The sequence below is a fragment of the Perca flavescens genome, chromosome 8 (genome assembly GCF_004354835.1).
Source record: "Perca flavescens isolate YP-PL-M2 chromosome 8, PFLA_1.0, whole genome shotgun sequence".
Lineage (NCBI taxonomy): Eukaryota > Metazoa > Chordata > Actinopteri > Perciformes > Percidae > Perca > Perca flavescens.
The window spans coordinates 27,697,099-27,818,994 of NC_041338.1; the positions used below are offsets into that span (position 1 = coordinate 27,697,099).

The window sequence follows — 121,896 nt, forward strand, 5'->3', positions numbered from 1 at the left end:
TTCTGGATCTTGTTTACTGTTACCTCTAGCAAATAGTAATAACACCACAAATTGAGTGACTTTGAATGATTTTTAATGATCTTTGGATATTTATTGTTTTAGGAGATCAGACAAATCAAAAAGTCAAAGTCACATAACGTCATTTAGCAATTAGCACGCATATCTATGTTACATTGTTGTTAGTAGTTTGTTTTTAGACAAAGGCACTCCGATGAAGGTATGAGAGCAGCACCCAGAGCTGGCCCGACGTGGCTACCAGAGGGCCCCCAAGAGCGCTTGAAATGTCTCACAATTGAGCGTATAACAGAGCCGGTCTATTTAAAGATAAAGTGTTGCTGCTAATTGGTCCCACATTAGTCTTTAAATGCTTATTTGCACATTATGAGTGCTTAAACTAATATTTACAATACACACGTTGGTTTAGTGCCAAGTGCAGTGGCAAAACGTTACAATGTGGAGAGTCCCCAAACCAAATCCTGCTTAGGGCCCCCAAAAGTCTTGGGCCGGCACTGACAGCACCCAGAGATGAGATTAATAAAAAGACCTCGACGCACGTGTTTGAGCACACAGCTGGGCCGGTGCCATGGTTACTGACAACGCAGCTTTGAACGCACACACCTCGAATATTTGTTTACGCTCTGTATTTACTTCACATTAACCTCTATGTTTTCACGTTATAATAGCATGTATTGTATGTTGTTATGTACAGATCAGGAAGTTCCCAGTTTAAATTTTGTTTTTATTATGAACAGCATGAAAAACTGCAATGTTTTTGTTGTTTTTGAAGTGATTGATGAGCATTTAGGACATGCGGGTTCATTCTAAACTGTTCATATGTGCAGGATTGTTGATTTCTGACTAATTATTTATCACATGATATCACAAGATCACAAGACAAGTTTGCGAGTCTGTGAAGTTTAGGACCCCAAATAGGCTATATGTTAGATGCATTAACGGGGATTAAACTGTCTCTCTCAATCCCGTGCGCCTTTTCTTCTATATTTTGCGCATGTTTCAGGTTTCTAAAACCAGATCTAACGTGGTCGGACTACATCGCTATATGCAGCCTATAACACAGAGAAAGAAGGTCTAATTACCGGACTTTGTGCTGGTGCAGGCTACACGTGAGTAGGAAGCTGTTACCGAAGGCGCGCGTGCGCTCTAACCACAGCACCGACGGCTTTGCAAAGTGGCAGCTCAGAGAACTATAGATATCAGTCTGAAGAGAAGCTCCACCGGAGGACACGCACCGTGCATCATCTCCCCCAGCCGTCCGTGTGTGGGTCGTAGAATAACAAACATTCCCTGAAGAAGCTCGGGAGCGGACAACCAGCAGCAGAGCAGTGATGGATGAAAGAATACCGCATTTACAGGACAGGCAGTTCATGGAGCACGCAGATTTTTTGGGGTGAGTGTCGCTTTTGGCAAACTCTGTCAAACTCTGTCTAATAAACTGTTATGACAACCTGGTGAATAATCGGACACTTTCCTTTTTTTTACTTTAGGGTGGATTACCCCTCTCTCTACATGTGCAAATCCAAAAGAGGAATAAAACGAGAGGATGGTGGGAAGGTGCGTGCGGTTTAGTTTTTTTTCCATTAAGCGACCTTTGAATGTGCAGAGTTTACAATAGCCTACAGTACAATACAGTAGCCCATTTTATTTTTTCTATACATAGGCTGTATGTTTTAATAGGAGTAAACGCTTGTTTGTTTTTTTGCCGACAGGATGCATACAAGTTACCACACCGGTTGATAGAGAAGAAGAGGAGAGACAGAATCAACGAATGTATTGGCCAGCTTAAGGATTTGTTACCCGAACATCTGAAGCTGTCGGTGAGTTCATGACACAAAGGACTTGACGTGCTCAGCGAAACTGGTTTTACATGACATGAGATCTCGTAAACAGCCTTGTGATCTTTGTTTTTTCTCTTCAGACGCTCGGGCATTTGGAGAAAGCAGTTGTCCTGGAGTTAACGTTGAAACATTTAAACGCACTGACTGCTGTCACTGAGCAGCAGCACCAGAAGATTATAGCGCTGCAGAATGGTGAGATAAACAAACCAGAAGTTCATAGAAATATTTTGCATGAGACTGCGCTTCTTTATCATTTTCAGTAAGATTATGGATGCATTATTAAACTGGTATTGGATTACATGACACTGTATAAGCCCCTACACGTTTTTTTTTACAGCAGCAGAACATGTACATGAACAGAACAAGGATAATGCGCATTCTGAGAACAACAGAATTATAAAACGTGCTTTGCGTGCGTCCGTTTTATCTTGTCATTGGCTCAGTGTGCGACACTTTACAGAATACTGATCTGTTAATCTTTGAACTGACTGATTCGCAGGGGACCGGTCGATGAAATCTTCCATTCATGCAGATCTGGATGCGTTCCACTCCGGGTTCCAGGCCTGTGCCAAAGAGGTCTTGCAGTACCTGAGTCAGTTTGAGAACTGGACGACGCGAGAGCAGAGGTGCGCGCAGCTCATCAGCCACCTTCACAAGGTGTTGGCGCAGTTCCAGTCCGGCGCGCCGCCGCTCCAGCACCAGCTACCCGCCGGGGACGCACAGGATGGCCAGAAAGCCGACAGCCAGGCCAACTGTGTCCCGGTCATCCAGAGGACCCAAGGCGGGGAGCTTAACGAGAATGACACAGACACGGACAGTGGATACGGGGGCGAGGCTGAAAAGGTTGACGGCAAAGATAAAGAATGTGAGCGCAATAAGGCGCAGGGATACAAGGCAGTGAAGATCAAGCAAGAGTTTGGAGATGATCGCGCTGCCAAAAAACCAAAGATGAACTGGCCTGGGAACGGCTTAGGTGGCACAGACCCCACCAGACCCGATCTGGCGTTTATGAACTCTCTGATGGGAATAAGCAGTGTGGGACAGCAGACGCCTATTTGCATGCCTTTCTACTTCATCAACCCCTCGGCCGCGGCGTCTTATATGCCTTTTTTCGACAAAAGCAACATTGAAAAGTACATGTACCCAGCGGCAGCTCTGGCATCCCCTTTCCCCTGGCTGTACCCTGCACACGCGTCAGCAGCGGCGGCCGCGGCGGCTGCTGCAGCTCTGCCCGGCTTGTCTGTGCACTTTGGCGCCTCTGCTCAGTCCAAGGACTGCCACAGTCCAGACAGCGACGGCTCACACGAGGCTGAGTTAGGTTCACCTAAGGAGCGCGAGGAAAGTCCCGCGAGTGACGACGGGGAGGATGACGTAGCTGACGCGTCCCAAGAAAGCAAGAATAGCCCACGTGATCAGTTTTCTGCTTGTCAAACGAGCTAATTTGTCTGTTACCTTTCCGTGCATTCTTTTTTTTTTTTTTTTTTTTTTTTTTTAATTACAGTAGTTTTTAAACGAGGTTTCACAGAAGAGTTTCTCATGTTCAATATCTTGGCGTAACAGGAAACAGTTGTGACGGCGTGTGCCTTTTGCACTTATGCTAGATTAATCAATGTAAATGATTATCGACAATGATTGACATTAATACACGGCTGTGTTTTGCTGGAGTAAGTTTTTTAATCCTCTTTGATAAAAAATATTTTGAAGTGGCAGCATTGGTGCCAAAACTTTGAGTATATAGCCTATTACAACAGCGCGCCATATCCCAATCAGCGAGTCTCTTTGGATGTATGAAGTTGATAATGACCTCTGCCAAGGCTATTAAGAGCTTGGCTGACTCTGACTGTAAATATTATTACCTGGAATTCTGATTCATTAACATGTAAATGGGCCTATAAAAGACGTCCACAGCACCTCGTCCCCAACTTTGAATGGGGCAGGCTGATTGGGAGGCACATAACTGTCCCTCCTGAGAAGAAATGAATGGTACCCCCACTCCTAACACACTACTTTACAAATGATGAAATGATGGGATAGGTCAAATACCTGGGTTTCCTCAACTCATTTTACAGATCTGAGTTTACTCTGGTTTCCTTTACTTCTTTGGTGTTGTGAGGAAATAAAGGAAGAAGGAAAAAAAAATCACTGAAACCATTCAGAATAATTGAAAGAAGAAACCCTTTATTTACAAGGGGCTGCTTGACCAGCATATTCCGTCCCCCCCTCAGAATGAAGCATTTCAGCACAGAGATGCTGTAACATCATGTACCTCCAGGAAACATTGTAGGATAGCACCTTATAGATCTTTGATATTGAATGTATCTGTATTTTCCCAGCTGTTAAAGTTTATATGTAGGATGATCTTTACTCTTTGAGAAGTAAAGTGCACTTTTTTCTGCTTTTACTCCCCCTAAACAGTCACCTTATCATTTTGAAAGTCAATCACTGTAGTTCTCTTAGAGCCTTTTTGTTGTGTTGAGTTGTCTTGAAATAAAAATAAATATGATTTCCTTTGAAAAGAGAGAGCAGAGATACGACATGCTTTGTGATGATTTCATGCAGTGAAGTGGCGATTTCCCAGATTTGAGAAAACACTGCTTATTTCTGTCTCTTTCTCTCTTTTCAAAGATTTGACAAAAGTGGGAAAGAAGCTGTGGTCATGTGGCCATCACTTATGATTGTTGCAGTTTTAGGAAATTTAACTTTATCTTGGCCTGTTTTCTAAGAGATTAATTCCTTTAAGTGTAGTGTTGTTCAGCTTTTTTAAAAAAAAATTAAAAAAAAATTTCACACGTGACTGAATAAACAGACAATTTTCATTGTATTTTGCATACATGACATTGCTTTTGTAGTTTACTTAAGCTGTTTTTTTTGCCTCAAATCTGTTAACAACTGTTATATAAAGTGGCATGTGTGTCTGTAAATAGATCTTTTTGTGAATATACCATTAAGTATTCATGTCTATGTCAATGTTGTAGAAGTCTGTTTTTTAAAAAAAAAAAAAAGATTTAAATGAGCAACTGTTGCACATTTCGTTAATGCTTTACACATATGCTGTTATAAATTATTGCTGATGAGTTGTAAAATAAATATCAAAACTAAACTCTGCAGGCTTGTTCTTGTTTAACACAAATTCTGTTTTTGCTCCCAGTAAGACATGTTTGAAAATGCAGTTCAGTGAGCATGTGGGAAACTGTTCCAACAAACAAATGTAATATTTAACTAACAGGAAACAACGAACACTGTAAGACATCAAGTTATATGTGCACAAGACAAACCGTTCAGAGTACAGTATTATGAATAAACAATACTGAAAGTCCAGTAGATGAAATGTGTTGTTAACTAAGACTCTAATCAGCTGACAGGTCACAGCAGAGGAATGTACAGTAAGCCAAGGCTTTAAACAAATGGCATGTGATAACAGGCTGATGAAAAACAAGGGGCCTCCTCCCAACTTCTCAAAAACTTTAAGCAGGATAAAATCCAGTCTTTGTGGTTTCCATTGACTGGCTCATTGCAATATTATTTGAATCTTTATGCGCCTTTAAACTTCAGTGTCTGACTTTATGCTTTCTCCTGATCCTGGCAACAATGAAGTCCAATTACTGCCAATTTATGCCTTTCAAGGTGGGGAAAGAAAACGCATGTTGCCTTAATTTGCTGCTCCTTTTTCAGTACATTTACAATATAGCGATGCAACAAGGACCCCCATTTCCTTTGCAACTTTTTTTTTTTTTCTCTTTCTCTGCTCAAATAACAATAAGGTTCTGACAGTATCTTTATTGACCATTGAGAGCAACTTTGAAAGTTTCAGCACAATCATCTTTGCCTTTATTTTTAACAGATACAATCCCATTAATAGTTTTGCATTGCCAAATCTCCACAGCGCTGTCAGTACTGGAGTATGGTCTAGCTACACCACTTATCTATTCTGGGATAGGAAGAAAAACAAAACAAAACAAAACCAACCTCAGGCTCGTTTGTATATCTTATTTCTTCAAACCAATCACACCGGACGTCAGGCTTAATCCCAGCAACGTACATCCGGTGAGCCAGACTATCCCCTTATACACCTATGTAGCCATCCCTTAATTCTCTCCTAGCCGTGGTGTGTCCAGATTTCTACCATTACTGAGTCAATGTCTCCATCTACTGGCAAAAAGCATGAAAGACATGTAGAGCCCAAACTACATATTTCCTTCTCATTTCCATCCAGACGTAAACAGTTATGTTGTGACACATTTCATTTTGTAAGATGGTTTATTGAATCATGCAATCCCATGTCATATCAGCAGCCAGTTACAGCCATACATCTGTCAACACTTTGCAGTATATTAAGGCAGGAAAAAATAAAAACAGACTATGTACAGTTGACATCTTACAGTTCTTTAGAACATATACGGTTGTAAACAGTGACCACAGCTACGTCTTATCCCAGGATGGAAAATGCACACAAGTGGTTTCTTAAAGGGAAAAATCATCCACAACAACATATAGCAGAGACAAAGTGTAGTGATTTTGTTGTGTTTTTGTAGATACTGAATGTTACAAGATGGACTTCTCTTCAGTATCACATCAACTATTTATTCTTGGGTGACAGTACTGAACTAAACTAGTGGCTACAGTAGGTGTTGCATGATGAAATAAATCAGATTAAATGCATTTTACAGCATGGGGACAATAATACAGTGGCAGAGTGGGAAGCACTATCAATAATGTTCTTTCTATTGACATTCCTACATAATACTGACCGATAAAACAATTGTAGTTTCCTCTTTGATGCCATTTCTATCCGTGCAGCAATGGGGTACCAATACATCTAGCAACATCTGATCTACACCAACTACGGCCATTGCTTCAATGTCTCTACTAAAGCTTTACTGTACATTATTTGAATACACCAACCGTGGAATGAACATAAGGCACTTTGATGTGAATAGCAGCTGAACTACAACCTAATAGAGGCTTCATAGCTATTCTAACTCTGCACACACGTCTCTTTAATCACCAACTCACTCACTCTTACATACTGTAGCTATCCATTGTATTATTACATGCCCCCCATTTTTTGATTCAACTAACTAATTTACTGTACTGTGGGTGTTTTGCACATCCAGATATGGCTATATTAACGACACAATCATGCAACAAGACCTGCTAATCTTTGGCCACTGATCCTTACAGGAAAAACGAGCATAATACTTTTGGCAAAAATATACTGTGTGGTCATTTTAACAACAAAAGTCAGCTTAAAAAGGTCTATTAACACAGTTTCATTATGCAGCTATTACTGCAGGAATGAGGGCACTGCATTTTTGTAACTGTGAATGCACCGCTTTGTATTAAAATATAACAATTCACTAAAATAAAGCTGAAAAGTAAGAAAACATTTACAGTAAGCCAACATTTTGGTACATACCAGTAACAAAACTATTAACCGTTTGTGCATAGTTTTAACATGAACAGAGTCAGAGCTACAGGAATAAATTCTGATATGCAAAACGATAGATTCTAGACAGGTATACTATAGACACAAGTGGATCCTTCATTACTTATATAAGAACCAGTCATTACACTGGGTAAAATGTGTTCACTGCAGAAATTACATTTAGAGATATATAGTTCATAGATTCACATACCAAGATCTCAAGAATACTGTTCAAAAGGCAATCAGTTTGAATCATGATGCTAGTGAGAAAACAATACAAATCATTCAGCAGGTACTAAAGTGAGAGTAAAAGTTCATTAAGTGGATAAGTTTACAAAGGAAGTCCAAAACTGATGTTCAGAAAGTCCTAACATCTTCAGAGACTGTGCACCATGACGTATGGTGCTGCTGCCGTGGGTTTTTATTTCTGTCGTGCCTTTGAACTCATCTTTCAGTCCCACCAAGTGCTCCATGACTTTCATTTCAAGATTAACATAGTTCCTTCACTATTTGAGTCTTCACACTCGAGGCTGCCTTCGGGTAATTGAAGCAACAGTGCATAGTAGTGTGCTACTGAGGTATCCTGTACAAAGATATCCACTTACGAATGTGTTCTGGGGTCAGACGGGCTCTGGAAGGGAGACCCGACGCCTCACACGTAGATCCCCCCTGGGTTCAGGCCAGAAGTGAGAGGGCTTTGGAGGAGCCGGAGGTGACTTGACATCGTGTGCGAGGACACGGGGCGCTTCAGGGAGCCAGACAGGGGAACTAAATCTGAGACTGAAAAAAAATAAAAATAAAAAATAAAAATATATAAGCGAAAATCACAATCTAATTGTATTTCAAAAGGTTCTGTGCTGAAAATATATAGTCAGATTTTCACACTATTGTTTGTATCATTGTTTTGTTTTCAAAACTTCCAAATGTACTTTATTAATACAAATTCATAATAAATATCAATAAATTACTTGATTAAAAAAAAATACAAAGTGCTGCGGATGCTGCATGATATCTCTGCTATGGTGCCACCAGGGGGCAGTACCGAGCCATGCAGAGAATTAGCCGATGCAGTGAATGTTTTTTTTTTATTTTTTTTGGGGCTTTTCCGCCTTAAATTGATAGGACAGCTTAGGTGAGAAAGGGGAGAAAGAGGGGGAAGACATGCAGGAAATCGTCACAGGTCGGATTCGAACCCTGGACGTCTGCGTCGAGGCATAAACCTCTCAGTATTAGTGCGCCTGCTCTACCCACTGGGCCAATCCGGCCACCGATGCAGTGAATTCTATGGCCAGGCACAAAAGCGCTAGCTGATTTTACACACACACACACACACACGAACTGGAAGGTTACTAGAAGGACATGAACACTGAATTCATTACTTTTCATAATTGGAAATCCATCACCATTAAGTTTAATAAAAGAGACCTACTGCGCTAAACAATGCAATAATGTAAAGTACATGTCACGCAATCGGAAAAAAAATATCTGGGCTCTTTGGGGAAGTGAGATATTCAAGTGAAGATTGTGTTAACTGTGTTAACAGATTTCAACCAAAATCAAGTACAAGTAGGCGTAAACTGTTGACCATCACAGTTACTGCTACCAATTAATTGTTTCTCCATATGTTTCAGACAACCATTTCTTAAGGCAGTGGGCATGTGGAATACTTAATTATTCATAGATGTGGTGGGAAGTTCAACTTCACGTTTATGGTTGAACATTTGCATTTATTTCTGTGCTTGCAGGCTTATTTTCTAAGTGTGTAGATAACTGTTCTGCCTATTTATGCCTTTGTTTTGCAAGTTGGATATGCAGCTCTTTGCTTCCAAGCTTAGTTTAACAAGCTGGTGGTTACAACGCGTAATGCACTGCTCCAGTCTAACCTCAAACTTGCTCCTGAAAGTCTTAATTATAATCTTAATTACTATTAATCACTATTTACATTGTTGGTCCTACATTACTGGTAAGTTTTTTTAATAACCAGCTGGCTGCAGGTTGATGTGGATCGCCTCTATTGCAATGGGACAGCTCTCCCGTTATTCAGTGCTCTTAGATTACGTGTCAGCGCTCTGCTAGTCTCCTGTAGGATGACAAGAGCTTTGGTCCAACGAGCCCATCACAGAAACTGCTGAGCATACGATAGAGTAACAGCGTGATAGAAGGAATGAGGGATAGACGTAGAAAGTAGGATGAATGAATGACGCCAGGTCTGCCTGTATCCAGGCAGCTGTTGGCATGGAGACTATAATTGCTACTGGAGTGGGTAAAAACTAATGCTGTTGTCTCCACTACCCCCCCCCTCCCCATTTCCTCTATCACAAGCTCTCTCACATGCACACACACACTCACACTTTATTGTTTCCCCTATAATTGTACAGACCGCCAGGCCAAAAATAACACTGGTTATACATTGCGTTTCCCCTATATTCATTCTGCAGCAACGCACAGCCATGAGTCTATGCACGAGGTGACTGTCTGTGGTTAGCGCACGTCTGTACAGTAACAGTAGGACAGTCGAGTGTGTTATCTAAACTGCTAAAGTCAGTTGAGCAGGTGAATAACGTCAGTTATATGGTTACAAACTCAGCTCAGTAGAGAAAGACGGCGGGTGTCTGTGTTTTTAGCGGCGCTGGAACAGAAAATATTTGGTTAAAACAGATTAGTGGTGCTGTTTGCACTCATTGTTCTCCGTGATGGTTGCTACAATAGTCTCACATTGCCAGACTTTCCTTCACAGTGCTGTGGAAGAGGGTCTGGCGAGTCCACACAGCATTATGGGATGGGAGAAAAACGTGTTTTGGTTTATTGGCATTTCTTTAAACCAATCACAATCGTCTTGGGTGCCTCTGCAAAATAGCCTCGGGAAGGAACCTGTTTTGGTTCAAAAGTGGTTTTAGACGTTCAACAAAAAAAAAAAAAAAAAAAAAAAAAAAAAAAAAAAAAAATCAGTTTGGGCAGATAGTCTAGCTAGTTGTCTGGATTTACCCTGCAGAGATCTGAGGAGTAGTTAACTATAGTCCTCATAAATTGACTGGACTTTAGAATGTCAACACCAAAAAAGCGGAAGGTGACGGACATCCGGCGGAAAATGAGGGCCATCCGGCGGAATTTCCGGCGGCATCTGAACAATCCCGAAAATGGAAAGATCGTCGATACAGACTAGCTACAAAGTGATGTAATGTAGCGTTTCATGTGGAGTGAGTGACTCGGTAACAGGCGAACCAGCTTTAAAAGTTATTTTTAAATAAGTGCTGTGCGGAAACACTGCACTTGAACACTAGGCAGAGTCATTTTCTCTCAGCAGGGTGAGAAAAATAATAAGTGCCCTAATGGAACATAATGACTTTACTAATGCACAGGCCAACTTCAAGACAAACTGCACTTCATGCAAAAATAAGTTGTGTGTCGCCTGTGTGAATGGCAGCGTTTATTCTCAGACAGTATGCACTTTGACATACAATTAAGTTGTAATTACCGTCTTGGGTCAGACCAGTTCAGATTGGTTAGACCTAACTGACCCCTATGTCACCGACTACATACTGTACCTACAAGGTCAGTTTCTTACTTGTCATTTAAGTCAACAGCAATAGATACCTACAGTAGGCATATACAACACTATATGTGACTGTACTCTCATATTTGCAGCATGTCCAGAGCCCCAAGTTAAATATTTAACTCCAAAAGGATATTCCTCAAGAAAAATCCACTCATTTGATGTTTATAAGAAAAATGATATTACCTAAACCATGACTGTTGGGAGTACTTTCATCCTCAGTGGGTTCGGCCGGCAGCACTGTGACTTTGGTGCCGGTCTGCTTGATGAACTGCTGCAGGTTAACCTGCCTCAGCTCCTTGGTCAGCTGTTCCAGCTCGTGCTGCATGTCCTTCAGAGAAACATGAGAGGATTAACAGCTTGAAACTGAAATCTACAGGTACAGATTATATGAGCCCATTAGTGCGTTCCATTTGTACTTGGAAGTCGGATTTTTCGAGGTCAAAGTTGGAAACACGCCTCCTGACCTCGGACTTCCGAGCTCGGAACTCTGATAACCTCGCAGTACCCAGAGCTCAAAATCCAACATGGATGCCCCGTGCATCAACAGTTGTGAAAGCTGTACTAACAGTTATTAGCACGTCCTTATTTATGTCTCACTAAAATCAGTCGTACACACAGTCCTGTCCAACTTTATATCTGTGGACATGTTGTTACGCTGTTTGTATGCACAAAAAACAGTGTAATCTGTTGTTATCAGCTGGCATTGCTAACAATGACTAACCTTGGCTAGAGCCTATCCGACTCGGGTGCGACATCATTTGTGACTCCGGCTTCCACGTTGCGAGGTAAATGGAACGCGCTTTAAGTTTTAGTATTTTGATGTCCAGACACAAGCAATATTACTTTAAATCTCCAAGTCCTTTGTCACTTGTATTAGATTTTACCCAACTCTCTTCAGCCACAGAAGGCATTCTATAATCTTTTTTCCACACCCACATAGTTTTCCCCAAGACCTGTAAAACAGACTTTGAAGGGTAAAAAAACAAGAGTTCCCATTTAAACTGGCAGGGATTCATGTTGAGGGACGATTCAGGTGCAAAGATGCATTCTTACTGATAGATTGTCTCCCTTACCACTTCATCACCCTACAGCACTATTTTGTTTAAGATAAAAAACTAAAATATAAATAGTCAAATGCAAGAATATGTCTCACCTGCACTTTCTTGCTGTTTTGTCCAAGTGACCTGTCCACAGCTCTGCAGCTGCTCTCCAGCTGGACAGCCTGTCTCTCCTGGGCTTTCAGTTCTGCTTTGACTGTGAGCACCTGAGCCCGAACCTCGGCCTCACTGATCCATTGGGTTTCCTGCCGCTCCCTCTGCAGCCGCTCCTCTTCCAGGCCTGCCTCTACACTCTGATGGGGCAAAGGAATAAACAGATATGGAAAAAGAGGGAAAGCACCTACTACAATCACTAGCACGATAATAGATAGAAACTATAATGAATAAGAACCGACTAGGGAATTAGCTTCTTTTTTCATTCTTAGCTGGTTAAATTTATTATCTTTCCCCAAAAGTACAGGCTTTTTTTTATTCAATATCCCAAAATAATCTCCCACACATAGCACACCTGTACCATTGCCAGCTTTTCTTCAATCTCCACTTCACAGCCTTGCAGGCGTCCTCTTAGCTCCTGCAGTCTTTCCTCCAGCTGTCTCTCACTCTCTAGCTCAATCTGCAGCTCAGTTGCCCAAAACTCCTCCTCCTCCATCTCCACATCGTTCTTTCTCAGATGCTTCTCCAGCCTCAAGATCTCCTCCATCTGCCCTCCTCCTCCACCTGGGTCCCCAATGCAACCTCCGCCTCGGCCCCCCCGCCCTTCAGCCCAGGCCTGGAGCTCAGCCTCATAGGCCTCCAGCTTTTTCTCCAGCACACTGAGAGTCTCTCTCTGTAGACCGACCAGTCTGACCAGCTCTTCCATGCGACAGGCCCACAGGCCAGGCGATGCCGTCCCGATGGCTGGCCCTGCATGGTGGTGATTCCCACCGTTTCCATGAAGGAGTCTTCGTTTAGCCTCGGCCTCGCCGACGCGCCCTCCGCCCAGTATCTCCCTAAGGCCTCTGGGTGCACCGGTGAACGTCAGAGATTTGCGGCGCGGTTCGCGGCGGCGGAGGGAGCGATCGTTGGGATGACGAAGCTTTGCAAGGGGAGGGAGGCTCTGCCGATGCAGCCCACGTTCAGGCCCCCTGAGAGGTGGTCCTTCTGAGGGGGGTCGTTCGGTCAGGGAGGGGCCTGTGCGATGCAGGATTAGCTGGACGTCACCAGCATACTGGCCCCAGGTGTTCAGAGAAGCCACAGGGCTCTCATGAGGGGCTAGGTGACGCTCGGTGTCCCGCCATTTTTCTACCAGAGTGTATCTCCCAGTGCGACCTGTAAAGAACAAAACACAAAAAAAACAAAACATGAATTGTAACAGATTCTTATGCTAGTAGGTGGTTATGCCAAAATGCAAGGGTTTTAACTTTTATTTAAAGCTGCTTTTAGCAATTTTGACCACCAGGGTAAAAGATTCCAAAACGAACTCACAGAAACGCAGCCAAGATGCAACGTCATCCTATCTAAAGGCCGTTTTGTGCTTCTGCGTTGAACAGGCAGCGTACCCTCGCACACCCCTCTGCGTCTACGCCGGACCCTACCCCCTAGCCTGACATGCACCTCTCGAAAAACGTAACTACGTTTTGTCACCTCGCAGCGACGCATGTCGCTTGGCTGTGGCTTGGTAGCATTGCATTCCCCCGACTCATTTCCTGGTTCCTGTTCTCCATAAAACATGAAATCAAGGAGAGTGTTAACTTTTCCTGCTACAGATTTCCCACTGTGGTCAGAAAAGACAGACGAGACACTTTGTTTCTCTCACTATGACTCTAGAGTCTGTACTCGCTCCGAAGCTAATCACTGTCACTCTCTCACTCTATCACACACTCTCCACCCACACACACTTGCCGGCTCAACGCACACACCAGCGCACAAGTCAACATCAGGCCACTTACGTAGGCTACGGCGAAAGCTCTGCGTGGAGCCATAAAACAAGCTTAACTGTTAAAATAACATGGTAGCAAACTACTGTCTTCTTACGCATTTAGCAGACAAAGAGCAACATTATCATCCTTTTGGAGTCATGTTTCTTGCCCTTCGAACAATTCAAACATTCAAATTTTTCAACCAGAATGTCTGAGTGTTGTTTCTGAAAATAACAGTTTAAGAAGTGAGATGCGAGCCTTAAAAAGGAGCAGGAATAGTTGTGACATCACTCCCGTATCGAAGTCCGTACGGCTCGTTTAAAGGCACCGTTTCTGAATACTACTGCATTTCTTAGTGGATTGAGCATTTTAATACTTTCAGAGTATTTATATAGCACCTCAACCTGCTTTATAATGAAAAAAGGACAAAGAAATTTCACTTTTTACAATATGGGACCGTTAAGACTCAATTATGCAGTATATACACTGGAAAACACAACAATCAGCAAAAAAGGCTAAAAGCTGCGTAGAGGTGCAGTGTTGGGTCTTTCTCAGTATGTTCGGCACTACGAGCAACCCTTTCACATTCAGATTTTTTTAATGCAGTTAAGAGGAAACCTAGACACAACACTTGTAGTATTGTGTAGACAGAAACACTTGTAGATGCTAAATAACTAAATCAATATCTGATCATTTCACATGGTGTATATGTTTTTAATAGAAAAAAGGCAGAGGAGGGGGCTCAGACATGCTGCTTTCTCAGTTTGGCAGAAGACAGAGATGAGTCAGACTTTCCCTCCTCCTACCATGCGCTTTGTGGGCAGTAATGTCAATACAGTCTGTTCAAGTGCCCCCGTTCCTGGAGGAGCCATATGGGGAAGGGGGAGCTTAGATCCAAGAAAGTACCAATAAAGCCTCTGACTATGATCTGTAGCCATGTACAAATACAGGTTTACTTCATAACTTCTTTTCAGTTAACAAAAGGCAGTTTGGCATACTTAGATTAAAAGTTGTCGGTTGATGAATGCTGCTTAACAATACATTTGATGAAAAGGCTTCAACTATTTTACACTTTCATATTGTCAAAGTGTGAAGAAAACTTAAACAACAAACCAGAAGTACACAATCCTTTGTTTCGCTCCACTATTTGCCAAAAATAAATATTGCTTATTGTTGACAGCTAGTGTAGTGACTTCAGGCTAACTTAGAGTCACTGGGAGGCTGAAGTCGGGCCTGGATTTCTTGTATGACGCGCAAACAAACAAAAAAAGGCTGAAATCTAAAAAGTAGGTTTAGTAAATCTTGTTTAATGAATAAGGTAAACGTATTATAACGTATACAAACTCAATCAAAATAATAACAGTGGTCAATGGAAACTAGCGGTCAACAAAAAAAAAATACGACGACCCACTCACTTTCCCACCCACAGGCGAAGAGGTGCTTAAATCAACTAGTGTCACCGCCCGTACCCACGTGACCCAACTCCTCTCACATCTCAGGTGCGCTTGTGTGTGGTTTCATAGTAGGACATTATCTACCTATGGCCTGTGCCAGCGCAATCACTACTTCCTGGCAGGTGGTTGCCTCAGTGACCCCACAGACGACCCTCTGGACTCCATCCACCCAGACCTTGAGCTCCATGTTGGGTCAGAAGCGATGGAGCCGGTTGTGGTGTGTTGGCCCCGGCATTGTTGAACTCTGAACACACTCCGGCTACTTCACTGGGGAGGAAACACAGGGGAAAACAGGAAGAAGTTAGTCAGGATGTGCTCAAGGCCACGGTTAAAATGCTTAGTCGCCTTAAAAAGGATAAAGTCTTAACAGACACATGGGAATGCAAACAGTTACACCTGTGGTAATACCTTCAAACACAAGTAGTCAAAGAAGCACAAATATACAAGGTTGAGTCAGGCTATTTTAGCAGTAGCTTATGATGAAAGGATAGTCCAGCGGAGAATGGACTCATACAGCCAGGCATCCCAGGACCAGCTGGCCATAATGCTGCTGTTTTGCTCTTCTCTATGAATAGGTGCATGTCTGGTGGGGGTGCAGGAAGAGTCTACCAGCAGACATTCCCAAGCCCAGTTCCTGCTTTTGTATAAAGAATTACATGGAAGCAGCGAAGACAGATCGGGAAGATAGACTCTGTGACACAGAGAGGACAGGAACAGAGAGTGAAACAGAGAAGGCATAAAAATGTAATTAAAAAGAAAAAAGGGAGAGCGAAATGAATCATAACACGAGGGAGTTTAGTAGGGTTTTGTTTTTGAGGTCAGTTATTTTCACTGTTCTGTAACACATGTTATGAGTCATTCGAACAGTTAATACGGAGTATTCTATGTAAAGTATTCTCAGTTGAGAAGCGCTGTTGTTCTATTATGACTGCTACTTACGGATTGCGGATGCATTTTAAAGATTCAAAAAAAAATCTGCTATCACATTATAAAGATTTACAAAGCACGTGTGTTTAAAAAGGGGCTGTACTTAATATTCAAAATAAGGGGTTTGGGATTGCCCCAACACGGCTCTTACAGACCATTCCCCAAACTCATCAAATAACGCTTTGCCACGGCCCTCCGGCCCATTATTCCACTACATCTTTACATAGCAAATAGTTATTTCCTGCTATATTAATGTTCTGAATATCGAGTGCATCCCCTTTAATAACTACTGACATAACAGTGTATAAAAAGCCCATCTAGGGCGAGGGATCCTTCAAAAACGTTCTTCCAAGGACAGTGTACTGAGAGAGAATGAATGGCATCTCCCCAGATCTGTATCACACTCATTGGATCTAACCTTCACTGCACCTACACTACTGAGTCAAAAGGTCCTTTTGTTTGCCAACCCCCCACCAATTACACCTCCCCCAGCCCACGTAGTCCCTATACACATTCACAAAGTCATCCACACCAGCCTGTCCTACACACCAACAATTGCTTTTCTAAATAAGGCAAGGGCATTAGAAAGTGCTGCAAGGTAACATTTGTAGACTTTAAGAGACGGAGCTGCAGCTAATGATTATTTTCGCTTATTATCTTTTTTTCTGGTTGATTGATTATTTACTTTAATAATCAAAAATACCCATCACAAGTTCCCAAAGACCAAGGTGACACCATCAAATTGCTTGTTTTGCCTGACTAACGGTCTAAAAACCAAAAGTGTGGAGCAGCAACTCTTCACATTTGAGAAAGTGAAAACAGCAAATGTTTGCCATTTTTGCTTATTAAATGACTAGGACGATTACTAGAGTACTACAATTGCTTTTTAAATGTTAACTGACTAATCATTTTAGCTCAGATTCAAGTGTGCAGATGTAGCGTGTGTGTGTGTGTGTGTGTGTGTGTGTCTCTTGATCACTCTATTCTTGGCGTATTCACAGCTGGTAGGAAAGTGCGTTTGTCCTTCATTCAGACAGTCCTTAAATGGCATTAAGGGCTGAAGGATGAAGAGGAACAGGAAAATAGTCACACACAGGCACACTCAGATGTTTCGGCAGTGACCCAAAACACTGTCACAATTTTGCTTTACCCATCTTACAGGCGGATGTGGGAACAGTAAAAGGGACTGAGTGGGTCTTGATGCAAAGCAGGCATAGTGGATCAGCCAGGGAGAAGGTCTGGATACACTGGAGGGGGAAGGGGAAAGTGCCTTTAAAAAAAAAAAAAAAAAAAAAAAAAAAAAAAAAATACTACCTACAGTATAACACTGAGTCAGAGGGATTTACAAGGACCGCTGCATGGAATACTGTATATTGAATCTGCATTCCGTCAAAACACACAGACGAAAAAAAATAAAAATAAAAACTCCACAAAAGAGACAACTGTTCAAACAAAAACAGAACATTTCATGTGCAGTAAAAAAAAAAAAAAAAAAAAAAAAAACAACAACTGGCTGAGTCAATGCCTCTTCCTTGCATAGGCTCAACAAGACTCAGTGGGGCATTTCTAAAGGTCACTTGCTCCGGTCCAGACTCGTAACATTTATATTCATTAACATTAACCCAGAAAACCCAACTGAGGATACAAGCACAGCGGTGTGGGGCAGAGTGCCATCCTGAGCTCTGCAAGCTCCATTCCTCTGGCCCGTCAAAGCCACAGCCTGGGGAGATGCCCGCTCCCTGATTTGTGCAGCTCATCTTATGCCAGAGAGGCATTTCATGAGACGGAGGAGGGCTTAAATTCCGGTGAATTCTATTTAGGCTCAGTTGAGAGAGATGATCAACTGCAGCAAACCGTCAAACTTCTCATGACTCCAGAGGACGTTTGTTTCAGTCTCGTATTGGTTCAGTAGCGTTGCCTCAAGATGCATTCCTCTCAGAGCAGTGAGGTGTGGAGCAGCACTGAGCAGCTTGCCTTCCCGGCTGCTGATGACAATTCTCCAGGCCTACAGAAGCACACCGAGCTGGCAGGAAAAAGGGCTTCAATTGGCTGCTGGTATAAACAACCTACCATATGCTCCTGTGGGTGTTCTACCACGACCAACACACTGCTGTAACATACACCACGAAGAAATACTGTAGGAGCTTAAATATGGCACTGGATTGTTTGGGGGGTTTGGGGGGGGTGGGGGGGGATTTACAGTCTGTCAACCATCACAAAGTGGCTTGTTTGCTGAACATGGGGGTATTTGAGATAAAACAAAATGGGCATTCATTACATTAAAACAAAGCCAAGACTGAGCTTGACTCAGGACAAAGCTTGTAGGGCAGCAAGCAACTGAACCTAGCTGAGAAAAATGATCTCACAGGAAAACCCATAATGTTCCGACACTATTACACCCTGGTCCTTATCCAAATTTGCTGGCCATTGTTCACTGAGGCACTGCAAGTTTGAAGGAATGTACATCCAAGTGGCTAATTCAAACTAGTAAGTGACTAATTTATTAAAGAAGACATGCAAAACTCTGCCACGCTGCTGTTGATTAAAGACAATGGGATACTTCTTACAGACTGAAGCGACAACAGTCTGTTCTAGTACTTAAACCTCCTTGCCTATTGCTAACCAAACTTTAATTCAAATTGCACTCCCTGTAGAGCATCATGTAATTACAAGCAATTTATACACTGCTGTAATTGGTAACAGATCTGTTGTGAAATAGATCTCTGTGAGCAGGCAAAGCCAGACGCTGGGTTATTGTGAAGCACTAGCAGTGAATTGGTTGAAACTAACTGGAGAAATCTTTTTTCTCGCTTTCAATTCCTCCAGATTGTCATCGAGTGCTACAGCCTGGTATAATCCCTGGGCCTAAAAACACATTGGGGTGGCAACAGTATAACATAAAATGTAAGACACGTGGACAAGATGGAACCCCTGTTAAAGTTGAGGGTCTTGCAGACAGTGGAAACCAGATAAAGAAGCTCCTTATCATTAGTATGCCAGCCTGGAGTGTATACAATACCCTGTACAACTGTAAACATTATAGAGCAGGGCAAATACTGTTGCCAGAGACCAGCCTTGATCATGTAGAGTGGAAACTGATAACATCCAGGGTATGCATTCCTGGGCTGTGAGAATGCAACAGGCCATGACTAAGAGACAAGAAAGCTATGGGTCCGTCTGCTCTGTCATCTTAATGGCTACGCAACAGTAGACACAAACTGAATTCAATCTAAAAGGGTGTTTAAACTGGTTTAATCATCAAACGTGTTTGCAACATTCCAAATAGTTTAAATCTTTAAAAATCCCCTCCACTCAAATAAATGTTTTTCTTGTGTTTATATTCCCTAAAATGTCTGACCTCGACTATACTGGCTTGTATCTCTGCAACGTTACACACACACAGAGAGAGAGAGAGAGAGAGAGCGAGAGAGAGAGAGAGAGAGAGAGAGAGAGAGAGAGAGAGAGAGAGAGAGAGAGAGAGAGAGAGAGAGAGAGAGAGAGAGAGAGAGATCTTTTCACATTCCTCTACTCCCTAAAATCTGATGTTCAAAACGTACACCGGTGAAGCTATAGTTGACGCATCAAATTCAAAAGCCAATCACGGTCTTATATGCAAAAGCTGCAAAAGAAACTGCAGCACCGAGTGGACTGGTCAGTACAGAGAGCGTAAACACATCACGTCATCGTAGCGGTGTCAGCCACTGCCAGTTACAAGCTAACAAACAACATAAACAAATAAAAGATGCTAAGTACACGTATCCTTCTGATAAGTCTGCTAGTCGCCGATTTTGGTGCACAACAGACTCCTCATCGGAGTCTGGGTCTGACTGACGCGGGTTCAGACAGGACGCCAAAACAATCGCTGCAGATCTTGAGCCGGCCGCAGAGCGTCCGGTGTGAACAGCCCAATTGGTTAACACGGGCAACAAAAGAAAGCGGGCAGCGCTTCCGCCTCCTGTCTGAACCCGGCGTGAGGCTCAAACATGTGCTGCATACTTCGAAGCTTCATTCATAACGTTGACATTAAAATTCTAAATCTTAAATATGACGACGAATAGGATTACAAAACCTCAAACAAATCTTTGAATGTGAAAAAATGTCATTCGGTACAGCCCTACTGAATCTCTCTGATGTTTCTAGCCATCTTGATGTGCACTGGTCCTTTAACGGTCAACCTACAGTAAGCAGCGGTGGTGGGTGGGGCGGGAGGCCAGATCCAGAATTTCTCAATGAGGGAGAAAGAGTAAATGCGCTTCCAGACCCTTTACAGAGTTTAAAAAAAAAAAAAAAAAAAAAGTGTGTGGGGAAACCCATGTAAAACAAGATATTAAATCATAGCAGAATTTTTTTTATTTGTACTTTAAGTTGACAATCTGAAAATCCGAATAAAAAAAAAAAAAAAAAAAAAGCCTCTACTGTGAACAATGTCAGCCTCCTCTCAGTTAATTTAGTGCAGTCACATTAGCCTCTACACAGTGACAAGATCTAATGCTGCCCTGCAATATAGATGACTGTTAATTAATAAGCAATTAAAGGTGACATCGTACCTCCACTTACTCAGAGGCTAAAAGGCATTTGCAACATTTATTATCAGAAAGGAATGCATTTTATTCAGCACTGTTTCAGTCTGTTGTAGCCCAACTACCTAAAGCACCATAGTAACCCCAAAATATATACAAAAGGAGGAGGCATTGCCCAGCAAATTTTCGCTCTAGCTCCACTCTGAAGATTTGGGTGTTTGGGATTAAACCCACATCCAGTCACGCTACAGGCAACACCCTCAGGTCCTGAGAGCTCTCCAGTGGCCCCTGCCCTGGAGCATGCCTCCATCTTTTTCTCTCTGCCTGGCTGATATTAAACTATTAAGCGCTGGAGCGGGCCTCCCTCATTTGGGAGGTCAGTGCTGGCAGGATCCTTAACATCTGGACCACATTCGGGCCAATAATGCCGCCTTTGTTCCCTTGCCATATTCACTGCTCACTAGCCAGCATTGAAGAGCCAGCAGGGCAGGCAGCCGGCTCCTGCACCAGGGAAGAGGCTCAGCGGGGCAACAAGAGGCCTCTAGCCAAGGTTTATATGTTACAGTGGTTTGTAAAACATCATCTGGTGCAGAATCACACTCTTGCATGTAAGCATTTATAGAATTTTTTTTTTTTTTTTTTTTTTCCTCGAACAGCAGCAGAAATGGCAGCCACACACAAAAAGTGGCTGAACTTTCCAGTGTGTAGGTAGTTCTTTGCAGTCCGGTGCTGCTGTGCCATTATGAAATGCAGCAATGAGCACTGAATTACAGGATTCTGTTTCTATATTAAAGCAGCCTTCTAAGATCCCAAAGCATAAGACTGGGAGACATTAAACCTTGGCTGAGTGCAACAAGTCCACAGGTTAGTTCAGCTACACGTGGAGTAGGTTTCAAAGTGTAGAGCACAGGCACTTGAGATAAAATAAGTGATTTTTTTTTTAGACAAGGATTCTGTTAGGATTGTGATGTGTAAAGATGTTTAAAACCATAAGAGCTCGTTACATTTACAGAAGATGCTAAACCTGATGAGACAATCCTGTATAAAAAATAAAAAAAAAGGGCAAAGCAACATTTTAAGTGAATGTTCTACAGAACACCTAGGCCTGCTAACATAATACTGCAAGATGATACAGTCGGAATCACCCGAGAACACCTAAAATGCTTTTAACTGACATTATTTCTCATAGTAACATATAAAGACAACAATAAAAAACAGTATTAGCTTCATATCTCGGCATTTAACATCCTGAAATACATAGTACATTACATACATTAGCATTTTAAGCAACACTTCACCTATGCCTTATAGTGTTGGTGTCGAGTGGGAGGAGGCTGAAGAAATGGCGATAATGGGCTGTAGTGGGTTCAGAGAGTAGCCTAACTATTCCACTACAGAAATGTTTCCGTTATCTCAGCCTCACAACTAGAACGGGCTCAGCTGCAGCACATTCGGCTATAATTAGGTTGGTGTAATGTGCTTACCTTTATGGCGCAAATAGGATTCAACTCAGTGTTTCCTATCGGAGGAGAAGTTTAGAGGGAAAACACAGGTAAAAAGCGTCAATTCCGCAAAATGTGTCCTTCACCACTGCCCAGTAAATCACTTCCAACGAACTGCGACAAAGTAACGTTTTGGCTGCTGGACAAAACACAACTGAATAAAAGGCTAAAGACACATTCAAAAACACATTATTGACGTGTTGGTCCTCTGTCCGAAAGTTTGTGTCTGTCCTCTCTGTGCGCTAGTCTTTTGCGGTCTCACCAATAAGCTGCGGAAAATGCCCCTCTCCCCGTTTCATTACTCTTGCTGGTAAATACATCGCATTGGAACTGGGACACCGCAAGGCATTGTGGACTGTTTAAAGCTGCAATACACTCTGAGGGAGGGGGGAGAGAGAGGTTACCTACAGCCAACTTTTACACACATCCAGGACATCTAAACCAGAGGTTCTCCATCTTTTTTTCAGCCAAAGACCCCTTAGAAAAGAGATGATATACTGGGAACCCCCTTTCCCTTGGAATAATTTAACCCAGCCCCATTTAACCTAATTTGTGATGTATAAGAACAACACAAGAGGAATGTATTAGAAAAATATTAGACATGTAGCATCGGCCCACTTGCAGATTCTGAGAGTTATAGATTTGTTAGATTAGAAAGTAATTGATTAACTATTTTAGATTTTAAAAGAAATATGAGAATTTTGGTTCTAAAAACCTTTCACAAAACCACTGGCAGAGTGTGTGTGTGTGTGTGTGTATAAACATATACATAGTGTTGAAAGTCCTGTAGGATCTAACAGATTTTCTGCAAATGCAGCCCTAGCATACATACAGCAATCTGTTTTCAGAGTAAAGAAAGTTGCATTCATTTAAATGTACTGCAGAATAAGAAAAAAATAAAACTATACCAATGGCATGGCAAACAATTGCAACACATACATCTGAAATTTAAATGGTGAAAAATACCATAGGCTACAGTTGAAACGCAGTAACATACTTCACATCAGGCATACCAGAAAGGCAAAGTAAGATGAGTTCCATGTAAAATGAAGAACACACAAAGTGTCATAAGGACCTTACTGGTTAATTATATAAAATAGCAAAATTTGGTAGAACATGTTTTTTCATCATGAAATTATGAAGTCACTATATTGTTCACTCTATACTTAAAACATTAGATCTTAGTGGACTAAAGGGTGGATTTACACAGGTGATATTGGTAAAAGATTTGTATTTCCACTTTACCTGACACAAAAATACATGCATAAGTGGTTTGCAAAAGATGTAGATGAATATGAATAAAACATACAATACATTCAACTGAAGCAGCTGATGGACCTTTGGCAATGGGACCATGCATCAATGGAAACTTACTGCCCTCTTGTGACAGAACAGACTTTACTCTTGTAAAATGTCAGCTGTAACTGTCATGTCTCTAAATATGATCTCTTATCAGCTATCTGATGGGTTTTTGAGTTGTGTAAACAGCAGGTTTAAGTGCTCTTAGTCATCAAGTCTGGTCAGGTTCACAGTTTTATTCTCTGAACATGTCTCTTCTAAAGCTAACACATATGAGCTTTAATTTACAGAAATTTTATATGAATTAAATAATTACTTTCATAAGTACCATTTACATTTTTGGCAAATCATTCTCAAAACTATGCCATTATAGACATTTTAACCAACAGGAAATCACAGTACGTTAATGATGACTCTTGTGTTCCACTGAGCCAGTCACCATGCCTAAAATGAAATGCAGCGATCGTTATTGTTATCAGGTACGTACAGCTGTGATTATTTCATGTCTATTATAGCCTATCATGTGTTAATGGGAAAAGTTCAGTTATATACTCTGGCAAAGTGATTTTATACAAATAGTATTCTTTTAAGGTAGGTATTTTGTGCGTGATCTGTAGATTGACAGCTTGCATTGAAGTTTTTCAAAGTAGCCATTTGCATCTTCAGGTAAACCTACAGAAGGAACAGGCCCATCGGGTACCAGATTATCTTTACACTAAATTCACATTTGCAAACTATAACTGACAGTAATTTATGTTAGTGATATAAATCTGTATATCCATAGTGATGTTATATATATATATTTTAGATGTCTTTATTTAAAAGGGACAACGCACAGTGATCAACATGAGCACAAAGTCCAACATGTAAATGTGCCAGATAAGCCATTCAGGCTAATTCTCATCTGCAGTCCCTAGCAGGTTGATGGCTTAAAACATCAGATAATATACAACAATACAACATATAAGCATAAAACACATAGACATAGACAAGTAAAATTACACACCACTATTACAGATCATGACAGCTGGCAGGTTGATGGCATGAGAATAACATTACAGTAGCATATACAGTAGACACAGGTAAAAGTGAATAGACACACATTAAGACACATCACCAACACAGAAGCACCAAGTAGGTAGTTCAAGTGTGACCTTTCTGCCAAGACATTTTAAATTATGTGGGATCTCTTTAAAATCATCTTCTTTTTAAAATCACAAATATAGTGGTCGTAGTAGAGGCTTGGAGAACTGCCAGACAAGAAGTTAATAGTGACCTCTAGTGTGTCTGCTGTATGAAGTAAAAACATTGTTTTGTCTTTTTGTATTTTATGCTCTTTCTCTTTTGTTTTCGGTATGATTTACTATTAGATTTCAGGTGTAGTCTAAATAGCCTATTTAACTTTTTAAACTTAGGTTTAGGCCTACTGCGTCTTTTAAAAGACACATTCCCTTGAATGGACCCTTATAGTGAAATAACTAGGCTATTTATCTACCTGCAAGTGTAATGTAACACTACACCAAGTGGGTTAATAAGTATCTATAGATAGATAGATAGATAGATAGATAGATAGATAGATAGATAGATAGATAGATAGATAGATAGATAGATACTTTATTCATCCCGAAGGAAATTTTAGTTTAGTTTTATTAATGTATGCTTTGCCCTCATCATGGGTTTATGCGCATGCAGTGCGCAGGAGGCAGCCTAGTGAACACTTTGGGAAACTGACAGGGGATTGCCAAATCATTTCCTTGCCTGGGAATGACGTCCCTCCAGCACAATTCAGTTATATTTAGAGCCTATATATAGTGGAGTCGCCCCCTAGGCTTTGTTGACTCTGCAGCAGGCAGCAGCAAGGAATCACGATACTGAAAGGAGACGTCCTGAAACAGACACCCGATGTGACCTAAATTGAACAATATTGTTTGTGATCATAAATGTGAATAACTCTGTCTGGCTTCCAATTTGATTTATTGAATTGCAATCGAGAAACATTTGCACATAGCACAAACCTGTACATTACAAACAGAGCCAATCATGGTTTTTATAAATCTACAGTTTTAAATTAAACCTGTGTAAAACACCACTATATTCACAAAGGACATACGAGGTGAGTGGTATGCATAGATGAATAAGGTAATGCATATGGTGATATGCCCCAAACCGGTTAAAATCCCCAGCTATGCTTTCTGGGTAAAGTGCGCCCCGGTATCCGCCCATATTCGCTTAAAGGAGGCCAACCTGAGCAGCTAGGCCGGACGCTGGATCAAATGGAAAGTTCAATCGAATAATTTGCCCACTTTTTCGCATGTTCTCACTTGCTTCTTATACGAAGTAGACCGACTTAAATGCGGGTGTTTCGGTGTGAAATAGGAAATGCAGAGATCGTGTGAAACGAGAGGATTATCAGCTTGACTTATTTGGTCGCTTCTTCGGACGCGGAACTCCACTCGCTAAAAGGTAAAACAAGTGGATACTATTACATACATGTGCGTCCCTTTAGGGTTTATTGCAACATCATACTTCCTAATTCAGTTGATAGGTAAGCGTGACCGCTATGTAACCACTGACAAATATTATTGTGGAAATGTTCATTTTCGTTGGTAGTGTAAACTACGCCCAGTTGTTAACCCAACGTCTGGCCCTGCAATGCAGACCTTTGGGCTAGACTGTCAATGGCGGCTTCAGAATATGCACCCTTCCCCATTGAATGAATGATACTATACTGAGTTTGTCCGGGCACTCTGTGCAGACAATGCTGCGTTAATAAATTCGTCTTTGTAAATCACATTAGGTTAGCTTATAGGGGCTAGTTAGCTACCTTTGAGGCTGTGGGCGAGCTCCTATGCTAAGCTAGCTAACAGCCCAGTAGCCTGGTTATTTAAACACAGTGCTCCAGAGGTGTTTTTCGCACTAGCTACCAATCTGGCAACCTTGCGGCCACAAAGCAGTGGTTTTAAATCAAATTCCTTTTGACTTTTAAGCCTGCTGTAGGCGTTGTTGCCTACTTGAACACAGCGCAGGAGCTTTTATTGAAAGGCCTGTTTTAACATCTAATGTGCTTCACATAGGTTCACATTCACATAGGTGATAAACTGTTACTAAGTAGCTTGCTAATGCATAGCTGCTAATCGGTGTCCCTTTCTCCATAAGTCCTCACCGTGTTGGTGATTGTCCTGGTGTGATAGTTTGAAACAATTGTTGCCAGTGATGTAGTAAATTAAAAAGTGCCATCCATCCTAATTATGTCAACATTAGGCAAACGGCGACGCTGACTGGCACAGTCATATTTTCAGAAAATAATTATTTCCATTGAAATCCCACAGCATCATAACTTCACCACAGTTTATTGGAAGAATCTGCAATTTACACTATGAATGTGTCACTGTGTTTGAACTCTGCCAAAACATAAACGAGGGTGAGAATAAAAAAAAAAACTGTATCCCTTATATTTCTGTTTGTGCTGAAAACACTTGACTGCACATACAGTTAACTCCGCATACTACATTCTGTCATTCAAAGGCACTTTCACTGGCTTATACGAGGAAAAGTAGTAGTTTTACAGGCAATGTTGCTGAAATGGTCTGTGACATTGTCAGAGATTGTCTTATCTGTTTTTAGGTAGAGATGAGATCTTTTCCTAATGAACAAAACATACTGTGATGTGTGTAAATCACTGGCAGTGTTGGGTGTAATGAATATGACTGGCGGAGCATTTTTTAAAGTGTTGAACACTAACAAGTGAAGTAAATGTATACCTTAGTCGGCCAATACCTATCAAACCACATTCTCCTTTCTGTTTGTCTAGAAAAGGCAATGCTATTCAGTGGAACTCCTCCCTGACTGCAGGCTGTGCAGAGCTGTGAGCACTATGTACTCTAACTTCTAAAAACTCCAGCTGCCACTATTGATGGATGCTGCTCCACAAAGCAGTCAGACAGCAGATAGCCTCCCAGTTGCTTGTCAATTTTGGAGCCTTAATGTAATGTCATAGATTTATGCCTGGGGTTAGTTTCTATTGTGTTGCTGCTACTCTGAAAATAGCACTGATTGTGTTGCTGGATTCAGATATTTGATTCATAACTAGGTTTTATTTATTTTTACTTCAGTACCTGATTATTTGTGATATGAAGCTTATTTTTGTGTCAAACAGTTTTTTTAAATTAATTTCATTTTTGAAATAGGGGTTTGTCAACATTTGATTCCGGGGTTACTGATGGTTTTAATATGGAACCTTTTCCAGAATTCAGTAGCAGTGTTTTTTTTTTTTTTTTGTTTTTATATACCCTCATTTGCATATAATCTCTTGCAGGTGAACCATTTCTGTTGGTGTTGATTCATGTAGTTTGTTCTGCAAGCTTCTTGTTAAATACAAAAATGGGCATTTTCTAAATGGAAAGCAAAATAATCATAATGGCATGAAATCTAATTTTCCAGTGAATCACCAGTGTTATTAAAATAAGTAGTTTTTCTTTTATTTTTTAATTTTGTTTACATTAGGCAGTATGAAGTTTGCCAATCGTGAGGATGCAGATTTCCCAGCGAGCCGGAAAGAGAAGCAAATGGAGCTAATTGAAAACATAGTTTTAAGCGACAATTCAGTAGTTCAAACCATTCACAACACAATATGACATCGTTAGTGCAGAAAAGGTTTATGCATCTTTTAGAAATGCACTTATAAATGTCTCCTCCATTCTTTGACGGTGCTCCAGATTAAATGATGCTGTACCAGATGACTGTCTGTGGAAATATTTGAATATAATGTACTCCTTTTTTGGTCCTGCAGGTGAATCATGACAGAATATAAGTTGGTAGTGGTGGGAGCTGGTGGCGTTGGCAAGAGCGCACTTACAATTCAGCTCATCCAGAATCACTTTGTGGATGAATATGACCCCACCATTGAGGTAAAGAAACTTTGTGTGTGTGTGTACATGTAATTGTGAACTCAAGTTCATGACTGTCCATGGTTTTGTGTTTATTTTGGTAGAACAAGGAGAAACTCCTAATAATAAAATGATGATAATAATTTAAAGAAGAAGTTTCTGCAGGCTCAACAGGTTTTTCATAACTTTACATGCATGCCTCTTCTCAGGGGGCCAACCTCTGCTGAGTAAACGCAGCCTCATTATGATTTCAATCTATTATTGATGTGCTGTGACAGGTTACAGCTCCACTATAGATTATTTGAATAAAAGATAACATGTGAAACAAAATCTGCCCACTTGATCAGCCAGTAGTTATTTGTATAGGATCAGATTGAGTGTGTCCATCAGTGTGATGAAAAGCTGGAGTGCTTTGTCACAGTAGAAATCGGGACTTGAGGTCTGCTGGAAAATGGGAGTGACCTACCACAGCTAGAGTAGGGAGAATGCAGTCCTGTGACGTCTTTCAGCAAAGTCATTCATACAATCATGTCATGATGAAGCAATGTAAACAATTCAGTTTTAATAATAAAATGATCATTCTATATATATTTCTGTTTTTTGTTTTACTACAGTTCACGTTTGCTTATGTTATATAAATATATTACTATTGTGATATTGTTCTATCACCTAGCCATTATCATACGCCCTATCTATCTAGGTGTTTTAAACCCACTAATCATAACTTTAACTAAATAGAAAATGAATAATTCTTAAATTAGGTCATCCACAACCATCTCTTATTTTAATAAATCTGATATTTTGCCCCTCTGCCCACTTAATACCAGAATTCTGATCACTCTTTGACCTCTTCCTCTTCCAGGACTCCTACAGAAAGCAGGTAGTAATCGATGGAGAGACGTGTCTGCTGGACATCCTGGACACTGCAGGTCAGGAGGAGTACAGTGCCATGAGGGATCAGTACATGAGGACCGGGGAGGGCTTTCTCTGCGTCTTTGCCATCAACAACACCAAGTCCTTCGAGGACATTCACCACTATAGGTGAGCGACAAGACTAAAGGTCTGCGGTCTTTCGAATCGGTGTGAAGCCAGTGCGTTAATGGCGGTTAAAAACTGATAATATTTCGGGGCATCCTAGTGGCCTAAGGGTGAAAAGTGCCGTAATCACATTGTCCCTGGTTCCAGTCTGGCCGTGACCCTGCATTTCCTGTCTACTGTCCAATCTGTTTGATTGTTACATCCCTTCTCTGCACCATGTTTATGGCTGAAGACCTTTTGATGCTAAGGGGACCTTTTTGACATCAATCAGAAAATCGAGCAGAAAAAACAATCAAGGACCTACTGAGTGATCATGAAATATCATCATTTATTGCATCTCCATATATTTTATTGGGACAACATTTTCTTAAAGATGTATTGTAAACGCAGATCTCCTGTTTTTAAATCAACGATGGCAAGAATTTTACCAAAATCTGTCACATCAAAAGTTTTTAAATGCTTTATTATATAATATATTTGGTAGTAAAACATGCACATTCAGATTACATACAGACAAATCTGTGATTGTTGCAATATATGCATCTAATTAGTTGCAGCAGCATTGAACAAAAGCCAACAATGAACATATTCTTACTCTTGATTTTTGATTCTGACCTTATTCTATTACTCAGAACAGATGTAAGCTTTTTAACATCACTTTTTGAATAGGCTGTTCCCTCAGTTGGATTAAAATCAAATGACCTTTCTATTGTGTCTGTCAATGTCCAGAGAACAGATTAAGCGAGTGAAGGACTCTGAGGACGTCCCCATGGTGCTGGTGGGGAACAAGTGTGACCTCCCGTCCCGGACAGTGGACACCAAGCAGGCTCAGGACTTAGCGCGCAGCTACGGCATTCCCTTTATCGAGACCTCAGCCAAAACCAGACAGGTGAGAGTCCAGCCAGAGACGGCCACGCCCTCAAGACTTTAACTTTTTAGTCTGTTGCTACACTGCTGGAGTGTTCCCCTGCAGGTCTGTAGAGCATGTTACATGGTGAGAAGTTGCATGTAGTCTCAGGGGTAATGTCAAAATAAATTTTAGCTCAATCTCTTTGAACCAATAGAATTTGATTTTAAAAGTGACATTTCTAGGACTGCTGTGTCCATCAAGCAAAGTGTCCTTGCAAAAGCTTGATCATTTTGGCACTTGGATCACAAGAAAAGTTAAAGTCTTGAGTCATGTAGTTGGTTGAATTATGTCACAGATAATGGTCTTTTTTTTTTTTTTTTTTAATTTTTTAATTTAATAATCTTGCTTGGAAATGTCTCGGGCAATGTGCTGCGCATCGTTAAGTCCTCTTTGGTTAATTGAATTTTTTATTTATGGGTGATAATGTAATCATTGCATGCTACTGTGTCATGGATATACAAAATGATATCCTCATTAGGGCCATGTGCAGAGGATCCTGCATTATAAATCAGCAAATCAGTAAATGCGTGTCAAGGAGTCTGCATGAAAGGACAAACTGTTGGTAATTACTCAGGGGGGTTAATGATTCTGCTTACTGGTTACTGATTGGGTGTTGGAAGATTTGCTGTGGTGTAGTCCCATCAAATGGTCTGTGTTGTGAGCATGGCCTTAGGTCGCTGATACAGTGATCTGTGAACACATCCTTTGCCGAGCTCTCTGACCTGGGCAAAATCACGGCTCCTTCTGGTTCGGGGGAAATTAATAATTAATTTCTTACAGCTCTGTTCCCCTATCCCTACCCGAGTGTACCAATAATTCACTATCTACACGGTGCTGCTGCTGTTGGTCCAGCAACTGTCTCTTGCATTTGAGTTTGCCAAACCTCATTGATTTTAATCTTACTTCTCTGGGAAATCATTACAGTATAATGCACAATCAAAATATGCTCCTAATGCACGTGCTTCTCCTTTTTTATATTAGGCTAAACAGTTAAAGTGATACTCCACCCTAATTTTTTAGTGTCACTCACCCACTGTAGGCTTAAAAGGTGGCTGTTTTTTTTTTGTTTTGTTTTTTTTAAAAGATCAGTTTGAATGGATTCCAACAATGAAACTTTCAGGATGAAAATGAAATGTATAAAAATTCTCACGCCACTCCTGCACCATAATCCACCTCTTTACTGTCTGTGCTCAGTATGTTCTAAACAATTAGCGTTTTGCCAAAATACAGCTAAATACACTGCTTCTTTCAGAGCTTCAAAGAGGGCAAAAGCATGACCCAGAAAATGCTTATTTTGGTGTATTTTGGCACAACGATTATTGTTTAGAAGAAACTGAGAGGGATTTTTTTTATTTTATTTTTTTATTTTATAAAAAGGATGCTTTAGTACTTTTTTCCTGCCATGAAATCCATTGGAATTCTATTTAGCCTCAGCCACAATTCATTGAAAGGAATGAAATGGCGTACCTTTTCAAGCATACAGGAATTTAGTGTTCAGTATTAACACAATGTAGTTTGGGTGGAGTATCAGTTTTTGTAGATAAGGCAGGCCAGACATTGCAGGTAGACCTGCCTTATAACATCGGCCTGCTTTGCTCCTTTCTATCTGTAAGCTGTAACACATGCACCCATACAGTATGTCCTCCTGTATTCCCTAAACATTGAGGGAAGTTGTGTCTCATACTGCAGAGAGTGGAAGATGCCTTTTACACTCTGGTACGGGAGATCAGACTGTACCGGCTCAATAAGCTCAGCAAGGAAGAAAAGACTCCGCGCTGTGTCAAGCTTAAAAAGTGTGTTGTGATGTGAAAGGGGTAAGTGTATGCAGCCGCGTGCCAACCAGCTCTGTGTAGCTCTGTGTATGTGTGTGTTTTGGTGTGTTTTGTGGAGAAGGCAATGGGAGAGGACACGCGATGAGAGCTGGTGCTTCATGGTTCTCAAAGCTAACCTGCTGGTTACTCCTGGGGCTGTGGTGAAGCTCTAACAGGAGGCTGAAACAGCTGATTATTTTCTTCCCTTTTCAGTGTCTCTGATTATTATCTAAGGCCGTTTTCACACTGGGTTTGTTTACTTGAGCCGGAACTAGGGCTGCACAATTAATCAAACGTTAATCACAATTTTGGCTTCCCACGATCAAATTCACGTGATTGCATGATATTTTGTGTCCTTCCCTTTTTTTTTTTTTTTTTTTTTTCTTTGCCCAAAGCCAATCTAGTGCTCCGTAAACCACTGTCTGATCACGTGCCTCCATGAGCCAATCAGTTGTTGTTCCCTGCACCGTGCAGCTTAGTTTTTAGATGTAGACAGTCCCAGAGTAACGTGAGGAAAATTACACAACAGATGGCAGTCGGTCATAAGGCTATAAACTCTTAACAAAGAAAACAAAAAAAATGTCTAACGTAGCAGAGGGTGTGGCCGAGGGGCTTGTCCCGAGAATCGGATCGTCATCCATTGTGTGGAAGCATTTTTGGTTCAAGGCAAGTGACACAAAACACGAACGGGTCATATGCCAAGAGCGCCACAAAGCAACACAATGCACCTCTTTAACCACTTAAAAAAACACCATAAAGTTCAATACGATGAATGAGGGTCAAGAAATCCGTTAATAAAAAAAATTACGTTGGAACAAAGCCGTTACGTGTTTTTCGCCGATTCATCACTAGTAGTAACTGTAGCAAGCATCTTACTATCCCTAACGTTCTCCACATTCATACGTAGATGAAACAAATGATATATCCAGCTAAAAAAAAAAAAACTGAAGTAGAACAGCAGTACAACGAGGCGTTGTCATGGAGATGTTACACTGTCTAAAAATGCAAACCGCCAGAGAAAATCTTACCGTTGTGATGCACATATTTGTACATTAGCAGGAATGTAGCACAATATGAATGTGAAAGCAGTTATAATTAGCCTATGTGACAATAACATTTGTTTTGGTTAAAATCAACAAATAATCGTGATCACAATAATGATTATTATTTTGGCCATAATCGTGCAGCCCTAGTCTGAACGCAAGTCCGATTGACCCACCTTCCACTAACCACGCTGGTCTGCTTTCACACTATCTCTCTTTTGTAGAGAAGTGTGTTGTTCAGATCTGGGGGTATGTTGCGTAATTCTTTTCCTCATCCAGGTGCGGGTGTTGACCCTAGTTTCCACAAGGAAATGATGACCGTGCTCATTTAGATGTATACCAGAAAAATGGAGACCCATGTACTAGCTGGCAACGCCATGTGAACCCTATTATACAACCAACCATCTGAACGGGCTGAAATGTTTTTAGGAAACAAAACAAAAAACTCCACTAATGCTGCTACTACTACAACTCTACTGGAGGACACACACTAACATGGTATCACTTCAGGGTTGTTATTCTCTGCTCGTACACCAGTGAGGTATTTTATGTCCTCTTTTGTTGGTAAAAATAAAATCCCATTGAAACTCGTAGGTATTCCCGTTTTACAAAAGGATTTCATCCTGACTGCACACAAGCCATACTACAGTTGACCTCAGACCACCTCCCTCAGGTCGACTTGTGCTGCACTCTAGTTCAGAAAGTGTTCATATTAACAAATTTCCGGTCAAATTGTTCCCAGATTCGGACTAAACTACCAGTGTGAAAGCGTCCCGATCTGCTGAAATCAACATGAAGAAAGGGCTATGGGCTGGTGAGCCAACGTGTGTGATTAAAGGAGATTATGGCAAATCTGGGTCCAAATCATGTGCTGAAATGTTTCCAAGGAGGATGTGGTCCAAGAAACTGGCAAATATATATGCGTGTGTTTGTGGGTGTTCCTTTTCTGCTGTCTTTGTCACAACCTGAAGTGGCCTCAGGCTCCTTGCAGAGTCATCACATGTATTGCACTATACAAACAGTTCTGGTACTCATGCACCTGCCTCAGTTTGGCATCAACAGACACTAGCTGCATTTCCATGGAGCCTTTCATTCACTAATAATCAGAATAAGCGCTCAGCAAGAACGTAAACGCTTCATTTTAACACCTCAGTCAGAATAGATTGGCTTGACTAAAATCAAAGCTGTTCACCTGCGGAAGTTCAGCCACGTTATTTGCTTATGAGTTTTCTACTGTTTCATCTTTCCCAGCAGAACAGTCTTTGAGTAGTTTTTATATTTATTAGTGTTAGGGAGATAAACAAACGGAAAGCTCTCCTTCTGTTCAATAACTCTGTTGGTAGAATATTTTTTTTATAAAAATTGCTTCAGTACAAACCCACAGCAGTGGCAAGTATTAGTGCCAAGCGCTGGATTCAGGTTGATCTTGAACAGTTTGCTTGTGTTGGCGGACTGCACGTAGACTATTTCAAATGTAAACCACAGAGGTTTTCTGTTTACATTTGCAGTGGTCTGTCGTTTTTATAAAGTAGCCCTTTTAAACACGCTGTTGGAGTCGTACATTTGATTACATTCAGAGGGTAAACAAATTGGCACATGTATCTGCAGCTACTGTCAGGGCTGCTGACGGTTAACTTTGAAATGCATGACATTACAGTTATGTTTTGATCTGTATTCAGCTGTGGCTCACACAGCCTGAAATGGATTGAGAAATGTACCTGCAGTCTGATGCGTCTAATTGAGTTTAAACTGATGTAAAATGGACTTTGACATTATCCAAGATTTTTTGGAGATTTTAAATTGGAAAAAAATAATCAAAATAATAAAATGAAACTGCCATTGATTTATAAATGTTTGGAAAAATAAACTTTGTTTCTTTGGCAGTGGAACAAGTCAAGGCTACACATGAGTTTGATTTTAAAGATTAGCGTGTTGATTGGAGTTTAATCGGTCCCAAATCTTCTTTAATTGAGTGGAATAATCCTTTTACATTTAGCAGCCTTTAAAATATCATCTCTGAATCAAAGAACATCGTCAATCCTTTGAATGTATTCAGGCTGTATAATATTTGTATATTCCATTTTTATGTTTGCGATCATTGGTCTTCTGGTACAAAAAAATAACATCCTGTCACTCCTAATAATTCTTTTTATTATTTTTTTTCAGGGTGTTGATGATGCCTTTTACACATTAGTGCGAGAAATCCGGAAGCATAAGGAGAAGATGAGCAAGGAGGGCAAAAAGAAGAAAAAGAAGTCCAAGACAAAGTGTACACTTATGTGAATGACCACCCCTTTTCAAGACAGACTAAATAAAAAAAAAAATAAAGAACTATGTTGAACAGTTAAAGTAATACATTTTGTACATTACACTAAATTATTAGCCTCTTTCTCAATACCCATCATACTGAATACTAAACCTGACCCATTTCTTTCTGCCTTTTTATTATTTGCTACTTTGACACCGATGAGCTTTATTTTCAGTTTAGTGCCAGTTGCCCACATGTGTTGGGCCAACAAAGTTTTAATTTCTTTTTTTCTTTTTTTAGGATGTTGATTTGGATCATTTTTATACACCTGCCGAGCTGTGAGCTAATTGCGTCACAACTCATGTTTGACAAATTATTCATTACCAACCCCCCTGCCCCCCCCTTGCTTAAAAGGTCATGACCTACAACCATTCTGTAATGCCTTTTAAGTCTGGGATGCCAAAGAATGAATTTCCATCCTGATTTTTGTAAACAAGAGATATGAAGAGAGGACCAACATTCAGCCAGATGAGATCCAAATGTCCCAGCCACTGTGTAATTTCCCAATCTCGAATGACCTCTTCTGTCCATGATAAAAGTATGCATGCAAGCTCCTACTTCACCCCCCCCCCCCCCTCAATGTTTTAACACCCTAATTAGCTTTTAATTAGCAGTTTGTCAATGCTTTGTATTGTGTGGGGAGTGATTTCTTGCCTACAAGGTTTATTTTTTTTTAATGTTTTTGCATACATGCATTGAGTCCTAGATGACATGGGTATTGCAAACTGCCTCTGGTTGATACATTTAACAGAGCCAACAATGAACTCCCAAGTGGACATCATACAGTCTTTTGTTTTTCCGGTTTATATACGCTACCGGTCAAAAGTTTGGGAAATTTCCATTACAGACAGAATATCAGTTGCATTGTTTTTTTTTTTTTAATCAGGACAGCGGTTTTCAGATTACAGTGGCTGATTTTTAATGCAATATCTACATTGCCCATCATCAGCAACCATTCATCCAATGTTCCAAAGGCACATTCTGTTTACTAATCTGATATCCTTTTAAAAGGGTAACTGAGAAAACATTGGAGAACCCTTTTACAATTATGTAAGCACATAATGTAATCTGAAAACTGCTGCCCTGGTTAAAGAAACAATGCAACTGATCTCAGCTGGTATTCTATCTGTAATGGAAATTTCTAAGTGACCCCAAACTTTTGACCGGTAGTGTAAACTAGTCATTACTTGCTTTTGTGAGAAAAATCAGCCATTTTAGCTTGATTAATGACAAAGTCAGAGAATCAGATTTTTACCCGTTTTGGGATGATAAAACGGGACTAGCAGCTATTCGGCCAGAGGCATTTTATGACTGTATATATGATATATCTTATATACTGTATATATCTTTTTATACAGTCGTCTATGCTTGTCACAAGCTAATGTCAAATGGCTTGTTTGACCCTACTGGTCACATATTTCCTGCTTTTCGTTAGGCTTGACCGCAGGATTGTTTTATTATCCTGACAATAATCATTTCATTGCTATATGTTACAAAACAGAGATCCCTTGTCAACGTCCTCTTGACCAAGGTGTCCTATTTTAGCTCATTATTCAATGTTTGTTAGGTTTTTAAATTTGAGGACTCACGATTCTCCGGTAGCTGGCCATAGAGGTGTCAATGCCTTGCCCATTTTCCTCAGCTGTTGACTCGTTCGCTTGTGACTGGCCAGAAAGCAGAATGCATCTTTTAAGCAGCTTTCAGGAATAGTTCTCTTGGTGTGGTGTCACAGAGGTTGTTCAAAATGTTGTCCACATGGATTTTCAGATTCTTCCCTTTTGCAGAGCTTTGGGATTAATTTCTTAAGGTGTTGAAATAGTTTGGTGGGCTGCCTTTCAACAGACATGATTGTCCAGCAAAGTCATTTGTCGTTTTTTTTTTTTTTCTCTCTCTCAAAGGTTGTGTATCGTGATGGTGTAGCTGGAGCTGATGTTTGTAAATGAGGCAATTTGCCATGAAATTGGTTTTTAGAGAAGATTGCCTGGATTTATATTAAAAACAAAAGTCCAAGTTTCTTTCCCAGGTCAAACCGTATTTCCAAGCTCTTGCCCTGAGGATTGTTATTTGCCTTTTTGTTTGCATTAGGTGCTACATTTAGACGGTAGAAAGAGCCGAGACAACATTTACTTTATTGTGTGTGTGTGTGTGTGTGTGTGTGTGTGTGCGCGCTCAAGAAATAAACAAAATGCTGTTCTAGGGAAGCAATGCTATTGACACAGAAACTCCAGACGTGATACATTTTGCTTTCAGGATTAATGAATTTTGACCCAGTTTATTACCTCCTTTTTTTTTTTTTTTTTTTCTTCCCCCATGAAGTAGATAACTTGTTAATGCAATTTTAATTATGGAATCCTCTTGTTAATGATACTGTTTCAAAATTAGTTTTACTGAAATGTTTGAAATGTTCCTCTTCCTTTTTATTGCGTGCCAACAGCTGATTTCTGAAATGTATCATTTATACCTGGATCATATTTTAACAACCTTTTGTATAGTTGTGATACTGAAAGGTGCATATTTTGTAAATTGTGCTTCATTTCATTGGTGTGTCTAAATGAATGTTGCTTTAATGGAGGTTCACTCCGCTCTGTGTATGTGATTTAGAGAGTGTGACTGGGTCCAGGTCTAGGGAAGTGAATGAATGACCACTTTACAACACACCTGTTGTGGGCAGTGTAGAGTGGTGATCTGATCTCAAATGAGTCTATTTTTTGCCATGAATCTCACCACTCCTATTTAATGTGTAATAATAAAGAACAAAGTAAAGAGGAACTTAACTTTGTCTTTTTATTTTTTATTTTTTTATAAAAACACTAGACTTACATTGGCTCATGCAATTGTGTGTTTGCTCTCTCAACTGCTGGAGGACATTAGTAACAATGATATTGACACTAATGTACACTATCACAAACATGTGAATTAACATTTTGCTTGAGTTGTGTTGCATTATTGCCTCTCTCATGTCTGAAGGTCACATCAGTGTTGCCCAGCAGGTGGCACTGTTCACTCATTTTGGCCGGTTTGACTCTTTAAAGACCTCACAATCTATGAAGGGGCTTTTTAAGCAGCTGACCACAGGGTGAGCCTAGATTTAGCTTTTATAAGTCGTGCATAATTTTTTTTCCAAAATAAGCCAGTTGTCTGAAATGCACATGTCACTTTTTGTGCGAAGAAATCATTTCATGCATTTGTCAAGTTGATTATATTTGAGGTTTAGAGTAAATGAATCGTGTATTTTCAAAATGAAAAAGTAAAATTTCATGTGTAGAGGAGATAATTAAAGTGACTGTTTTGTGGCTTATTGATGAATCACTTTTTGTCACTCACAAAAGAGAAAATCAGACAGTGAACAAATAAACGACTTAATTAAGGTATTTAAAGCATTTAATTACTATCATTTAAGTTTGTTAAGAGCTTAAATTCCATGGAAATTACTTAGCTTGATTAACCAGTACTTCATAAATGTTTCATCATTAGACTAAAGGTTTTTAAGACTCGGTAAACATAATGAACCTTAAGTCACTTGGCATGCTGCAGCGGAACAATTATGAAAACCCCTTCAAATAAATAAAACAAATGATCAGCTCAAACATATACTTGGAAAATGATCACCTAAAAACAACAGTGATCTGGAGATGTTGCATCACGAAGGGTAATCAACTTTATTCTGATACTGTTAAATGCAGTCATTTATGGAAGTGTAATTTAAGCTAAGTGCATCATTTTCATTGTGTTCATTTGTATGTAAATTCAGAATCAGTCTAGCTCTCTAGAGTAATAGGGACAAAATGGAACTTTCAAAGTAAAAGCCTATTAGCAGGTACAAAAAGCACCCTTGGTATTAATAGAATATTTGTATTGTGGAGCTCCTTCCCAGAAATTGTGCAACATTAATTAGATGCATCATTGCTTTATGTTATTATGTCCAAGCACCTTATGTCCTCCTTTGGAATGTGTGTGTTTTCACTACAGGTTCAACATGATGAACTGTTAATGTTATTATGCCTGCATGACACAGGTTCACTGTAGCCAGGCTATAGGTTACTGTATTAGCTGGATGTATTAATTACATATTTAGTTAACACCCTCAGGCCATGAAGTGTAAAAAGGATTAATATTAGCTAGTTCACCTAAAAAGCCAATGCTCATAGCACACCAATCAAACATTCTCTAACAAACAGAAAAACAATTGTTTGTTTGGTGGTCCATGGCGGTCTGTCCTTGTTTGGAGTTGTTTGGTCAGTTGATCGTTGTTTGTCCATGTTTGATGAAAATGTCAAAACAAAGTCATAGTATAGTATGTCATACAATTTTAATAAAAAAGTCGGTATGGTATATCTTAAAAATGTCAAGTCAAAGTCAGTATAATGTCATAAAGTAAACATGTCATAGTATTGTGCCATTGAAAAAGTCATAGTATAGTATGTCAAAACAATTTATTTAAAAAATTCAAAGTATAGTATTTCATAAGAAAAGTCATAAAACAGTCATAGTATTGTATGTCATAACAATGTCATAGTCTAGTATCAACAACAAAAAAATTAATTGCAAAAGTCATAGTATAGTATTTCATAAATGGAAGAAACGCCTGCATTTGCTGTTGTTCTGAATGGGTCAACATGCATTATGTGACCTGGCTTCATGACCCCTGGTTTTGAACCAGAACTAACACAAGTCTGAAACTGCTCCAACTTGGTATGAAAGGGTAAATATGTCTGTAATTATAAGAGCATACTATTCGATTATTTGGGGATTCTTTTAAGGTTACTATAGATATATGCTGTAACATCTGGTCTACTGAGCCCTACTCTTTTTCAATTGACCTGAACATGACTGTGCAACGTAAGTTGAATTTACCAAGAATGAAGTGAGGTTAAATAGATTTAAACAAGATCCGGTGATACTACAGTTGCAGACTTCGGTTTCAGGTGAACGTTAATTTCCGGAATTTACCCATGACAGCAGCCCATGAAACGTGACAAACACAAGTCCAGTATCCTCTTTCAAAGACAGGGTAAGTATGTGAAAATAGTATATGTTAGAACATATAAGGCGTTTGATCCCTTTGGAGTAAAACTCCAAAAAGTTTTTGTATATGAGCCCAGAAAACAGCACTAGCACTGCTTGTTTGGTGCGTTAAAGGACAGTTCAAGGTTCATTTAGATTTTTTCTTTTTTATTTGTATTCTTAACATTTTCCATCTCTTTCATTTTGTTTGTTTAAGGACTGTGATTGTCATGGTTTAAATGTATCTTGCATTCTTATTTACTCATGTTCCGCATTGGCCGACAGAGAAAACCGCTCCAGTTTAATAGTGCCAGCAGGTAATCCATAGCTTTGAATGAGAAGCCAAGAGTGTAGTAGCATCAGAATACTAATATCAGGCTATACACTTGAAAGAAGTTCTGTTTTCTTTTAAATTAAGCAAATTTTTGCTTCTATTTTCTGCCTGTTAAACAAGCATTCAGAACTTCCTCTGGGGCATTTCTTTGTCCAATATCGGTATTTTCCTATCTAAAATGAAACGTTCAACTGCAAATGAGTATTATGACCATTCTGTCAAGCATAGCAAGACTCATGATCAATTTAATTAGTATGTACTGGGAATTACTTGCATTATTCAGACAGTGTTTGTATTCAACAACAGAACAAGGAAGGTTACCTTGCACGACAGCTGGATTCTTGCGATACCACACGGGAATGGTAAGATCATATTCTATGTGGTTTTATAATACACCCATGGTGTCAGCAAACCATTTTGAGATTTAATAAAATATCCTGTAATGCATTACAGTACAATAATGGAGCTGTGGAAATCTGTTACTCTCTTGAGCCAAATAACTATCTCCTTTTTGTTCTCTCTCATTAGATGATTTTTTATTTTTTAAATACTGACATGTTTCTCTCTTTTTTGATTTTCTTCTAATGTTAGCTCTGACTCTGATGAGAATTCACAACAGGGACATCTGTTGGGGATCTGAGTTTAGTTGTGTGCTTATTAGTTATTAGTAAGCTGATATTGAACACTTTAGTAAAGTAAAAGTAAACTAAACTAGCTTTATTACATAAATGAATCAAATCACCTGAACAAATTAACAAATGTGTAACATTTTATTTTACCTATACATTGTGATTAACCTCAAACTGAAGATGCTTGCATTTAAACATCCCACTCCTTGTATAATTTGATATACAAAAGCATACCAACACAGAGACAACATATCTAAAAACAGCACCATTGTCAACATATTTGTGCATTTTATTTGGCATATTATATCCATGCTGGGTGTTTTAGAGGGCAATATGACTCTGCATTGGAACAGTTTCATATAAAGTACCTCCCTACGAGTAGGAGCCCTTCTTTACTGCCACATTGACAGCAATTGTGGTCTGCCTTCAACGTGCAGGATTGTGTGGAGGAGGATGTGCTTGTTTAGTCATATTCTGTGAAAGGGAATGTCATGTAGCATCAAATATGAGATATTTTCCCTAGCAGATTTCCAAGAAATGAATGCCAGCAAGATTATGACCAGAGACAGAATACAAGCTTCAAAAGGACAGGCCTGTGTATATGTCATATGCAGGCAATGCTGGGGTAATTGGCTGCAAAACAATGCTGGCTGCAAAACAATGCTCGGTGAAGAGGCAACCTGTATAGCTGTATGCTGTTTTGGTTAAGTTTAGCTGTTTATTGACATTGCAGTTATGATGATCATTAATGAATCCTTTTGCATGCTGTTAGCCAATTATAAATTAAAAGTGGCAAGTGTGATTGGTTGTTTTGTCTTAATAGCCATCTGAATCTTGTTTCCTTTATCATTATTCTACACTGGAGATGCAGAATATAGCCTGTTTTAAAGGAAGTTAAGTTGTTTCCAAACTGTTGCTGTGAACAATAAACTATGTTAACATATTGTGACAAGCTCTATTACTCTTTCTTCTTAAACAATGGGGCTATGCTGCCTGCCACAAAGCAGCCAAGAGTGAAAAAGAGAGGAGGTCTAATGAATTATGCAGAGAGAGCTTTTCTCTCAGCCTGACAGTCTGAAACCAGCCTGGAGAAAATTGTAAGAGAAGTATGAGTCAGTGCAGCCATCACAATTCCCCCTCCCTTCCCCCCCAGGGACCGCTGAGGCCAAGGCCTGTCAGTCAAGCCCCCTGTCCCTAAACTGTAATCTAGGGACAGCCTGCAGGTCTGATAAAGTGCTGAAAAGATGCCCAATCCTTGGCTGTCTGGGCACCTGTCAGGGAGAAGGGCAGGAGAGGAAAAGACAAAATGTTCCTAAATTGCTAACAACAAGCCTCAGACTTCTTTCACGCGAAACCACACAACCAGGGCTAGAAAAATCCATCTGCCCGCCTGGCCTGTGCACACTTTATGGAGCGAGCTCAATCACAATCACTACTTGTGACCCCTGTGAACGCGTGCAGAGGGGTGAATTCACAATCATCCGACTGTCTGACCTCTGCCTTGTTAGTGCATGGAGCGAGAGAATTTCCGCTTTATTTTAATGAAGCCAGGCTTTTCTCCCTGGCAGGCAGCTGAGTGTGGTAATGAGAGGCCAGAAGGTTCAGGTGTCTTTAAACCGCAGCACATAGAAGAGACTTAATACAGATATGTTTTCACCCGCCTTGGAGGAAACAGAGAGCTGGATGAATATTCATGGAGCGATGATGAATTGTGTTGCCTAGAGCGTCGTGCCACTTCGAAAGCCCTCATGCTGCTCCTTTTATCACAGGAGGTCCTTGCCACTGAACCTCACGGGCCACAACACAGCGCCCCAGCATCCAACTACCAATTATCATCTGAGATCATTAACTTGTTATGTTGACACAAACACTGCAATTTCAGATGCCCTTCTTTATTCAAATGGCCCTATTCATGAGGAGTGGCTGACTGAGTTGATTGGATTTTTTTCTCGCACGCCTCGCAATCACTCAACAAGTGATGTTTGGACACAAAATTAATGAACAGCGTGCAGCGCTTTGAACTGTGCACGTGCTGTCGTTTTCCAAAATGGATAAACAAGCTTCATAATATCTTTGAAAGCATCAGCACAGATTGATACAGTAATGACTTGCTGTAGAATGCGTATGCTTTGTTTCTTTCAGGCAGCAATCTCCTCATAATGACGGTAAGTCAACAGGCAGAGAGATAAAGGGATGGAGGGGACGGAGAGGGGTGGCAGGGTGGAAGGCCTGGGGATTGAGCAGCGTCATGTTCAGCAGCCCCAGACGGGTGATTCATACCAGCCTCATCACTGGCAACAGACAGGACATCCAGGCCTATATTACCTCCATCTATCACCATCACTTCATCAATCTGAGCTCCTGTGAGCCAGCTCTCCGACCAGTCCCCAAACACCCATCCCAACGTGCTGCCGGACAGAGATTTACACCGACGCACCTAACACCCTCTCCCTCTCTTGCTTTACCTCACACACACAAAACAAGAGAGATGAGCTTCTATGTCGACTTCAGACACACACACACACACACACACACACACACACACACACACACACACACAGACACACGGGACGAGACAGAAATAGAGGGAGTGTGTAAAGGCCATTCTGCAACCAGACATGGTGTGAAGCTGTTCCCTTAAGGGCCTCTGGCTGACAGGCTATCCTGAATTCTGAAAGCCACTTACACTTGAGCCACACCATACCACCTGCTGCTACTGACCAATGTGTCAGGAGGCCATATCATGATGGATCCACTAAGCTGTGGGAGAAATCATTAAATCATTCCCATAGCTCTCCCCATTAAAAAAAAAAAAGAAATAACAACTAAAAACTCTACCACACATACTATACATAACACAGGACTTCATTTCCCTTCAGCTGGAGACAATATCATGCATGCCTTAACAATCTATTGCATCACAATACAACAGTCATGCAATACATGCTACCTTGTTGTTGCAGTGTCAGAGAGGTGTTAAGTAAATTCTGGTACTTTTGAAGACTGTGATTTGTGGAGGTGTTGCATTGGGTTGCATTATATTTTAACAGATAATGCTGGTGTTATTCTGTATTCTTTTTTTTACTCTCAGTGTATCCCATGTAAAGACCAAAACCAACATTGCGTTAGTCTCTCAGTACTGTCTGCCCTACCCTGGCTGTGGCACTCAGCCCTAAACCCATTTGTTCCTGCTCAGATCTTTAAAGCAGTATTTATTGATTATTTGGCCACATGGAAGTGGAACAAGCTAAAGTCATTGACACATTTTTACCCTTAGAAAGTGAATATAGTGAATGTGTTAGGAAATCAGCTACAGAGCAAGAAGAGCTAGCTCTGCTTTGGACTCCAGCTAGCTGCGATCTTTGTCTATCTTCCGTTTGGTGCTGGTAAGGGAAGATGAAATGTGTTAATCTGTTAAAAAAACAGCTGCCTGCTGCAGCTGGAAACTACAAACCATAACAGTAAAGTTGCAGGATTGAAAGAACAAAACAGAGAGCTAAAAGATGTTAAAATGCTCTGTAGACCTTAGAGGAACTTCAAAATGAAGAGATAATTTTCTGTTGATACAAGAATTCTCATTGGTGCAGCTTTAAAAATGGGTTACAAGTATACAATTTAGTTTTCAGAAAAGATAAATAATTTCCTAAAACAGCTAGGCACTAGTTTTTAGCAAACATTACTCAAACAAGAGTACGTAGGACATTTGTTGGGGACTATTTTCAGTGGTGGATTAATACACATTTATGCCAGCAGTAGCAGTGTATATGGGGCTGACTCAAAATAAACTACAGTTCATCAGAATGAAGCTGTTGTTGACAATAAGAACAACGTAGAAAACCACCAGCCTTATCCTATATAAGGTGCTCATGGTTTTTTTCCTGTCTGGTATTTGTCTAGTGAGCAAATTACAGAAGGAAGAAGGAAGCATTTCACAAACCTTGTATGAATCCATTGTAATTCAGCAACCTCAAGAATTGAACTAACACTTCTCTGCCAGCCTCAAAATAATGTAACTTTCTAAGCCCTCAGTTTTTACTGCAGGTACACATGTCCATGATAATGGGTCCACCTGCTGCATACAGTACACAGAGAGCACAGTATCAGTGATTACTAAAAAAAATGTTATAAATAAGCTATTGTTAAAAAGATAAAGGAAAATTATTCTTAAGATGAATTATTTGCTCTCTGTTTATATGATTAAATTGGTGCATGATTAATGTTTTGCTCTGTTTTATTCATAAACATCTTCCCGGTCTGCAGTTTGTTCTACTCACAGGCTGCAGAATTTTCTCACTTAAATAAATCAATGTTTCAAATTAGTGTTGTGTTCTACACTTTAGGTTAAGAAATGTATACTCCATGAGGCCATGTTCAGGTTGTGAAGGAGATTTTAAGGACAAAAAGAAAACCAATCACTTCTAGACTAGTGTCATATTGATTTATGGCTGCTATTATATACTCCTCTACCTATTCTGTACATCTATGTACACAGACCTTTGTTATAGTATATGATGTGACACAGAGGGTGTCATTAGAGAGTATGAATATAGCCAACTTGGGGGAGATAAATCAATGTTCTGTTCAGAGAAACATTTCACTCTGGGCCTTGTAACGGTATTGATTTAGGCACCACATAGTGTTCCACCAGTGGCTTTAATTCATCTGAAAAAATCTTGAATACTTTTAGATTTTTTATTTTCCTTTGGCTTTTTTAGCCTAAGCCTGATTCTCTCTTTTGTAGGCTCCAGTTCTGAGAACAACAAAAACAGTGACAGTGAGAGAAGCACAGTTTCTCAGAGATGTTTACTTGCTTGCCTGAATGATGTAAGTGATGACAGGGGAGAGAGATGCAAGTGAGGGGCTTAACAGAGGGAGAGCGAGGGGGAAGACACTTTTAATGTAAGTGTCCAGCAGCGTGTGGATGGTTGGGTAATGGCAGTTTTTCCGTGGCGACAAAGCGAACAGCAAATACACTAAGAGAGAGAGAGAGAGAGAGAGAGAGAGAGAGAGAGAGAGAGAGAGAGAGAGAGAGAGAGAGAGAGAGAGAGAGAGAGAGAGAGAGAGAGAGAGAGAGAGAGAGACATTTTGTGCTTTTGGGGCCACAAGTTTGGAATCTGGTTTTACAAATATCTCCTTGAGTGCTTTTTTGAGATGTATTCACTGTGTTTTGTTCCCACCCTGTTAGTATGTATGTGTGTGTGTGTGTGTGTGTGTGTGTGCCTGTGTGCGGGTTTTTATGCATCAGGATGTAGGATATTACATTCACACCCTCACATGCAGATATAAATAGGCGAGCTAGAATACAAGCGAAACTGAATAATAATTGTTTTCACTGGCAGCTATTCAAACTACAGTAACAGTCTGTCACACTAGCATAATGCAAAACAAGGAGAATGCAAAATTTGATAGCATACATTTGTTGTGCACTGCAATAAATTCAATCTGCAATTTGTCTCTGACAATACAGATGAGATATATTATAGAGCAGATTTGAGATCATTGTACGAAATTATATAATTTCATCTCCCTTGCCTCTTTGTGTGACAAATGAGTAAGTACATGTGTGTGTAGGTTTTGTGCCTTTCTTGTATATCTATGTCTTAGGCACCTACAGTATATGTGTGTGTATGTGTGGTAGCACCTACAGTATATATGTGTGTGTATGCAGACGTGGAAAGTAACAAAATACATTTACTCACGTTACTGTATTGAGTAGTTTTGTTGTGTATTTTGTATTTTTCAAGTAGTTTTTAAAATCTGTAATTTATAATGTACTTGATTATGTTTTGAGTGAAGTATTGTATTTCGCTACATTACAAATTCCATCTTTTACTGAGTAAAAAAAAAAAAAAACTTTGACTGACGAAAACCGAAAGGAAGAAAAAAAATCACGCCCGGAACCACTACAGTGACGAATGATCAGCATCTAGGCTGCCTACCAGGCGCCAAGTCTTTCTGTAGAAGACTGAGAACGAGATGGAGGTGGATCAGGCAAGCGACGACAGTTCAGAGACAGTTTCAGTAGAAATGCTAGCTGAAACATTGAATTCTTCTGCCCAAAACCACGAAAATCCTTGGCCACATTCAAAAAGGGCCAAAAATATCATCATGCAATGCCAGATGTGCCAGCCAAAGGTGACTGAACTGGCAGCATTCAATAACTCCACATCTAATCTGCGGAAGCACGTTTTGGTAAGTGTTTGTGCATTGGTACTTCAAACAAAGTTTTCATGACTAATAGCAAATTGCCAACCCGTAGGACAATGTATGTAGGACACTGGCTAAATTAATTCACATACATCTAATGTCATGTGTGACATGTGTTATGTTGTTATTGCATGTGTCTACATTTGTATAGATGTTTATACATTTGTATAGATTTTTCTTTAATTAAAAACAAAATAATTTTGGATTTATGACCCCTTCTCCTATTTTCACTATATGGGATGGATCCCCCCACCCCGTTTTACAGTTTTCTTTTAAATGTAACTAAGTAACTTTTACTTAAAGTACATTTTAAATGAATTACTTTTACTTGAGTCATTTTTCAGCAAAGCATTGGTACTTTTACTTTAGTACAATATTTTAGTACTTTTTCCACCTCTGTGTGTATGTGTGGTAGCGTTATCTCTTCCTCATTCAAGTCATGTCACAGGCCAGACAACACTGTCAGGAGAGGCTTTCATCCGTTGACTTCAGATGTGCTTGTCATCCAGTCCAATTATACAGAGAGAAATAGGTATTGTTACACTCTGGGGATTGATTCAAGACAAAATAGAAAAGTGAAGATAAGACTGCACAGTCATCTATGACCATGCGCCACCTGCTTGGAGTCACACACTCTCTTGCTCGCACACACAGATGTGAAATCACATGGACGAGCAACTTCAATATCTCGGTGATAACAAATCCTTAACAGGTAACACGGTCTCACTAAGGAGTGTGGCAGGAAGGTTATAGTAATTTGAAATGGTGAGGGGTCGAGTGCTACATCTTCGCCTCAGCCTCACTGTCAGGCTGATAGACCGTCTTTTTATAGAGAAACCTCCGGGCTGATGGAGCAGCTGAGCAATAGTAGGCTTAAGAAGACTTCAACCTGCTGCTCAGATGGGTTCAGAGCCACTCAAACATCAGTCAGCACTGCTGACATGAACAGTCTCGTTTCACCACTTTTTCCATTTTCCTTACTGCTCTTTTGGCTTTTCTCTCTTTCTTACAATACCATTAAAAATGTCAACAACCACCACTTACCTCCAACCACTCATGGGGATAGGTTCCAATTTATTTCAACCTGCCCTGCCATTTACAGGCATGTATGTATGTGTGTATGTATATGTATGTATGTATGTATATATATATATATATATATATATATATATATATATATATATATATGGTACTTTATGACACATCTGTTTTTTGTATTTAATTCATTGCTGTTCTTGGTTTTATTTTCTGTTTTGGAAAGCACTTTGTACTGTTGAGAAGTTTATTATTATTATTATTATTATTATTATTATTATTATTATGTTTTGCTGCCATGTGAGTGGCATGTGTTAGGAATTTTGAAACGGTAGAGAGCAGGTACTTAAAACTGTCGCAATATTGTGTGAATACAAGAAAAGGTTGCATGTGCTCTTTCAGGTCTTGTATTAAATGTGCTGCATTTTCGGGATGGAAAATAATTGAGCTCAGGGAAACAAGATTTACCTCATCCGTCATTTCATTAAGTTTGTCACGTGTATCCTTGTTTATACACAAGAGTTGTGACAGCTCAAGATGGCAGACGTCTCAGTTTAGACGATCCCCTTATGTAGTCAACCCTGCGTCTCAGCCGAGCCTCCAGTGTCCTTGCTCCTGATACTGATTCATTGATGTGGAACGCTGTTTGCTGAGATGCTGGAGGGCATGGGGAGAAGGGATTTGCTCCTCGGCTTAGTATTTCCTATGTGCCGATTCCTGCTGGGCCGGATAAGGAGATTTAAACTCTAAACTTTAAATATGTATATATACACTTTCTTTTCTTTTTTCAAAGATTATTTTTTTGGACTTTTATTGCCTTTATTTATGGGACAGATTAAGTCAGGAAAAGTGTGAGAGAGAGGGGGGGTGACATGCAGCAGGTCGGAACTGAACCCGCGGCCGCTGTGACAAGGACTTAGCCTCTGTGCATGGGGCGCACCAGCTGAGCTAACCAGGCGCCCCATATATATACACTTTCAAATGGACACACACACACACACACACACACACACACACACACACACACACACACACACACACACACACACACACACACACACACACACACACACACACACACACACACACACACACACACACACACACACACAGTTTTCCTGCCATCAATCTCCTAAATCCACCCAGGTTGTTTTGAAAGTGATAAATTCAGCCATTTAATATCCATAATTAATAATTTATTACACACAGCGCGCCACAGATTTAGATTAGGTAGTATTTTATCTAGGTAATAGTTGTACCCTTGAAGGTCGTTCTGAATGTTTTTCATTATTGCTTCCTGAGTTTACATCCAATACAGCTGTGTAATAACTTCCAGATAATGTGACTGAATGACACTATTAGGCAGAAAATGAGGGTTACATCAGGATGTTTTAAAGACGTGTGTTTTTGTCTGACAGTGGTCTAACTCTAAACTCTGTTTTTCTCTAATTGGGTAATCTTTTAGGACTGGATATTGCCATATGGTTTTTAATGCCTACAACAGCCCAAAAAATGCCTCCACAATTGATTCAAAATCCATAAAAAGGGCTGTTAGAAAATGACCGCACAGAGTAGAGAAAGGCTTTAGACTATTTTACCAAGTAGATTATAAAGAAATTGATTTCAATCAGAGTATTTTAAAACTATTTTAACAGATTTTCTAAATGTGTGAGCTATATTTTCAGATGCACTGGCAGGCCCCACAATTTGCACTCAGCACAGTGTTGAATCAATTAAAATCACTCACAAACACATTATTCGGAGGAATGAACACAAACTTAGCACGCACTTTATTTGGTGTTACAGTTTAAGCAACAACAGTTTTACTTTTTGGCGCACTGTTGTGCCGAGCCATTAGTCAAAGAGTCAAACAGCTCACTGCTGACGGCCAATGAAAAGTCAACAGAAGAGGCTTTCCCTGGTGCAGAAAACTGTGTGTTTATTTTTTTCTTCCTTTTCTCTTTTTGTAGTGAATAAATGTAAGTGAACCAAGTTATCTCGCTGTCACCCCCCTCCTTTCTTCCTCCCTACCCCTGTCTTTCTCCTCACTGTGTGTCTCTGAAATACACACATACTCTCTTGCACAAAGGAGGGAAAGTGTCACTATGGAAACAAGGAGGTGAGATTCTAAAAGCTACCTCTTGAGACGGGAGTTGAGACAACAAAAAGGAGTCCACAGTGTGAGTGGCTGAAAAGCAGCAATATACACAGCATCTATACTTCTCCTGCCTGTTTTGCCGCCGTGAATATCATCATCAAGCCTCCTTGTTGGTCCTTTACCTCATTGTTTGTTCCTTTACTAGAATGTGTACATCTGTGTGCAGACACGGATGTGCATTTTAATATACTCTGCTGCATTTGTGTTTCAGGACAGAAGCTAGTTCTGTGCCTACATTTTAATGCAAGTGGCTCTATGGACATCTGTGTGTGTGTGTGTGTGTATGTGTCTGTGTGTGCGTGCGTGTGTGCGCGCATATGTGTGTGTGTGTTGGTCTGGGTGTAATATGCACCACACATTTCTTTAATAGGGCTAATCCATTTTAATCCCACCTGCCACTGTTACCTTACAATGATGAATGTAAGCCTAAATGAGTTGAGACGCAGAGAAATGCCCGTGGGACACAGAGGAGGAGGCTGGGAGTTAGATGTAAGTCTCTATATGTGTGTGTGTGTTTGTCGGTGTGTGAACTCGTAGGCGTGTGTGTGTGTGTGCAAGCTCGTGCATGTGCATCGTGCATTTATTAAGGTTTCCGCAGCAGCTGAAACAGGTTTTTCCTCCCTGCTCTGTTCAAGGCTATTTTCTGTGGGTCTGCAGGGTCATTGCTGTCCTTAGTGATGTCTCCTTCAGCTGTAATCAGCACCATGGACAGCAACACCGATCTCCACCACCGCAGGCAACACAGCAGGCATCCATCTCAATAGACTCAAAGAGGGAAAGAGGCTCCCTTTCTGCTTCACTCCTTTCCTTTTCCATTCCTGCAGATCTAAAAGAATTGGATAGGTGAAAGCAGGCTGCCTATTAGGCTTCAGTCTTGATGTACTCCTCCAGTCCTTGATCTTTAACAGGAATGGGAAGGAGATGCAGGGAGAAAAAGGACAACAGGGAGCTAATTGTGAAAGATCTTTAGGCAACCACATCTATTAATAAAACCTCTAATGGAAAACTCCTAGTAGATAAGTTCCCTCTGGGATGACAGATTCACATGCTTGATTATGAGGGGTAAAATACAATACACGTCCAGGCTGCTCTAAATAGCAAAGTCCTTGTTTATCACTTGTTACTGTGTATAGAGCCACAGTTTTAGTGCCAACGTCTCTCACAATGTGCCTTGAAAAATAGTAACAATATGTAGAAGCAAATAAAAGAGAGAGTAGAGGGAGAGATATATAAAAAAAAACAGGAGCAGGGGAGGGAGAGATAGGAGGAGTATACTACTGTACAGAGTGAGTGAGTGGTTATGATAGCGAGAGAGAGGGAGAGGGAGAGAGAGAGAGAGAGAGAGAGAGAGAGGGTGCAGATAGCGGGAGGGGAAAACCTCCTCTCTGAAAGGGATGATGTCAGTCTCTGCAGCTGAGCCCCGGTCCCCGACTCGATAGGGTGAAGACTCTCTCCTCTGGAAACAGGCTGGCAGGCACAACCACATCCACACAGAGGGAGAGACAGGGGTGAGAGACAAACAGAGGGGAGAAGCAGGGAGAGTCTAGTGAATGAAATCCTGCAGGTACGTATGCCACGTTATCATCCATCTCTGAGTTCATTCATTAGTGTCTTTTGTTGCGTACTGCCTGCCATTATGCTTGAAATTTCTGCTAGCATCTCATTTGTTCAAAGTAATTATCATGTTTTTAGAATGTGTCACAGCAAACCTCGGGAGTGTGTGTGTGTGTGTGTGTGTGTGTGTGTGTGTGTGTGTGTGTGTGTGTGTGTGTGTATTAAGTGTACATTTCTATATCCCAGCCTGTCTGTGTAAATTTGTGTGGGAGTGTATATTTTAGCGGGGGTGTGGAAGAGGAGAGTGCTCACACACACACACACACACACACACACACACACACACACACACACACACACGCATGCACGCACGCATGCGCACACACACACACGCACGCACGCACGCACGCACGCACAGACACACACACACACACACACACACACACACACACACACACACACACACACACACACAAGCATTAGTGAAAGTTTTTAATGAAGAGGAAACTGCTGTGTCGAGTCCTCTGGGGAGGAAACAGCTTCAATTATTCAAATCCAAATCAGATTCTTGGTCCCCAGAGCAGAGGGCATGACAGAGATTTGAATTTAGGGTATAGGGATTTTGTGCCAAGATAACCTATCAACACGGGGAAAAAAAGCTTTTTTGTCTGTGGTGTTATTGTTATAAAGCTCTTCCGTTGTCAGCAAAAGGGACTTGCTAGGGTAAAGCAATGCCTTCTGGGATACTGTTGGTCAGACAGGTGACATGGCTGTGGTGAGTCATCCTGTAACATCTGTACCAGATTTTTCTTCTTTACAAGGGCTTAATGTCATTGTCAAACGTGGTAATTCATGTTTTGCGTCACACAAGTTCAGCCAGTCTATAGGATTTGCTCTGTGTTAGAAAGATGCGCGAGAAAAATGTATTTTTTTGTTGCTCAGATTTGTTATGAATGTCACAGGTAGTCAGACACCAGCGCATGCAGGGTCACATTCAATAGGCAATAACAAGAGATGACATTGACAAAGGATAAAATGTGTCTTTGTATTGGAGAATCCTGCACAGACAGTGTGTGTGTGTGTGCGTGTGCGTGTGCGTGTGCGTGTGCGTGTGCGTGTGCGTGTGCGTGTGTGTGTGTGTGTGTGTTTGTGTCCTTTGCCTTCTCCGTCTAATGAACTCACAGGCCATCAGACAAAAAAAGGAGCAGGTCACAGACACATTTCACCAGCAGCCATCCATTTACACACTCAGGCTGTTGGCATGCCACTCAATTAGTCACAGCGTGGATTACACTCCACAAGGGGCTTGCGGAGAGAATCACACTGTAAAATCCAATTTTGTGCCACATCAAATGTCAGGGCAGATCCTTCAGATTCTCTGTGATAACCACAGAGACAGCGGGAGGAGAAGCTGAGGGAGCACAATGTGAAGGAGGGGAGAGAATGAAGCTTAGCAGAGAAGTAAAAAGGAGGGGTGAAGAGGGGGATGGGGGGGGGCAGGCAGGTCCAGCTTTATACTGTATGTAAAGGGTCATTTGTACTTTATGTTGGTCTATGCGCAATATGAAATTCTCATACGCATGATTGCAGTTTGATCGATTTCAAAATGTCACGCCAGGAAGAGCAATTTGCCACCAAGAGATAAGACTTTTTACCTGCTGATTTTTTTCTCTGCAGTCTGTCACTGAAAGAAAGGATTTCGCTCCAACAGCGTAGAGAAGTGGAAAGGATTTGCATAAAAGAGGTATAAAGCGAATGTATTTTTGGGTACCTCATATATAATTAGAAAAGTATACTTACAAACAATCTAGCTAAGTGTGTGTAATGAACGTTCTTTTGAAACAGGCGATGCATCATTCGCGAGGCCAGAGGCCGCTCTGAAGACACCTGCTGTTAGGTGCAGTGTTCCAGTCACTGCAGACACACACCAACAGGCTTTCATTTGTTTGCATAGCCCCTACACAGCAACCCCATTTATTTCTGTAAACCTGGAACATCAAACAGGTACTTTTAGCTGTTGCGTACAGCCTGTTCCCTCTCTGGTGCCGGCTGGAATGACAAATGGTTGAGTAGATAAGGGCTCCGTTGGCAGTAAGGGACCGCAACTTCCTGCTGAGAGGCCATTAATTAGGAAATCCAAAGGGTGCTTGACTTTACTTTAATGTTTCATCTTCCATAGCCTTGTCCTCACTATAATTTATTTTTTCATCTGCTCATTTACTTAGTAATTCATTTACTGCCCCAGTTCCTTTGACACCCATTTCAGGTGCCAGTCTTGTGGGAGTGTGTGGTTTACCTGTGTAGTTTTCTTATTGCCAGTGCTCCTTTTTGAGGATTTCAAAGGGCTAGGCAGTGTTTGTAGGCAAAATTGGTTTGATGTCTTGATTTCAAAGATTTCTTTGTCCTCTTTGCTCACACCGGGGGAACATGTTTATATTTAATTATTCATACACATTCTCACTGTCGAACACAAATGATTTCAGTTATCATCCCAGTGGAGATTCATCACAATCTCCCCCCTGTGTGTGCAGAGAGGGATGCTCAATCATTCCTCCCCCTTCATGCAACAAATCCCTCCCCATCCATCTATTTATTTATCTTTCTCTGTAATGGCTGAAACCTCACATTCCCAACAGAGGCGACCTCAGTGGCACCTCAGCCTGTGTGTCATTAACGCTGACCAGCAGCCCATCTCTATCTGCTCCTGATCTGCCGACCTCCCTGAGAAGCAGCCTACAGCACGCTCCACAGCGAGGGGGGAGGGAGCAAAGGGTGAGGGGAGATAGAAACGGAGAACAAACAAGATAGGAGTGTGGCTGGAAAGGTGAGAGGGCAACAGGGAGGGATGGAATAAGGAAAATGGAGAGTGGGAAGAAATGGGGTGAGGTGAACAACTCAGGAAGCAGGGAGAAAAGGTGATAGAAGATAATGGGGAGAGGCAGAAGCAAAAATGGGAAGAGGAGGTGAGTCGCTGAGTAGGAAATTGATGGAGAGCGAAGAAAAGCAGGAGAAAAGGAAGAGTAGGAGAATGAGGGTGGTGGCCAAGGAAAATAGAAAATAGACGGAGGGAAGAAAGAGAGAGAATCATTGCTATTTCAAGACCATACTTACTGATAATGTCACTCTACTTCAAAGTGCAAAACGTTCATGTCACGCTGCTGTGTGACTGTGCCTCTGGAGAATTTCCTCAGAGATCAGATGATAAAACTATGCCTGACAGTAGCGTGCGTGGGGCTCCCACTCACACTCTGTGACACATTCTGTGCTGAACTGTGACAAAACATACTGAGATCTCTGCTATAATTTGTTTTAATCTACACACAGCCGCTGACCGGGGGACCTGGAGTAGATTCACAGATGCAGCGAGACCGAGCCAACCAAAGAGGATCAGGTAAAGTCCAGGTACATTTAAGGATAAAACCTGAGCCATCATTTTTGTAATATATTACCAGCGCAAAGGAAACATTTAACCGGCAAAATTTAAAATGCATAAAAAAACATGTTTCACTGCTATTTGGCTTCTATTACGATTGTTCCGTTTGTCATCTTAATCACAGGTATTTCATTTACATGTCTGGATGGCTCAAACGTCACTTAAGTCATCAATCATTCAGCTGTCAGGTGTCACAACTCGCGATGAAGATCCGGAGGGATCGAAAAGTTAGTTTTCTTTAAATAATAAAATAGTGATGCTATTAGCAACAGCAGAGTGCAGGATTTTTTCCTTGGTTCCAGGCATCACAGCTCGCAAAATGAATCCCTGACTGGCCAAGATTCCTGCCGTGAATTCAATCTCACCTTGGCGAATCAACCATGCATCCTCTGTCTAATTGAATATTTAATTAGATATTTAATATTCACAACTGTGATTATTAAGTACCTCTTCCCCAATGTTTACTAATGTACTGTGGTAGACTGACAGGCAGGGTAATATTTAGGCATATAAAATATGTTTATGTCAAAAAAGGGATTGGTAGATCATGAAACAATATTTCTGTCTATGAAGACCATATCTTAAATGTTAAAAGAAATGCTTTAAAATATCCATCATTAATAAATGGTACATTGATAGTTAAAAGGTATTTGGAAGGCTATTATAAAGTTGCAACTACTTATTATAATAATATGTAGTTAATGATTAATATGTGGTTTAGAAAATATCAAGTAACATTAATTTGGCCACATTCAATCTTTTTTTGGTGATCTATGAAAGAGATGATTATTTATGCATTGATAATAGCTATCTAAATAATGTTCATAGATGCTTTGCAGAGTATTTATTAACCATTAACTTTATAATAGCCATCCAAATAATTATTGATGGTTTACAAATGATTTCTTAAAGGTTTACAAATCATTAACAAATACCTATATATGTTAAGTGTGCAACAAGCATTACTACTGTAAAAATAGTAAAAAGTATTAATTATAATTTCAGCGGTTATTAACAGTAAAATAATAACTATCAACTTAAGTTTACTTAACTATTAAATTACCATTTATTAGTGATGGTTATTATAAAGTGCCGTATCTGATGTATATATAAAAGATATTTCTGAAGGATATTTCTGTAAACAAATTAGAACGGAAGAAGAGTTATTAGCTTGGCAAAATGCCCTCATGACAGCTCTTCGTCTCCTCGGAAACTGAGGGTGGATTTACATCTTTAACGTGCTGTTCATGGCCTTTAATGTACTGTAACAAAAGATGTTACGCATCAGATAGCACACCTTCATGATTTTGAATTCTGTCCTGCTGGAGAAACATTGATACACTGACTGGAGTGGAATAGAGAAGTGGACAGAGATTCAGCTCCATGATTCACATTGACAGTCAAATATCGTCGCTGTGGATGCTGCCAAACCAGTACTCCCACTAAATTAATTAGAGAAGTTATTTCAACAACAACAACACTGTGGTTCTGTTTTCTCCACACTTCCTCTGAATGTCTGCCATGTTCTCTCAAGATGGTGTCAGAAACAACACGTTCATTATTTTTACAGAACTCACCAATATGTGCATATCACTTCATAAACTTTCATGAAATATTGGTAGCGTGATTATGACCTTGTGACATATTATGGAAAAAGCCATCCTAATGTCTTATGGCTACTTAAAATGTATGTAAGTATAAGTGTTAATAATGCATTACAGATATATATATGTTTTGGAGGGGAAAAAATGCCACAGTTCCATGGGTAAGAATGTGTTCATAAGCAACACATGGACTGATGGGTTTCAGCCTGTTGATTAGTCTTTTTGTACAAATCTTAATTTCAGTCAGTCCACAGTTAACTACCAAGATAAAGTGTTCTATTTTACACACAATAGCGAAAAGCTTAAGCTTCAATAACTTTTCTTTCTTTCCCAATCCTCCCCTCTTTTCTTACAGCCCTTTTTCCTCAGATTTCATCATAACTCAGTGGCTGGTGTGAGAGCATTGCTCCTCCCTGTGTGTTTCTACATGTATGCCACTGTGTACTATGGCTTTTTATTCCTATGTGATGATGAAAAATGTTCATGTAGGAATAGAAGCCATTTTACACGTGGCAAGAGAGCAACATGACAGAAGCAAGAGCTCCTCGCCGCCAGCGCGTGGAGACTAACGTACGGGTGGATAAATGTGACTTCTGTTGAATATTTCCCTGTAGTAAAGCTACATTTACGCTCCTCTTTCAGATGATGAGTGAACTCATTGATGTGCTGACCTGATGACAAAAAAAACAAAATGAATTCAGACGTTGTTGAGTGTGCACCTGTTTTAGCCTCAAGGCACAAACAGCTTCCACTGCTTACAGTGTTTGATGCATGTGATGACAGCTGCAGTCCGCAGGGATAGAAGTTGGAACATTTGTCATGAAAAAATGAAGAAAACAGCAAGGAGAGACCAAAACATTTCTTTAATAACCATCTATAAAAGAGGCACTTAGTGAACCACTTTACAACTTGCAAGAGGCACTGGATTTCCCTTTCATCTCACTCTTCTTTTGCACATTATTAAAATAAAACTTTGTCATGAAGCATTACACCAAAAAAACAATCTACCTACAATATTGTACAATGTAAGATACATACAGTATAAACAAGACAAAGCACCTTTGTTGTAGTAGTAAATACTATTAATAATTAAACAGTTGGAGTTACAAACACAGATGATTGAGTTTGTGATTTGTGTGTTATTATCAGTGCATGGGAAGAACTCCGAATACAGGTCTTGGGACTGTGATGCCCTTGTATGCACCTGAGTTTATACAATGGAAGCTTTCCTAATTTTGTGTTCAAACAGCCTACATATGAAGTACTTGGATGCTTTACACAGTATTTTTAATAAACTACAGAGAATCAGTGAAACATAGTCCGATGAATGTACTGTAACTGCTACAGAGCTCAGGTTCCCTTCTGAGGACATTGGCATTCACATTACAATAAAACACAATGTAGCACCAGGTAATGTTTATACAGAAGGCTAATATGGTGAATGTCAATGCAGTACAGTAAAGTTCAAAAATAAAACATAATGAATATGTTGGAAGCATGTAGGAAAGGTGCACAGACAATAGTCCAGGTCAGTTATGATGTCATTTGGTCCTTTTGCAGAAAGACTTAAACTTATAAGAATAAATGCAAAAAGAACATGCACTTCTTAGAAGAAAATATGTTACTGTATTTTCAAGTATTCTTTTTTTTCTTTCCTTTAGTTAAATGTAAATATAATCTCTGAAACAGATAATATCCAACAAAGGAAAAGCAGAACAAAAGTTCAATGATTTTCCCAACTAGCATATTCATTTTTGACCCAAAATTCATATCTGCCATTTGTCCTCACATTTGTGTAATAAAAAACACATGTACAAAGAAGACATAAAGTGACTACGTAAGTATTTTAAGATAGCATTTCACAGAAAACAGCTGTGCAATCTCATTCACCATAATGAATTGTCTTAAACATTTATAACTGTGAAATTTACAGTCTCTTATTCACAGATCCCTCACGTCCCACTCAGTTAATAGATTCTGATGTGTCCTTTCTTAAAGGAATCTTAAAGCTAGTGAGTTTTTGGCCAAACAGCTGGCTTAGGAGGTGGTTCTGGGACTCTGCTGTCCTGTAGGAATGGCTCTCCATTGACCTAACCCCCATCTTTGGCCTACATTTATTCAAAGTATTGTTCATGGGAACTGAAGACACTTTAGAAATAGGGTGATGCAAAGGCCGCCCCAGAGGTCCCTTTTTGGCTTTGTAATCCCCGTTAAGAGGAGTCACAATCTCAGCTTTCTTTTGTGTACAGCTGTCAAGCAAACTTCTTTTTGACTGCAAACCCAAGTTTGAAGTCTTGCACTTGGAAACAATTTTGTTGCTAACAACGTCGTCCCGCACTGAGGACAGCACAGGGTAGTCGTTGGGTCCATCTGATTTCCTTTGCACAGAGGGATTTGCACACTTGCTGGGGCGAAATTTCTTTTTTGCTCGAGAGTCAACACCAAAGTTCTCTTGTGTGGCTGGAGAGGAAACCCTTTGCAGGCTGTGGGGGGATTTCATATCTTTCCTCTTCTTCTGTGGTCTCATGGATTCTTTGTCCTCATTTGAGGCTGAAGCGTTGAGGGAAACCTTGGAGTGGAGGACTGGTGTGGACTCTGTAGCCTTCGTGCTGCTAGCTGTAGTGTCATTTTTAGTGTTGTCAGTTATTTTGGCCGTGGCAACTTTGTCTTTCATCTGAATGCTGCCTTCCTGCTCAGCATCTTGAGATACAGCCAGCTGTTTGCTGTCATTATTGGGAGCTTTCAACACGTGATGCCACTGCTCATTATCCCTCGGTTGGTCCGTTACATCAGCAGCTAATTCATGCTTTGACTCAGGTGTCTTTGAAATGATTGGATTTTCTCTTAAGCTGACAAAAGACTCCTCACTAGGTGGAGGTGAATCTGTTCTTTTTTCAGCCTCAGCTGTGTCACCTCCAGCAGAGGCTTCCTCAGGCTTGAGAGGCTCCTCCCCTCCTGCACTACTACTCTCTTTAGGCGCTGGCCATGAGGCTGTCTCTGCTCTAATGCAGACTGACTCATTCTCCTCTTTCACGTCACATGGTTCAGTAATTGATTTTCCATTATTCTCTTTATCAAGAAGAGGTGAGGTGGTATGATCAAGTACCTCTTTCTTGGGTGTAGCAGACTCCGAAGATCCCCTATAAATACATTTATCCTGCTCTACAAGTAGTTCAGAGTAGTCCTCAACAATGTCCTCAGTCTTCACATTTGTATTGTTTGTGTCACTGTGGTATTCATTTGCGGTGGTCTGTGTGGAGTCGTCGGCTGTGGACACAGAGGGTTTTGAAGACTCAGAGTTTTGATTTAAGTGCATTGAGCTTACGCTGGCGATGCCGCTGTCCGAGCTGTTTTCTTGCAGACTGTCGGAGAGAATTCTCCTCTTCTTACTCGCGGGCAAATCACATTCATCTTCTTTGGACGCAGATACTTTGACAGGTCTGAGAACACCTCGAAATTTGAAAATTTTGTTCCCCCCTGACAGGTGCTTTTCCATGTGACGATCAAACTGCTCCTTCTTAGAGAAGGTGTAGTTACATGTGCTGCAGATGAAGGATTTTTTAATCACGTGCATGACATCAGCACAGAGCTCACAGGTGTAGAGGGTGGTGTGTTTTGAATCCAGCTCATCCACCTCCTCATGTGCTCTCTTCAGATGGCCTTTGAGCTCCTGGGCTTCCTGATAAGAGACGGGGCATTTGTGACACAGGAAAATCTTTTCCAAATTGTGAACCACTAAATGTCTCTGCAGTTTAAATGGTTTGGGGAATTGTTTTCCACAGTGGTGGCAGTCTCTTGAGGGATCTTTGCAGTTGGGATGCATCTCCACACTTTTAGGTGTCTCTGTTTTGTGGAGGACCTCAAGTGGGGTTAATGCGCTCTGCTTGCCATTTGCTCCACTGCTGCTTTTACTTTTGTGAACTTTTGGCTCAGCCCCTTCAGAGATTTTCCCCTCTCCCACGGCACTGTCTGCAGCAACAGCTTTTTCCTGTTCTTTAGTGGCTTTGCTGGATTCTCTGTTAGCTTTGCTGGGGCGGTGCTGCATGATTGAGGTGATAAAGTTCTTCACGGCTGTCTCCTGCATGAAGCAGCCTGGAATGCCTAACATGGAGCCTTGAGTCTGACCCCTGCGGGCAAACTGAGTGGCATGCTCTCGTAAATGTTCATTGTACATCCACACATCTGATATCTCCTTCAAGCACATTCCACAGGTCCAGATACCAGTTTTATTCTTGGCATGTTTCTCCCTCAGATGGTCTCTCAGTTGCTCCCTGGAGCTGAACTTACGCTGTACACACATGTAGCAGGTTGGAGGTGGAGAGGGGTTGTGGGAGAGCTTGTGAAAGTTTAGCTCGCCCAGGGTGAGGAACCACGTGAAGCACACTTTGCACTTGTACTGCTTGTCTTTGACCTTTATTCCACCATCTTGCCGTTTCCTGCCGCGCCGCTCCGTCACTTTCTTGGACTTTTCATCATCTCTGTTCTCCACATCAGCAGTTGCAATAGGAGGAATCACTGAGATATCTTTAGAGTCAAAGAACTGAATCTCAGGAAGTTGAAATGTTGTATTGATGTTTTGGATGTCAATGCTGTGGAAGGTTTGGGCACTCTTTATGACACATGGCTCTACAGTGTGGGGGGCAGAGGGCAGGGGAAGAGGGCTGTGTGCAATTAGCTCTTCTGCCTTACAGGTGCTGGGGTCAGAGGTCACCATTGAGCCAGCATCCAAGCCACTGAAGTCCCTGGAGCCATTCCATTCAATTGTAGATTTATCAACAGTGCTCTCAAGTGGACTGAAGGGGCTCTTTCCAAACTCTTTAACATTCTCATGAACATCCTGCTGATTACTTTGGTTAACATCTGATAACTCCTTGACATCAGTCTTTAATGTACTGTTGTGGCACATATTCAACATTATGGCATCATCGATAGATATTGTCTCATATTCACAGCAGTTAGTTTGATTGTCAGTGAAAGTCTGCTCTGCTTGGTCTTTCATGTACTGATCTTTACTCAGCATGAAGGTTTCTGAAGGAGGGTAGTCCTGAGTCACGTTTGAATCGGGCGATTGCTTCTGTCTTTTGTTTCTTTTGCTGTACACCCTTGGGCACTTTTTCCTTTTTGCCTCCTCATCTCTGGGGAACAGCTGTGAGAATGTGGTGTCGTCGTCAAGCAAGGCCTTCAGTTCGGGACTTATGCCGGCAGGACTGAGAGGGGTACAATTCAAACAGGAGAGAGGATGTGCCTCGTCTGAGAGGCCACAGTTTTTCTCACACTGCATCTCAACGGCTGCCACTTTTTTAAGAATCTCTTGGGCAATGCTCTCTTCTGATCCTTTCTGTTCACACATCTCTTCCATAATGCACATCGTCTTACTGGGCTCCTCATATTCTCTGATTGTATCCTTGTCTACAGATGTAGCATTTTCCACATTATTGTCTGAACATACTTCCCCATTTGCCATCTCTGTCATGCTTGCACATTTAATTTCTTCCGCATCAGTGATTTGATTTAGCTCCACAGTTTCATTATTTGTCTCTTTTGTTGGAGATTGGGATGTATTGCCAAAGCCAGAGTTTGAAGTAATAGGGTGAGGGGATTTCTCTGTAACAGTTCTGTCATTGATTTTCACCTGGTCGGCTGGAGATCTGCGGAGCTCTTGTAGTCCACATTTTTTGAATTCAGGAGTTATAGCTTGAAGTATGTCTGTTTTTATTATATTCAGAAGCTCATCAGAGAAAAGGTCGGACTTCATGTTTACCTCAATGTTTTTGTGCTTTCTAGCTTTGTTGTTCTTCTTTGCTTTTGTTGGCAGCAGAGGGTTTTGATGGCCCACTGCATTTGTCTCAGTTACCATTTCCTCCAGGACTGACTCAGTCTCTGCTGCTTTAGATATGAGAGTGCTACTTGTCTCAGGCAGCCCATCTATTTTTGTTGGGTAACAGGTCTGTGAATCATCTTTATGTTCTTTCTCTGTAGTTTGTGATGCTTCATAAATAAGCATAGTGCCCTGATGGCTCGATGTTGTGCTCTGCGGGCTAATGTGTTTTTCACTTCTGGCCAAATGTTTCATGGCCTTATGTCTCTTTAATCCAGGCACAGTCCTGAAACACATGAGGCAGATTTCACAGAGCACTTTCCCCTGTGGAGCATTGCTCTGTGTCTTTTTGTGTGCTATTTCTTTGTGTGCTGGATGCGACGTTGAACACTGGCCAGTCTCTGTCATTGGTTGCTTCTCTGATGGTTCTGGTGGAAGAGGCTTTTGTTCATTTTCACAGATGACGAGGAGCTTATGAGTGGGCGGACCATCTGAAATGTCTTTTCGGATAAGTGTACTGTCCTCAGCAGAAGCCTCGGGAGAATCTACATTCTCTGATTTCTCTTTTCTCAGAAGGTCAGAAGGAATATGCAAATGCTCAACAGGTCCAACTGGATCATGGCAAACCCCTGAGTCTGTTTTTACATTACCAGCTGAGGAATCTTTGCTTTTGATTTCAGGTGGAAGGTCCAACGAAAAACATGTGAATTTCATACTCTGCTGGAGGACCAGTGGGTCATCTGATAAATTCAGTTTAGCTGCAGGATCTGAGTTCCGTGATACCACTGTGTCTATTTCAGTTTTGTTAAAAATCAGTGCAGGGTTAACGCTCAGGTCACATGGTCCACAGTCATCTCTGGGACTCTGCTTGACGTCTGGATTCTCTTCAGGTTTACTGGCAGGGGAGATTGGTATGTAGTCATATTGATTCAGTTGTGGAGGTTTGTCTGAGATGCTGTCATAATTGAGAGGGCTGAGCTTGATATCATACATCGGATCTCTCTTTTCAAGGCCATCTGACACTTGATGCGGTTCTGCTGAGGTGGTCACAGGAAGTGGAGAGGGAATGGTGGTTTCAGAGCTGGGGATTTTACACTCTATGATCCCCAAATCCAGGGGAGGTGGGCTTATCAAAGAATACTCCATCTCGGCTGTGGTGTCCAGTTGTTTGCCACTGTTTGAAGCCTCTTTGACGTTGCCGTTTTCTTCTTTGTTTATGGGGGATTGCTTATTTTCAATTGAGCCTTGTTCAACAGACATGTCACTACATTTGCTTTCTGACTGACATGGATCCTCTTCCACGTTCCATTTCTGCAAGGGCGTTTGATGAGAGGTTGATAAAAGAGGACTGGTTGGTGGGGCAGTGTGTAGAAAAAGACAGTGACTTTCTTCCACCTCTTCTCTGCATGGTGAGTTTTGATGACTTGCCATGAAATCAATGGGAAGGTGTTCTTTGATGTCCTGCACATTTAAAATCTCTTCTTGTTTCTGAAAGGTAAGACGGGTGTCAGATTTTAACGAGTCATTAAATGGTGTAACCTTGCAGGAATCACTGTCAATAATTCCATCAGACTGTGAAAGAATCAACAGTCTACTTTGTCCCTCTATGGACTGGGTGTCTGGGAAGGGTGAGCAATGACTAATGCTCTCTGTATTGGTTTCCACCAGTATTGGACTGCAGGGCGTGTCTGTGGTGAATATCTCCAGCGACAGATCAGTTGTTGGACTTGCGCTGTAAGTCTTCGCAGGGCTGCAGTTTTGAGATGGAGATAGTGCAATCAAGGGATCTTGTTCTGCTGTTGTTTCCTTGTTTACCCTGTCTGAGCACTCCACTTTTAATTCATCAGCATGTGACAAACTAATGTCTCCAGCATTCTCATGGTTATCAGTGGATTGTTCTTCCACTGTTGTTTTAATCGCACCCTGGATTTTCTCACCATAGTCTAGATCGTGGTCAGGTGGAGCTGGTGTTAAAAGATGGCTGACAGGTTGACCAGTGATTCCCGTCACTGCCTCTGCTTTCTCATAGCCGTCTGTGGTCGAATGTTCTGGACCATCACTACTGTCTTTAAATAACTGATTCACATTGTCTGCTGCATTACTGTTCCCGCTGGAACTACTCTTGGTGATATCAAATGTGACTTTTGTCTCCGCCTTGCTATCATTGTTTTCTGTAGGCTCACTTGGCTGTGATGAAATTGGCTGGTTTCCATTGAGTGTGGGGTCAGTGCTGTTACAGAGACATGACTGTGACTCATTCAGAATGAATTCAATATCGTTCTTCTGCTCATTGATATTTGGAGGTGATAATATATTCTCCTTCCCGGTAATTGCTTCCTTTTCGCTGTGATCTTCTCTCGCAACTGCATCACTTGCCTGACATTCACTGTCTTGATGTTGTTGACTTGTGAGAGAGCTAACATTTGGCTCCTTGTGTTCTGATATAATAGGTTCTTTTTTGAATATAGAGTCTGAAATGACCTCCAGGCTTTTCATGAGATTTTCTGCATATCTTTTCTGTTCTAAAATCTCTTCCTTTGTTTTAACTGGAGTCTCTTTTTCAGCGTTTCTTTCCACTGATTTCTGGTCATGGTGGAGCTGTGGGTGTTCAATATGTGAGGCTGTGGTGATAAAACTTGGCGCATCATTCTCTTTTTCAGTGAAATGTTCAAGTGCTCCTGGTTCATTGTGAATTGGAGTGTGGGGACTGTGGTGTCCACCTATTAGCTCAAACTGGAATGGACTGGACCATGGTTCAGTAAAAGGCTCTGAGGGTACATCGATGGTTTGCACAGGGCACCTCATATTCAGACCAGTGTCTCCACTCTCTGACTCATCACTCAGACGTAAAGGTGAAAATTTGCTCATTTTTAGCTGCTTGGGAACATCCTGAGCTAGTAAAGATGGGATTTCCAACTTAGTTGTCTGCAGCTGGTTTTCAAGTTCATTCACTATTCTTTTTATCTCTAGTTCATCCTCTGATGCGCAGCTGTTGAGATTTGAACTGTAGTCGATTATTTTTTGTGGCACAGACAAAGGAACGTGATTGTAATCTGGTTTCTTTTCATTTGATTTCTCAGAGCTGCCTTTGTACTGAGATATCTCATCTGGTAGTACGGGGCTAACTATAAGGTTCCAGTCTCTTTGTTCCAGAAAGGGAGAGAAGGACGACACAAACTCTTCCTTTTTATCAGCTGTGTTCTCTATTGAATGGAAACTGTCTTTTTGAATTGGCATATCTGAGTAGAGCCCACTGTCAAATCCTGTGAGATCCCCGAACATTGATGACGTGTCAAATGAAAGTGGGGATTTCAAGAGCCCCTGTTCCTGATCCAGGGGGTAGGGCATGAGGTGGAGCGTATCTTTTTGCATCAAAGGGCCTTGGCTTTCAGTTGGAGATAGGCATACCTCATCCATCAAAGAGGTGCAAAGAGATGCAGGCTTGTGGGCGTCTAGGTCATTGACTAAAGAAATAGCCTCTTTCACTATGCAGGCACTGTCACTGTCTGATAGCTCTGGCTGTGTGGCTTGGGGCCCCTTGCTCCGTTTGCCCTTTGTGTTTCTGTCAACTTGGAAATCAGTTTCTTTGTTAATGGTGGGAGAGTTTGAATCAAACTGTAGTGGCTTGCTATCTGTACTGAAACGCTGTGTTGGTTCTTCTTTGGGGCACAGAAAATCTGTTCTCTGAAGAGTGTTTCTGTCTGAAGTGACTGTTGTGCCAGTTTCTTTTCTGGGAGACACCAGCTTCTCTCTTGATTTTTGACTGTGAGAGTTTTTGAGTGTGTCTTTTGCTTTTTGCGAAGATGACTCTGAATCAGCAATCTCTGAATTTGAATGATTCTTCTTTGGATCTTCTGTACTGTCTTTGTTATCGGCCAGAACAGCTTTGTCGGTATTATACTTCTTGACAGATTTAGTGAATGTCAGTGCTAGTGTGCTGGAGTCTTTACATAACTTTTGCAGGGAGGACCTTTCATAGGTTTTCTGCTCTGGAGACTCTTTCTTTTTGATGTCTGTCTTCTTCTCACAGTCTGAGTCAGTGCGGTCAGTGCTTTTGGGGCTGTTGATACTATCGCTTGAAACGCTCACAGATGTGCTGAGTTCACTGCTTGTGGATGACCTGCTACCCCTCCTCCTGAGTCTCTGGTGAGAACCATGCTTCTCAGGCGAGAGAGAAACATCCTCACTTTTTTTCACCTCAAAACACTCCTTCGACTCATGTCGCCATGCTGCCTGGTCCCTCTCACTTCTTGCTCGCCATTTGCACTCTTTGGTGTACGTGTATTTACACCGGCTGCTTTGATTCAGCCGGCCTTGGCTTGCTATCTTAACAGGCTCACATTCATCATCTGAGTCCGAGACATAGTCATATTCTCCAAATGCAGGGTTCTGTACAGTGGGAGTCAGTCTCTCCATCACTAAAGAAAACTGGAGGTTTTTAGTACCTTTAACATGGAGCTTATGGAGCTTATTTTTCTGTTGAACTATTTTGTGAATAAGTTCTTTGCTCCAGGTGCCCCCTCCAGTGCTTTTCCTCTTGCTCTCTTTCACTGCAGTTCTTGAGGTTGGAGATGTCGAGGCATGTGAGGGCGTTGACCCTCGAAGTGCAGAGCTGTCCTGAAAGCTTTTAACACCACAGCGCTCAGAAAACTTGCTTGATAAGAGAAACCTTTGTGTACTTGTGTATTCATCCTCACTCTTGCACAGTTTTTTTGCTTCTTTCACTTTGTTGTCTGGTTCCCTTGTCTTCTCCCTCGAGCCAATTCTTGAATTTTTATGAGAGACTTCTTTTTTTATGTTAATTTTCTCATCCTGTTCCAAATTCAGAGATATTTTCTCAAGTTTGCTTTCTGTGTACTGTTTATCTGTCTCAGGGTTCTCAACATCAGAGTCATAAAAATACTTTCCCTGTGTGAAAGACCTGTCATCCTCTCCCGCTTGTTTATTTTTGCTCTCAAAGACCACGGATTCTTTGGTTTTCAGGCATTGTTTGTTTGATGTTGCTTTGACAGTGGTGAGGTCATCATCAGCAAACGCATCGATAAAGCTACTGTCTATCTCTGCGTTGTCTGACTGATATCCCAGTCCATTCAAGGCTTCTGTGATTAGGCTGTCTAATTTGGCATCCTCAATTTCAAGCTCAGGGAGAGGGACGGGAAGGTTACCAGGACCAGAGAACAAGTTGAGTTTCATTGGATCATCCTTGTCTCCTTTTGTTTCACTATCACATATCAGTTCTCCATTTTTATTGAGGCCCAACAGAGATAGGTGGAGGTCAGATGGGCACCTTGACATCGAAACACTCGACACAGATGACACTGCTTTTGCTGGTTCTGCATGAAACTTTCTGCTGTCCTCCATCTTTGATATGTCTTTGAGGTCATTTTGTGCAAACGTATGCTGAGCACAGTATTGCTTATGGCCTAGAAATGAAGCCAGGTTGTGGAAATTCTGATCACATTGCTTGCATGTCAGAAGCACATCTAACTGGTCAAGATTTGCTGCGGCTAATGAGGTCGCCAACAGCTGATGTGCAGAGTACGGTGGTGGTGGCTGGTGATGCTCCACCCCAAAACTGTCCATGTAACCTTTGTTTCCATCCATAGTAGTCTTTGGATGTGTGTTGTTTTGCAGGTAGCTCATCATGTCATCTTTGGCTCTGTCAGGCGCGTAAGGAAGGTTTCGTGGAGCATCAGAATGAAACTGATGTGGGTGAGAGCTCAGGTGATCTGAAGGTAACTGTGTCTTGGCTTGGGGCTGGTGATAAAACGGGTGAGGGGGTGCTGACTTTGACATTTGACTGTCCTCTGAACTGATGTTCACAGGACTGGTGGATGCTGGGGAGAGGGAAGAGCAGGTACTACTGGATGCAGGGTTGTGAACTGGTGAGGGCAAAGGAGATTCATAAGGCGACACCATTATAAGTCCCATAGGTGGGACCTGTAATGGAGGATAGCTGTAGTTTCTTGATGCTGCTGAAAGAGACTGGTTGAGTCCAAAATATACCGCTTTATTTTTGGATTCACATACTTGTGCATGGCTCATCTCTACTTTAAAAGTAGAGACTGTATTACTGCTATGTTTTACAGTCTCCTGTCTTTGGTTTGAAAACCCCTCACTGGTTCTGCTGTTCTGAAATGAGCTAGGGTTTTTTAGGGAGCTGTGTTTATGTGATTTACTTTCATCCTTCCAGTCAGAAGGGGAAACCATGTAAGCCAATTTTTGATTGCTTATTTGCCTAGACAACTCAATTCTGTTTTGGTTTGGTATGGCAGAGGTTGGCCGTATCTGCTGCCAGGTCATTCTGCTATTTTTAGATGAATTTGGCCTTTGATCAAGGGCTGGTTGGTTCTGAAACTGAAACTTGTCATTCATATCAGTATACTGAATTGTGTTTTGATCAGCTGGTGAATATGTCTTATTAGGCCCATCCCATGAGTGCGGTAACCTATTTAGAACCTTATTATTGATGTTTTTATCAAAAGGTATGGAGCCTGTGTGAATGTTACTGACTGGAGGGTTGTTAAAGGTTTTGCTGGGAAAGTGCATTTGGGAGCCTGGACCTGAAATATTTCTTGCATGGTGCACACTTCCTTGAATGAGCGTTCTTTGGTTTGCAGCTGTGTCTTTGGGGTGACAGTTCCTCTTACTCCCCGGGTTGATGGCTGCATCCCTACTGTCTGCCTGTGCAATAGTGTCTGTGCTCTCAGGCAGGACAGTCTTTCCTTGCTCTGACTGCTGTGAGCTGGAGCCAGAGCTGTCACTACTGGCTGAGTCCTCACTCAGATTCCTAGGACATTGGATGGAGGACGTTACCCCTTGAATAAACTGTGACTGCGGGGGTAGAGGATAAGAGCTTCTATCCTCATGCTGCTGTTCATTACTGGATTGAGTGCTGTTCTGAGCAATGTTTTGCCCTTCTCCAGGTGTAAAGGAAAACGAGTTGTGGGTCACATGAACAGAACCTAGCGAGGAGTCTGTAAAGTCTTGGGATTGGGGGTTCTGTTCACAGGGAAATGAGTCCGAGGTTGATTCCTCCAGAAAATGATATCCATACTGAAATGGACCAGGCACAAAGGCACTTGTCTTATTAGCTTCTGTAAGGGCAGTGGATTTTTGTGATGACACCCCATAGTTAGCACCATTAAAAGTCCTTTCAGGAGACTGCCATACATTAGAGCCACTCAGCTGAAAGTCAGCCAGGATCAGCTGGCTGCCGGGCTGTGTGCTGTTGTTCTCCATTGAGGCAGGCTGCTGCTGCTGTGACAGGGATGGATGTGGGTGGGGTAACGTTCCACTTGAGGAACCCAGTGCCTGTGAGGTATAGCTTGGAGAGGTAAGGTTAGAGGAGGCCTCCTGGAAGCAGCGGCTATAGTTGAGCTCTTCTTGCTGTAGTTCGGCCTCTCTCTCTGGTATACTAGGAACGTGGAATCTGTAGCTGCCCGAGACTGGGCCACGACTGGTCTCCAACTTCTTGGGTGGTGCAACCTTCTGCTGTGGGTAGGCAATACCAATGGTGGGGTTGGAGCGTGGATTTGTGATGCTAAGTCTGTACAGCTGCTGTGGGTTGGCGCGCTCCGTCTTCCCTGACCGCTTCCCCTTCTCTCGGCTGCGGCCCTTTCCACTCGGGGACTGGGGGCTGCCTTTGCCACTTGACCAAGTCCTGTCAGTGGCAAATTTTGACCGGTTCTGCAGTGAGCTAAAGTCAATCTTCCCTGTCTGCTGTGGCCGAATGACAGCCTCACGCTGCTGAGGACAGTCCCTTCCCTTCTCTAGTTTTTCAACTTTGGCCCCTCTGCTGCTGGCTCTGGCCTCAGTGCCTGTGCTTGAAAAGTGCTCTGGAGACTCCTTTGTGGTTTTGTCACTCTGCTGTTCCAGCGCTGTCCCTTCATCCTGCAGTTTGGACTCAGCGGCCAGCTCTTTGACAGCATGCATTCGCTGAGTCTCTCCTGCCATGGTGCACAATGCGTGCTGTGAAGGCCTGGTCCCCAGAAGTGATCTGGGAGACAGGGGCACCGTCTTCTGGGTGGTATGAATCAGTAAACATCCAGTGGCAGGAACTGCACGGAGAGGGCTGCTCGCTGCAGGCTCATCTCTTTACTTCCATTGTGAACGGCTGATCTGGCACCAGAGCAAAGTAGACCTGGAAGGAGAAGAGAACAGAGAGGATCAGATGTCAAGCTTTTACTGTTTAATTGTAATTATATCATGCTATTTTTTTTAAATCAAATCTGGCAATACTATTCAAACATGTAAGCAAATCATTAAACACCATAATCATAAAAGATGTATGTATCTTTTAAATACCACAAAAACATGCATTCTTTAGTCCAAGTATGAGATTTAGTGCAATTAAAATATTCCTAGTTTCTGCCAGCAGAGAGCACTGGTGCAGCATTTCACCATGGTGCTGTCACTGCACAAAGAACCAGTGTAATCAATAGGGAATGTCAGAAAATACTGCCAAACTCATACTCCAAGTCTTGGAGATACTACTAACACTTACATTCTTTATTCCTGACAACAAACAAAGACATTTCAAACAAGTAAATACAATTTCATCTAAATGATGGATTCCTGCTTTACAACAGTGGATTGATGGCTGTGCAAGTATCACAGTCAAAATCCTCTACATAAACACTCATACAAAGAAACCAGTGTAACAGTTTGGTCTTGAAATGATGAAGCTCACTACAGTACTGAGGATGAGAAAAATACAGTACATGGATCCAAAAAGCATTGAGAGTAAATTAATCACAGACTCCTTCAGAGCAGGGACACGACAATGCCACAGTGTTCTAGAGGGCTGTAGGTTTAGATCATGGAGGAATATCAGGGATTAGTCAGTCAGCCATTAGACAGTGAGAACTGCGGGCACACTGACGTTTGTTGCCTTTCCTCAGGCATCCCAGACATGGCTTCTCAGGTCCCAGTTTACTTTGGCCCTCCACTGCTTCTACTTCGTTTGAGGTCAGACCAGATAAAACTTGGAGTTAGCACCAAAATGTAATTTCTAGGCCTGGTAACCAAACTTCCATCCCACCTTCTTGTCTATTTCCACTGGCTATTACCAAAGCCCAAAATGTTGGGGGTGGGCTAGAGGTTGGAGAGGCCAACATTGAGCCAGAGGATATGGAACATGCACACTGCTGAAGCGTCCATGAGCAAGACACATTCCCAACAGTGTTAGTGTGGTTCTTATGGTTTTCTTAGAAGGAGGGCTAAAAACTGTACAGTTACATTCCAGTATTGGTGTTTGAATGTGGCACATGTGAGCTTTGTATTGGGCCTCTCCATCAGGTGGTGATCACACACCTAGGATGCATTGCTTCTCTGTACCATATACTTTTAGTATGCGCACAATTTTAAAGGCATTTGTCCACATTACAGTGCAATGGACTGATAATTCTGGCATCTTAAATTAGTGTACAAAATAAATGATACATCATTTCAATGTCCTGTTATTAAGCTGAAGACACAAATGTGTTTGAGTTTAAATTCCTTCTGCAAAGATGCAGTAAATATGTTCACCAAAATGCAGTCCTTATCAAGCTCTATCAAGATTTTGTTGATCAGCCCTCTTAGGGTAATTTTAAGTTCAGCAACAGATGTTTCCATCCTAAATGCCTGAGTCAGGGGTTTTACCCTTTCCCAGCTAGCTTTTTGTTAATGCATTGATTTACTTATGGGATTGTATATATAGATATACACCTAGAGAGTGAAATGTGGTCCCAAAGCCAAACAATACATGCAATGTTTTAACAAAAACATAAACTGTAGCACCCATGATAACTGACATAGTTCTCTTTTAAAATATAAAGCAATATTTCTTAACTGCAGTTAGCTCTATGGTGAAGGCTCAGTGAATAAAAAAGTTACAAATATTTCTGCAACACACCTAGATTCCTTTCGTGGAGATCCTATCTGATCATCTCAGAGTTTAGGTTATCATGAGAGTGTTTGACATAGCATTAGTGCTGATTATCAGGGAGATGATGACAGACTGCACACAAATGAATGCTTTGTGAACCCTGGTAAAATTATCAAACCACCACATAGTCCTATTCACAATTTAAAGGCACAGCATTTCGTAAGGACATGTCATGTTGTCTCATTAATGGTAACAACTGGCATGGTGTGTTGATTTCTTTCCTTGAGGGGATCAATAAAGTATTCTGATTCTGATTTACAGTGTAAATGAATCTCACAGCTTCAGTGGAGTGGACTAAAGAGACGGGAGGGGCCCTTGCTGCAGACATGTGTTCCCAAAGAGTACATTTATTCAGTGTATAAAGTCGAAGTCCCTCTCACAGGCAGAGAAAGGAGAAGAGGGATGCAGAAATCAGATAAGATATCTTGGCCTATAGCATTGCTTCTTGGGGGCTATGTTTACATCCACAGACCAGTAGCCAATATGTCAAAATACCACCTGAGATATGACCCTCCACTTTTACCCAGAAGGATCACTCTCTGCCATGTGTTTCCTTGTCTCATCCTCTGGTAAACCTCCCAGAGGTATTTAGCAGGTTGGGAGGGAGGCTTGAGGCTGAGACCTGGCTGAGTTTAGGCCTGGTTGTGAAAAATCACATCCCCTCTACACCTCCACAGAATCTGAAAGCCAGAGTGTCTGCAGCTCTCTCTCTGCCACCAGAGGGGAAACTGGTGTGAATGCCCCTGCCAGCCTCTCCACCAGGAAGTGCTTGGTCAACAGTCACAATCATACATCATAGCCCCATTTGTATTTGCCCAGACTGAGGTTGAGGTTTGAAGCTGAAGATGAATGCCTTCAGCAACAAAAAGAGCAGTATGAGGATCACAGGTGCCTTACAGAAGTAGCACCAAACCCTGAGCTGTCAGTTTACAAAGAGTAGAGGGTTATTAATATCCTAACAAATGACTTGTCCACATCCCCTACAGCCCTGAGCAACCCAATACGTCTTCCCTTGCACCAATGTCCTCAACACAAGCTAGAATGACTTCACACAAAAACTTTACGCATATCAATCTGCCAATTTTGTGGCGTCTTTGGTACGATGTATTCAGTTTTATCTTGAAAAGTATAAATTGCTCTTGGACTGGGTATAAAGAGAGAGTGTGGTGGTGACAGAATTGCAAGCTGGGCACAAGTTGATACCAAATCCTGTGCGACTGGTCTAAAATTTGTTCCATAAAAGTGTGTTTTAGTGGAGTTTTACAAGTCAATTAAGGCTGGCTGTGTTTGTGTGTGTGTGTGTGTGTGTGTGTGTGTGTGTGTGTGTGTGTGTGTGTGTGTGTGTGTGTGTGTGTGTGTGTGTATGTCCTTAAGGCCTCCTGTCAAATCCCCAAGTTTCTCAGGCAGTGGCACCCCATATGGCTTACCACAACACCACCCTGATGCTTGAGACAGCTGAGTGTTGAAGAACTGGTGTGTTTGTGGTATACTGTAGGTGTGTATGTGTTTTTGTGTGTCTGCGAGTGCATAACTATATTCAATTCAATTCAATTCAATTTTATTTATAGTATCAAATCATAACATAGGTTATCTCGAGACACTTTACAGATAGAGTAGGTCTAGACCACACTCTATAATTTACAAAGCCCCAACAATTCCAACAATTACAGTAATTCCCTCAAGAGCAAGCAGTGCGACAGTGGCGAGGAAAAACTCCCTCTTGGGAAGAAACCTCGGACAGACCCAGGCTCTTGGTAGGCGGTGTCTGACGGGCCGGTTGGGGGTGTGATGAACAGTGGCAATAGTAGTCACATTAATAATGGAACAGTGACTGGATGTTTCTCCAGTATATTAGAACTGGAGAAAGTTTTTTTCACTACTTGCACAAGGGCATGTCTTGGTTTCTCTCAGAGATGAGGGAGAGGGTAGAAGGTGCCTGAATGAAAACTCAATTTCCTGAAAGTCTTTTCCCTGTAATTTTGGTGGAGGATGTATGTAGGCCTAGTGTTGGCTTGAGTGAAAATATGCTGGTAGCACCGTGACAGTCTCTGTTGACTCATCACATTAGTGCCTTAAGCTCCAATTGCTTTTGCAAAAGGGAGTGGAAACACATCTACTCTCCCTCTATTCTCCCTCATTGAGAAACTTTGGATCTGGCCTCACCACGGCCACCACCGCTGCTCATGCTAGGTAGAGGCTTGTTCAGTGATTACGTTCTAGCAGTAGTCTCGCATTGCCAGACCTATCTCCGCAGCACTAGTTGATGGTGCATCAAGATGGCTAGAAACATCGGAGAGATTCACGTATAGGCCTACATGTTTGAGCATCTTTCCGGATTCAGACAGGAGGCTGCAGGGCAGCCATCTTGTGGAGCCTCGCTGGTGGATAGCCTTCTCACGGAGTCCTGGCAGCCTGTTCGCGGAGCTCCATGGACAGGCAGCGAGCTTGGAGAGCTCTGCAAGCGTACTATCTGCAACTATAGTTTCTGTGTCCTGACTAAACCAGGGGTCAGTCAGATCCATACACAGTCTGTTGAGCACCAAAATCGGCAAATAGCAGACATATTAGAATGGTAAGTGTAGTTAGCATCTTTTATTTTTTGTTAGCTTGTAACTGGCAGTGACGATGACAGTGAGTTTTTGCTCGGACTGACAGTCTGCTATGCTGTTGTTTCAGGTTTCCTTGCTGGCCTCAGCATATTAAACAGCGATTGGTTTACGGATTAGTGACGTTCCTAATTAAACTTGCCCGTGATACGTTTGAATCTCAGATTTAAGTGAGGTGCATAGACAGCAGAAGAATGTGAAAACACCTATCTAGTGACAAACTTTGCAAAGATACAAGTGGGTAGTCAAGACATTTTAGGTGGCATAAGAAAAACACATTTTCGAGTTGAGCGTCTCTTTTCCTGAGCTATTTAACATTTCTGTTGATGTGTGTTCTGTAACAGGAGAGTACCCAGAGGTGGCTAAAAGAAATGGTAAAAGCAGAGCATAGCTACTAAGATAGGCAATCTTAACATTGCAGCAATTTAACATTTGTGTAACATACCACACAAAGTAGTTAGATCCCGAAGACAATGACTCTCCAGAGACACAAAGCATTATTAGAGCCAAGAGAAGGGCAGCAGCAGGCCGAGCAATCCACTTCTACAAACAATGGCCCTCTTTATAATAATGTAAATCAATAACTGGCATCAGTAGGAATTTCCCAACTTGTTCAGCTTTTCCAGATGCTTGCTCACTGAAATATCACCACACAGTAGTCTCAAAGACATCTGAGAGAGAGAGAAGACAGATGATGATGATGATGAGGGGTGATGAGATCAGAGGTGGTGGAGAGGAGAGGAGAGGAGAAAGAGTAATCTTGACAAGAGTAGAAGGGAAGGCCATTAAAGAGTGGGAAAATTATACTAAGGCATGAGTATCACAAAGTGAAGAGGGGGTGGGGGTGGAGGTGGGGGGTATTTCAGTATGCTGCGTATCCCAGTAGGCTGTGTAATCAGAGGGATACAGTGAGGGGGGTGGGAGGAGGATCAGGTGGCAGAATAAAAGCTGTCTGACTGCTCTCCTCACACCTTTCCCAGCATGACTGGTCCAGCATAGCTAGGGAATGCGCAGCGAGACTGGCTGGCCCAGGCCCATGCTGGGGCGCGCCGCCAAAACCTCAGTCAGCGTGCCTGCCTACTCTTCTGTATTTTTGGAAACATCCATTATGCAAGCAATTTGCCTTTAAGATCCCTGCGCCTATGTCCATTCAAAGGCAGAGTAGGAGGAAAGATATGTCAGCAATGTGAGGAGAGCCCAGCATTATATACAAGCTCTGGATGTGGAAGTGTGAACAGTAGTGGTCTGTCAGTAGTTTACAAAACTTAATTTCTCAATTTATGACTTAGAGATAATTAATGAGTCATCTGTCTTGCTCCATGCTGGTCACGTTTTGTCAGAGGCCTTCGGAATATTTGAAAGATGCCAGAGAAACCAACGTTTGAGCACTTCAAATGAAACAGTGAACACAGTACTGAAGGAGGCTTGTTATACTCGGGCCTCCCTACCTCCACCACCCCTAACCCCACCCTTAACCCAATGTGGTTAGCTGCACAGTAGGGAGGATGGAAGGAGTGTATGTATGTGGTGTGAGTGTGAGTCTGAGTGTCTCAGTATGTGTCTGTGTGCACGCATGTGTGTGTGTAAGTTTTTTTTGGTGTGTAATTCCAGAGGCTCCCCTTACCCCCTCCAAAGTTTTTCCTCTTTCTCAGACGAGTTTTGTCTTTTATTTATTTTTTTCTAACCACTGGATTTTGGACTCAGTCCGTTTCCATATTGCTAACCACAGCATTCCACAAACATGATGGAATCTTCGTTTTAGAGTATTTTAAGGTTACTTTTTCCTCTTTTGACACAATTTCCCTTATTTCTGCTGTGTGTGGCTGTGAAAGAAACAGGTAAAGTGTGTGATAGACTTTAAAACATGACTGAGTAGAACAGGATATTAATGAAAGGGCAAGCTTTCCTGACTTCCACATACACCGTAATAACCTTATCCTTAATGGACAAAATCCTACTTTCGAGTTTTATTCCTCCTGCATTCCTTTTTTCAGCGTATCAATATTTGCTTGTCCCCTTCTTCTGTCTGGGCCAAAGTATTTGGTTGCCTCTCAAACTCAACAAAGTTTTATTAAATGTAAAAGAAACTTTTAGATGGAATGGGACATGGATTCAGTAATGGACATCCCTCTGTAACTTCAAACTTAATTATCGTAGTTATGTCTACACTCTCATTTTAATGGGTTAACAGGGAGACAATATCATAGCACATACTAAGAAGATCGGCTCTTAAAAAGCTAACCTGTACTGGCTACAAATATTTAGATATTTAGAAGGTAAAGGACATTCAATCAATATTTTCTTTACCAAGCCACATACCTTAAGAGATGTCTTGTAATTAATCACAGGTAAAAGGGTCACCAGCGAGAGTGCCATTTTAAGCTGGTCCCTGAGTGAAAAATATTGAATCTGGATGTGGTGGATGGACCCCCCCACACACAATAAACAAGAGGTGAAGGATGAAATATGGCCGTCTTGACTTCAACGGTTTCTACCACACACTAAAAGGAAATCATAAATCTTTAGTTTTAATAGTGCTTCAAAATAGTAAAGAGAAATGAACCAACACAAAACAACTATTAAAAAAGAAATAATCAATTTCACCGTTCAATTATAGCCATTCAGCTGTGCCAAGAAAACCTCTTTTGATGTTTTATGTGCAGTATTTAAAGGCTGCAAATAAAAGACATTCTTATAAAAACAGCCTGGACAAAGTTAATTTTTATCTGCAGATGTGACAAACATTCTATAAAATTTTCTCTCCCTCCCTCATCTTCATTTTTTCGGTTCTATATGGACATAAACATGTGTGCAAGTCCCATCAGGTAGATGCAAGCAGCTCATGCGCATGCACACAGAGGAGCTAAAATAGGATGTAGCTTTATATACTGTATGAATTGTGTATTTATCTAATATATAAATCAATGTTTTGTCGTTCCACAGTTTTGTAGTCATTCAGTTGTTTCTACAAGCATTACTTAAGAGGATTCCATTGATCAATTTAGAAACGTATTACAGAGGAAGCCTTTTATTTATGTAGGAACTGCATATTTTGCCCCATTAACATTCACATATCCTCTACCACCAGGAAGCCAGAGGCAGTGAGAGGAGTTTGGGCCCACTACCACACAGGGGAAAGTCCGGAGAGGAGAGTGGGCCTGCAGAGGCAGAGTTACAAGCTGTGTGTCAGTGGCCTCAAGGGACTCAACCTTTTCTTACTAACCCGTCACCCTCTCTCCCATGAACAAACGCACAGAAGACAAACATGCAAGGGCAGGCTTGGCGGTAGATAACTGTGTCATTGTGTCCCTAACCCCAGATATTTTGACCGAAGCCTCTTTATCCTCATACGTAATGCATATATGGCAAAACATTTATTCAGCAATACACATGCTCCTATTTCTACAGCATAACTAAGGGTGCAGTGTCACAAAAGTTTGATAATGACTTTTAAAGGCGCTGTAAGGCTGGTGCTTTACAGTTATGTTTGGAACAGTCAGGAAATTCTATATTTTCCTGCAAAAGAACAAAATGCAAATCTACCAGCCTCTCGAATTCGAAGCATGTGTTAAATAAATAAGTTACCAGTACAGTACAGACCATACACTTTATTAGGTATACCCTGCTATGACCCCCTTTTGCCTTCAGAACTGCTTTAATTTTTTGTGGCATAGATTCAACAGTCATTTTAGTCCGTTTTGACAGATAGTATGGATTCATGCTTTTGTGTTGTTTACGCCAAATACTGATACTACCATCTGAATGTTGCAGTAGAAATCAAGACTCATCAGACGAGGCAACGTTTTTCCAATCTTCTATTGTCCAATTTTGGAGAGCCCGTGCCAATTGTAGTGGCCTTCTGCTGCCGTAGCCCATCTGCTTTCAAGGTTTGACGTGTTGTGCGTTCAGACATGCTCTTCTGCATACCTCGGTTGCAGCAAATGTTATTTGTGTTACTGTGGCCTTACTATCAGCTCAAACTCACTATCCACAAACTGGATATTTCCTCTTTTTCGGACCAGTCTCTGTAAATCCTAGAATACAAATCCCAGTAGATCAGCAGTTTCTGTAATACTCAATCCAGCTCGTCCGGCACCAACAACCATGTTACTTTCAAAGTCACTTAAATCCCCTTTCTTCCTCATTCCCCGTGAATGTGATCAGGGCTATCCTGCAAAAGAGAGGCTGCCTCTCAGTGAACCTTCCCTGAATAAATAAAGGTTAAATAAAAAAAATAAAAATTCTGATGCTCGGTTTGAACTTCAGCAGATCATCTAGACCATGTCTATATGCCTAAATGCATTGAGGTGCTGCCACGTGATTGGTTGATTCAATATTTAACAAGCAGTTGTACAGCAGGTGTACCTAAAAAAAAAGTGGCCGGTGAATGTTTAAAGTTTAATCTTGTTAAAATAAAAGTGACAGCCTGGCTTGATTTGTTTCTCATGTACACATCTGTGACTCTGAGTGCTTTATGGCTGAAGAGCCTCCACACACATTAACTTGTGATGAACGTTTTTTTTTTATGACAAGTATGGAAGAAAAAGAGTGATATGCTCTTTGCCCCTGCAGTGACTGTTATTTTAAAGTACCTGCAGGCCACACTCATAACCATTCACCTTCAGGTAAGACCTTTGCTTGTACGACTTAGAGGGAGGTTTGTTCCTTTGCTTATATCTCCAGACGAGGCGACAGACAGTCAAGTTCCAACACGTGACTGTGAAAGGGGTTTTCCTTAAAACTCGGGAAAGTGGGCTACATAAATGCTCCAAATATCAATGCCAAATGAAACAAGCTAATTCTCATGAAATACAGTTTCCCTGTGAGACTACAGAGCCGGCGGACATACAAAAGCACAATTTGTAAATTAACCTTTAGTCAAAATTCATGTTTGCAATTAGGAGAGAAGGAGAGCATATCAGGTTTTAAACAAATGCACGGAGTGCGTGTGAGTACATTTGCACACTCAATTGAGTATAATTGTATGTATGTGCATCTCTGGGAGTGTGGTTGTGCAGTATTTAAGCGGGCTTTCATGCATAATTAAAGCATACAGTACATTGTGTGACAGACATGCAGTTTGGTAGTGTTTTTTTTTTTATAGAGTAGTAGGTATAATGTTACTTTTCTAAGCCCAGTAGATAAATCAAAGTGTTTCAGTCAAATTTAATGCTGTCTTGCTGGTGTCACAGGCTGGCACACAGACATTTAAATCAAAGAGAGAGCACACGGGTGACAGGAAGTAAGTAATTTCCTACAGACTTGGCACCAGGTAATATGTGAGGTATGCTCAGAGAAACAGCTAAAAAATACAACCAAGATGGTGGGGGCAGAGAAAAGAAAAAGGAAACCATCATCAGTAACACCTTCTTAAGTTGCTCACCCTGCCTTTGCTTATTCTTTTATTGTTGCTGTCTTTCTTTCTCTCTCCAACCCACATGCATGAAAGCGAATCTCTTCAGTTTGGCATTAGGTCACAGAAACTGAGTGGCAGGCGGGGGTTGGCGCTGGGAGGAAAAACTTTTGTAGAAGATTTAGGATGAACCTTAGTGAAGTGAGCACATGATTGACAGTCATGGAGTAATGCTAGAAGCAACACAGCTAACTCAAAGAATAAGATCACGAGCGGAGGTTATTTGGAGTTAAGTGTTTTGGGAAGAACCCAAGCAGTTTCCTTTTCCAGCAGTATTCCAGTACGTATGGGAAGAGAAGAGTGGAAAGGGTAGCAAAGAAAACAAAACATTTGAGTAATATTTTTCTTCCCTTTTTTATTTTTCGGTCCACTTTGCACCAATGCCAATATCAGTAGTCCCCTGGCCAATGGTAAAGAGGGAATTCCAGGCACAGTGAGCGTGAGTCAGTACCAGCATTTTCCAAATTCACCCTGCCTGCCTCCCTTTAAATAGTCCAAGGAAATGTCCAAATGACCTAATTACGACTCAGGCTTTCCTAAGTAGCCTGTGTCAATGCATGACATGGTATTAAAAAATATACATAGTGACAAAACAGCAGGACTTTGGTGGCAGTGAAGCATGTTTTCATCTGTTTGGTTTTATTAGCGTTATGGTGGGACAGGGAGCTGGATTCTGTCTGTGTCTATGTTCCTCTCTGTTGTGTCTCGGTTCTTAAAGCTTTCCCTGGCCTGGGCAGACCTTCAAAGGCTCACTGGAGCTAAATGATTTGCCAGAGATGTAGATCTGACCAGATCACTTCATCGCACTTTAATCTATGTCACAAAAATACAAACCGCAAACTCTGTTTCAGTAATACATTCTACATTACACTAGAATACATACTCGCACACAAAAGCTACCCTGCCCGAACAAACACCATTAAATAATTGTTTCTATTTTGGGGGCCCGACACTTTGGTCCACTTCAGCAGCTTAGTTGCACCCAAAGTAGAGCTTGGAAACAATAACAATGAATCCTGTTTAAACAAAAGCCTCATTCATACCAAGTGAAGCTCAGCTGAGCTGTCATTTAGTGACATTTCAGCAGGATTCTAACTTTATCCTTTTACTGTGTTCGTTTATTTAGCACTGCGGGAGATGAGGTGGTATGCATCCTGCACAAAACCACTTTATGGTAATGGTTTCGAAATAGCCAGGACAATTAAAGCAAAATGAAGGGGAAAGTGATAGACTAGTTGGAGTGGCTCGTATTGCTGCTCAGTGTTTAAACTAAGTGTTTTGTCAATGGGCCACATTTGTGAGTGAGGCTCTTTTTATTTGCAGCTGCAAAAACTATCTATAAATACCGAGTGGGGGGGTGACCTTGGGCAGTTACAGGATCTGAAATCACACATAACAGAGTTCAGCAATTCACCTACAACAATTAGGTCGCCTGGGAAATCCAAAAGTCCAAAAGAGGGGGAGATATAAGGAAGAGGAAAGGAAGTCAAGCAGAGAGGAGACAGATTCCAGCTCCCGGGGCTTTGAGTGCTGACTGCCAATCTACTTCAGGTCCAGGATGGGATAATGCAGCAGCTTTTCTGTGACAGATACAGTTCAACAGGTTCCTCCATAATGTGCCATAAAAAATGAACCTGCTGTACACCTGTAGCTTGATCTACCGTCTCTGATTTCAGTAAAGTAAACACATTATCATTTTCATCATTCCTTGCTTTGCAGTAATAGAATATGTCATAGATACAAATCATCAAGCCATATCAAATGTTGGCAGTGACCTCAGCAGCACTCTGGTAAACATATTATTCCTATCTGATCAGTGACTAGAGTAGCAGAAGCCCACACTGTCATTTTCATTGCACTCCATCCCCTGTCCGCATCATTTCCAATTTTTATTTCCCCTCTTTCTGTCCCCTGTCCTATCTTTTCCTCTCATCTCTCCCCTCTCTCTGCCTAGCAGTCCCATGTGGGTGGGGCCAGTGTCTTGCTGTGGTTGCAGCAGGAGGACTACCTGATGTGTCGCTGTGCAGAATGGGACCAAGGGGTCTACCGTTGAAAAGGGGCTCTGTGCTGCATCTGCAGATCGCCTTACACAACCACTTCCTGCTTCCGACCCACTCCTCACAGGCAGCCCTGTGTGCCAAGGCCGAAAAAAGCGCAAACAGAGGGGTTCAGTCCACCCAGGGGCTGAGCACAGGACCCTATTCATCCTCTCCCCAATGCTCCTCCCTGCTTCTCCCCTACAAGCCTCAGGATGGCTTTACTTTAAAATTCACAAATATTCCCCTTTCTGAGGCATTGAGATCAACTGGACGCTCATTCCCTCTTTTCAGTGGTGCTTGACAGACGAGCTGTGTCAGTGCTGCCCCCAGATTGGGGAGGTGAAATGTGCTGGTGTCAAGTATTTGTACGATGTCTGTCTGTTTGTCACAGCCACACCTTTGGCATCTGTCTTGTTACATAAAAAGGGAAAGTGAGGAGCAAGGGTCATAGATAATAGGACTACTTTGAGTTAAGCAAAAGAGTTACAGAGATGCTTCATGGGTAAATGAGTCCTGTAGTGTAGTGTACTGTGGAAAAACTGTTACCGTGTAGGAACCCTCACAGTCACAGTTAAAGGTGCAGAGAAGAATGGGTACAGGGTAAAAAACATCCCTGTCTGAGCGGGAGGGGGGCAGGTGGGTTTGGGAGGTTGGAGTTGTGTTGCTATTCCTGGAATGCTCACTGTGTCCCATCTAGACCTGGCAACAGGGGGTGGGGCAGGAGTTGGGGGATAGTGGACCCCACTAAGTGAGACTATTTAAGCAGGGATCCAATGAGGGCCAAGGGGGCAGGGGTATTTAAGATTCTTGGGGAAATGGCAAAGTGGGCAAATAACTCTGAAGACAAACAAACCCAGAGCATTAATGATGAGTCTGTCACTGGACTGGATGTTTTCGCTTTTCCCCCGGCATTCTGCAAAGGGAGGGCAAACTGCCGGAGCCACAGTCTGTTTTACTGTCCTTGTCGTTTCTACCTTCGGTCATAGGACACTGCCTTGTTTTTCTACTTGAAACGCATTAAAACAGCACCTGATACGTCCATTCCTACCAGGGGGATAGAAAAACATTTGGCCTGCCGGCTCCCTGGGCTTCCCCCTCGGATGTCAGACTCAGATGAGGGTGAGAAGAATGACACTCTGTACGGCCACTGCAAGAAGCCATTCATACAGCCACAGAGAGTGTGTAGCATGGACCCATGGTGGCTGAAACAGAACCAGTACTGATCCAGTCCCTGCTGTCCCAACATTGCACAACACCAGTATTTATCTTATCCATGCTGGACAGGACAGCACCACTGAGACAACATGTCCACTGATTCAGCAGGATCACGGCTGGGTCCGACCAACGTAGACAACACAGCCACTGATTCAGACAGACAGACTTCTGCAGACTTCTGCATGAGAAGGTACATGGAGATGCTCAGTTCTCTCCAAGTCTGAATCACTACAGCCTGTCAGAAATAGCATTACTGATTGAGCTCCATGAAGGCATTGCAGAGTATCTAATGGAACCAAACCTGTGTTTACAGGACTAATCTCTGGTTGATCAAAAAACGCAGTCAACCCGTACTACTGTAAATTCTTTTCCACTCTCCCCATTGCCTTTGCCTTTGCCGTGTTGAACAGGAGGCCTTATTATTGGTCAGTGGCTGACTGTAGGCTAAGGAACAAACCAAAGCCCCTGGCAGAGCTCACGTTGTTCCCCTCAGACCTGCTCAGGCTCACTGGAGACCAGTGCTGGAGGCCGGGATAGAGAAAGTGGCTTCTGTGCTTCATCCATGCCCAACCTCTCTGGCTTCACATGCCTGTGTGTGAGACGGACGGCTGGGCCAAGCCAAAGAGCGACCCAAAGGGAATGCTGTGTACTTTGGAATTTTTTCTCAACCCATGTCTTATGGAAAATATACCAGCTCAGGCGCACTTAATAGAGTATTTACCTAAAATTGACAAAGATAACATAAATTATTCCCTCTTGTGATATGTTAACTTTTTTGAGAGTATATAGGATGAATGAGTGTGATTTATTCCAAGTACGTCAGACGATGCTTCACCAGAGGCCCAAAATATACTAAAAGCGCAAAAGTGCTTCTGACACAAGAGTGGCTTAGTGCAGCAGCCTCGAGGCAGAAGATTAAGAAATCCTCTGGATACCAGTGAGAGTTTACACACTTTTTTAACTAACCTTAAACACACTACTAGCAAAACTTCTATGAGTGCATTATTCATCAAGAAAAAAAAATCACTGGGACTGTAATTGTAGTTTCTTCAGCATGTCTTTAGTCACAGCTGTCACCTTATGAAACTGGTCTTTCCTCTACTACATCTCTCTGAGTCACTGTGGGAGCAGGCTGATGAGGCCTGACTTGGGCACATCATTTGGATCCTCTTCATGGTGCAGCTAAACAGTATGCAAGCTGTAGTAATCCTCTCTTCCATCACATGAATCATACTTTCCCTCTCCTTCCTATTTTTACAGCTGCTGCACATCTAGATCTGCTCAAACGCTTTGCTCCTCGGTGATCGAGAAAGACAAGAAACCCAGAGTGTTCAAGACTCAGGTTCTCACAGTTACTCTGCTTCCTCGCACTTTCTGTATAAACAACCACCAACGATCCCCTCTTGACCTTCAAACGCACGCAAGCATCCATCCCCTCAAATGTGTTTGTGTGTGTGTGTGTGAGAGCATAGTTCTCCATCCACATGCATTTCAGGGCAATCTAATCTGAGAAGAGTAGTGAGTTGCAGTCTGTTTTTCCACTTTGATTAAGCCAATTGACTTTAAATGGCAGGTAAAACTACAAGAATGTGATGCCGTATCAGTCACAAAATCAACATTGAATTAACACTGCATTAAAAACTGAACTGAAAAGTGCTTGAGTCAGAGACAGTATACAATGAGTCACTACACCATAAAAGACGATCAGAATAAATAGTTTCTGATATCAGAAATTAGGATAAATCAGGGTCTATGATCTACAAAAGTGAAAGATGCACTTAGTTAGTTTATCTTTCTCACTGTTTATATGTTTATATACTGCATACTGTTATGTTTCACATTTCTGACAGCTTGTAAACTCACAAACAATAACAGAAATTAATTGACTACAGTAAGTGTACTGTACAGTTTTCCAGCTTTCTTTGCTTTCAGAGCTACACACATCAATCAGATGAAAGCAATTCCATGTGCACAAGCCGAGGTAAGGATAGCATACTGTAACTTATGTGTCAACCTCTGTACGCACAAAATGTGCTAGTGTTGCACCCATGAGCAGCTCTAATGATTAAACCATTTGGCCAGGCTGTTGGGATCGGAAGCTTTGCCTTGTCACAGTCCATTTAAGGGCTGAGACAGAGAGACAAGCTAGGGTCTGTAACCCTGCACCTTTGACCTCTCAGCTCAGCATTGTGGTCCTAATGCTGCCATCATGCAGCTCCAGTAGAAAAACTGCCAGTCTGGGCTGCGGTCTGTCTTTTGCCCTTTTGCCCTCACTTCAATTTGTCATGCCAGCATCGCGTGCCCAACCATTTGTGTTGGCACAGCTTGAATCTCTGGGGCAGCAGGAAAGCCATTAATCTAGGGCTAGTGGGTCTTTAGGGGCCATGTGAGGACCACTGGTCACCAAAACACACCCTGATCTTGATCAAAGATGCAGTCAGAAATATATGCCACAATTTAAGAAATATGTCTAAATATTTGAATCTGTACGATTTTCTGTAGAAAATAAATAAATAAGAGCTGTTCACATGTAAAAATGTGATTACTTTACATGTCTTTGATCCTATTTTCCTGTTCTGTTTCCACTCACTGAAGACTGACTAGGTCTGTGTGTGAATGTGCATTGGTTAAGCCTGCTTTTGCATGCAAACATTGCACCTCACAGACATAACATAAATGTAGGTTTGTCATAGTCTTGTCATGTCTTCTTCATCTGCAACAAAATGAATTTCAAGACTAAGAATTACATCAACTTCTTTTTGTTTTCACAAATAAAGATTTAAAGTTCATGCACTGAAAACTATGTGAAGGAGTACATGTATGCAACAGTTCCAGGAAAAGTATATTAACAATATTCCCATCTGGCTGGCATTTTGTAGAGCAGATTCTCTGCATCCCTTATCCACCTCGCCATCATGCATGCACAGAGGAGTAGAGGGCAAATAGAAGGTCATAAAGTTTTGTTGAAAGCACTGACAAACTTTAGAAAAGGAAAGCCCATATCTCTGTTGTGGTGTTTGTAAGGGTCAGTAAAACTTACCATGTAGATAGAAAGAACATGCTATTTCTATATTGTTTCTTTCTATGACAAGATTAGTTACCACCATTCCCTCAAAGCAGCAGTGAGAGCCAGCAGAGAACGTGTGAGGACAGCAGTGTGTGTGTGTATAGTCATGACTAAAGCGTTAAACAGTCTACACATCATCAGGTCTTGGGCTCTTGGCTACAATCTAGGAGGAATTTATGAATGGCGTTTAGTTGGTCAAAGGGTTAGCTAGTTCTGTGCCGTTTCATTTCACTCAGACTTCTGCTGCTTGAATAATCTCAGTGATGCAATTTCCCCACAGAAGCCCAGCTGATGTTCCATTGATAAAAAAAAAGAAAAAAGTAATGGTGGTAGGGGGTTAGCGCCTCTCCTTTAAGTGGAAAAAATGAGATCATAGTAGTAAAAAGGCACCTCAATAAGTTATGACTTCAGTATATTTGTGTGATCTTTGTATGTCGTCCATCAGCTATGTTGGGAAAAATAAACAATATGTAAATGCTGGCAATTGCAGTGTGAGTGTGTGTATAAAAATGAAAGGAAACTGAGGCTGTGGTAAGGATGATGGGAAGTCTTCACTAGCACCTATACTTAAGCTGGATTGTTAAATCAAACGAGCTGAGAGTCGGGTTTTTACAGTAGGTCAGAGGTGCTGCGAGGTACAATAGATTCACCATGTGATGAGCACAGTGAAGCCACCTGGTCGCAACTGTGGCTGTTTGGTTCCAAACTGTTCAGAAAGACCAAACCATGGGTGTCTGCAGTCTAGAGGAGTCTCCCTTGGACATGTTAGTGAATAAGGCCAAAGATTGTTTTAGTTTCCGAGGGAGAATCTTAACATCCCAGAGACAGAGTCTAGTATTTTTAGAAACCGTTTCTCTCTTTGTAAGGCGCTTCTCATGAGTCTTTGGCGCAAATCACCAAATCCCAGTCAAACAGACCAAGACTCACCTGTTCCATTCATTTTCCTGGAAGTCAGGGGAAAAAAGAACAGTGCAACAGTAACAGAGATGAGGATGACACATCGGGCTGGGTGGCTGGCTGAACTGGTACAGTAGCAAGTTGTGAGTCAGAAGCTGAGACTGGAAAACAGGGAAGCATTTGAAGAATGGGTGACTATGTGATGTGTGATTCACTGCTTGTGAGGTGAACCTCTCGGAGAAGGGCCATGCCCCTGGGCCCTGTAAAAGGTTGTCTGTTATTCCATATTTCCAAGCACTGGGTGCTTTTATTGCTGCACCAAGACTCACAAAAGCCTTGGGGCCAAATATGTGTGTGTAATGGCATTACATTGAGTCCGACTTGCTGACTGGCGTAGTGAGAGGAAACAGTTGACAACATAGTAGTCTCTAAGGCTTCATGAACTCATTCTCACTCTCTCGAAGATTCATCTGTCCCACATCTTTCCTATAGCACTCTTCCTTCTTTGCCTTTCTTCCCTCTCACTTGTGCTCCATTTTCCATCTTAATCCCTCCATATTTTCTCTCTGCTTTTTTGTTTGGTACTCCACAGCACTTTGACTCTCTCTCTTTGGAGACAGATTTTTTTAACAAGCCTGCCCCAGTGGGCAGTCGACAGAGAGGGGAGGTTATTTTTAGTTTGCACACAGATTAAAAGTGGAAGGTTTTTCTTCATCCTTGTAAAGAGTCTTTTTCCTTCTCTTTTAGTCTTTAATGGAGTTTAGCATCTCTGTGGGGGATCTCTTGTTACCTCCCCCACACATACTCTTCTCTTTCCCTCCGACAGACTCATGTAACCCCCACCACCAACACGCTCATCCTCTCCAAACAGTGACATCATTGGACAGACCAAACTCCTTCCTCTGTCTGTGGGGGCTGTTCTGTCTGTACAGCATGAAATGGGTGAGTCTCAGCTCCTGTCACAAATCAAGGAACGAGTGAAAAAAACAAGCTGTCAGAAAACACACATCTGCTGCAGGAAAACAAGCACGATATATGATTACATCCTCAGTGCATAAGTGGATACCAGATCCCCAAATGGCGCCTATTCAGTTCAATGTAGTTGCTGTTCCAGAAAAGTTTCTAAGCTTCCGGGTTTACTTTCGGGATATGTGGCCCACTGAGTATGTGCAGTAGTGTTTCTCCCACTGGCCCCGCCCACACATTTCTGTTTGGCCTGTAGAATTAACATTGTGGTGAAGTCAGAGGTTTTTAAATCGCTTTTCTCGGCTGGAGGGAAAGTTTTCAAATATAAAAATTACATGGATGAAAAATTCATAATAGAAAGAGTCATAAACAACCTTGTTTGCAGTTTGAGGTTTCCTGTAAACAGTTTAACAGGTGTCTCTTTTAAAATGGTGGCCTATGAGGAAAGTCCTTTTTGGCTGCAGGGGGATTTTTCTTTGCAATACTGTGAGTGGCCACTGGCAGAAATTGGCTGTAAGATGGAGCACACTTCCTGGGGCCTGGTTAAAAGAGTGTTAAAAGAATAAATCACACAACTGCATTTGGTATAATTAGGCCAGTGCTTTATCCAGGAGTCTGGGAGGTGACAGGTGAGCTTACTTCAGCGTTTTCCTGTCTTGCACCAAAACCAAAGTCTGACATTTTCCTCCAAAGAAGGGCATGCACACGCACGCACGCACGCACGCACGCACACACACACACACACACACACACACACACACACACACACACACACACACTAAACTAGTGAAGTGAAGGGGGAGACATGGCCCTCTGGGTTTTACTAGTCCTACTCTCACTGACCCATGCCGGGGTCTAAAGTCGGATACAGCTCCTGTTACTTTCCTTGAATGTGGTCCCGTTCCTTAGAAAACATTCTGTTTTTAGCATTGCAGCTTTTCCCTCACCCTTAACTTTGAAGGAGTGAGCTCTTAAGGAGCGGGCGATATTGCGTGGTAGACGGCCTGGCAGGGACCAAGCAGGAAATCTTTCATTAAAACTCACTCAAGGTCCATCATGACTTAAAGCTCTGTGTTAGATATTGAATAATAAGTGACATAGAACAGCTCTGTTGAAGGGTTTATAATGCCCTCTATCACAGCCTGGCCAATGAGCCTGGGAACTTAGTAGAAAACCAGCTAGATAAATCACAGATTAAGGAATAAAATGTTAAGCCTCTGATTGACAGCTTTGTTTGAAGTTGTCTGTGTGTGCTTGATCAAAGAGCTATTGCCCATGAACCTTCATGATATTGTCACAATGGAGCCAGAAGAGAGAGCTCACTGTTGTAAAAGAAGAGTGGAAAATGAAGAGGGAAAGTGATAAAGACAAACCAAAGGAGAAAATGAAGTGTAATCACAGAGCACTCTGGTGACTAACAGCACATCAAACCACTTCAAATTGCTCACTCTCAAGCATACTTTATTGATGCTTTGGGAGCCGCAGTCAGAAAACAAGAAACACATTTGGGCTAATTGTCAATCACATATCTATCTAAAAATATCTATATGGGATATTTTACTTTATTCAAAACATATGGCACAACTGATAGAAGCTGCTCTCCAACAGAAATATATGTATCCAGCTGCTTTACCAAAACACTGCCACCCCCGCTCATTCTTATCCTTCCCTTCATCTCACTCACTAGGAAAATCATGGAAAACAAAATGTCAGCAATAATGGTGAACTTCTGTGAAATAGAATAGCTGAGGCAAAGCATGCTATTTCATAAGCAGAATGCACGAGTGCCTCTGGGAATATGACAAACCCTAGGGCAGTTCTGGCTCAGGCCCAGTCTTTGCTGTAGTTAGAGTGAAACCTGATAGTATTACCTCTGCTCTGCCCAGCCTCTTTCCCCCCTTGCTGAGTCTGTCATTCCAGCCAAAGGAGGGTGCCTGGACCACAGTGGCAGTCTAGCATCTCACAGAGCCATGGGGATTTAAAAGGGCTGGACTGAGGAGGCTTTCTCTGCAGCATCAGAGAGATGGAAAGAAGCAGGGTGAAGAAGATAACATCAGGGCTATCTGCTGATAGTTAGACAGTCGGGGAGATTCCCTAGCCCCTCTCCCAGGTGTGCGCCTGTGTCTACAAGACAACAAAGCTCCTTCAATGTGTTTAAGCTTCTCAAATAAAAGAACCTGAAAGAAAGAGGCATTTGTGGTCCAGGCGATGATCTGCCTATTAGGCTTTCTGTTGTAAGAAGAAATCTGAAAGCCTAAGGTTTCCTTTTTCAGACCTGCAGCAGGAAAAACCTTTCTGCTCCAGGGCTACAGAGCGTTTATGTTGTTAGCATACCTGGAGCTGTGCCTCCTGCAGAAAACATTCTCATTTAGCCCAGGGTCTCTGGGAATTATAGGCAGAAGTCTTTCTTCAGTAGGCCTGGCTGCCAAATATAATGACTGGTAAAGCTGAAAAGTGAAAGACTTGATCTGCTTGTAATGTCTTCTTAGTAAAGCTGCCTACACTGCCTACAATGATAAGCAATTTGCTCTCTGCGCACCGCTAGGGCATTGGTTGCGCTTTCGAAAGGTCAGTTGCAACTAGGTCAAAGTGCATATAATGTGTTGGCGGCTTAAGTGCTACTCTACATATGTAACAAAAAAAACTAAATATAAATCTTTAGAACAGGCTCCCTAGATCTTAACTACCTATCGTATTTCAATCTATCCAAAAGATACTTTAGATTTTGAAGATACTTCTTAACATGTATGCATCATAAGTAATGCTGTAACACGCTGTAAATATGCAGAGTTTCTGTCTGTTTTATGCCAGCAGGAAATAAAACGCATGTGGATACCATACAAAGCTATGGTATGATGACAGTATTGGAGGAATCTGAGCCATAGCTTTCCAGAGTCAACATCCTTATGATAATGCTGTCGGCATGAGATGATTTAATATTGTGTTAACATGTTGCAGGACAGGCTTCCCAGGGCTACACAAACACCACGCAACCCAAAGCTGCACAAAACCACTGCACCTCACACCGATGAGGCCATTGTTAGCCCACTGCGATCAGATCACTCCCATAACCTGTGAATACATCCGCCTCCACGGTACATTCTCTGTATCTGTTGTATTTGTAACACCACTGTGGCTCACAGGGAGAAGCACTGTTAGTTTAGCCCAGCTGCACAAGCCCACTCACTAGATCTGGCTAAAGATGGAAGCTTTTGAAAAGTCATACGTCTAAAAACTTACTGAGCAAAGTGGGACTATGTAGTATGACATGAATGAGATGTACACCACTTGTTTGATCAAAAAGTGAATTTGCTATATTGGTCTCAAGAACCACACTTATCTCCTGTATCGGTCGTCATTTTCGGCCTCAGTGGTTGTCCATGAGCTGATAACATCTCGCAGACTGTCAATCTCATGTCTGACATCAGATGGAGAGTAAAACAGATTGGCAGATGAAGCCACACTCTTTAAGTTCCCCGCTGCTTTAACCTCTCCCATCTGCGTCAGCAGTCACACATGGTTCACATAAGAAATCCCTTTCTTCTCCTTGGCAGTTTAGGGCTACATGCAAACACAGAAATGAGATATACACTACTGTGCTAAGGCTGAATGTTGATGGGTGGGCACTAACTTTCTACTGCAGAGATATAACCAACAGAGAGCCATGTTAAACCACAAGGGGCCATTTAAACAAAAACACATGTAGGTGTGTGTGTATTCATGGCTACACACACACACAAACACACACACACACACACACACACACACACACACACACACACACACACACACACACACACACACACACACACACACACAGAGTTGATGGAGATGACCATTTTGTAAAGTCCGTAAAGTCAAGATGGTTTAGGCATAAAACAGGATTGCTACCACTCTGACAGGAATCTTACATTTGCCTCCAGGGCTGTTTTTATGTTTGAATAAGTAAATAAGATTTACTGTTTTTGCAATCAGTGAAACATTTATTTACTGCCTGGCAAAAGTGACTGTCCACTGACAAAGAGTACAAAATTTTACCTGAATAACCTTATTTTTGATCCATTTAGATTTACGACTTTCCTAAATATAAATGGGAAAAAGAGAATCTGGGATACAAACGGCAAAACTGTATAAAAAAAAAAGTAGAATGAAAGTAAGGTCCATTTCAACCAGTCTGACACTCCCCTCAAATGACAATGTTTAACTTTAATTTACCCTGAAGTTTGTCATTACTCCACCCCGTCACTTCACCCATCTGTACCTCCCATTTCTACAGCACAGCCACCTGTTCTAGCCCTATATTGTAAAAGGTGAGCTATTACCCTTGAAAAATAAGTGTTTAGTAGCACTCAAGAGTTTTCTGTGAACAAAAAGCATATTTTCCTCCCTGTGTGACTGTATATATTCAGACATACAGCTCTTTTTTGGTTTCCTGCAACTTTTTAGCACAAATAAATTTTGATCCACTCTCATGCGAAGGGAAATGGACGAATGTAGGTTGAAAATAGTTTTAGAGATGCTAAGAGATGCAGGCTGTCGTACTATAGATCAAGATAGAGAGACCACAAACATCTATATGGAGCTTCTGGCACTGACTGAAGAAATATGAAGCAATCAGTCTATTATTCTGCAATAAATAAATAAATGAAAAAACATTTGTTTACAGAATTAAGAATTAATTGAGCTTATATTCCCATGCAGTGTTAGCCTGTAAGTCAATATCTGCATATATTGAGTGTGTATGCTTGTATGCATTAGTTTTAGTGTGTGGGTGGCAGTTTAAAAACATTTAGGTTGAGGGAGATTACACACATGCACACATGCACACACGTGACACAATTTCCTAAAACAGACTCTGTGAATGTTTGGCTGTGCCAGCTGTGTGAGCTTGAGGCTGGGTGTGGGGTGTATACAATATCCAACAGACTGCATGGTGTGTATACACATAGTCATAAACAGAATCTGGAGCGGAAACACTGATCACCTAGATGTGCTTTTGCACCTTATGACCCTGGGGCTGAACTGTTATGTTTTCACTATGTGTTGTCTTGGCCTATATGGCTGGAGGAAACACTGGGCGCTGCACTGGACCACAGCCAGGTAAAGTTTTGTCAGTGTTTGTGAGTGTGTAGGTGAGACACGTGCTAGAGACAAATCTTCCTGATTCCATCTTTATTGTTTATGTTCTTGTATGGAAGTAAATCTAAATGATCCAAAAGTCTGTTTGCATGTCTTAGATGTTGACCACAGTGGCATTGCACTGTACTGAACTTGGAGCTGAGAGAGAGAGAAAGAGAGAGAGAGAGAGAGAGAGAGAGAGAGAGAGAGAGAGAGAGAGACCCACAGAGACCCACATTTTTGTGTCAAAAACATCTGCATTTATATATAAATACACTAAAAACACAAGAACAGAATTGTGTGCTACCAAAAGAGGGGAAACAAAATCTTGATTGCCAACTTGTTTGGAGAGGAGCTACTTAAATATCCTTGGAATAAAAAATAATAAAAATGTAAAAAAGCAACAGCTAAGGGCCTATACAACCTATATAACACCTGAGAGAACAAAGCAGCTCACCTGGATTTTGACCGTCATACCATACAGGTGAGGCAAGCAATGCTTTTAAAAACATTCAAGACCCTGCTTTAATAGGATGACAGTATTACCTTCTAACCTGAAGGATTTACACCTCTTGGTTGAGCGTCTAAGAGCAACAGCGCTTTTGAAATGCTAAGCGGTGTCGGGATGTGGACCTTTTGCACTGACTGTCTGATGACTATATTATCCAAATGCTGATTTCCCTTTCTCTGTGTTCGTACGTGTGTGAGTATGTGTACATGACTGAATGGAAATACGCTCACCGTCTGCTAGCACTTTGTGTCATTCCAGCTTTCAACTCCTGAAGGGCCAAGAAGCCCCTGTGAACTCCTTGAGCAAACACTCTGTAGCAAGGAGAGGGAACGGTGATGGATGAATATCTAGCAAACATGCCCGTTTGAACCGGAAATATGCAGTGGGGTTAAAGCTTATAGCTGTTTGAACCCGGGGACACTAGAGAAGACCTGGCAAATATATGTGTTTGAAGGCCAAACAGTGTTGAAGGCAGAACTCCCATGGGGAATCTAACAGTAGAGCCTGATCAGCTGCCGCGGGCTCTCCACTATGCTGACAGTTTTAAATAAGAAGGTACAATAAGCTCAGCCATCGAGGAAAAGATCCCCACATCCCTTCTGCAAAGAAAAGGTGCCATTCCTAACTCACCTATAGCTGGAAAACAATGGATCTTTTTGTATTCAGAGTGGTGCAGAATACACTATACACGTACTGTGCATACACGTACCCCACACACTGAGAGACAGAGAGAGGGAAAGAGATTCATTATCCCATTCTTTAATGGCATGAGGTGCCAGGTTCATTGACAGACAGAGCTAATTAGAGAGGCATGAAAGTTTAGGAAGCATGTGACTCCTCTGACCCATAAAAAAAACCTGTCCTGTTTGTTGGTTCAATTAAGGACATTTTATCCAACTATGGTATTATGTTTCACTTAGTTACACCATGAACAGCCATAGTTCTAGCTTAAAATAAAACACAGTAAAGTATTTTTTGTATGAATGGCAAATAATTCTAAATAACAGTGGAACTGAGATAACTTCAGTAAACCCGGTGGGCAGTGTGATAAAACAAAACACAAATTCCATCTTTCTTTGTGAAAAGTGGTGCCTCCTGTCTGAACCTTTTCCGAAAGACATTTCTGTCAACACTTAAAATGAATGTGGTCATCTGTCCATGACACAGATTGCTGTGCCACGGATGACAGTCATCAGTAGCCCTAGACAGAGACAGCTTTGAAGTGAGACCACAGCGCGCTCCTTTCCACACAGTTCTCATGGCTTTCCCTTTAAATAGAGCATGACATCAGACTCTGCGCAGGTCTACGGGCCCAAGCCCAAAACAAATGTGTCCAAACAATGCCACATGTGGAGCGAAACGCAGGAGTGAGAGGGGAAGAGCAGGAATGTAGCGGAAAAGGAGTTGAAAAAGGGAAAGCGGTCCTTAAGCTGTTTAGCTCTAGGACCCTGGCCAAGGCGTCTGGGGATGTGCCTGAGCTATAATTTACTGGTGATTTCCCTCATTCCCTGCCCCCAAAGACCTGAGCTCACTACTGCAGGCCCATGCATCAGGCAGATCAAATACAGGGATGTCTATTTAATTTAATCACAGTACATTGAAAAATCCACTAAGTTCCACAAATACAGGCTAATATCAAACATCTCCTACAGACAATTGCCAACCACTGCGTCACTTGTGTGGTGGTAACCCAACTTTAACACTATAACCTCTAAGTTCCAGAAAGTTCGCAAAGACATTCGGAGAGAAAAGAAAGTTCTTGTTTGATTTGGCTCATTCTTCTGACTTTTCTGTGCAGATGCAGGAGGAGGTCTTCAGAAAGTCTTCTCAGGCAGCCGGTTTTTGTTGTCACTGTCAGAAGCAATCAAGCTGCTGGGTCTGCATTCAAGCAGCAGAGGAGCAGGCAAATATTCAGGCCAATTTTCTGCCCGTTGGATAAAGTGTCTAATAAACACGTGGCGGCTGATCCAACAGTTATTTGTCAGTAGACACATAGTATACCACCCGCAATCTGACAGAGATAGTTGAACTTATTAGTCAAGAATGCATAAAATGTACGCTACAATACACATGCACACATGCACACACATATACATCAGTCTGCGAGTCTGTGAGTGGATTTGCGTGGGAGCTCAGGGGGCTCTTTAGATCGAAGGTGTGAGCTGACAAACAGAGTCGACGGTAGGATGGAAAATATGCTTAATGTGTCCTGTTGGAAGAGGAGGTCACAGATAGGGAGAAAGGGGAAATATCTGACTGATGGAACCACGAGGGACTCTCCTCTCCTGCAAGTCATGTGTTTTACATCTGCACTGCATTGAGACTGCTCATCTTAAGATACCTCAGCCTCCACATCCAGATATCTACAGGCCCAGTTCTAGGTGTGGGCTAACTAGGTGGTCAGTAAGAGCGCCACCAGCTGGAGAGGGCACCAGAGAGGATGGAGGACAAAGTATCTGGTAACGCTCTAAATTTTAAAGGCCCTTCAAAGTCGTGTCAGATGAGACCATTTATGCTGTAAGTAAACCATGGGAAGCTGATTAGCTCAACAGTGTGTGGGTGATAGAGACAAGGCCTGCATAGCCGGCTTGAGCAGTTCAACAGTTCAGCGTCCTGATATTACACAAGGCCCTTGCAACAAAACTGTATTTGTAGAACTGATGCTTTACAGAAAATGCATGAAAAAGAGCATGCCAGTAAAAATGTAGGTACTATAGTTAACACACACATTTTGTCACCAAAAGCTAAATTTGCTGTTTGTATCTCGACAGCTATGGGAACTGAGTCAGAATTCAATTAATCATGCTGCCGTACCCTCAATATCTATAGCCCAAATTATGAAAAACATGTTATCTTTCTTTTCAAACTATATAGAGACATTTGCCAAACATCATAGTGCAGGTCATGAAAAATCTGTTTACAAGAAGATAATAAGAAAGAAAACTACTGCACAACGAACACTATGGATGTTTCCATCATCCGCTCTACCAAACAAACATGTATTTAACTCATACCACAATCTATTTTACTGCAGCAACTATAGCTCATTGATTTTTGAGGCATAATCCATGATGCAAATCTTAACAGAAGTGTAGCCCCACCACCAAAATACAAAACTTAAACTAACAGTGCTCATACACAGAGTTTCAGATACTGTGAAAAGTTTGTCTATATCAGTAAAAGCTTGTAAATCAAGCTTATATTTTCAGTTATGGTCGGATGACACATAAAATGTTGATCATTTTAATAACGAAGGCAACTCTAAAATTATGTGTTTATATTTAGCTGAAAATTATATGGGAAACTAAATTAAGGTTTGGCCTGCTAATGTGTTCATTGAAAAAAAAAAAGTTTCACCACCAACTTTGATGTTCTCAAAGTTGAAGGGAGTGGGAGCAAATCGGGAGAGTCTGTCGAGCAAATGAAATCAAAATCAGATTATTTATTATACATTCAAAACTCATGCCATTGAGGTATGACTAAGTAAGGACAATATCTCTTTCCTTTCTTTTTCCCCTTGCTGATGCTTTTTATTTCTTATGTTAGCAACACTTTCAAACGGTTTTATCCAATCCAAAAGATGGAGAGAGCAAGGAGTGCAGTTCCCAGGGGCCCGCATCATGTATCTTTTTGCAATTCAGAATGATAAAGTAGTGTAGTGTGTTTCCCAGGGGAATATCTACAGTATGTTGATACCAGCTGTAAATGTTTTAAGAAAACAGTATGGTATGGCATTGTTTTCACAGTTTACTACAGTCACACATTTTGTTTCTTCTATAATTCAATAGTCAGACTGACAATACACTTAGATTACCACCTATTAGAATATTATTGAAGCCAGGCAACAAGTTACAAATCTACAAATCCCTGCTGAGAAAATGTTGACTAGAATTTGATGGTGAGATATATGTGTGTAGGCATTTTTGTCTTTCTCTGTATGGTCCCGTTTGGTGACTGCCATTATGTTTTGTGCTTGGCATATGACATTTGTAAATGTGTCTAAGTGTGGATGAGCAAAGCAATGAGTATTGCAGAGGGACAATACTGTGTGTCACAGACACTGTGTGGTTCTGTGCTGGTTCAAATAGTTGCCAGGAAACCCCCAAATATCATATCATTTAACCAGTACGATGCACTTTTATTGAGTCATCATCACTGGTGATGAAAGGCAGATTTAACCACTGACATACGTAAGGATTTTTTTCTGATCTTGAAGTCGCTGTTCATCTTTCACTTTTGAAGCCTCATGAAAGTCAGGAGTAAGACGGAGAGGTCAGAAGTCGTGACCCTATCACTCAATGTGGGAATTAAAACCTCCCCGGTCTTATGTAACATTAGTGACTTGTCTGGACAGTACCTGTTGAGCTTATGATAAACCAGCTTTATAGCCATTATCATGCCCCTTAGACACTAAACTAGATTGAATACTTAAAGTGAAAAGTTACAGTATCTGGTTAGGGGATTATGATTAATAGTCTAAAACACAAATGTGTATGAATCATACAAAGAAAAGAAAGTGTCCCTCCTTGGACTGTTGTCTTTCTGTTCACACTTCAATCTCCCCACACTCTCTCTGGTTACAGTGAGGTCATCCTGCCTGCATACATTTTCATCACAGAATCCCTGTGGATGTTTCCTTAGAAGACTAACTTTAACTAAGACCTACTGTTGCAAGTGTTGATCTTTCCATATTTCTCTCTCCCGGTGATCATGCATGCATGAGTGTGGTGGAAGAGTGGGGGCGTTGGGGCTGTCGGGGAGTCTAGAGTTACATTAACGGCCAGTGAGAGGCAGGAGGTGGTAGCGGGGTCAGGGGTCACGGTACCCTGACAAACAAATGAGCCACCCAGTGAGGAAGTCAACAAGAGATGCTTTCCCCTGCAGCCCTGGCAACAGCAGCTGCTGGCAAACATGTGTGTGACAAATGTGCCATTCTGAACCAAAAGACAGGGTCTCAATCATCACCATATGGGGTTGCCACACAAACACAGCAGATAGGGTGGGAGATAGAGTGCAGGGAGGGGGAGGCAGCAGAGACAGCAGACACAGTAAAAGATAATGAAGCAGATATTGATCTAATATGTCAAGTATTGTTCATATTGGAAATAAAGCAACATAGAACCAACTCACTGGTGGTCTGATTGCAATACAGACACTCTCACAGCTGAACACACTGCTACAGTATTGTTAAATGCAGCAGGTTTTACTGTGGGTTCTATTGTTGCCCTTTGGGGCTTAATGACCAGCAAACAGTCTCTTCCTTCTGCCATTCTATCCCACTAAAGTCCCCTTTCATACACACTGTCCTAACTGACAGACCAGATGAGGCCAAACTAGAATTTAAAACACTTCAGAATTTTCTTTTTTACATAATTTTCTGTGTTCCCTGATGATTCCTCTGCATTCACCTCCAAATCTATTTTGTACGGTACACACAATTTTTTAAATCAGCTCTTTTGATTTTCCACACTTTCATGTCATAATTCTATTTGCCTCAGCCTTCCATCTGTCCTCTATCTCATGCTCTTTTTGGTATTTTCCTCTCTCTTTCTCTCCCACTCGCCAGCTCTGGAAAGTACATTCGCACAGTTCAAGAGTGACACAAGGACCGTCTCCTTCATGGCAGACCATGCTTGTGTTTTTTCAATTAAGCCGGGCTCCTGTACACTATTCATTTGGGAAACCATAATTCTCATGGCCCAGCAGAAACTAATGGAAAGTAGCTTAGGTTTTTTTTTTTTTTTCCAGGAGAGGTATCGGAAAGACCCGTTCCCTAGAAGTCTAGTCTGACTAGTGGGGATGGGGAATAAAACTGTAGGAATACTGTCAACAGAATACAGGAGGTGTTGATAGGAGGTGAAGGCCTTACCAAGGGGTACTAGGGTGCATCTACTCATGGGGTGAATGGGAGCAGGAAGGAGGTGAGTGAAAGAATACAGATGGATGGATTTCCAAGGAAATGTGGATGAAAGTGATTGAGTCGCAGGCCGGATCTGAATTGCCCAGCGGGGAGGAGGACAGATCCACTGAAATCACTTCAAAGCCTGGTGTCACTGGGCTGCACATGAGTACAGACGGTCTCCTGTCTTCTTTTATTTACAGAGATGAGCCCCAATAGCCTGTTGCATCCATCTGCCTTAAACAGCAATCAACAGTGCAAATAAATATCTCCACACGTGCCCACACGCACGCACACACACGCACACGCACACACACATGCACACACACACACACACACACACACACACACACACACCGCACTGTACAACATTGCAGCTCATGTACAATTATAGGGTAGCATCACTGTATACATTGCATTAGCAGCAGACCAACAATGAAAGTCAACAGAGTGATATTAAATTTACCTGACAACAAAAACAATTCTGAAAAACAGAATTATCAGAGAATATCCACTTCCAGTTAACTGCTGCTACAAAGTTCCCATCGTCCTTTTTCCAGAATGTCTCAGTCCCAGTCTGACCCTCTTCCTTGCCTGACCAGTACGTGCCATTTGTCTCCATTAACATAAACCTTTCACTGGCTGCTGACTCAGTCTGCGTCCATACATGAACAGTGTAGGAAATGTGCAAAGACACAGACCCACACATACAGTATTCATGTGTGCATGCTCACACATGCACAAATACACACCTACATACCATTGCACATACAGTATATTCACAACACTGATGCACATTCAAAGTGGGAGGGATCTAAACCGGACAGCCCCCATTACACTCCCACCCCCCCATCCCCCCCCCCCACCACAACAATCAAAAGAGACAGACAGACACTAAAGGGAGAGCAGTGAGAGAGAGACAGGCAGGAGCAGCACACGAGAAGGAGACAATCTGAAGTCTTACCTCAAGAGCAATGCTGTGGAGCCAATACAAGGGGACGCCTCATGACTGTAGCGGTCTCTCTCAGACTAGGTCTCTTTGTATCTCTCAGCTGTGGGAGACGGGCGCTGACGTACAGGCAGCTTAGCGCTGAGCGGAGGGGTGCTCGGCACACTTTACAGGCAGAGAAAGCAGTGGAGCCGCGCAGACCCCGGGCCCGTCCGCTCACACTCTGCCTTCTGAGGATGAAAAGAGAAGACTTCATTACCAGCTGGAGACCACGCCTCCACCCCTCCAGTCTCCCTCCGCCCAAGCCCTCTCTCCCTCCCTCCCCCGCTACCTCCCCGCTTCCCTTCCACACTCCCAGCCAGTAGCACGCTCCAGGGCCTGTCCCGGCCAAGAGAGGGGGAGCAGACTGCCAAAGAAAACCTCCCATCCCCTGCCTGCCAGTGCTGTGCAGTGCACAGACAGAGACGGACAGAGAGAGATGAGGAAGGAGGTGAAGAGACAGAGAGATGGTATATGGCATGTAGTTTAAATCTTTGTTTGTGTTGAAATTTTACATTGAGTACAATGCCTTAGAGTTGTTTTAACATAACTGACAATGCAGTAAGAAAGGATAAAGTGTGTGTGTGTGTGTGTGTGTGTGTGTGTGTGTGTGTGTGTGTGTGTGTGTGTGTGTGTGTGTGTGTGTGTGTGTGTGTGTGTGTGTGTGTGTGTGTGTGTGTGTGTGTGTGTGAGGTAAGGGAGGTAAAACGAAGAAGGAAAGCAGAGGGAGGAGAATTAAATTTGGACCAAGTGAAGAGTGTGAGGCAGCAGAGATTAACTTGAGAGAGAGGAGGAGAGAGACAGAGGGAAGGACACAGACAGGCAGGCAGACGGAAAGAAAAACACAGACACACTCAGAGAGAAACACAGAGCAAGACGGGTGATCAATTTTACAGTTTTAGGGAGAAAAGTAAAAAGAGAAGAGACATTTAACCAGGGGTGTTGTTGGAAGATCTAATTGAGACTTACAAGATCATATCAAAAGACGCTCAGGAAGAAGTGTGAGTTCTAGGGGGTGGGGACAATGTCTGTCTCTGTGTATTTGTGTGTCTATAAACCTGTCCCTAACCTAACTCTAACCCTCTTTTCAAACGGCTAACATAGTCAACACCCAAAATAAGGATGACAGTTTTTGTCCATCTTCAGACTGTCTTTCCCCTTCTTCTCACCCTCTCTGCTTTTTCTTCTTACGCCAAAGTGAACTCTCTCCCCATCAGACGGGGAAGAAAGGCATAAAAGGACTAGCTGTTTACTGTCTGTAATTATGAGGGGCTGGGTACGCTCAACCCAGGCAAGCTCTGCACCCTGCCCCCAGTGCCACCACACTCAAACCTAGCTCTAGCAAATGTGCCAGTTTAAACTGAGCCATGGCATAGGCCAGAGAGGTGCAAAGGAAAAGAAAAGAGTAGTAAAAACAGTGACGTTTAAAGTTTCAGATCAACTTGTAATTAGGAAAAATGTGTCGGCAAAGGGGAATTCACTCGACTTAAGAGAGAAATGGAAGTTCAAAGTAGTGATTCCCCTAAAATCTGAGAGAACTTGTTTGCTAGTAAATGCTGTAGATCAGGCTCCAGTAGAATGACAGTTGGGTCTTGAACCTGCTGAAAATTAGAAAAAGAGAAACCACCGCAGCACATCACTACATCCACCAGGACTGCCACTGCTGCATATGATGTCCCATCTGAAGTACTGTCACAGAAATCAGCAGCCATGACTTCAAATAAAGTTACAACAGTCTAAGATGCAGTAGTAGTTTCTGGATTGCTCAATAGGAATAATTAAAAGAACAGCTAGGAGAAACACAAGTACTGTATTCTAAAACAACATGAAGAACTAGAGGATTGCAGGAAAAGATTTAGGGAGATTCAAAAGATCACAGAAAGTGGCCAAAAAGTCTGCATGATGTAATAAAAAAAAAAAAAGAGAGCAACTTTTTTTGGCAGCACATGATGAGGTAAACAGGGATCATACAGATCTCTGGTGATCTCCCACACTAACATTAACACCTACACAGACCCACGCTGTGGCATAATGGTGTCAAATTTACACAGGTCCACAAAACAGTACTTAAGGTTATGGGCTGTCTTCAGTGTAGGCTGTGAAAGCTCAGGCCTGGGGTTTGGGTTTGGAGTGGGTTGGTCGAGGGACGACAGAGAAAGGGGAGACACACTAGTTTCAGTGCTCTTTATTACTAAGAAACACTAATCCTCCAAAAACCAGCGTCATGGACAGCCCTTCTGTGGTCTTTTATGTCTTTAATCTGGGGCTTTAGAGACAGAAAAAAACTAATCCAACATCTGAAAGCTGTTGTTTGTTTACTGTCTACTATGCAATCAAATGCTGTCATTACCATAACGATATAAATAGATAAAAATTGCACTAAGTGTCCTTATAATAAGGAAAATTAGAACAGTAATGACTCTATATTTATTCAAAAAGATGTGATTGTGTTTCAGGATCTGAAGCTGGGATTTAGGACTGAGGTGGAATTGGAAAGGACACAATATTTTATCCAGCCACTAGGGGTTGAGTTGAGCTGTAATGTATATACAGTCCATTTACAGACACGGATGAGGCAAAGTGTGGCACTAACCGTTTTACGCAACATCTCTCTCACCCTGCTCCCTGTTTCTGTTTGAGGGTTCAAACCTTACTGTACCTTGCTGATGTTTTAGGAGGTTTTTCTTTCATTGCAAGAGCAACTCCCTCCCACATTTATTTCAATCATTGATTTAAGCTGGTGCAACACACATATGCCATTTCGGTTGAGTCCTGTTGTAAACAATATTGTAAACTGAATTCAGTCCAAAAGCCCAAACGAACAGGCTGCATGTGTAAAAAAGTGCAAAGAAATCCACTTGTTATAAACAACAAATTTCAATGAGAGGTGAAAAAAGAGAGCTGTATCACGTCAGAAAACGCCAAATGTCTTCCTGACTGCCTACATCCCAAAAGGGATAACATTAAATATCAAAGTAAGGGGATTTATGGGTGAATATCTAAACACCACTAGGTTAAAACCACCCTTCATACAGAGCAGGCTGGAGGAAGAACAACACCATCACCTCACAGGAACTTCAGATTACAGAAAATCCAAAACAGGCTGCCTCTGTGATTGGATTTCAAAAGCCACAGGAAAAGGTCTGACTGTCAGGCATCATACACATTTGGCAAAACAACCAGGCTGGGTTGGGCCAAAAGAAAGTACAATATTATAGTACAGAATGGAACTTCTTAATGTTAATAACTCCAAGAATAGTTTGTGGTAAAATCACATAGGCATTCAAGTGAATTAAACTGGATAAATAGCACAACAACATACAATAGGATTTAAGGTTTATTCAGTGCAGGGGAGACAAGTTGCCTTTGGATGGCAGCTGGAATCCTATTAGACTTCATGATTCAATCATAGGTTGTTGTGAAATTGAAATTTCACTGTTAACGACCTGAATTGGAAGCAGAGTCTAGGCAGATGGAAAGTGAGGGGGCTTTTTGTGTTTTTAATACAGAAAACCTTTGTGAGATGTATCAAAATGAGGGAGCCAAAGATCAACTCCTCAACATTTCCAGGATGAATATGGAGATTGTTTAAACCCAGCCCTGGGGCCTGTGCATATCAGGATACCAATGGCCTGTGTTGCACTAGTTTAAACAAGTATAAGTTCATGCAGGGCATTACAAAAAAAAACAGCTTTATACTTTACCCTTAAACCCACATCCACATACTCTGCCAACCGTCTAAATGGACTTTCTCTCTCTCGCTCTGTGGCAGAAAAAGTCATATTAAACACCAATGCTAAACATATAAAGTGTTTTAATGACCATAGAGTATTCTAACCTCCCCTCAGGGAGTAACACCTGGGTCAAAATACTAATTAAACTGTGACCTTTTTGGAGTCAATGTGCAGGTAGACATTCATTGACCTACTGTATAGTTATTACTAAATATAATTCCCTGAAACTAAATATAGCAATGAGAAAAGCGTTCTGACATTCACCTTTCCTAAATCTACAGAGCAGCTTGTCTGGACTAAAAAAAAAGGATGAATCAATGTAGCCATGGCAAGATGACAGTGGAGTCAAGTGTTGTAGCCTGGCTGTGTGCCACATTGTGCGCCACAACAGTTGGTGCACTCTGAAGCACACACAGTAAGTACTGTGTGGTACCCAGGACTGCCTCTTGAACAAGACTTGACAATAAAGTGTCTTAGCTGCTGAAGAAAAGATCAAGCCTCAGGTCTGTGTTTAATATAATAATGACTACAGTTTGACACGCATATAGCTTCATGGCTTAAAGTCTGTAAAGTACAGTAAGAGCACTGCTTTTCTTCCAAGATGTAAAATTATATCATGATGCAACCTGATTTTGCCACAGTTGCAGTGACGATGTACAGTACCAGTGTCATTCCAGGTCATGTCGCTGACACACCCAGAGCCCCAATGAAAGGCCGCCCCATCGGCACCCACACCAACACTCCTGTAACTCTCAATTAGGGGAACTGAGGTTGACTGCATGTGGTGACTGTATTCCATGACTCACTGACTGCTACACACCTGAAATGTCCAATAAAAACAATAATGCTAAGACTTAACAGCAGAAATACAGAGCATTTGACAAACTAGTTCTATGAGTGTATTGTGTGTTTGTGCACTGAGACAAGATAGGGTCCCAGCAAAATGAGACTGCGGGTTCTAACTTAGACACAGGTGATGGTGGCTTAACCTAAAGTCGAACACATCCATTCCCTCCCTCTGTCTGTGCAGCTTTTGGGCTCTGGAGCTGCCGGGTTGAGCTCTGGGAATTTCTCACCTATGATGGCCATTACCAGCAGGACAAAGCCCATCACACCCTGGTGTGCCATTTCTGACCCAAAAAGCCCAGCGGCCACAAACGCATGCTCTCCCCCAGGGCAAACACGGGGCACCCCAGCCAGTGTAGACTTAGCAGCTTGGCGATGTGTACTCGCCCTGCCATGTGGATCATGAGTGATGATGTTCCCAGGGATGCAAGGTGTGGGGGTTTTGGGCTAGTAAGAGTTAAGGTGGGATCGGGGGAGATAAAGGTGAAAGAAGAAGAGTTGAATAAAGGGGAAAAGGCCTCATCTTCTTGGAAGATCAAAGACAGACTTAGTCTTTAGTTGAAAAACCATTTTCCTGTCCTTCAAAAACGAAAAAATTGTTTCAAGGCAAACTTATTGCTGATAAGAACATATTCGTTGGTTGATTTTACAAAAACTTGAATATTATTCAGTGACAAAATTTTTTTAATTCTCACTTTCTACAATATTTGTACTAGGCAAATAGGGTGAGGGTTAGATAAAGATTGGGGTTATGACAATTAAATTATGGGTGATGTACAGGTAGAGATAGACAAAAACATCTTGGTTAAGGCTAGTTCATTATGTTTTGGGATGTATCGATTTTCAAATCTGTGTTCCTTCCTGTTTGGAACTCATTGGGATCATTTTTAATTTACGATAACATGAGGCAAGAGATTGTGGTAGTGCCCAAAACTGAGTTGGGAACCCCCTGTGACTTAACGGAAAGACTGAATTTTATAATGATACTCATTAGTTGCAGGTCTGTGAATGGAAGCAGACTCCATCTACCACCCCGACCTCCACACCCTTACTTTGCTACATATAAGGCACACTACTTCCTGCGTTAGCACTGAATCTTTGCAAAGAATGCAAATCATCTAAAATAGATGTTATTCCTCGGGATGCTGCTTGGAGTAAAGCATTGATGAGAGTAGACCTTTCCCTGTGCTGATGAAGGCAAGCATTACATTACACAAATAAATCGTGGTGTGGATCACCACACACAAGAATATGAGGGTGTCCTTACAATTATCTCTACAAAAAACAATACATATCTTGGTTGAACCTGAGGAAACATGAACTATTGAAGAATAACTATATAAGCTTCCTAGTATGCTCTATATTCTTTGGTGAATTGTTTCTTCATTTACTCAGCAAAGCCAAAACTAATTTGTTTTTATCCTAGGACACTTTAACAACACAACCCATTTGCTAATCGTGTTCACACAGTGAAAACAAGATAATCACTATGCTGTGCATTGCTAGACTGGTGTCTCAGGCTAAACTGTAGCTAATTGAAGGGTTACTGACTCAAAATGTAATTTATGTCTGGAGCACAGTGATAAAGTGATAGAGTTTAAATACTAAAACACATATCGATGTTTCCTTTTTGGGTTTCATCTTCCAGTGCCTTTATTTTGTCTTTATTATAGCGTCTGGGCTGAAATAGAGAAGGGTGGATAGAGCTGCTATTGAACTGTAGCAGAGCCACAGCAAACAAAACACAGAGATGCCCTCATCTGCACAAATAGGCCTTTCAATCCTTCCCCTCACTTTTGTCCCATCAATACTTCACTCTTCATAGGGACCAAAGCCACCAACTCCAACCTTCCCTCTGCCCCCTCCAAATTCACAGAGCGGTGAATGGTGTCTACTGTACCTTCTACCACTCCCCTCTCTGTGGGGTAGAACACATTTTGACAGGCCTGTATTTATGGCCGGCTGGAGTCGTGTTGGAATGAACCATGAAAAAGACCAAAATCATCTCGCTGGATGTTCATTTATATTGAGCGCTGGTCAGCTGTGTTGGTCTGTGTGTGTGTGGCCTATGTAGAAAGAATGGAGCTTGTGTGAGTGAATATGTGGAAGTGGAGGATTAAGATAAGCATTCTAATGAGCAACAAAGTGTGTTTGTTATTCTGCGGTTATTATACGTCTGTCTGTATGGACAAAAACGCTACGCTTGTTGAGACTGTGTTCCGGCATTATGAAGCCTGTCTTTTCGCTGAAAAGTGATTTTGTATATGAATCATCCTAATCAATACTAAGGTATTAAAATACAGACTTAAAAAAATCTGAACCTATCTTTAAACAAAATTCAAATGCCCATATGAGCATGGAAAAAGTTACTGTTCACTGTATTAACTCATCTTTTCATGCTGGCCATAAAGATATCCCCTCCTAGTGCCACTCCAGATATCCCCTCCAGTGCCACTCCATTGTAAGATATTGCAATTTAAAGTCAGAGTCTGAGTTATTCAAATGAAGTGGGTATCTTCCCAGCTTGAGCCCCCCTAAAAAGGGTCTAAAATCGCCACTGACTCTTTCTTGCATTCAGTGACTTAAATAATCCTCTTCACAAAGAAATACATATTTAATCAAACCACATTTCAGAGTAAAAGTCCAATAACAACTTTTCGTAATTGATTAATCTTTAACTTAAAAAGATGTTTTCTCGTTTGTGCTCGCAGGTTTCTCTATAGAGCTCCCCCTACAGCTTTGGAATAGATATTTGGCAAAACTTTGTAAAAACTTGCTCGGTCAGTCTGCCGTTTTCTCTTTCTCTTTCCTAGCTTTCTGCTTCTGTTTTGCCGGCTCAGCCGTGACGATAGTGTGAAAAACTCCATCGCTACATTGTTCTTATAGCTAGCCGGTTCCTGGATGGGGGCGTGTATGTGTCGGTATGTGTGCAGTGCCTAAAGCAATTTGTTACATTGCGGCTCGCCGGCCAAAAGTTGCAAGGGTGGTTTTTCCGCTCACAGGCACTAGGGGGAAGTGAGATGACCAGCATTCAACCCGAAAAAAGTAATATAACCATTCCAATGACTCCGAAGCTGTTCAGATAAGCTAAATTAAGCTAAAAAAACTGCATAGTTCCCCTTTAAAAATCCATTTAGAAAAAAAAGGATTTACATTTAACTCTCTATGTCAATCTCTCTTTCAGTACACAGACACACAGACAGATGCGCACACACACACACACACACACACACACACACACACACACACACACACACACACACACACACACACACACACACACATGCAGCACGCATTACCCCATGAATCCTTCAGAGTGCACTGTCTCAGTGTGTGTGTGGTAACAATGGGAGATGGGGTGAGTTAAGGCAGACTTCTATGGTCCTTCTCCACATAAACCTTTAATATGAGGCCTCCTCAGCACCAGTCGGCCATCTAAAGGCACTGTACCCTGTAATTGACCTTAAAAATACTTTCAGTGGAGGTCGGCAGCCATGTCATTGGCCTTCGGCCCAAGCAGCGGCCGCATCTCCCCAGCCCAGAGGAGCCTGGGAAGGCCTGACAGGGTATATTTAGTGGCCCTATCCTTTGAGTGGAGCAGGAGATGCAGTTAATGCCAGTCTGTGTATAAAACCACTCCACCGCCCACGAGTGGGCTGCTCACAGGCACATTTCCCTCTCCCACGGGGATGTGTTTCCTGAGGTCAGAGGTCGGCTATATGTAAGCCAGGTGAATGTACATCACACGGGAGACACTGACCAGAATCCACCTCGCCTATCAAGGAGGGGCGTGTCAACATTTTGGCCCTGTAAGGCAGGCTTGTTGTTAGATACAGACAGTTTGTGTGCAACACACATCTGTGTCAAGGCTGAGAAATATGACCGTGATGTGTCCTGAAAGGTTTACATGTGTTAACCTGCATCAAGACACCTCCGGTGTGTGTGTTGTTATTTCGTATACATGAGTGCCACCTGGCAGAATGGGTGGAGGGGCTTCTAGAAGGTAACCAAACGCACCAGATGGTTTGTTACACAGAACCATCTGAGCAGCTGGAAACTCTTTGCAAAAGGGCAGGCACTTGCAAAAAAGTACTTGGCAGATGATTGGATGAACCATCTGTCTATCAAATTCTTCACAGGACGCTGATTGGTTGGGCCCGCTGCTGTTCGGACACAAACACATTACTTGAAGCCTTACAAGATGAATTTTTGTGCTGTATGTGATCCTCCGTTTCTTGCATGATATCACGTGAAATTCAGCTGCCGTGCAAGGTAACCAAGAAGGATGTAAGAATTTTTTGCGCCCATTAAATTCATAGATAAATTAATGCTCATACAACACCACACACCTCCCATAGTTTACCATTCAAGTTGTCCTAAACAGCTCTGGCCAGCTGACCTAAAATGCTCACAGTTTGTGTAGGGTTGTGGAGGTTGAGCCTGTGCAGGTAGATGTAGTTCAATGTTGAAAAACTGTTATTCGATGATAAGGTGACACCAAGTTGAAGCTCCATGAAACCAGAATATTGTTAAAGTAATTTAATTAAAAATGACCAAATCCATCAGGGGTGAAAAGAAAAAGTGAAAGGAGAGAAATATAATATTCATACTACATGCAACTTTGATGACAAGTAGCCTAAAGGGCAACACACAGCAGTGGTGTCTTGATGCACGTCAGCCTGATATATCAATGTCTTGTTCTCCAGCATCAACACGTCAATGTTTAAGAAATCCAGCAATTTTAAGACATTTGATTCCATTCAGGATGGTCTCATTCCAGCTATTGTACCTTGATTACTCCTTCTGTAAGTATGGCGTGGACAGTGTGTGTGTGACTTGTCTGTTGCACTTAAAGGATATTGATCAGGAATGTCCAGAGTCTGCAGGAACAGCATCCAAAACATGTCATGTCATTTTTCACTTAATCCATATAGCATACTATCCTAAATGCCCAAACCATATCTGATCCTTAGGTTAGTGTAACCATTTGTATCATGGTTCCAACAATTGTCAAAAACGTCAAACATATCTAAATTAAACAATATGCACTGTGCAGATGTATTATATAGAATAATATTAAATGTTTATTAAATTAAATAAAGGTGCTTTAAGCGATGTCAAACTCAAAACAATACCCTTCCAGACAAAACCCGACAAGGATTTGGGGGTGGGGGTTGGGTGGGTTGGTGCGCGGAAGGGAGGGGACGGGATGAGGAGGAGGGAGGGGCGAGCTAGCCTCCGTTTTGTTTGACAATACTTTGAACGTCAACAAGAAGTGACATCGCCCAACATCGCTTGAGCACCTTTAATATCAGATCAGACTTTGTAGGAGCAGATAATCAATATAAAGAGACTCAAACTGGGATGGGGGTTAATGCAATGGGTTAAATCTATTCTGGTGTCCTTCTGTGCTAAGCCTTTTGTCCTTCTTATTTAATTTGAGTTCATTTTTATATGTTTACCACAAAATAATACTAACACTTAGGTAATAAGATAATAAGCTGCATGAATAAATATAACTAATACTTATTCAATTGTCATCTATATTACTTACTTTCTTTTTTTTAATTTTATTTTAAAGATGATTTTTTTTTCTTCTTTTATTGCCTTTATTTATAGGACAGATTAAATCAGGAAAGTGGGAGAGAGAAGGGGATGACATGCAGCAAAGGGACGCAGGTCGGAACTGAACCCACGGCCACTGCGACAAGGACTGAGCCTCTGTACATTCAATTCAATTCAATTTTATTTATAGTATCAAATCATAACAGAGTTATCTCGAGACACTTTACAGATAGAGTAGGTCTAGACCACACTCTATAATTTACAAAGCCCCAACAATTACAGTAATTCCCTCAAGAGCAAGCATTAGCAGTGGCTATTGCGACAGTGGCGAGGAAAAACTCCCTTTTAGGAAGAAACCTCGGCAGACCCAGACTCTTGGTAGGCGGTGTCTGACGGGGCCGGTTGGGGGTGTGATGTCGATAATAGTCGCATTAAAGATAGTGGAACAGTGACTTTGAAGGTAGTCGTTGTAGTTCATGTCACAGCAGGACGTTGCGGGATGAAACGTGGCGCTGCAGAGCACGGGTGGGTGCAGCAGATGCAGCAGGACGCGGCCGGGCGTTGAAGGGCTGTACTGGCCCGCCTCCCTCTACTCTCACTATATTATTGATTATATGATCAATAAATCTGATGACTACGAGGAGAAGCAGGTGGGCCGGGTTAGGCGGACGCTGCAACTCCTCACTTCTTAACTATAAGCTTTATCAAAGAGGAGAGTTTTCAGTTTATTCTTAAATGAGGTGATGGTGTCTGCTCCCCTAACCCAGACTGGGAGCTGGTTCCACAGGAGAGGAGCCTGATAGCTGAAGGCTCTGGCTCCCAGTCTACTTTTAGAGACTCTAGGAACCACCAGTAACTCTGCATTCTGGGAGCGCAGTGCTCTAGTGGGACAATAAGGTACTAAGAGCTGTTCTAGATAGGATGGTGCTTGACCATTTAGGGCTTTGTAGGTCAGGAGAAGGACTTTAAAGTCAATCCTGAATTTCACAGGAAGCCAATGCAGAGAAGCTAAAACAGGAGAAATATGATCTCTTTTCTTAGTTCTCGTCAGAACACGTGCTGCAGCATTCTGGATCAGCTGGAAAGTCTTAAGGGACTTATTTGAGCAACCTGACAGTAAGGAATTACAATAGTCCAGCCTGGAAGTAACGAATGCATGGACTAGTTTTTCAGCATCGTTTTGAGACAGGATATTCCTAATTTTGGCAATGTTACGAAGATGAAAAAAGGCTGTTCTCGATGATTGTTTTAGATGGGCATTAAAGGATATATCTTTATCAAAAATAACTCCTAGATTTCTGACAGTAGGGCTGGAGGCCAGGACAACACCATCCAGAGTAGCTATATCTTTAGATAATGAAGTTCGGAGGTGTTTAGGTCCCAGTACAATAACTTCAGTTTTGTTACAGTTTAACATCAGAAAATTATAGGTCATCCAGGATATATATCCTAGCATATCAAGCATGTATCTTTAATACATGCTTGAAGTTTAGCTAACTGACTTGTTTCGTCTGGTTTGATTGATAAGTATAATTGGGTGTCGTCCGCATAGCAGTGATAGTTAATTGAGTGTTTCCTAATGATATTACCAAGAGGAAGCATATATAAGGAGAATAAAATTGGTCCAAGCACTGAGCCTTGTGGGACGCCATGTTTAACTTTCGCGTACTTAGAGGATTTATCATTAACATTAACAAATTGAGATCGATCAGAAAAATAAGACTTAAACCAGCTTAGTGCAATTCCTTTAATTACGACTAAGTGTTCTAATCTCTGTAACAGGATTGTATGGTCAATAGTGTCAAAAGCAGCACTAAGATCTAATAAAACAAGTATGGAGACAAGTCCTTTGTCTGCAGCAGTTAGAACGTCGTTAGTAATTTTCACGAGTGCTGTCTCTGTGCTATGATGCTTTCTAAATCCTGATTGAAAGTCTTCAAATAAGCTGTTGCTATGGAGAAAATCACATAACTGATTAGCAACTACTTTTTCAAGGATCTTGGAGAGAAAGGGAAGGTTAGATATAGGTCTATAGTATGCTAAGACCTCAAGATCGAGGGTGGGTTTTTTCAGAAGAGGTTTTATCACAGCTACTTTAAATGACCGCGGTACATGACCTGTTAATAGAGACATATTGATCATATCTAGTAATGAAGTGTTTACCACGGGTAACGCTTCTTTGAGTAGCCTCGTTGGGATGGGGTCTAAGAGACAGGTAGATGGCTTTGCTGAAGATACCTTTACCATTAGTTGAAGGTCTATAGGATAAAAACAGTCTAAGTATATGTCAGGTCTAGTCGTTCTTTCTAGCAGTCCTGCGTTGAAAGGTGAACCATTAGAAGTTGAGGGCAAAAGGTGATGAATTTTATCTCTAATTGTTATAATTTTATCATTAAAGAAGCTCATGAAGTCATCACTAATCAGAACTAGAGGAATAGATGGCTCAGTAGAGCTGTGACTATCTGTCAGCCTGGCTACAGTGCTGAAAAAAAACCTTGGGTTGTTCTTGTTTTCTTCTATTAATGATGAGTAATAGTCTGATCTGGCATGTCTGAGGGCCGTCCTATAGGTTTTCAGACTGTCTTGCCAGTCCAAACGAGACTCTTCCATTTTGGTGGAGCGCCATTTGCTTTCAAGTTTTCGCGAGTTTTGCTTTAATTTACGAGTTTGGGAGTTATACCAAGGTGCTAGTTTCCTTTGCTTCATCTTCTTCTTTTTGAGTGGAGCAACAGAGTCTAAAGTAGTCCGTAGGCAGGCTGTAATACCATCTACACAATTGTCGATTTGAGAGGGACTAAAGTTTACATAAAGGTCCTCTGTTGTATTAAAACAAGGTAATGAGTTTAGTGCTGTTGGAATGTCTTCCTTAAATTTAGCTATAGCACTGTCAGATAGGCATCTAGTATAGTAGCTTTTATCTAATTTCGTATAATCGGGTATTAAGAATTTGAAAGTAATTAAGAAGTGGTCTGATAATAAAGGATTTTGCGGGAATACTAATACATCTTCAATTTTGATACCATATGCCAGCACGAGGTCGAGGGTGTGGTTAAAACAGTGCGTGGCCTCATGCACACTCTGACTGAAGCCAATAGAATCTAGTAGTGAGTTGAAAGCAATACTAAGGCTATTGCTGTCAATGTCCACATGGATATTAAAATCACCTACAATAAGTACTTTGTCTGATTTAAGGACTACACATGATAAAAACTCTGAGAATTCAGATAAAAATTCAGAATACGGACCTGGAGCTCGGTAGACTACAACGAATATAATTGGCTGTACTGATTTCTGTGTTGGATGTTGAAGATTAAGAACAAGGCTTTCAAAAGAGTTATAATTTAGTTTAAGTTTAGGATTAATTAACAGGCTTGAATCAAATATGGCTGCAACTCCCCCTCCTCGGCCTGAGCCTCTAGGAATTTGAGTATTAATATGACTGGGAGGAGTCGCTTCATTTAGACTAATATATTCTTCATGGCCCAGCCATGTTTCAGTAAGACAGAATAGATCAATTTGATTATCAGATATCAATTCATTTATTAGTACTGTTTTAGAAGACAGAGATCTTATATTTAGTAATCCACATCTAATTTTCCTATCCTTTTCTATCATTGCAGCAACCCGGTCTCACGCCAGGTCGTTATATAGTCACGTTATTGTAATCTATTAAGTCGTGGACAGGTTACGTAAATGCCGTTTTTTTTTCGTGTATATGCAACGACTTTTGAACGTGTACAGGTCACACTTTTCGAACCTGCTGCTCTGGGGGACGCGACAACGGAGAAATGAGGCGCCACACGCCGGCCAAAACAACGGGACGGGCCGCCACTCGCGATCGGGGAAATGAGGTGCCACACGCCGGCCAAAACAACGGGACGGGCCGCCACTCGCGAACGGGGAAATGAGGCGCCACACGCCAGCTAAAACAACGGGACGGGCCGTCCCGTTGTTTTACAATCGCGACCCGCGCAGGGGTACACAACAACGGGGAAATGAAACACCACAACAGGGAAATGAAACGCCACAATAACAAGACGGTTGGGGTTAGGAAAAAAAAAGAATGGGGAAAGGAACTGTCACACACGGGACACGCCGACAAAGGAAATGCAACACGCGGGACAAAGGAACTGCCACACGCGGGGCGTGATCCCCGGTCTCTGGGGTGAAAGTCCACCACCCCGACCAACCTCCCTACGCGGACTTTCGCCTTATCAACTACTCGCTACTCGCTTTCGTTCTGGGATCACGAAATATGCTTCCCATTAAAATGCATTGCTTTCAATTTCGTAATGGCCACACGAAAAAAACTGCATTTACGTAACCTGTCCACGACTTAATAGATTACAATAACGTGACTATATAACGACAGTGGTAGTTTAAATTACAATTAGGTTGTTAAGTATTGCCCCTCTCTTGGTTACCTTTGATTTAACTGATCTTAGTCGAGGAACAGACACCGTCTCATTTTCTTTTGGGACAGGCTGTGGCTGGTGTGAACTGAATGCTAAATTGACTATGTTTGCAGTCAACTTCTTATTACTTAGGGGCTTCACCACTTTGTATGGTCTGTTGTTGATTATAATTGGAATAGTACTAGTACTACATGTTACTGGAATAGCACTAGTACTACATGTTACTGGAATAATACTAGTACTACATGTTATCCTGCAGAAAACATTTTCAGATTCATCCACTTGTATAGTGCTATCAGGATCAATACCTGGGGGACATAAATCTGTGATATTTTCAACAGAATGTCAATACTTGCCTTTCAGTGTGGTCGTTATGTTGTCAGATAGCAGCCTCCGTGTCGGTTTGGGTGGAGACATGGGGCGCACGCTCAACCAGGTGAGCTTCCCAGGCACCCCATTACTCACTTTCATGATTGATTGGCTTCACTATCAGTTCTTCCTCCATTCTTCAATTCAGATTGTTTTATTATGTCATTTGGTTGCCCATAACTGTAATATGTAAGTGCAGATGTGCAGTGCGGTATGTTCACCTGCTGTCACTCATGCTTGCCGAAACCTTCCTGCTGGTTTCTGTTACAGGCTGTTGTCAGGAGCATCTGCAAGGTAATTTACAATTTCTTTCATGAAAGATCATTGTTGGAGATAAATCACAGCTTTCTCCTGTCTTGTAAATTTTTTAAAAGACAGAACTGAAGTTGATGTAAGAAGAAAAACAAACCACCTCCTCCTCTGCTGACCGGTTCCTTCTGACCGACGGACACAACATCAGAAAGCCTCTCTCTATCTATGGAGTCGTTAAATATTTGAGGACAGTCAAGTAATGCAACAAAGCCTTTGATCTGATCTATCTTTATCTATCTTTTGCTGAAGCTCCTATCTATCTCAATGTATTGCGTGGTGAAATATTTGCATGTCAGTTCGGCTCAGTTATGGGTGAGAGAGAGCACATGGGCCAGTGTTTATTCGCATACGCTTGCAATCAACCCTTTCAAATCCTGGGAGTAGCAGTGAGAGAGGTGGGAGTTAGTTGTGCCTGCCTCTGCTCCTTACCAGTGGAAACCACATGCATTGGCAAGCTTTTGCCACACCATAAGCCTGCCATTCATCTAACTATAGCAATGTGCAATGTGTACTTGGATCTCACACAACAACTGAGCACTAAATGAGTGAAATCTGGCAGAATTTTCATCGGCAACAGAGCAATCCCGGAAGTGGAAATTGTAGATACAGACTAATATGACTGTGACTTTAAATCATCCATAGAATTGGTCAAATGCTGTCATGAACTAAAAGTTTTCTCTTATTATCTTCACGTTTGCTGAGAGGTTCCTTTGGCCTCTTAACAATACACATGCACAAAGCCGCAACGATAGCAAGACAGGACAAAGAAAGAGAGAAAGAGTCTCAAAACTTCTGGATTCTCCTCCAGAGACGCTCCGCCCAAGTATAAAATCTGAGCCCAACAACAACAAAGAAACACTTTTGATCCGCTGTATAAAAGGAAAACTAAAGAGCTCGACAAACCAGGGGTTCATGTGCTCACCGTGGTCACGGTGACAGATCTGCCGACCACTCCTTGCCCATCTGGGCTGCCGGTGGCGCTCTGCCTGTTCTCTGAGGACAGCGAGTTCAGACCAGTAATTTAGTTCAGATGAGGTAAAGCAATATTTCTAGATTAATATGAGCCATATTCCTTTAGAACTGTCCTTTCCTTCTTCTTATCCTTCCTGCATTTGTTTCTTTTTTTTCTTACATGTCTAAAAACGTCTGGCTGAGGATGAAAAGAAGAAGAAGATAAAAAAACAGAGACATAAATAGAGGGAATATGAACAAATGGTGTCCTTTGTGAGGCACACATATATGATAGCCAGTAGCAGTATGACACTATTGGTTCTTCCATTGGGTTTCTTTTCATAAATCCTAAAATGCCTAATGATGTAATTTCTCTGAACAGCGTATTTGATAAGGCGGAGGAAGATTTGTGCTTTGCTCCTCCCTTCGCTGGTTAGTTTCATGTTATATACAGTGGATAGATTGAAACACTCTTGCTCATTTGTTCATCATTTCTATGTCAAGTGATGCTTAATAGGTTTTATACACCCCCAGTAGCTATCTGTTGCTACTAGTCAGGTGCTCTGATCCTAAAATAGCTGGAACAGATTGAACCAGCTGTGCAGTACATGTTTAGATATGCTCAAAACAACCTTCAGGACTTAGGGTTAGGGTTAGTTAGGGTTAGGGTTACTCTTTTTAAACCATTTCCAGGATAATACACTGATCATAAAAAATGTATCTGGGTTTCTTGAGTACTGAATGTAAGCTGTTTGATATCATATTGGAACAAGATTGCTCCAGCTGTGATTAGTCTGGCTTGGCAACAGTTTCAGTAGTTGGGATTCAGGAAGTCACAGCTGTCCCTGTCCTGCAGCTGCTGACTAAGCATGTGACTGGCTGCATAATCAGCACATCCTGATGATATAAAGCGCTATAAATCATCTATGAAGCATCTAGCTACAGCATTTCTGATGTATGCTCTGATAATGGAAGGTAAACCAGAATTAAGTTAGCAGGAAGAAGCTAAAACCACAGATTAACTGGGCAGCTGGCTGGCTTCGTTGTTGGAGCAAAGCCAGCTGGACCCATAGTAACCTTGCAGGCTGAGGCTTTCATCAGATGGCCATTTTGTTAATATATTTGGAAAATTTGTCATAAATCGGCTGTCTCTGAATAGTTCTTGGAACAATTCCTCAGATCCATAGTCCCTGTGTAGTGTCCCCCATAATCTTCGGTTATAGTCCGAAGGACGTTCCTTCATTGACTTCATATACAGAGGATAAGGCAAGCAGCCACGTTGGCTGTGGTTCTCGTGGCCTCATAGCAGAAGTATGCTGATGAAGGACTGATGATGGACGTACAGCAATGGCACACCCCAGGGCTGTGATTACTTTACGGTTTCCTTATACTAAAGTAACCGTAGCAACTCACTGTGTTCCTGTGTCGTAAGCAGGACCTCTGGCTGGATGCCACCCTCCAACCAATTCTGCTGATCATTGCTGGGCGACTAATTAAACAAGAGTTGAAGCCCTGCTTCTGCTGCAGTGTTTCTGATGTTGTTTCCTGAGCGTTCCATCCATCTGCCACACGGCATGACTGTGATGTCATGCTTTCTCATTGGCTAGGCTTTCAATTCTACCATTCACCCGCAGTGCTTGGACGGTACAATTGAACAGCTATGCCGCTATGTTATTATATAATTTATTCACTAGCAATGGTTTCAATCAATCTAAAGTTCCATAAAATTGGACAAAAAAAGTAAAACGTATTTGTCTGTATCCAAAAGATGTAAATGATGATTTTTTTTTTTATGACCATGTTTCTTTTGCATTCTAAACATCTTCGACAATTTTAAGTGGGTACAGAAGGTCCAACATGGAGACAAGCTTTACACGTAAAAATCCCTCTTTACATTACAACGAAAAGTTTATAACCTTCTGCCCTCAAAGGCATTATTTCCACAACACTGTACTGTGTAGTATGAGGTGTCAGCAGAGACACAACAAGGACATTTCATAGTTACTGACAAAGTGCAAAATAATGTGGAACACAACTAACATAATTTGTTATTGTTGTGGCAGAGAATTTGTTTGAATGTTGAACCTTCAGAGCTGAAGTATAAAGGTCACACTCACAACTACAAGTCACATCAGCGGTTTGAGGATCACTAAAGCAATGCTGCGTTGCTATTATCCTGCAGTAAAATGATTGAATTGAACTGCTAAGAGCTAGAGAAGACAGAAGACTACATTGAGTCTGTGCATTTCATGCACAACCAGTGATTTTTGCACTGCTCATTCACAATGAACTGCTGTAGAATAATATACTGCTAATATGTTAGTGCAATACATAGTTTATCTACAAAATACAAACAGTGACCAGTGAAGAGATGAGAAACTAGTACATCACTTAGTCATGTAACCCTAACCCTAACTAACTAACTAACCACTCAGGAAAATGTCTTTAGAAATACCTTTTTTTTTTACACAACAAACACAAAGCACTTGTCCATGGGCTGTGCAAAAATGATTCAAAATGTAAAATAGAGTATGGAACACCTGCATTATAGCACATCAACTTGTCAAAGTCAAAGACGCGACATCGCAAGTCTTCAGCCTATCTATACAGCACATGAACACCCAACTCATCCACACATCCCTCTGCTTGAGCTTGACTTGGTGAACTGTGTGTGTGTGTGTGTGTGTGTGTGTGTGTGTGTGTGTGTGTCTGTGTGTGTCCTGTGAATTTGCACATCCACTGTTCCTAGTGTAGTGGAGGGCCAAGGGACCACACCAGAAGAACAGAAGAACTTTGCCTTTATAAACAACTTTTAAATCAACCATTGCACAGCTGCGGTATTTTTCCTACAGATTTCTAGCCAATAGTTAGGAGCTATAATTCATGCATCTACTGTGACAGTAGCACATTTTAAAAGATTCCATAACTGTTCTACAAAGTCTGTCTTAATACTCTACAAGCTGGCAAGGTGATAAATAAATTTACAGCAACCCATCCAATTCCACACTGGAGAAATTGTTTCCAATACACAATCCAGTGTCCTGGTCTATCAACTGTGTTTCATCATAATCCATTTGGCTACATTATATATGCTGAATGTATGGCTGGGATCTGTATGTCACATGAGCTGAACATTACTGTTGAGGTAGCTAGCCAGTGCACGTTTAGCCTGGCGGAATGCAGCCTTGCATTGCTGAGCTCGGTTGAGATTTATTTGACTGCTGTGGGGTGTGCATGTGGCTAACAGATGGTGGCATCCTGTTCCTCTTTCCTCCCGCAGCACATGCCTGCTTACTCAATCCCCCCATCCCGGCCCTATCTGCAGTTACTTCCCTCTGTATCATTGACACTTCAATGCTTCAAACTTGAATTTAACACTCTCATGGTCAGTTGTACAGCGGGGACTTGCGATTGCTCACTTAGTTTTCAACACCAGACTTATCCCCAGTACGCCCAATCTCACCACCCTTCACACTATCCATTCAACACCACTTTAATGGACATTCAACACTAAGCTAAAATAACACACACACACTGCCTTCAGTGGCCTTGAGCTAGCTATCTCCATACACATGTTTAACACACAAACACACAAACACAAACACACACACACACACACACACAAGCACGCACAGATCCTCGTAAAAAACACTCTAGAACTAAATGTTGCAGCCTGTCATTCTTTTTCCATGATGTACTTAAACCGATACTCCACCCAAAATCGATCTTTTGGTTACACTCCTGTGAGCTTGAAAAGTGGCAATGGTAGAAATTAAGCATCAAAATG

General features: G+C 41.7%; 4 protein-coding genes across 7 annotated transcripts in view; 2 read left to right on the top strand and 2 right to left on the bottom strand.

Annotated features, from left to right (window-relative positions):
- The window catches only part of bhlhe41 (basic helix-loop-helix family, member e41), a 7,750-nt gene extending 2,794 nt beyond the window's left edge, over positions 1-4,956 (top strand). The window contains exons 2-6 of the mRNA XM_028584567.1: positions 1,019-1,408; positions 1,506-1,572; positions 1,728-1,835; positions 1,937-2,048; positions 2,356-4,956. Of these exons, the coding sequence (XP_028440368.1) occupies positions 1,347-1,408; positions 1,506-1,572; positions 1,728-1,835; positions 1,937-2,048; positions 2,356-3,296 (1,290 nt within the window). The 5' untranslated portion in view covers positions 1,019-1,346 and the 3' untranslated portion in view covers positions 3,297-4,956. The remainder of the gene's footprint in view (positions 1-1,018; positions 1,409-1,505; positions 1,573-1,727; positions 1,836-1,936; positions 2,049-2,355) is intronic.
- A 1,138-nt stretch (positions 4,957-6,094) lies between these two features.
- rassf8a (Ras association domain family member 8a) lies at positions 6,095-22,547 on the bottom strand. Of its 4 annotated transcripts, XM_028585531.1 has the most exons (7): positions 22,459-22,539; positions 22,179-22,213; positions 15,332-15,514; positions 12,404-13,203; positions 11,991-12,188; positions 11,021-11,165; positions 6,095-8,061 (listed from the first exon to the last, which is right to left on the bottom strand). In XM_028585531.1, exons 3-7 carry the CDS (start codon positions 15,432-15,434, stop codon positions 7,934-7,936), a joined length of 1,374 nt encoding a protein of 457 aa, XP_028441332.1. In that variant the 5' UTR covers positions 15,435-15,514; positions 22,179-22,213; positions 22,459-22,539; the 3' UTR covers positions 6,095-7,933. The 4 variants fall into 4 exon arrangements, with proteins under 4 accessions (XP_028441332.1, XP_028441334.1, XP_028441335.1 ...); XM_028585533.1 differs by lacking the exon at positions 22,179-22,213 and having other exon boundaries at positions 22,459-22,547; XM_028585534.1 differs by having other exon boundaries at positions 12,410-13,203; positions 22,179-22,540.
- Positions 22,548-25,677: 3,130 nt separating this feature from the next.
- kras (v-Ki-ras2 Kirsten rat sarcoma viral oncogene homolog) lies at positions 25,678-36,061 on the top strand. Its single transcript, XM_028584992.1, has 5 exons — positions 25,678-25,958; positions 28,285-28,402; positions 29,244-29,422; positions 30,149-30,308; positions 35,350-36,061. The coding sequence occupies exons 2-5, from the start codon at positions 28,292-28,294 to the stop codon at positions 35,464-35,466; spliced, it is 567 nt and encodes a 188-aa protein (XP_028440793.1). The 5' UTR covers positions 25,678-25,958; positions 28,285-28,291; the 3' UTR covers positions 35,467-36,061.
- A 22,232-nt stretch (positions 36,062-58,293) lies between these two features.
- znf469 (zinc finger protein 469) lies at positions 58,294-102,100 on the bottom strand. The gene is made up of 2 exons (XM_028585071.1): positions 101,894-102,100; positions 58,294-71,410 (listed from the first exon to the last, which is right to left on the bottom strand). The coding sequence occupies exon 2, from the start codon at positions 71,221-71,223 to the stop codon at positions 59,413-59,415; it is 11,811 nt and encodes a 3,936-aa protein (XP_028440872.1). The 5' UTR covers positions 71,224-71,410; positions 101,894-102,100; the 3' UTR covers positions 58,294-59,412.
- Between the last annotated feature and the right edge of the window lie 19,796 nt (positions 102,101-121,896).

Bases quoted from the DNA above. Each gene is read 5' to 3' on its own strand.
- kras (XM_028584992.1), top strand. From the start codon at position 28,292: ATGACAGAATATAAGTTGGTAGTGGTGGGAGCTGGTGGCGTTGGCAAG. The intron at 29,423-30,148 runs GTGAGCGACAAG...GTCAATGTCCAG, and splicing joins GAGGACATTCACCACTATAG to AGAACAGATTAAGCGAGTGA. The intron at 30,309-35,349 runs GTGAGAGTCCAG...ATTTTTTTTCAG, and splicing joins CCTCAGCCAAAACCAGACAG to GGTGTTGATGATGCCTTTTA.
- rassf8a (XM_028585533.1), bottom strand. From the start codon at position 15,434: ATGGAGCTCAAGGTCTGGGTGGATGGAGTCCAGAGGGTCGTCTGTGGG. The intron at 13,204-15,331 runs GTAGATAATGTC...TGTTCTTTACAG, and splicing joins TGCGCTGGCACAGGCCATAG to GTCGCACTGGGAGATACACT. The intron at 11,166-11,990 runs GTGAGACATATT...GTTTCTCTGAAG, and splicing joins AAAACAGCAAGAAAGTGCAG to GACATGCAGCACGAGCTGGA.
- znf469 (XM_028585071.1), bottom strand. From the start codon at position 71,223: ATGGCAGGAGAGACTCAGCGAATGCATGCTGTCAAAGAGCTGGCCGCT.